The 144,179-nt window shown below is 38.9% G+C and overlaps 2 protein-coding genes across 2 annotated transcripts in view; one reads left to right on the top strand and one right to left on the bottom strand.

The window, feature by feature from the left end:
• The first annotated feature begins 44,748 nt into the window (after positions 1–44,748).
• ASB4 (ankyrin repeat and SOCS box containing 4) lies at positions 44,749–105,107 on the top strand. Its single transcript, XM_015066543.3, has 5 exons — positions 44,749–45,030; positions 54,297–54,596; positions 91,240–91,730; positions 101,180–101,293; positions 102,373–105,107. Exons 1-5 carry the CDS (start codon positions 44,844–44,846, stop codon positions 102,559–102,561), a joined length of 1,281 nt encoding a protein of 426 aa, XP_014922029.1. The 5' UTR covers positions 44,749–44,843; the 3' UTR covers positions 102,562–105,107.
• A 34,361-nt stretch (positions 105,108–139,468) lies between these two features.
• Positions 139,469–144,179, bottom strand: part of PDK4 (pyruvate dehydrogenase kinase 4) — a 12,706-nt gene continuing 7,995 nt past the window's right edge. Inside the window, exons 8-11 of the mRNA XM_015066544.3 lie at positions 143,630–143,728; positions 143,319–143,429; positions 142,903–143,016; positions 139,469–141,769 (exon numbers count right to left, since the gene is read on the bottom strand). Coding sequence (XP_014922030.2) covers positions 141,626–141,769; positions 142,903–143,016; positions 143,319–143,429; positions 143,630–143,728 — 468 coding nt within the window. The 3' untranslated portion in view covers positions 139,469–141,625. The remainder of the gene's footprint in view (positions 141,770–142,902; positions 143,017–143,318; positions 143,430–143,629; positions 143,729–144,179) is intronic.

Here is a 144,179-nt window from a genome sequence, read left to right as displayed (position 1 = left end):
GAAAAAACCATGAAAAGGAAAATGTTATTGAGGAAAATTGAGGGTGGGCAGGTTGATACATGAAATCTGTGATAGATGATGAGCAGATGAATGCATAAAGAGGTAGATGATAAATCTGAGCCCACTCGAATTCATAGACCCATTCCTTGAGCTTTTAATTTCTCCATGTCTAGTGTCCGTGACTGGGTAATCCACATGACAGAGTCCTTGATGGTCCCCAGACCACCAAACCTTGGGATTATGTTTCTCTTTAATATATTTTTTACACTTGCTCAAGCCCCATGTCACATAAGCTGTACACTAAATCTCTACAAAGATTCCTTGGCATGAAGTCAGGGGCTCATATCACCCTTCCCTCTTGTTTACTTGGAATTCCGTCTCTGCTCTGTGTCTTGTGCCTTGTGTCTCTTCTCTTTCCCCCACCCTGTGGCATGCAGTGCCCCTCCATTCCCTTTCATTATCAACTAAGAACCACTAAGGCAATTAATGTATACGTCACTGGAGATTTGGGTAGGTGGGGGTTGGAGGAGAGTAACATCACAGCACAGTCAAATAAACAGTATGAAAGTTACTGTTACTTTACCTAATTCTACCTATCCTCGTTTTAGCTCCCAGTCATCTCCATCACTGGACTTTTCTCTCTGGTCATTATTCCGCTTTGAACTCAGTTGTCCTGCCATTTTCCTGGCCCATCAATCCATTTCTCCAGCACTCCTTTCTCCCTCTTGGCACTCTCTGTGTTTTCTTATTGTCCCAGGAGCCCCCTGGAGGTTGTTTCTCTGTAAATAATTTCAACGGGCCTTTCATGGATTAATTGTACCTAACATTCTGACTATGTGGGAACAGAAATGATTTTTATTGCCACCATCCTTAGAGATTGCCCTTTGGCAGGGGGAGAGCCACTGCTCACCTGGGTTAAGAGAGGGGTGGTTCTGGACCCAGGAGTTGGGTGTCTCACCTGGACAGCCTGAGACTTGCTCTTCTAAGGCTTAGCATGTAGGAGCAAAGAAGTCTGGTCGATCTTTCAGTCCTGGCTCTAGTTTCCAGGTTAGGGTGGAGCCATCTCCTGTCCTGGGCAAATTTTTACACACAATTTTATTGAGGAGTTTGGTAATCCTATCAGATATTACTAAAGCCTCAGCCAGGAAAGACAATATGTACTACTGATCTATTTCTTAAGAATAATAATAATAAATAAATTTTAAAACCCCATAATTTTACAAACTAATAAAATTTCTAAGCACAAGGTTTTAACAGGCAGCAGCAATTTTAATTAAACATCCCATCTTCCAAAAACCTCTGTATATGAGCTCTTTATTTTGCCTATTTGTTCTTCAAGACAGGATCACAGATGATAATTTTAAAAGGACTTCGATCCAAGGACACTCGGCTTCAATATTAGGACCTTTCCATTTTTGCCTTAGGATGAAATCTTTATGCCAAGGATTTCAGCCTTCCCTCTGTTCTGCCGTCTCTTCCAGACTATGTCTCAAAGCCTATCATTTCACTCCCAACCTGGCTGCAGGTCTTTTTGCTAGCAAACAAACAAAAGTCTTAGAGGAATTCTGCCTTTAACTCTCTGAAATAACAAGTGTTTTCTCCAGGCTATGCTTGGAAAATAAGGTCTTGTATGTCAATAACTCCCCACCCCAGAGCCCCCTTTCGAGCAAGCTTTTCTACTTCTTTTCATTCATATTCCCTAAACCATTAGAGGCTGTTTCACCTTTGCCATGATAATATTGACAAATACAACTAAACTCTCAACATTAGTACCAAAATTACATTCTGAGTCTTATTTGTAGTTTTAAGTTTTACCCATTATATAAAGCCCCTCAAGTAGGAAGGTGGTTGGAAATGTTACTGCTTAGGAGAGTGGCTTTATGTTGCTATAAAAGGAGCAAGAATAACTTTGTCTTAAACAGACTTAGTTTGAGACAACATAGAAAGTCAGAAATATAGTGACCCTAATTATAGAACCCAAAATGGGCACACATGACTTGACAAAAGATTTCCTTTATTTTTACTTACACAAGCAATATATGAATGCTTTTTCACTGCAAACTGTTCAAAGGTTACTGATAAAATTAAAATCTCCCCGACCTTTTTCTGAGGGAAAACACTATTCACACTTTCATATGTATTCTTTTCTTTGTCTATTATTTGTACCTATAGACACAAATGGTATTAATGTGTGAATGTGGATTTACTAAATAATACTGTCAGCTAATTCTTTTTTTTGGTGCCTTGAGGGTGGCTTTTTTTGTTACAGAAAACACCCTTAGAGGTTATTTTTGGTTTTGAAATAAAAGTTAATAGTTTATTAAAGTTACAGAATAGGAAACCCATTTCTTACGTTTAAAGCAGTGCTTACAAATATTATCTGTTCATAGCAAATTTCAACAATCACTTATAGGAGGTTTTCGTTAATATTAAAACCAATTTATAAAATTAGTTATTTAAATTTTTATTTCAACCTATGTTCATGAAACTAATATACTTTATTTCTTCTTAAAGTTCTACATCATCTGATTTAACAAACAAAAATTTCCCAAGTACTTAAATAACTCATATATCAAAAAAATTATAAACAGGTGATTCTTAAGTTCTCTTAATGTTTCACTAATGATTATGAAGCACAGATATTAAGTTAAAATCACAAGCCTAGAAACATTACACTGGAATCACAAGATTGCTGTTCTAGTTAGCTATTATTTCATTAGACCAAATTCTAAATATTACGGGGATATATAATGTAAATATATGCAAAAATTTTAATGCTAACTTACTGAAAACACAGATTTGTTTGTCTTGATATTTATATACTTAATTTCAAATTTTCTTAGGGTTGAGAGATGTTACCTACTAAAGAATAATAATCTTATCTTACACCATATTTGAGATTACTTTCCCATATAATTTTGGAGTTGTTTTCTTTGCTTGATGGAGTTTTACAACAGACAGAAGATACAGTGTTATATAACTGGATCACTGTGATGATGATATGCACTGATCCTTCCAAAGCCAATGACTCCATAACGATAAGAGTGGGCTGGCCACAGACGTAGTTTGCATCCCTGGATTTGAGTCCTATCCTTACTGGATTGGACTGCGAAATCTTACCCAAGTGGGAACATCACTTGATTAATTTTCCTTTCTAAGGGTAAAATAGGTAAATGTGTTTCCATTTAATTCAAAAGATCTTTGAGGTTGCATGAATCTTACCTGAATTCTTTTTACACACTGTCAATACCTCCCATCACTAAAGTCTCATAAAATTTTTATAGATATTTAAATTATATATCTGAATGTGTGTTCACCTATGTATATTTTCCATGTTACTAGATCTCACAGCATTCTCATTCTTTTTTTTTTTTTACTTTTTTTAATCTTTATTTTTTTTGAGAGAGAGAGAGACAGAGTGGGAGCAGGGGAGGAACAGAGAGAGAGGGAGACACAGAATCCGAAGCAGGCTCCAGGCTCTGAGCTCCAGGCTCCAAGCGATCAGCACAAGAGACTGACGCAGGGCTCAAACTCAGAAACCGTGAGATCATGACTTGAGCCAAAGTCTGATGCTCAACCATCTGGGCCACCCAGGTGCCCCAACAGCACTCATTCTTTGATGCATAATATTTCACTGCATAGATGTGCCATAGTTTATGTAACTGTTTCTGTATCAATAGACATTCAGATTGTTTCTAATTTTTTCCTGTCACAAATCATTCTGAAATAAATAATCTTGAAGGTGCTTTCCTGTGCTAAGTACACATGTTTATATAGAGTACATGCTTTAGAAGTAGATTTGTTAAGTCTTAGAGGATGCATATATTCAGTATTAATTGGTTACTGTGGAATTGCCCTTCAGAATGGCTGTACCATTTTAACACATCAGCAATATGAAAACACCTTTTCCTCTATTAATAATCAATTGATATTGTTAAACTTTCTCCCCCCAGACTCTTGCATGAAAAAAAAGTATCTCATTTTCCTCTTTATTTGCATTCCTAAGAATCTTGGTGAGGCCAAATATCTTTTTGGATATTCGCTTGTCATTTATAATTCTTCTGTAATCTGGCTTTCTTATATATTCCCGGGTCTGTTTCTGGAATCCTTGTTCTCTTCATATTGATCTATTTTTTTAGTGTGCCAATAACACACTATTTTAATCACCATAAATTCATAATATGATTACATAGGTTGGACATATTTAATTGCTCCAGCCCAGTTATCTTCTTTAAAACAAAAATATCTTGGGGTGCTTGCATGGCTCAGTCACTTAAGTGTCCGACTTCAGCTCAGGTCCTGATCTCACGATCTGTGAGTTCAATCCCCTTGTTGGGTTTTGTACTGACAGCTCAGAGCCTGGAGCCTGCTTTGGGTTCTGTATCTCCCTCTCTCTCTGCCCTTCCCCTGCTCACATTCTGTCTCTCTCTGTCTCTCAAAAAAATAAATAAGCATTAAAAAAAATTAGAAAAAAAAAAAACAAAAATATCTTGGTTATTCTTAAATTTTTACACTTCCATATAAACTTCATAATTAACATGTAAAAGTTTATGAAAAATTCTAATGACTTCAGATATGTGGCATACTGATTTTATAGATTAATTTTTGGAAGATTGATATCATTAAAATGGTGAATCATCTCATTTGTGACCTTGGTACTTGTCCATTTATTTAAGTCTTCGTTTAGCTTTTCTGTAAAAATATAAGATTTTTGTCATGAAGATTGAGTACATTTATAATTGGAATTATTCCTAGGGAATTTATAATTTTTTGTGGTATCATCAGTGTTATACTAGTTTCTTAAGACTGTCATAAAAAATTACCACCAACTTGGTGGCTTAAGACAGCAGAAATTTATTCTCTCATAGTTCTGGAGTCTAGAAGTTTGAAATCACTGTATAGGCAAAGGCTTGAGGAGAGGACTCTTCCTTGCTTCTTTGAGTTTCTGCTGGCTCCTAATATTCCTTGGTTTGGGGCTGCATATTCCAATCTCTGCCTCTCTCTTTGTGTGGCCTTTGTCCCTGTATCTCCAAAACCACCCTCTCCTTTCTCTCATGACATCAGTGCTTCCATGTAAGACCTCTACTAAGTTCAGGATGATTTCATCTCAAGAGCCTTAGATAATTACACCTGCAAAGATTAATTCCCAAGTAAAATCATATCCTGAGGTTCCGGATGGAGATGAATTTTAGGGGGACACTATTCAACCCACTACAAATAGGAACTTACTTTTTTCTAACATATTTTTTATTAGTTGCTAAATGATACAGGAGGGATATTAATTTTTGCATGTAGATCATACTTCTCTTCTCCCTCGCTGAAAATCCAAGAAAATATCTTGCCAGTTCCTTGGATTCACTTTAATTTTCTGAGCAATCAATATTATTGACTGCAAAAAAGACCAATTTTAAATCTTTCTTTCCACCATTTATATTTTGCTTTTTCTATATCTTTCACTGCTTAAGACTTCTAACAAAATGTTGAATTCTTTTCAATTTATCCAAGTCTTTTTTTATGTTTTTCCATAAAATTTCATAGTTTCTCCACAAAGGTATTATACAAATTTTAAACCAACTTTACTTCAAATACTTTATGATTTTGTTGCTTATGTGAAAGGGTCTTTTAAAAAATTATATTGTCTACTTTATTCTTACTGATATATAGAAATATTATTTTAGAAATTAATCTTGTATTTTATGCCTAACTAAACTTTCTTTGTAATTCTACAAGTTTGTTATTTTATCGCTCTGGATTTTCTAGCAGAAAATAGTATTTTTTACAAATAAAGAGGGTCTTTTTTCACCTTTTCTAGTATTTATATATTGTATTGCTTTTTTTATGACACTATCTAAACCCTCCAAGATATATTGAATTATAGTAAAAAGAGCAAAAATGACTTTAACTGAAATGTGTCTAAAGTTCTATCATTGAATATGGCTTAGATTTTTGGTAAGTTATTTTTTTCAAGTTAATGAAGCTTAGAAATCACCATTCCATCCTTACAACAAATAAAAAGTGAACAAACTGAAAAATATACAACTTTGTTTGCATCTGTCAGAGAAGTGAAATCACCAGGTAAACACTGCGTCCCACATTGGAATGACAGACAGGAGAATGCAGAGAATTACAACTTACTGGAACAGAAACCCATAAGGAAAAACCTCTTCTGGAACCAGTGTTGTGGTAGGAAAACCTGAACTATAATTAGTGAATTGCTGTAGGCTCAATCTGGACCAGTTTGAGTGTTCAAACCTCCGGGAGGATCCAGTCCGGGGAGGGGGGTGTGGCATCCCCACACTTTCATGTGTTTTATTGCTAGGATCTCAACTAGTTTCTCACAGTGACTAGCAAAGAAAAAAACCCTCTCCTTCTGGCAGAGAGTGGGGAAAAGTAACCATTTCAAAATATGCCATTGTAGGAGGCGCCTGGGTGGCTTGGTCGGTTGAGTGAGTGACTCTTGGTCTCAGCTCATGTCATGATTCCAGAGTCATGGGATCGAGTTCCCCGTTGGGCTCTGCCCTGAGCATAGGGCCTGTTTAAGATTCTCTCTCTCTGTCTCTCTCTCTCTCTCTCTCTCTCTCCCCCTCTGCTCCTCTCCTCCATTTACTCTCCCTTCTTAAAGAAAAATAAAATAAAATAAATTATGCCATTGCATTCTATTCTTCTCAATGAAGTCTGCCCCCAGGAGAAATTATGTTACCAGAACTTAACTTGCTGGGATATTATCAGAGCCTACACTACCTGGAGGAAGGGAATCCAACTCCAGCTCCCTATCACCATGCTATCTCACCTAAGAGGGGGAAAAAACTAAACAGTACTAAATTTCCAAGTCCAGGGACACAGGCTCACTGAAAGACTGACACCTAACTGTAGGACTATAGAACACTTTCCCTCCTCCCGCACCTAACCACATCATTGCTAAAGGTCATCTCACAACAATTCCTTTGGTTCAGTGTATCATATCTGCTATTAAGCCAAAATTTACAAGACATATCAAAACACAAAAAAACACAGTGTAAGAAGAATAAACAAGCACCAGATATGACAAGGGTGTTGGAATGATCAGACCAGAAATTTAAAACAACGATTATTAATATGCCAAGGGCTCAAATGGAAAAAAAAATAGACAATATGCCAGATCAGATGGATAACGTAAGCAGAAAGATGGAAACTCAAGAAAGAATCAAAAGGAAATACTACTGGTCAGCAACTCTGTAACAAAACTGAGGAATACCTTCGGTGGGCTTATTAGTGGACTGGACACAGTGAGAAAAGAATCTCCAAGCTTGGGGCTATGACAATAGAAACTTCCAAAACTGAAAAGCAAAAAGGAAAAAGACTGAGAAAACAGAACAGAATATCCAAGAACTGTGAGACAGTTATGGACAGCTTAATAAATGCCAAGTGGGAATACCAGAAGAAGAGAGAAGGGAACAGAAACAATATTTGAAGCAAAAATTGTTATCAGTGGGAGGGTCTGCACTGGGTGAATGGAGGTCTCCGTTCTTGGATTCCCTATTAGAAAGATTTATGTGAGGATCAGCCTTCAAGTAAATACAGCCGGAAGGAAGGTGAGAAGCACAAAGCAGTTTATTAAGGACAGGACACTCTCAGGGTAGGAAAGTGGGCAGTCCCAGAGATGGAAACGTCACTGAGGACAGGGGTGTCTTTCCTTTTTTACGTTTGCAGAAGTTATGGGTCATAGGTAGGGTGGGCTGCAATCGATGTTGTTTCCAGTCATCTAAGGGATGCCTCTTACCAGTTGTGAGGGGAAGTTTTTGGCCCTATAATGTTCTTGCCAGAAATGTCATGGCCATCTTCCCCACCTAGAGAGTGGGGATGAAGATCGGGAGGGAGGAGGGTGGAAACCAGAATGTAAATATACTATAATGAAGTTATAGGTTATCATGGGGCAGAGTTTGAAGAGAAGAGCACTCTGGTTTTTGGTCTGTCTTCCCTGGGGTGCTGGAAGGCATAGTGCCAGGATGTTAAAAACCACAAAGTGAGTGATATTTTGATAGGCCATCATTTTTCACAGAGCTAGAACAATCTTAAAATTTATATGGAACAACAAAAAACCTCAAAGAGTCAAAGCAATCTTGAAAAAGAAGACCAAGGCTGGAGGAATCACAATTCTGGACTTCATGCTGTATTACAAAGCTGTAGTCATGAAGATGGTGTGATACTGGCACAAAAACAGATGACGCATAGATCAATGGAACAGAATAGAAACCCAGAAATAAACCCACAAGTGTATGGCCAACTAATCTTTGACAAAGCAGGAGAGGATATCCAATGGAAAAAAGACAGTCCCTCAACAAACGGTTCTAGGAAAATTGGACGGCTACATGCAAAAGAGTGGAGCTGGACCACTTTCTTACATTATACACAAAAATAAATTCAAAATGGATGGAAGAACTAAATGTGAGACAGGAAACCATCAAAATCCTAGAGGAGAACATAGGCAGGAACCTCTTTGACCTCAGCAGCAGCAACTTCTTACTCAACACGTCTCCTGAGGCAAGGGAAACAAAAGCAAACATGAACCATTGGGACCTCATCAAGATAAAAAATCTTCTGCACATTGAAGAAAATAACAAAAAACTAAAAGGCAACCTTCAGAATGGAAGAAGATATTTGCAAATCACACGTCTGGTAAAGGGTTAGTATCCAAAATCTATAAAGAACTCCTCAAACTCAACACCCCCCCCAAAAAAAATCCAAGTAATCCAGTTTAAAAAATGGGCAGAGGACATGAATGGATATTTTTCCACAGAAGATATCCAGATGGCTAACCGATACATGAAAAGATGCTCAACATCACTCATCGTCAGGGAAATACAAATCAAAACCACAATGAGATATCACCCTACACCTGTCAGAATGGCTAAAATTAACAATGCAAGGAAACAATTGTTGGTGAGGATACAGAGAAAGGGGAACCCTTTTATACTGTTGGTCGGAATGCAAACTGGTGCAGCAACTCTGGAAAGCAGTATGGAGATTCCTCAAAAAATTAAAAATAAAACTACCCTATGATCTGGCAATTGCAGTATTTGGTATTCACCCAAAGGATACAAAAAAACTGATTCAAAGGTATACCACGCAACTTAATGTTTAAAAAAGCATTATCAAAAATAGCCAAATTAAGGAAACAGCCCAAATATCCATTGGCTGATGATCAGATAAAGAAGATGTGGTATATAAATACAACGGAATATTACTCAGCCATAAAACAGAATGAAATCTTGCCATTTCCGACGATGTGGATGGAGCTAGAGTGTATTATGCTAACCAAAATAAGTCAGTCAGAGAAAGACAAATACCATATGATTTCACTCATATATGGAATTTAAGAAACAAACAAATGAACATAAGCAGAAATAAAAAAGAGAGAGAGGCAAACCTAGAAACAGACTCTTAACTATAGAGAACACACTGAGGGTTGCTGGAGGGGAGGTGGGCAGGGGGATGGGTTAAATGGATGATGGGTATTAAGGAAAGCACTTGTTCTCAAGAGCTCTGTGTGTTGTATGTAAGTGACAAATCACTAAATCCTATACCTGAAACTAATATTACACTATATGTTAACTAACTGGAATTAAAATAAAAACCTGAAACTAAATACAAATAATAAAAAGCCAAAAACCCCCCCACAAAGTCAGAATATTGTGCTCTCAGGCTTCTAACATGTCACCTATGTATCACCACCACCTTTGTCTCCAGCTCATGTCTACTTTACCGCCTACTCTATCTATCATAATGAGGATTTCCCCCAAACTGATGTCAGACACAATCAGGAAGCTCAAAGAAAACTCAGGAAACAAACAAAAACAAACCTATACCTAGACATATATTCAAACTTCAGAAAATCAAAGATAAAGAAAAAAATTGTAAAAGAAGCCGGAGGGGGGGAAACCTATAGAGGAGCAAAGATAAGAATTATATCAGACTTCTCCTCAGAAACCATGCAGGCAAGAAAACAGTGAAGTGAAATATTTAAAGTGTAGACGAGATCTTCCCCACCCCCACCATCTACCAACCTAGAATTCTGTACCCTTTAAAATTAACCTTTAAGGGGCACCTGGGTGGCTCAGTCAGTTGAGTGTCCAACTTCGGCTCAGGTCAGGATCTCGCAGTTTGTGAGTTCAAGCCCCGTGTCGGGCTCTGTGCTGACAGCTCAGAGCCTGGAGCCTGTTTCAGATTCTGTGTCTCCCTTTCTCTGCCCCTTCCCCTCTCATACTCTGTCTCTCAAAAATGAATAAACGTTAAAAAAATTTTTTTAAATAAAATAAAATTAACCTTTAAAATGAAGGAGAGGGGCTCCTGGCTGGCTCAGTCAGAAGAGCATATGACTTTTGATCTGGAGGTTATAAGTTCGAGCCCTCTGTTGGATGTAGAGATTACTTAAATAAACTTGAAAAAAAAAAGTGAAGGAGAAATAAGGACTTTCTCAGATGAACAAAAATTGAGAGATTTGTTTTCGCCAGTAGATCTGTCATGTAAGAGATGTTAAAATAAGTTTTTCAGAGAAAAGAAAATAGTATAGGTCAGAAACTCAAGTCTACATAAAGAAAGGAAGAGCATTGGAGAAAGGATAAATGAAGACATCAGTCACCTGAATACTGGAAAATGTGATTTCTGGATCACCGAGAACTTCTGGCTTGACCATTCTATGAAAAGCCAAGCAGGCCAAGGCTGGGACTTCACATGAAACCACACCAGTACCAGCTTCTTTCCTTTCCCTGTCCTTCCCCCATTCACTTCATGGTGTATTCTGAGAGCCTTTCCTTAATAAATCTCTTGTATCTGAAAAAATAAAATGTAAGTTTATAATGAATGTTGAAATGTTTTAATTGCATCATCTAACACAATGCTGTTTCAACTTTAACCTGTTAACATGGTAAATTACATGTATAGTTTTTAAAAATAGTGAACAATGTTAATCTACAAAGATAAACTCTACTTGGTCATTTTTTTAAAATACACCGTCAGATTTGATTTGCCAGTATTTATTTAGGGATCTACATCTATGTTCTTAAGTGAAACTGGCCTCTAATTTTCTTTTTGTGTGTGTGTGTTTATTTTTGAGAGAGAGAGATAGAGTGTGAGTGGGGGAGGGACAGAGAGAGGGAGGAAGACACAGAACCGGAAGCAGGCTCCAGGCTCTGAACTGTCAGCACAGAGCCAGAAGTGGGGCTCGAACTCACAAGTTGTGGAATCATGACCTGAGCTGAAGTTGAACGCTTAACTGACTGAACCACCCAGGCGCCCTTCTAATTTTATATCTTGGGCAGTCTTTGCCTTGTTTCCATTTTGAAATTATAATAACCTTATAAAATAAACATGTATCTTGTGTCATATATGGTCAATTTTTATAATGATCCGTGGATATTTGATAAGTATTTATATCTTTATTATATGCAGAGTTTAATGTTTCTTATATATTGAAGACTTTAAATAGAATTATTCTATGTTTGTATTGTTTTGAATATTGTCTCTTCTCCATTTTTCCTAAAAGGACTTTATAATAGTATCTTCTAATGCTTCTATTAGATAAAATTTGGTTCTTCTGGACGGATTTTTTGAGCCTCTGCCTTCCTTTTCTTACTTTGCCTCTTAATTGTGTGTTTGTCCTGTATTCTGGGGAAAAAATATTTGGGTTTTTCCTCCAGCTTCCTAATTTGCTCCTTTTTTGTGTCCATTGGCTCTTCTACTCATCTATTGAATGATTCATTTCAAAGATGAAGCCTTTAATTTACATGCCTGCCGATTGATTCCTTTTAAAGAATTGCTGTTTAAAATATTCTCTTGCATCTCTTGGAACATAATGTATTAATTAAGCTTTGAATAAAATCACTAGTTCTTATAACGACCTAGAATGTCCTAGCTGATCAGGTTCCTGTGGATCTCTGAACTCTCCCCACCTTGCCCATTCCACTCCAGACATTTTGGTCTCCCTGCTGTTGTCAACATTTCAAACCCTCCCAATACATGTACCTGTTCCTCCTCCCTGCTCACCCTCTTCTCCCCTGGATATGATAAGACTTACTCGCACACATTATTCAGATCTCTGCTCAAAGGTTACCTCTTCCTCGGGGAGATATTCCCTACCTACCTTATCCAAAACAGCACTTAGTGCCCTCACACATACATTCTCTTTCTCCCTCGCCCACCCTTTACTTACTCTTTTGCTCTTTGATATTTTATTTCATTTACTTTTTTTCATGGTCTTCATCAGTAAATTGGAACGCCCATGAAGGTAGCGACCTTGCCTGTTGTGGTTACTGTCGTATTTCCAGAGGTTAAAAAAGTGACTAGTACACATTGGAGAGACCAAGAAATATGTACCACATAAAGTAATGATGGTGTTTCTAAAATCCAGTGCTGCCCACTCTATTAACTATTTCTCTGTGTTTGCATTCTTCCATGTGGTGACGCTGGTTTATCTCAACTGATAGTCATATGTGTGTCTTGTGTTTGTGATGCCCTGTGAGGCCGTTGTGGAAAAGCTCTACCCATTTACTCCAGCATGCACATGGAGGAGATTCCTGAAGTGATCCTGGCAGTGGACTGGCAGACTGCCTCCAGTCACCTGAGAGGAGTAGCAGAAGAGACTACTGATTGGGCTGTACCTGTGGTTAGTCTCTGAGATGCTCACTGCTCATTCCTTCTGACTCTGACCATTATTCTAAGGCCCTAGTCCTTCCTTTCCTAAAATTTTTTTTTTACATTTATTTATTATTGAGAGACAGAGAGAGACAGAGCATGAGCAGGGGAGGGGCAGAGAGGGAAGGAGACACAGGATCCGAAGCAGGCTCCAGGCTCTGAGATGTCAGCACAGAGCCTGACTCGGGGCTTGAACTCACAAACCGTGAGATCATGACCTGAACCAAAGTCAGACGCTTAACCGGTTGAGCCATCCAGGTGCCTCATAGTCCTTCCTTTTCAATAGAGGCCGCTACATGAATTGTTGGGACCTCAATGCTGGCACCACTCTTGTCTATTGCTTGACACAGAGAGAAGTATGGAGTGCTCGATCTACTTGGCAGGTCCCACTGTGGTAACCCTGTTATCTTGCCATCAGTGCCCCAGGGCTCCCTCCTATTTCAAATCTTCCAGCCCTGTGCATGGAGCAGCTTCCTTTTCTTAAAATTATTTTCAAATGGTTTAAGGCTCACAGGTTATTGCAAAACAGTGCAAAGAATTCCTCTATACTCTGCACTCAGTACGATGTAGGTAGTAGATTGTCAAGCCAAGAAACTCATGTTGTTACAGTAGTATTAACTCAAGTATGGGCCTCATTCAGATTTCACCAGTTTTTACGTGCACTCCTTTAAGAAAAAAAAAAGAGCTTTATTGAGATATGATTCATATACCATATGCCGTAAATTCATATACCGCAAAATTTGCTCATTTCAAGTTTTCAATTCAATGATTTTCACCATATTCACAGAGTTGTGCAACCATCAACACAATCTAATTTTAGGACATTTTCATTACCTCCAAAAAGGAAAATGGTATCCATTACCAGTCACTCTTGATTCTCCTCCCTCCGGTCCTAGACAATCGCTAATTTACCTTCTGTCTGTATAGATTTGCCTAATGTTTTCATCCATGTGATAGCACGTATCAGTACTTCATTCCTTTTTATTGCCAAATAACATTTCATTGTCTTCATATATAACATTTGGTGTATCCATTCATCAGTTGATGGACATTTGGGTTGTTTCCACTTTTTGGCTATTATGAATGATGCTGCTATATACTGTGTTTTTTAGGGGGAGGGTAGTTCTATGTAATTTCACCACAGAGATTCAAATGACTATCATCACAATCAGAACACAGACCTGTTTCATCATCACAAATAAAGTCCTTCATGTTATCCCTTAATGATCCCACATTTTCTGCAACCCCAATCCCTGGCTACCACTGATCTGTTTTCCATCACTAGAATTTGTCATTTTAAGAATGTTATGCAAATCAGACCATATTTAACCCCTTGAGATTGACTGTTTTTTTTTTTTTACTCAGGATAATGCTCTTGAAATCCATCCAAGTTGTTGCATGTGTCAAGTTGTTGTGTTTTGTTTCTATTTATTGCTGAGAATTATTCCATAGTATGGATGGACCACAGTTTATTTATTCATCCATTGAAGGACATGTGGATTGTTTCCAGCTTGGGCTATTACAAATAATATTGCTATGAATATTAATTTATAGGTTTTGTGTGAACCAAGTTTTCATTTCTCAAAGATAAATGTCCAGGAGTGCAATTGCTGGATCATATGATAATTCCATGGTTAGTTGTTTTTTTTAAGTTTATTTATTTATTTTGAAAGAGACAGAGACAGTGCAAGTGGGGGAGAGGCCATGAGAAAGAATCCCAAGCAGGCTCCGCACTGCCAGCACAGAGCCTGATGCAGGGCTTGAACCCATGAGATCATGACCTGAGCTGAAACCAGGAATCAGATGCTTAACCGACTGAGCGACCTACGTGTTTCTCCACATTTAGTTTTTAAACAAACTTTCAAACTGTTTCCTAGAGTAGCTGTACCATTTTATATTCCCGTTAGCAATTGATGAGCGATCCAATTTCTGCATCCTCTCTAGTGTTTGCTGTTGCCAGTAATTTTTTTTTTTTAGCGATTCTAACCATGGAGATCCAGGTCACAGTTTTAATCTGCATTTTGGTAATGCCTATTTGTATTAGTTTTTTATTGCTGCCATAACAAATCACCACAACTTTAGCATCTTAAAACAACAAAGCATGTATTATTTTATAGTTCTATATGTCAGAAGTCTGATATAGGCATTCCTGGGTTAAAATCATGGCGTCGGCAAGGCTTCATTCTTGTCTGGAAGATCTAGGGGAGAATCTATTTCCTTGCCCTTGCAAGCTTCTAGAGACCACCAGCATTCTCTGGCTTGTGGCTCTCCCTCCAACTTCAAAGCCAGCAACGTGGCATTTCTCTGATCCTTATTCTGTTGTTGTGTATCTGTGACTGTAACCAGGAAAGGTTCTCATCATTTTATGATTCATATGAGTTAGACTGAGTCAATCTGGGTAACCCAGGATAATCTCCCCATCTCAAGGTCCTTAATCTTAATCACATCTGCAAAGTCCCTTTTGCCAAATAAAATAATATATTCACAGGTTTCAGGGATTAGGAGGTGGATATCTTTTGGAGGACATTATTCTGTCTACTACACTAATCATGTTAAACATTTTTTATTTTTTATTTTTTAGAGGAAGACAGAGAGAGAGAGAGGAGAGGAGAGCAGAAGAGGGGAAGAAAGAGAATCTTAAGTAGGCTCCGTGTTGGAGCCCAACATGGGACTCATTCCCCCAACCCCAGGATCATGACCTGAGCCCAAATCAAGAGCCAGACACTCAACCGACTGAGCCACCCAGGCACCCCTGAACATTTTTAAAGTACATATTAGCCATTCATAGATTTTCCTTGTTAAAGTGTTCATTCAAATCTTTTACCCATTTCTAACTGGATTGTTTGTTTCACTATTGAGTTCAGAATGTTAGCATATTTTGGATATGAATATGTTATTGAATATGTGATTTGAAAATTTGTTTATCTTATTCCCAGTCTTTGGCTAGTCTTCTCATCTTCTTAATAGAGTATTTTGTAGGGGCACCTGGGTGGCCCAGTCAGTCGGGCATTCGACTTCAGCTCAGGTCATGATCTCACAGCTCCCTAGTTCAAGGCCCACATCGGGGTTGTTGCTGTCAGTGCAGATCCTGCTTTGGATCTTCTGTCCCCCTCTTTCTCTGCCCCTTTTCTGCTTGCGCTCTATCTCAAAAATAGACAAATCTTTAAAAAAACATAGGGTACTTTGCAGAGCAAATATTTTAAATTCTTATGAGCTCCAATTCATTGTTTGTTTCTTTTATGAATCGTGCCTTTGGAGTCATACCTAGGCAATCTTTACCTAAATTTAGGTCACAAAGACTTTCTTCATGCTTTCTTCTGGAAGTTTTATAGCATTACATTTTACATTTAAATCTACCACACATATTTGTTCAGAAACAACTAGTATGTTCAAGCTTCTGCACAATCAGGGCTTTCTGAGCAAAAATTACTGGCCACGGGGCTAAAGTTTAAGCATTTTATTCCTATACATTCCCTTCTAAGTATTGCTTTAGCCATATAGAGCAGATATTGTAACTGAAATTTTTATTGAGATAATTGTAGGTTCACTTGCAGTGGTAAGAAATAATAGAGAGAGCTCTTGTACAATCTGCCCAGTTCCCTGCAATGGTAATGTTTAAAAAAACTATAGTGTACTATCACAACTAGGATATTGACATTGAGAAAATCCATTGATTTTATTCAGATTTTACCAGTTTTACTTGTACTCATTTGGGTATGTCCATAGTGCTGTACAATTTTATCACCTCTGCAGGTTCCTGTAACCATCACCACAGTCACGATACTGAAAAATTCCAACACCACCATCGGCCAGGGTCCCTCATGTTGCCCTTTTATATAATACCTCCCTTCTTCCACCTTTCCTTTCCCTAACCCAGGGAAACTAGGTTTGCCTTGCCTTCTTTTTCTAAAATTGCCATTTCAAAATTGTCATAAAAGTGAATCATACTGTATGTAATTTTAAGGGACTGACTTTTTTTGGTCAGCAGAATTTCCTGGAGATTCATCCAAGTTGCTGCATAGTTCATTTTTAAATAATCGCTGAGTAATTTTCCATGGTCAATGAATGTACCACAGCTAGTTAAACCATTCACCCGTTGAAGGAATCTGGACTGATTCCAGCTTTTGGCTGTAACAAATAAAGCTTCTATGAACATTCATCTGTCGGTTTTTGTGTGACCATAAGCTTTCATTTTCCTAAGATAAATGCCCAGGAGTGCAATTGCTGGGTAGTGTAATAGTTGCGTGTTTAGTTTTTTAAGAAAGTGCCAAACTATTTCCCAGAGTAGGTGTACCATTTTGCATTCCAATCAGAAATGTGTGAAAGATCTATTTTCTTGAGATTTTCACCAGAATTTGGCGTTGTCACTCTCTTTTATTTTTTAACCTTTCCGGTAAGTATGTAGTGATATGTCATTATGGTTTTCCACAGTTTTGTGTTTTTATTTTAATTCAGTTGATTTTTTAAAAAATGTCCCTCTCAGACTACTTATTTGACACCTAGATTACTTAGATGTAGACTGTCTGATTTCCAAGTGTTTAGTGATTTTTCTGTTGTTGAATTCTAGTTTTATTCCATTCTGATCAGATAACATATTTTACATGAGTCCAGTTCTTTTACATTTGTGAAGGTTTATTTTATGATCTAAGAAACAGTCTCTTGTGAATGTCCCGTGAACGCTTAAAAAAATGTGTATTCTGCTGTTTTGGGGTGAAATGTTCTCATGAACGTCAATTAGATTTCACTGATTGGTAATATTGTCTAATTCTTTCAACTCTTTGCTGACATTTTTTGTGCTGTTTCTACAAATTTCTAACAAAGGGGTGTCAACGTCCCCAATTATAATCGTGAATTTCTCTATTTCTTTCTTCCTTCCCGTAAGTTTTTGCTTTGTGTACTTTGTAGCTCTCTTGTACATTTAAGATTGTTAGTCTCTTGGTGAATTGACCCTTGTAGCATTATGTAATGTCCTGTTTTGTCTCTGGTAATTTTCTTTGTTCCTAAGTCTACTTCATTTAATATCAACATAACCACTTCACCTTTCTTCTGATTAGTGTTTGCATGCTCTCTTTTTTTCTATCCTTTTACCTTTAACCTATCACTACATTTGAGGCATGTTAGGTGTATACTATATATACTATATACAGTCATGTCATTTTTAAAAATCCCTCTGCCCATCCTTGTCTTTTAATTGATGTCTTTGGGCCTTTTAGATTTAAGGTAATTATTGATTTTTCAGAATTTATGTCTGCTCTTTTATTATTTATTTGCTCCCTCTGATTTTAATTCCTCAGGTTCCCCTTTATCTTTCTGTAGGCTACTTGAGTACTTTTTTAGTATTCCATTTTGATTATCTATGGTGTTATTTATTGGGTCTGTCTCTTCATATAGTTTTTTCCTGAGTGTTTGTTCTCTGGGTTATATTAAGTATACCTCATTGTAGTCTACTGTTAAATAGTTTGCATGTGAATACATCACCACCATTTAGGTTACTTTACCCTCCCACTCTGTAATATAGTTGTCCAAAAATATTACTTCTACATACATTGAGACTGTATCAGGCGTTGTTATAATTTCTATTTTTCTAAATGTTTATTGATTCATTTTTATTTTTTATTTATTTTTTGTGTTTTTTTAAATTTTATTCTTGGGGTGGGGGGCAGAGAAAGAGGGAGACACAGAATCAGAAGCAGGCTCCAGGCTCTGAGCTGTCAGCACAGAGTCTGATGTGGGGCTCAATCCCCACAAACCATGAGATCATGACCTGAGCTAGACTCAGGCCACCCAGGCTCAGTAAAAAAAACCAAAAAAACAAAAAAACAAAAGAAAAAAAGAAACCTTTTACTTTTAACTATTGAACACAATTTTTAAAAATTACAAGGGAAAAATATCCCATTGGACTTAGCAATATATTTACCCTTTAAGCTGTTCTTTCTTCATTTCTGATGTTCTTAGTTACTCTCTGGAATCATTTTGTTTCTGTGTGAAGAGCTTCCTTCAGTTATTCTTTTATTTTGCTGGTGACAAATTCTTTAGCTTTTGTTTTTAATATTTGAATATATTGATTCCTCTTATTTCTGAAGTATATTTTCACTGAATATAGAATTTTGGGTTGACAATTCTTTTCTTTCCGCACTTGAAAAATTTTGACCTCTGACCTCTGGTTTCTAATTAATTATCAGCTAGTATTTAAGTCATTATTCCTCTGTAGGTAATATATTGTGTTTTTTTTCCCCTAACTGCTTTCAAAAGTTTTTCTCTTGTCTTCAGTTTTCAGAATTTGGACTATGATATATTTTGGTATGGGTTTCTTTGGATTTATTTTGTTTGTGGTTCAAACAAAATGAGCTTTTGGAATCTGTGGGTTTATATCTTTTATAAAACTTGGGAAATTCTTAGCCATTATTGCTTTATTTATTTATTTATTTAAAATTTTTTTTTTTTTAATGTTTCTTTATTATTGAGAGACAGAGAGAGACAGAGCATGAGCATGGGAGAGGCAGAGAGATGGGGAGACACAGAATCCGAAGCAGGCTCCAGGCCCCGAGCTGTCAGCACAGAGCCAGACGCAGGGCTCAAACTCACAAACTGCGAGATCATCACCTGAGCTGAAGTAGGATGTTTAACCGACTGAGCCACCTGGGCGCCCCAGCCGTTATTGCTTTATATATTTTCTCAGTCCTGTATTCTTTTTACTTTATTCCTGGGACTTTGACAACATGAATGTTGGATTTCTTGTTATTATCCCATAGGTCCCTAGGGCTCAATTTATTTTTTAAAAAAATCTTTCTTTCTTTCTTTCTTTCTTTCTTTCTTTCTTTCTTTTATTTTTGTTTGAATAATTTCTACTGACTTACCTTAAAGTTCACTAATTCTTTCCTTGTGATTTCCATTCTGTTATTGAGCCCACCCACTGAGTTTTTTATTTAGATCATTGTATTTTTCAGTTCTAGAATTTCCATTTTGTTTTTCTTTACATCTTCTAATTCTTTGATATTTTCTAATTTTTATTTTTCTAGAAGTGTTCACATTGCTTATTGAAGCATTTTTTGACAGCTTCTTAAAAATCCTGTTCAGACAATCTGAACGTCTGTGTTATCATCTAGGTATTATCATCTGTTACTTTTCTTTTCTCATTTAAATCTACATTTTCTTGGTTCTTCATATGATAAATTTTATACTGTAGCTTGGACATTTTGAGTATTCTGTTATAAGACCCTCGTTCCTATGGAATCTTCTTTAGTAACCTGTTTAGGTTCAGAACGCATATCTTGATATTCTTTGTGTGCTGTAGTTCAAATGTCAGTAGTCTTTCAAGCCTCTGCCATATTATTCTGATCTGCTCTGCCTGTGCTACTCAGATGACAACACTGCATGCCAAGCCTCTCAGCACTGTCTGAGTAGGTGGAGGGACACCAGCTCTATTGCAGAGGGCAGAGTTTGGAACATAAGTCTTTATCCTCTGACTTATGTGGCAATGGTCCCCTCCCAGTCACTAAAATGGGGTTATAAGTCAGAGTTCTACAGACAGGCTCTGTGCACAAGGAGCACATTTCTGTTATTGTAGAAAGACAGTCAAAGTCCAAGTTATGCCCCAAGATTCTGCAGGGAAGAGCACTACTGTTGCTGAAAAGAGCATATGGAAGTCAGAGTTCTGCCCACGAGGTCTTTGGGGAAGGGCACCTCCCCCTCATCACAAAGGGAAGGGCAAAAACAGAGCTCTGCACACTGGCTCTGGGCTCTGGCGGGAGAGGAATGTGGTGTTTTTCACAGTGTTTACCTCAAGGACAGGAAGATATGGTTACAGTGTTTCTGTCTTGTTGGACCACCCTTTTCCTGGTCCTCTGGCTAGAGAAATCAGACTTTTCTTGGGGCTATTTTGTCTGTGACTCTTGGTGTTTCTCAATTGTGGGCCTGTCTAGCATTCAGACAGGTATTTATAAGGCAAGAAAAACTCAGAGAACTCACTGCCAGGGTGTTCCTTAAGTCCCAAGGTCTCTAGCCATTCCACTTATTTTCTCCTACTTTCAGATTCTTCTGTGTCTTACATTAGGTTTCTAAAATTTAATTGTGATTACTGGAAGGAATAAAATGGAATGTGTTTCCTCCATGTTGTCTAGAACCAGCAGGCTCCCATTAATGTTTTAGTAGTGTTTCTCCCATATTTAATTCTATATGTTTCATTAGCATCTTTCTAGGGTTCTTCCAAGGTTATTGTGGTAATAGATGTTTAAATCACACATCTTTTCTGTTATTTCTAGATATTCACTGTGAAGATAGAGGCTTCCACATGGGATCAGTCTAGAACCAGAATACAAAGAACATTTATTTCTGTGAATTTATTTTAGTTATCATTCATTAAGTCATGCTTATTGAGAATAGCAAAATCTTACGCAAAGAAATACAAAATGCAGGAAAAATATATGCATCAATTAATAAAGCTTTGAATATTTAAAATTGAGATGATGCTGGTCTTACAAATATAAAAAATACCACAGAGACACAGCTATTACATTGAGCTGAATCTGAGAAATCAGACAGCTATTGATTGGGGATCATTGCTACCGTTGACTCCATGGCAACAGTTGAGTTAAAAGGCAAATAAAAGGAGGGAAGAAGAATTTAGGTGGGAATCCCAAGGGAAACCCAGAGTGAAAGGAGGGTCTCAGAACCATTTCTAAAAAGATTTGTCAGAAGTTTAAGAAGAAGATTAGAGGATCGTTCAGGTCTATAAAATTATCTATAGAAAAAAAAATAGTACTATTTGAAAAGCAACCATAGATTAATAGTAGTTGTCTTCAATTTAATCATCCATTAGAATAATTACTGTTACTATTTTATCACTGAAATCAATATGGACAGTTAGAGAAACAAAAGTAAATGATGACAGTTGTGGGCATGTAAGAATTTTAACTGAAGTGGGAAGATGGCCTATTGCATTAGAAAGCTTAAACAAATTATTTTATCTGATGAGCGTGTGTTTAAGACAGATAAAAATTTTGCAACTTAGTAAAAAAAATTGACAGGCTTTCAACATATTTGTAAGAATGTTTCATTTACTAACTGCTTCATAGCAGTTGCATCCCTCACTATACTGTTGAGAGTATGAATTTAGAGGTTGTCTGTTAAATCTTTTTGAGTAAATGGAAAGTTAACACAAAGCCTACACCAGAAAATGAAGTTTAATTACCTTAAAAATTCTGGATTACATTATTTGAACATAAATGCGTTTATATAATTTTTAAGTAATTACAATAACATTCGTAATGAATAATAAAACATTACTGGAGACTCTGTTAGACTTAGATTAATAAATGAATTAAAATTATAATTAGCAGCTTGTGAGCAAATGGTGCTTGAAAACAACAAATGCAAATAGTGCTTGAAAACAATGCCTTAAATATCTCCCATATTTTATAATTATAAATTAGCAAACTACTTTTTTACAGATTGGATCAAGGAAAGTTTCAATGCAGCTAATGAAATTATCATAAATTTGAAATTAGTCTGGCCTGAATTATATTCTGTCTTAAAGCAAAAAGCTTGATTTACATTTTAAAATTTAAATGCTTTTCATTTTCTTTCTCTGAAACCCTTCCTCAAGTCTGACTATTTTGTTCATAGTCAACCTTTCTCTCCATGAGACACATCAATAGTAAATTGAATGAAATCAGGATTCTTTTCAAGTCTTTGAGAATTCATTTAAATGACTGGAACAGGAGTTCTATGCAGCAGCTCTGAAGACATTTTATGTTACCAATCTTGACTTAATAATGATCTCAATTTATACAAACTGGGGAAAGGCAAGAAGTTTTATGTTTTGTCAATGATACATTATTTTTCTCAATACTAAATTCTAAATTAAATCTTAAAAGGGCATCCAACAAAATCTTTAGTCCACTTACGACTGGATGCATCTTGCCTTTTAGAGTACTGCCATATGCCGCATTTTCTGTTACACTAGAAAAGTAAGTGACGCCTTACGAAAACCAGAAAAAAAGATGAATACTTCTATATCAATTGTATCTGAATAAAGCTGGGGGGAAAAAGTTAATACTAGGTGGGAAAATATTTGAAAATACAGTTCTTTTCTATTCTGTTTCAAATATGATTTCATGCCTAATATTCCAATACACAAAATCATTGTTATTAGAGCCATGTTTTATTCTGGGCATACCCCAGTCACAGCAAGGTCCACCTGGTGGGGGCTGGGGTCACAGCAAGGTCCACCTGGTGGGGGCTGGCACCATTGACAATGAATACAATATGAATGGTGTCCCTGGAGTCCCCGGCCTGAGTGCTAGCTCCTCTCTTAGATACTGAGATGTCAAATATCAACATGATGCTATCAGTCTAGTTAGGGAAAGCAGATACATGAAAATATAATTTTTATGGAATCTAAAACGCAACAATGAAGTATGTCCAAAATACTCCAGTAGTGTCAAGGAAGAATTTAAAAGCTTAAAGGAGTCACAGAAGACCTCTCAGACTCACAGCCTTCCCTGCCTTTAAACAAATATCAACTGAGGGCAAGTCTTCACAGTGAGAATAGCGCGGCTTAATTATAATAATGAGCTGCCGTTTATTGAACTCTTCCCATGTACTGGGCTCTATGCCAAGTAATTAATGTGCCCAGCTTTTGATATAATTTACACAACAATCTCGTATCATAGGCACTTCTATCATCCCCATTTTTCTGAAAAGGAATCTCAAGTCTTGAGAGGTAAAGTAGGCAGTGAAGGCCACGCTTCTTCTGAGAGGTGCGCCGGGGTGCCGGGTCTAACAGGTAATAGCATGAGCAGGGGACTCTTTTCGCATGTCAGAGTATGAATGGTGATTGCTCTCTCTGTATGGGAATTTACACTGAGGATGTTATGACCAGGTTCAGGGTTGTGGATTACTAAAGGGTTTTTTAAAGAAACTAAGAAAGAAATAAAAGAAATAAAATACAGTCGTGAGGATAGCATCTTCACGCAATGGCTTTTGTGACAACGTATAACTTACCACTACCCCGTGTTTGTGGATTCAAACCCTGCCTCTATCAATAAAGCCTGTATGACCTTCAGAAAGTTATTTGACCTTTCAAACCCTTGCTTCCCTTCGTGAAAAACACGTGTATCATTCTTTGTTAAAACTCAATAGTAAGTACTTAATAAATGTTAAAATTCTTATTACTGATCTCAGAAAGTGGGGTAGGAAGGGTTGGGGGATGCGGAATGATCACAAACCCTTAGAAAGAGTGTGTAAAATGGTGTGTGGGAACATCAAACTGTACAGAGGATGGGAACTTATATCTACACACAAGGGTACAAAATCATCACGTTATTTAATAAACTTTAAATCAAGTTAAACTTGACCTCAAGCTCCATTCTGCCTCGGACGGCAGGAAATCCAAGCTTGGTCATTATTGATACTCTCCCAACCCCACCCTAGAACAGTATACAAAGGCTCCTGAACTTTTCGGGAGGCCTCCCATGAGCGATTGGCAGGTTGTGCTCTGTACAACCTCAGGGGCACCATTCACATCTCAAGAGGCTTGACCACATTCTTGGAATAGGAGGGAGGAAAAAATAGAGCATGAAACAACCCACCAATTAACATTTCAATAAATTATCCAGTCACATGCTTTTTTTTTTTTTTTGAGGGGAGAGTCCATACCTTTCATTAGATTCTCAAAGCAAAGAGGGAGTCTGATTTGATCCAGCAAAAGAGATGGGTGTCAAACCTCTGTGCTCCACAAAGCAGGAAAACATCGCATTTGCATTGATTATAGACCCTTTTCATAGTGCTGACACATCTATAAGCTTCGAGTGGCCTCATTATTTTTTTATTAAATTGGGTCAGGGTGGGGGCCCCCATTCAACCTAAATGCAGATGGGGTCATTGTGGCTGAACAGCAAAATACACAATAGGTAATAAATTCTGGGAAATGAAATCTGTCATCAGACCACTCTTTCACACAACAAAAAACGAGGTGGGGTATAACACTGGGACTTGAGGCAAAAAAAAACTCTCAAAGATAAAGAGACAGAATTGTATTCACTGAGTTGTAAAGCATTTGGGGGGCCTCTTCTTTGGGCAGAACAGGAAAAGGCCAGTATCGATTCAATAAAAAGTATGTAAAACTACTAAACAGAAAAACATGTATGCAATGGAGGGAGCTTGCAGAATACACAATGGCTTTGCAAATAAATATAGACACCCAAATGGCAGCATCATTATCTGCCTTATCTTCAAATACAGGGAGAGAGAAAGTGCTTTCAGGGGAGTAGTAGGAAAAACACTCAGGTTAATGAAGAAAGCCTGTACTGAGTCATATCTGTCATATTAAGTGCTCATTACAATAATTATTTTTTACCATATTTAATTTTTCTAAAATTCAATTGATCAGACCTGGATCCATGATTAATCCTCTGAGTATGACGAGACTCAAGTGGGTACTAATAAACAGTAATCGAATGTCCAAGTCCCATTTTTAGGGTTGTACTTGTACAACGCAGCATTGTAGTACGCAGCATTTACTTTCTACATCCCATTGCCTTTGGATGAATCTGGACGTCCCTATTTCACGAGAGTTCTTTGTCAGTTTGATACTTTGATTCCAGAATTCTGTAATAATTAAAAAGAAAACAGTGTTCTCGAAGTTTTTGACATACCATACAATCATACTTTCCATTTCTTTATCCTCACAAAAAAATCATCCATCCATAGAGGTAGCTGCAGATCCTTCACTAGTGTGTGGGCAGCTTGGTGCCATGCACAACACGTGAAATCTGAGTTGCACAGGGAGTACCTGGGTGGCTCAGTTGGTTGGGTGTCCGACTTCGGCTCGGGTCATGATCTCGCAGTTTGTAAGTTCGAACCCCGTGTCGGGCTCTGTGCTGACAGCTCAGAGCCTGGAGCCTGCTTCTGATTCTGTGTCTCCCTCTTTCTCTGCCCCTCCCCAACACACACTCTGTCTCTCTCTCAAAAACAAAGAAACATTAAAAAAAATATTTGAAAAAATTTGAGGGTCGCCTGGGTGGCTCAGTTGGTTGAGCAACCGACTTGGCTCAGGTCATAATCTCACGGTTCGTGGGTCAGAGCCCCGCATGGGGCTCTGTGCTGACAGCTCAGAGCCAGGTGCCTGCTTTGGATTCTGTCTCTCTCTCACTCTCTGCCCCTCTCCCACTTGCTCTCTCTTTCTCTCTCTCTCTCTCTCAAAAATAAACGTTAAAAAAAAAATTGAGTTGGGCAGATTAAAATCATACAACCTGTCTCTTCATTTCGTAAGTGGATTACAGTGCCATAGGTCAAATAAGTAAAATGTCTGTCTCAGTGTCAGGATACGATGGATATTGAATAAATAGTGGTTTTCTCACTTCAAAGTAAAAGTTCTAAGTGACTGATAGACTATTTTATCTTGTGAGTCCTGGAACGATGAAATGATTGAGCTGGAAAGACCCTCAGTACAAACTTTTATTTTACAGATGGGGAACATGATGGCCTGAGGAAGTGAAAAGATTTGTTCAAGGTGAAAGATTTAGTTTTCTCAATAAATAACTATTTGTTGAATGAAGAAATAACATTACATCATCACCAGAAACCAATTTCCTATAGGTCAAGTAATTATCTCTCTCCTAGAAGGTTTATGACATGCGGCAATGTGAAACGTAAAATGTGATAAAGAAGGAGAACATTTGTATGAATTCCTCTTCTTAAATATATTTTTCATTGACAAATGTGTATTAATTGCCCTTCATGCTTAGCCTATTTAACTTGTTTATCTAGTTAAATATGGCATTGATTTATCGTTCTAAGCAATCACCTGCTTATACTTTATAATTATTATATATTACATATAAAAGAAAAGGACCAAGTTGCATGTGGCATATTATGAGAAAAAGTAAGGCATTTGATTGCTAGTTCAGTGTTCATTCATAAAAAAATGGAACTGTTGGAAACAAATTCATGAGTATACCATATGGTCCATGTGGCTTACTTCTTATATTCAAGATTTAGTGAATTTTATTGTCCACTATATCAGTTTTATCAGATTTATATACAAAAAAAAATACTAGAAGGTACATTTCCATATAAAAGGAGAAGGCATTATGATGTATGAATTTTAAAATAGTGGTTTCCTAGAAATTGCACTGTGGCGGTCCTGCCTTCCTGGGGTTATTCAGCGTCGCTTCAGCTTATATAATTACCACACCAGCCTCCCTTACAGAGCCCAGGAGGCACCCAGGTCGGTCGCTATGGCAACAGATTCTGAATCAGAGTAGCCCCATCCCGATCCTGTGCACAGAGCCTCTTCTTGGAAAAAGTTTCTTTTTTTTAATTTTGAACACATTGCCCTCAAATTGCAGGTATACAATTTCTGAATATTTGTTCTAGTTTTCTTATAAGTGTAATCTGACCCCTAAACGCCTGGGCACACACAATTTCTTGAATTCCAAAAGAAATATAATGCAAACATTTAAATACAGATTGCTTTTTCATTCTGGGCACCATTTGCGAAAAGAAGAAGAAAATAACATTCCAGAATAAAAAAAAAAAGTAAGAAATAGCTATGGGAGGAAATCAACTCTCTTTGATCTTTATGCTGCAATAAGAGCTCTTTTACGCTTTTTGAAAGACTCTTGAAATGCACAGATCTAAGCAAATAAAATACAATTTCCCATTAAAAGTTTTAAACAAATGAACAAACACGTGTTGCCAAGGCCACGTTTATAAGCCTTGCGCAATAAAATTCTCTTTTCATCTATAAAGCAGAGAGATCACATTTGCTCAAGATTCTCTGTCTCCCTGGGCGCCTCCCAGAGGCTGGTAAAACCTTGCTGACCGCTGCAGTGGAGGCTCCTTTCTCATTTCCTGTTTGTTGGTTGGACACGCCTTGCAGCTGTGAGGGCTGAATGTAAGCTGGAGGGCTGATAATGCTCGCAGTTACATAATAGCACGTCTCAAAGCTCTGCCCATCCATGAACTCAATAGAAATGAAAGCTGGGGTTTTCTTTTTTTCCCCCCATCAGGAAAGACATTTCCATGTTTCATTTAAAATTCCTTTCTTCTTTTTAGGGGCGCCTGGGTGGCTCAGTCGGTTAAGCGTCCGACTTCAGCTCAGGTCATGATTTCGCGGTCCGTGAGTTCAAGCCCCGCGCCGGGCTCTGTGCTGGCCTGGTTCGGATTCTGTGTCTCCCTCTCGCTCTGACCCTCCCCCATTCACGCTCTGTCTCTCTCTGTCTCAAAAATAAATAAACGTTAAAAAAAAATTTAAAAAAAATTCCTTTCCAATCTATCACTAACCAAGAGAAAGAAATTCACACAACTCATAGTATAGCATCCTGTTTACAGTGTGAGCTCAACTTCTGTTTTCTTCTAGCGCCTTAAAGTCAACTCCCATTTATGTCACGTTTCCATTTTCGGCCTTCCTTGATACCAGAATGATTTAGTTCTTGATGACCTCTTTGAAACATCTCCCTTTTTCCTTTCCTCTTTGGCTTCATTCTTACTGCTGTTTTCTGAAGTATATATCCTGCCTGACCACCAGCAGCCATGACTCAGAAGAAACATATATTCTTAACCCCGTGTTCCTTTACCATCTCTTTCCTGTTGGGGTCCCTCATTTGCAAAACAGTGTGGATTCCAGTCCTGCCTTTCTAACCAAGGGAAAGAAGAGGAAGGTCAGGAGTGGTCCTGCCAATGGCCTTGGACACTGCTGAGCAGGACCCCCTTCATTTTTCGGCCTCCAATATATTTAAGAATGAAGAAATGCCAAAATTGTGTTGTATTGCACTTAAAATGGTTTTTACGTTTGTAAGAGCAGCAGGGGACCTTCCAATGCTGTCAGTGTATCTCTGTGACTGTGCATATCTAACCTTATCTGGAAATAAAAACAACTGTCTAAATGTTGGTCCTTTATGAATTTGGAGTCCTGGCCCAATGCCCTCTTGTTCAATAAGTGAATGGCCCAACATGCACCGTAGGAGTCCAGACGACCGTGGTGGTAGCAACAGAAGAGTGGCTACAGCGGGGTCAAAAGTGGCAGGTTCATAACAGCTAAAACTCTAGACCGCTTATAGTAAGCCAAGGACAAATCTAATTTTATGTGTGCTAACATAGTATGCTCTCTCCAGTAGGTACTATTGTTATCCACATTTTTATACATAAAGAAACTGAGGCACAGAAAGATTAAGTGACTTGCCCAGGGATGCATAATTAGCAGTAGTATTGAGTCCATGATTTTAAGCATTGTGTCATTTGATCTCTTACCGGACGCCAAGCAGAAAAACACAAGGACCAGAGGAGGAGTGTCGGTGCCCTGAGACGCACAGCAAAGGGAGATGTGTGTGTATGTGTGCTTGTGTGTGTGTTTGGTGGGGGGAGGGGGGACTTACAATATCAGTAATAAAAGTAGGCAGAGGCACAACAACACAGGCCATTTTGATTCTCCCCCCATCCTGTTGTTGTGCCTAGGGCTGAGGGAATTAGGCAAACAAGGTTGTCTCCCCATAGGCCATATGATGTGTCTAAATCACATGGAAAGTGTTGTTATTTTTCAGTGACACATGGAATCAGATCCAGCTTCATGGGCACGTGACTTGGGCAGTCGCTCAGGACCCTGGAGTCTGAATGACCCAGCACTTGGATTAATGCTCTATTGTCACCGTCTTGAAAGTCTTACTTTTTGAACAAAAGGTTCCTGCATTTTTGTTTTGCACTCGGGTCCCACAAATTATGTAGCCAGTCCTATGTGGAAATCCTGAGCAATCTGGAGAAGTCTGTAGCTCTGATCTACCAGGGGAGAGAAGATTCTATTTCCCTGTGATTCCTCTGGAACTGCAGTGCTATAAATCTGCAGTTGCCTGTTAGTGGATTTGCATTTTACTGCAATGTAATACTTTTCCTCACAGGGGAAAGCAGTCAGCTCTCACTAATAGGGGCTTTAATGATGCTCTGCCAAGGTCCACGTGCATAGCCTGGAGCAAAAAGGCTCAGGACAGCCTCCAAATTCAACAGCAGGGTTAACTACAAGAGAGCCTCTTTGCAGAGTGATAAAACACTGTTAACCTCAGCTAGATTTGTAGCTGACCCCAAGGAGGGCCCCTGCAGAGTAACATAAGTCTACGTATAAAATTCCAACTCGGGTCCTCCTGGAAATTTGTGTTTGCCATCCCACGGTATTTGCATATTTTAGGCATGCTATGGTTAAGTCAAGATTTGCCAGAACTTGTAGAGAAAATCAAACTGCCTCGGTACAAGGAAGCCAATCTGATAAGTCCTCTATCTCCTCTCTCAATGCTTGAGCAGTCTGGCACTAGAATAAACAAATGCTCACCAATGGCGAGTTTCCATGGAATCGGTTGCTCCGAGGCCTTTTCTGAAGTGAAGGGTAGTGAGCTGATTTTCTCCACCAGGGCAGCAATGATACCAATGAACAGAAACTATAAGGGGGAAAAAAAGCCATCTTCTCAAAGAAGACAAAAAGGGAATTCTGTGTCTCTCTCATTCAGAGGAGCCCAAACCCTTATATTCAAGATCTGTGGGGCTACGCTGAATTGATTATGACGGCTAACATCTTCTAGCATTTACTATGCCCCAGACACCCTTGTAAGGGCTTTACATGTGTCAGCCTAGTTAATCCTCACAACAAGCCAGCGAGGTAGGTATTATTATTATTATCTCCATTTTAAAGGTGAAGGACCCGAGGCACAGAGAGGGTAAGCAGTTAAGTTAGGAGAGCAGCTGCTCGGCCGGCCGCAAGAGCTACAGGTTCATCCGGGACAATAACACGCAGTGAGGAGTTCCCGGTGGGGCCCGGCTGTGTGTGCAGCTGCTGAGTCTGCGTCCTGTTTGTCCTCACAATAAACCCCCATTAACGAGGGAAGCACAATTGATCTCCCTTGCTCTTGCAACCTGAAAGAGCTTATAGAATACAGATCCTATTGTGGGTGCTTTTCTAATTTGGAGATTTTTTTTTTATATATATAAACGGAATAATCAGCCCCTTAATGTATCCATAGGGAATTCAGGAAAGGGATGAAGAAGCGGCTCCTGTTTTTGAGGCATTTGCAATCATTGTTGGAGAGACAGAGCCAACAGATGGGGAACAATAGTGAGGGACTCTAGGGCTGGTGTAAGCAAATGCCGCTCTGTGGTCTTTGCCGCTGAATGGTGTGGGAAATGGGAGAGGGGATGGGTATTTACTCACACTGGCTATCCGGTTAGGTGGGCTGGGGGATGGAAAGAAGAAACTGGGTGGCTTTGGGCATATTGGTTATGTTTAGACTTCACTTTCCTCAACTGTAAAATGAAGTCATAAATAAAGTCATAACATTCAATGAACCCTGACCTTTTCTGTAATGTTGGATTTTTACATGTGATATTTGCTAAAAGTCGAGATACACCCATGACTGCTCTGGCCCAGACTGAAGATCACATGGTCAGGTTATACACTTTCCTGACCTCCCGTTAGCTCTCAAGAGCCTAAGTGTCCTGCACTTTTTTAGCCTTAACTTTTCTCACCTATTCACTTCAATGGTTGCCTCATCCATATATATATATACATGTATATATATATATACATATATATATACATATATATATCTTTTTTTTCTTAGCTATTTGCATTTTTCTTTGTTTCTTTTCTTTTTTTTATCAAATACAAAAGTAGGATATACATAGTGCTAGTACTTAATAATAACTTGTGTGTTTTAGTATTTTAAAGAAATAAAATTTACCAAATGGGATCATCTGTTGTCTCACTCATTATCATGTAAATGTTTTTTTTGTGTCTTTATTGTTTTTGTATATATCTTTTCAATATTCTAAGTTATTCTAATCCCCAGTAACAGGTTATGATTTCTTAACATACAGCTGCAAATCAATGAGGTCTGTGATGGAAATAAAACAAATTTAGAAAAATTGTATCATTATGCATACCATGTTTTCAGTAGTAGAATGTTTTTTATCCCAAATAGGACTGTGGTTAAGACAAAAAAAAAATTATCTGATGTTCCTGATCATTGAAATTTAAAAACAATAAGGAAGAGAGACTTAAGTATTTTTGTAGTATGACCCTTAGAATCAGGTGGCTTTCTCTAACCTAGCAAATATCCTACAGAGCCCATAAACCAGCTGTTCTTTAAGTGTGTTCCCCAGGCCAGCAGTACTGACATTGAACAAATCCTCAGATCTCACCCAAACTTAATCAGAACTTTGGGAGGGGGGCAGCAGCCTTCCCGATAATTCTGAAATATCTTAAAATTTGAGAACCACTGTCATAATCCAGGCAGCAATGGAATAGACAGATCATAAATTATGTTTAATGACTATCTTTCCTTAATAGTCCCTCCTCATGCCCAACTGGAAATCGAATTTGGAAGTAAAATTACAACCCAGAGTATTGGCAGGCTTTAGTGATTCCCACTATAGGCTGAATTTAATATCAACTGTTCTATTTGAATTCAAGTCTTCCCCCCCCATATATATAGACCCAAGTCATGTTTCCAATGTTATCTTCTCCTGTTCGCATACTTCTTATTATAGTGAGATTGGATTACCATTCTCTCCCCTATGCCCTCACCCTCTGCATGCAGGACAGTTGACATGAGACAGGGAAGAGACTTTGATAAGTGGAGATTTAGGGGCGAGTACATTTCTGGATGGTGCCAAAGCGTGATCAAATGTACCAAGTCACCCTAGTTTCTTGGTTTCCCACAAAATATTACGTCAGTTATCATTTCCTTTATGAAATCTTTCTTGATCCTTCAACTAGAAGGTGTGATCTCTCCCTGTATAATGCCCCAGCCCCTCCCCTCCTGTGTTTGGTATTTCCTCCACAGTATATATAGCTTATTCTGCCTTCTTGTGTAGCCACTATTGTCTGATTTCTTTGATTGGACCATAAATTGTTGAGATCAGGGGCTGCTTCCTACTCATCTTTCTGCCACGCCTATCACAGTGCCCGACACAATAATAACTCCGTCAATAGTTGTTGCATTGTGGAATGGAGTCAGAGGGCTACCCACCAAGCCCAGAGAGTCATCGGATAGCTTTTGGTCAAGGCTATTAGCTGTTATGAGTTAGAGGTACATTGCCTGCTTGTCCCCAAATATTCCCTCGCAGGTAACCAACATGCATTCTTTGTAAGATTTATAGAAAGCTTACAACCCAGGTTGAAAATACAAAGTCCACCCAGGAGGGATAAAGAAATAGAAGGAAGATCCCGAGGACAAGCCTAGCTCTTTTACCTCCTGGAGCTATCAAGGGCAGCGTATATACACTAGAAAGGACCTGGGCTGGGAAACGGGAACAAATCTTTGATTTCACAGTCTTGCCTGGGGCCTTGACTGACAGTAGCTGCTGCTTTAACTTCCATCTGTGGCTTCACGCCTTTTTAGAAGAGACTCAGGAAATCTCACTCTGGTCTTACAGGGAATATTTTCAGCCTAAGAGGAAAATTGTGAGCATGAGAAGCAAGCTTGTCTTACTTTCCCACACCCAAAGACAGAGACTCCTAAAACAATAATGGTCTAGAAAGAATCTGAAGATACCCGGTACAAAATGTATTTAGTTTATTAGTGTCCTTAATACCACTGCGGTGAAAACAAACAAGAAATGGAAACCCCTCCCCCCAAACAACGTTTAATTTATATTTATGTATTTGTTAGCGGCTCGTGTCTTGAAATTCATCTATAACATCATAAACCCGTGGCAAATTCTGAACAGTGAAATTCATTGTTAGGAAAATATGATAAGGAAAGATATGGTTTATGTGGATAAGACCCCCCCCCTCCAAATTTTAATCTATATTTGCGATTAAATCTAGATCACGTTTTATCTGCATTGGCTCAAGTTTGGTTTTTTTCCCCCTCAGGGATCCTGCAGCTGTTCCTCCAGGTTCATTTGCCGAGGAACACTGCCATCATGCGGCCTGATGTGGTAAGGACAGCCGATAAAAGACAACAGGGTTTTAATTTTGATGCTCTCTCCAGAGAAATATTTGCGGCTTTAAAATGTGCTTTGTTGTTGGAAGCTGGATTTGTTGATTCATTTCTAAAGCAGCATCGTTAAGATATTTTCCAGGGGACTAATTCTGTGTCTGTTTTTGAACCCCCATGTATATAGTGACCACATTAAAAATTATCACATATACAAAATAATAAATGATCCTGTTTATTTTATGAATTTGTCAAGTGTTCATAAATTTATCCACTTTAAAGACAGTAGAAAGTCTTTATCATGTAAACTAACATTCTCTCTGCACACCATGAAGTCCATTGAGGGAGATGAGAGGTAGGGAACTGTCTGGAGGTAGCATCATGTGGTCTGAAAGCTGGAACTATGAAACTTGACCCTAGGTCAGAGCCTCCAGTTTGCCACTAATTAACTATGTAATCCTGAGCAAGGCACATAAGCTACCTTTCTTCAGTGCTTTCTTAAATGGAGTAGGTTTGGTACACTTAAGTCAAAACCGTTTTCCAGTTAATTCTGTGATTCTGACCTGACAAGTAAACAAGCTCTTTAAAAAGCAAGAATGTTGTTTTTCTTTCCCTATGATTTTCCTGTAAATATGCTCTCTCTTCCTCTCCGCCCCCCCTCCCGCAGCCCTAACTGAAGCTTTGTCTGCATGACTCATCATGCAAAATTTTCTCTGCAAGAACCCAGAGATTATGTGTTGTGCTCAGCACGTTCCAGTGCAAACGGCTTTCGTGCATTTTGTGGGCATTCATAGTTTAGGTATCTCCACAGATAGAAAATAAACTTGATGAATCTTTCAAATTGGTAAACAGCTTCCTGGCTTCTGAGGGCTGTAGGTCTTAAAAAACGTTCCAGAATGTTAGTAAAGACAATTCAGAACAGTCTGATGTCTTTAACACCTGAAAGGGAAGGGCAATTTTCTTTCCTAACTACATCTTCTGCTTTATAAATTTGTCAAGAGTGGAAAGAGGATTCAAATACTGCTTGGAGCACAATCGTGAGGTTAATGTTCTGATGAGACAAAATTATGACAAATTATTCCCCGGAGTTGATTTTGTGATGTGCATAGCAGGGTGAGGGATGGAAATACAAGCTGGTGTTGATATTTAAAGTGGAAGGGCATGTAAATGCAGGTCAGTTGCTAGGCGACCTAGAGCACAAAGCTAATGCCCCTCTGGGTGCACAGGATGTTTTATCTCAAGAAACCTTGTCTTTCACAGTCAACGATGACATTAAATACATAGTCTGTCAAAATTCAGGTGGACTAGAGCTTGGTTATTACTTGTGTCCATTCAGCCATTCTGTCATCTGCCACCCATAAAGGGAGCAAATGAAAGAACAATGTAACATCCTGCCAGTGACCAAGGTGCTCCAGGAAAGCTTAGCGACTCGCTACGAATTCAGTTTAAACACTCTTACACGAAAAGACAGCTGGCTTGTTTGCTGATACCAGTTTCAGTAAGTGTGCAGCAGTGGCCGAACAATCACTTCAGCGTTCCAAAGTGAGTGATGTCAGGCCACAGAGTTCTAAGCGGAGATGTGCTTGAGTAGGATTCTGGACCCTGTTTACAGAGCAATCGGTTCAGCCATTAGTGGGATTTTTAAAAACAGATTTCAAGCTAACCACACTTCCGGTTTGTAATTACCACCAAGTGTATAGACGCGCAAAACTTTACAACTGGCAGAGTTTTGACAGTTCTTCCAGCGACCCCCACTGGTTGAAGATGGAACCCGAGCCTGTCTGTGGGCAACGGTGATGGGCAGCCCGTTAAAATCATAGCCAAAACTTCTGCCCTTGTACAACATTGTCGAGCTTTGCCAATATCCAGGAGACACTATATACTCAATGAGAGAAAAAAACTAAAAGCTGAGAAGTGGGTCTAGTAGGTTTTATTTTACTTAGAAGAAACTGAGTCCCTGAGAAATATTTTCAGTTATTCAAACATGCAGCTAATAATCACCAGAGCTGGGAACACTATACAGGTTTCCCAATCCAAGGCTCTTTTACGGTAACACCATATAGTCTTTCTTGGGACACTTGTGATGCCCTGCTATTCTAGTGATATGAAAGGCAGCGATAGAAATCCTGTAATGCTTTGAGAATGCTTTACAATGTACAAAGCAAGTTTATATATATCATTTCATTGGATTCTTAACAACCTTGGGCATTATTCTCGTGAAATAGTATGCTTAACACAGAGAATTGATCTGCATTGTTATACAAGCATAGTTCTAATTCTACTGCTTTTTAGGTCTCTGTTATAATCTTATTGCCATGCCCCAATATCAAGGGTGACATAGTGGCCTTGGAAGATAGAGAATTGGAACCCTACTATGGTTTGGACTTTTTTTTTTTTTTTGCATGTGTTTGCTACACTTCAGTATAGAATACCCACAAATAAAATAAAATACGCCCTTTACTGCTTATCTGTGGAAAATAATAAGTTTATCATCAGTTCTAAGCCAGTTTGGAGATACTACTAGGTATCAGGCCAGACATAACAGTAAATATGAAGATGTTGTCCTAGACCAAACTTTGAGAGAATTGAATTGCGCTTGGGTTTGAGAAGCAGATAAACTGAAATAAATGGATATCCATCAATTCCACTCCTAAGCTTTATTGAACTTCAAAAATAACCTAAAAGGGGTGGGAGCATCTAAATAAAGATGGCCTCTTAGGGCCACCTCTTTTTCCCTATCTCAGGGCCTTAACATCTCCAGCTCCTGTGACCCAGAAAGTTCTTCCCCTAGATATCAGCATGACTCGGTCTCACACCTCCTTCAACTTTTTGTTCAGGGAAAATGAGGATGCCTCTGATCATATATTTGAAATTGCAGTGCTTTCCAGGGCCATAATATCTTCCCAGGACCAACTTGAGAGTACAGCAGATTTTTCCTTATTTATTGGCCCAGAGGAGCACACCTTTTTCTAATCTAAACAAGAGTGACTTACAGGGTGGGCCATGACCCTAGACCTTCCCGAGTTTATTTTGCTCAGTGGCATGTATTACCCCCTGGCAAACTATGTATTTTACTGTCCGATCTTTTTAAATGGTCTGATTGCCTTTACTAGCTACAAGCTCCATAAGTACAAACTTTTTGCATGTATCTACAGTGTGGGGGAGAATCACTAGTGGTAGCTAAGATGAACCCCAGATGGACCCCAGTTAGATTCAGTGAGAATCTGACCAAGTTCCTAGGTTAGATAAAGTAAGGAATTGCACCTCCTGACTCGCTCTCTTGGATTTTCCATGCTGGGGGAAGCCAGCTGCTATATCATGGGGACATTTGAGCAGCACCATGGAGTCCATGGACAGGAACCAAACTGTCAGCACCAACTTGTTAGCCAAATGACCAAGCCATTTTAAAAGGGGATCTTCTAACTCTTAGCCTCTGAGTCTTTCAGCTGAAACCTCAAATATCATGTAGCAGAGACAAGACTTTCTCACTGTGCCTTGTCTGTAGCCTTAACCCACAGAAACCATGAGATGTATGATTATTGGTGCTTTAAACATTTTGGGGTTATTCGTGATGTAGCAAGAGATAGCCAAATAGTGCCTGGCCCACAAAAAGTTCCCAATAAATATTCATCGAATTAAGGGATAAATGTAAGCAGATTTTTTTCCCTAGGGTACTCAATGATCATAATATAATGCCTGTTATTAACCTAAACAAAACTATACAAAGTCTTAGTTCAATAGCTACATTGGTTTTGGGAGTCTCAGGATGTAGGCTTGAGTCTTGGATCTCTTACTCATTTGCCATTTGACCTTGAATAATTCACCTCCAGTCTTTGGTTCTTGATTTTCCTAATCTGTAAGCTAGAAATAATGGTAACAGTTATAGTTCTGCTACTAACACTACCACCAACTTGCAAGACCCCCGTTGACAGTGTAGACCCCTGGATCAGAGCTCTCTTGAAACTCGTGTCACAAATGAAATTGCCCATTATGTGAACAAATAAGTCTTCTTTAATGTTTAAGTCAGTTCCATGTGTTGGTGTCGCCTAAACCCAAAAGCTCTTTATACAGAGCATCAACACTAACACAAATGAAGCAATAGCAAACAAAACAAGGTGACATGTAATGAGTACAATGTTACATGCCTGACTTAAGTATCACAACTAAGAAGGAAGGGATTGTCGGAGCATCCTATCAACCATCTTTGCAAGCTGATGGCAAGGACATCCTAATTCATCTGCCCGGGAGAGTCAGAGAGGCCCAGTGGGGTCTGTTTTCATAGAAATTTTGGCTTTTGTAGGTATATTTTAGAAGCCTTGGCATTGAATTTATTCCCTCTGACTGCATTTGACAGGTAATTGCTGGCTGAGTAGCATCAAATTAATGTTTACATGCCATAAAGGACCAAGGAGCTATTTGTGTTCCAGAGAAGACACTATGAGTGGCCAGACTTTGTTGTGCACAGACATCAAGAAAACAAGCAGCCAGGCTTCTGTGACCGCTGCCTCCCCCGTAGGTCCCCAGAGAGTACAAAAGGGTCTTCTGGGCCACTTGCCACAATATCATCACCTTGTCAGAAAGCTCTTCATTTTGTTCCAAGGGCAGAGGACACTGTCCTGGGCGTGTTGTGAAATACTAATAAAAAACTCATCTACAGATTGAAGAGTTTTCATTTTTAAAAGCTGAAGAGACAGGGGTTTCTGACAGGCCTGGATGGACAGCATGAAACATGACCACTGTGAAATCTGGCCTCCTGAGGCCTGGAGATATGGTGACTTGAAGCAGTGGTGTGGACAATGTAAGCAGCTCTCAAATCTGTCTCATTAGCATTGGTCACATTGCTTCCTATATGTTAGAATGACTTTGATGGGCAATGTAATTAAACTGCTGTTTGTTTTGTAAGTGCAAGTGATTATCTCTTAGTTTTATCCTCTGCTGCTCAAGTAGATTGGTCACTGATTGATTTTTTTAGCATAATAAAACAGGTAACTTTCTCCATTTTATACATTTCTTCATGGAAATTTGCTTTGTTTCCTCAAATTATTCCACAAGGTTTAGATTTTTTATTTTTATGGCCAAGAGATGGGACTGAAATAGCTTCTATGGGAAAAAGTAAGTTCTTTCTTTAAGTTGAAATTGTAAACTTGTTTCCAAATATTAACAGCAATGTTTTTTTATTTATTTGAAAATCATGTTTCTTGTAGCTTTCAGGGCCAAGTCTTGAGAGGTTTATCAACCCAAGGAGAGAAAGTACAGAACAACCTAGGATAAATGGGCCATTGCTCAAATTTAGTCCCAATGTTGACTTTTAGAAAGATGGTAATAGTGAAAAGCAGGCATTAAGAAAACAAGGATTTTTTTTTTTCCTAGATCACTTTATCTCCTTCTTTTGTATATCAAGGACCATGCCCAAAGAACTCAGGATCATGGAGTTTCTTCCACAATGCAAAGATGACAACTTTTCTACCTATGGAGGGAGGTCAGGCTTGCTAGGGGGAAAAAGGTAAAGTTAAAAAGGAAGCAAAATATCTAAGACTGGACCTTTCTAGCCAGGAGGCTGGACTTCTGGAGGGACTAGGAGGAGAAATACAGGTTGATAGAGGAATTAGATGCCGTGTTCTCATCCCTGTTCAGGTACCTAATAGTTCTTCCAGGGGTGAACTTTGGTGGAGCAGTGGAGGGGGGAGAGGATTTAGAAACAACCAGAAATACCTGTCTAAGGACAGAGATTAATGGCCAGCATCAGGAAGCGTGTAGACTCCTTGGAGAACTCCAGCCCTCAGCTAAGGTCCATGTCTATTCTTGCCCTAAAAAGGTGATAAGAAAAAGGCTATCCAAAGCTGCTAATTCCCCATGAAGTGTGAGGGGGTGGCAGGGTGCCTGGAGAGAGGACTTGGAATTTCCTCTGTATGCATGGTAGTAACCTAGCCAAAAGGCTGCAGTGTTTGAAGACATCACGTTTGGAGACAAATGACCAGGATCACGTGCTCCATTGGTGGGAGCCAGACATCTGAATACAGTCAGGAACAATTTAGAGGAGCCACTGTGCCACTCTGCCATGGAAATCAAGGAGGGCTCCCAGGACAATGAGTCCATCTGAGGACTCCTTCTCCTCCCATGAGATCATATAAGCTACACTCCTACCCCTGACTGATATTCATCTGGTACACACTAGTCTGGCCCTGTTGATTATTTATGATCAAAGCCTCTTCTAACTGATGCTGGTTGTTAAATATTAGTATTTTGAATATTATTCTTATTAACATATCCCGTATTTCCAGAAACCATCTTAGAGGAAAGTTAGAACTCCCAAAAATAGAGAATTTAATCCGTAGCGACTGAGCATTTACCTAAAGAGACTGCTAAAAATTTGAATAGGGCTTAACATATTAAGTTGGACTAAAATTAAGTTGTCCTTCCGTTTGCCTCTAAGGTGAAAAACCCGTAAAGGGAGGATCGGATTAACTAATTGAATATAAACAAACCACATTGCTTCTCTATGAAATTTAGTGAATTTGCAGCTTTGTGACAAATTCTGGTATAGAGGAGTTTGGAAAGATTTGGGGACTTCCATTTTCACTTCAGTCCATCAGCAATGCTAAATCCTGTAGGGCAGGGACTTTGATCTCTTTTGTTCACAGCTGTATCTCCAGTACTCAGAATAAATGTCTGGCACATGGTAGGTGCTCAATAACTATCTGTTGAAGAAATTACAACTATAAGATAAGGCAGACTTGCAAAGTGCCCTTAAGGAATCACAATGCAATTTCAACAAAAGAGTCGCTGTGTGACCGCCATCATACTCCCTTAGTTTTCAGCTCCCTCTAGCATATTATATTCCATTTTAGGCCCCCAAATTTAAGAGCAGCATTCTGCAATAAACTAGAGAGGATCCAGAAGAGAGTAGGTAGGACAAGAGAATTCTGAAAAACACCCCAAATAAGGAATAGTTGATACTAATTGAGGGAAAAAATGACTGATGAGGGATAGGATACTATTTTCAAATGTTAGAAATTCATCAAAGATGAAAATGGAATAAGTGTATGATTGCATGTTCATAATTAGACCCAATGAAAAAAATTATGGATAGGCAATTTTGGCTCAATGTAACAAAAATACCAACTTTAATTTTCCAATAACGGAATGGATTGCTTTGTGAACCAGGATGTGAGAATTACATTTTATCTTGTATTTTCTTTCCCATATTCACTGGTATTTGCCTCCCTTTCCCCTAAGCTCATTGTATCTTCTTGAAAGCAGAAAACTGTAAAATTTGGAATGTAGGGTTAGATTAAAACTTTATTACTATTAAGAGTTGTGGGGCCTATCAACTGATTGTCAGTTATCTCAGTCCCTAGGGTCATAAGGTGGCAAACTCAAATCTGAGAACATATCCTTGACTATTGAGTCCATAGCGCACTCATTATCTGATGTCTGTTGCAAAGTGAAATTGCAAATTTTGTACAAGAGGTAAGACATCAGGAAATTGATGAAAATGTAAGAGAATTGCCCAGTCTCATACAAAACCATTTGCTAATGAGAATTTGGTAGGGTCATTTCTGTTAATAACTGAATAAGAAGAGTCTGAAAAACAAAAGGAGTTGATAAGTGCTCCAGCGGGAATTCTAGCAACTGTGTTTGAAAGTCATTGGAGTATCCAAGGATGAAGACAGGCCCTTGGCAAAACTGATGAAGCCCTTGAATACTTTTTGCAAAAATGATCCTTTTTATATCAGTTTGACAAAAGTCACTCCAAAGATACAGGATATTGCTTCATGTTGTTACAAAATTGATCAGAAAAATTATCTTACCCAGGAAATGGTAGACAATTTATTTTATGGTCTTTTTTTTTTTTTTTTAATATTTATTTATTTTTGAGAGAGACAGCATGAGCCAGGGAGGGGCAGAGAGAGACGGAGACACAGAATCTGAAGCAGGCTCCAGGCTCTGAGATGTCAGCACCGAGCCCGATGTGGGGCTCCAACCCACAAACTGTGAGATCATGACCTGAGCCGAAGTCGGACGGCCAACTGACTGAGCCACCCAGGTGCCCCTTTTTTATTTTGTGGTCTTACAACTTACATATAGCTTCTGTCCACTTAAATTTTGTTAAATATTAGGTGAAAAAATATTTCTCATAATTTTTGCTTTTATTTTTTAAGATGAATTTAAAATGAGTTTTCTCCCCCTGTTGTGAAATTTAGTCTTCATTTTACATAGATTCCATTTTGGTGGAATTTTCCAGCAATAATTATCCTCCAAAAGTGCACAACTTCTGGATCTCTTTGTTTCCTCCACCAGAGATGTTTTTTTCTCTTAGCTTTGTCAAAAAGGGACAAAACATATCAATAAATGCTATTCTTCTATGTGAGTTGCCCGTATGGATATAAAAGGAACAGCTGCACCTTATTTGCCACCTAGCACAGTACTAAGGACCTTGGAAATAATCAGTTAATAATTCTTTTTTCATTTGCTATTTATTCATTCATTCGCACTAAATAGTTATTCTGAGTTAACAAGTTATCCTTATTAATAATATGTTACCTATATACATATACAGAAATACTTTTTATGTATTATGTAATATGTTTATTGTAGATGAATTCAGAAAATAAGAAAGAGATCAAGAAAAAATCAGATGTAATCTTACCACTAGGAAATAAAAGTGGATGATATTTTGCAAATAGATGCTTATAGACTTTTCTTCCTATATGTGCATAAAGTATATGTATTTATACACTTGTATATTTTACAAATATACACAAACTACATAAGCATATATAATATAATATACAAATTATATAAGCATATAAGAATACATATTTGTACATCATATAACATAGATATTTTAAAGATATTTATACTATGCATACTATTTTATAAATTGTTTATCTCAGACATTTTTAATAAGCATATATCTACCTAATCATAATGACTGAAGAGTATTCGATTACATGATTATGTCATAATTTGTTTATGAAATTTTCTACTCTTGGTCATTTAGATTTCTTCCAAGAACTTTTTTTATTATTAACATTGTAATTACCCACACATACATTTATATTCATTTGTCCATCCTTTTCAGGCGAAATATTTTATACCACATTAGGCTTGAAGATTTAAAAATTAAGAATATTAACAGAACATTTAGGGGCGCCTGGGTGGCTCTGTCGGTTGAATGTCCAACGTCAGCTCAGGTCATGATCTCATGGTTTGTGGGTTCAAGCCCCGTGTCGGGCTCTGTGCCGACAACTCAGGGCCTGGAGCCTGCTTCAGATTCTGTGTCTCCCTCTCTCTCTCTCTCAGCCCCTCCCCCATTCTCTCTCTGGCTCTCTCTCTCTCTCTCTCTGTCAAAAATAACCATTAAATTTTTTTTTAAAAAAGAATATTAACAAAACATTTAAACATTAAAAAACAAGCAAAATGAATCTACAGGATTAGAAGTCAAGACAATGGTTGTCACTGGGGAGTCAGGTGAGTGTTTTGATTCGAAAGAGACATAAAAAGTGTTTCAAGTGTGTTTGGACGATTCTATGGTTTGATATGGAGGTCCATCACATGGGAGCGTTAACTTCTTAAAAATGTAATGAACTGTATGTTTATGACTTGTCCCTTTCCACCTTCTTGTATTTATGTAACACATTAATAAAATAAATTAACAAATTGTGCTATGGTATGCATCCATGTTTACATCCTTAAGTAAATCCTAAGAACCAAATGCTTAGTATTATCATTTTAAGTTTTCTTAAATTCATGTTGCTAATTATTCTGCAAAAAGTTTGCACCAGTTTTGACTCTTACCAACAATATATAAGATGTGATTTCACTGCATTCAAATTTATACTTACTGTCATCATTTTTCTAATGTTTAATGATTTATAAATTTAAAATTTGACTATTTCTCTGTCTGACTTTTTATTTGAAGAAGTTTCAAACTTCTAGAAAACCTGAGAGGCACCTGCATGGCTCAGTCAGTTAAGTGTCTGACTCGATTTCCATTCAGGTGGTGATCTCAGCCCCACGTTAGTCTCCATGCTGACAGCACAGAGCCTGCCTGAGATTCTGTCTCTCCCAATCTCTCTCTCTCTCTCTCTCTCTCTGCCCCTCCCCCACTCGTGCTTTTTTTCCTCTCTCTTTCTCAAAATAAATAAACTTAAAAAAAAAAGAAAAGCTGAAAAAATAATATAAGACACCCATACATCCTTCATTAGATTTGCCAACTTTCAACTTTTTGCTACATTTTTTTGTTTCTCTGCCTCTAATCATAGCCCCCCCACACACTTGCATGTGCACACACACAAGTGTGTGTGTATATAGGCACACACATATTATTTACATACATACATACATTATTTTTTCATTTGTGAACTATCTGAAAAGATTTAGACATCATGACAATTTACTCCTTAATGCATCACTTAAGAGTAAAAATATGTTTCTACCTAACCATAATACCTCCATCACGCCTTGAAACATCAATAGTTTTTCCAAATTATGAAGTAATATCTAATCTATATTCATATTTCCACAATTGCCCTCAATATATACTCTTTTCTGTTTTTTAAATACAGCATTAAATAAAGTTCATTCACTCATTGCAGTTGGCTGTTTTGTTTCTTCAGTCTTTTTTTTTTTTTACCTAGAACAGTAATACCCACCATACCCTACCCCACTTTCTCTCTTGACATTGAAAGTTTTCAAGTCCACGTCACTTGGAAACTTTCTGTTTGTTTTCAAATGTGCACAACTGTGCTTGATTTTACAGGCTTATGTTTCACAATTATTATAGGTTTGCAGGAGTGCACATATCAGCAACTGTAACAAATTTTCATTTTTGCCTATTGGTTAATCAAAGCAAGTGGCTGGATCTCCAGTTGGGCACCAGATGTTTTTACTGAGGGAGGAAAAAAAAGCATTAAGAGCTTTTAAATCTTACACTATTGCTTTGATCATAGAAGAAATAATACTGACATTTCGTTCTCCAAAGTGTGTTGTGAGGGTTTTCCTTGATATTGACACAATATATTCTTCAATGAATCAGTTAGTATAGAACCAGTTTAAAAGACCTGAAAAGGGAGTGACAGCCAAGAAGGATATTTTGAAGTTTGAAATGATCCCTATATAAATAGAACGGATCAGCATAACTTTGGGATAAAATTAGCCGACAGTTTGTGGGCTCTCGCTTGTGCCTGTTTGCTTGGTGCTACTCTCCTGATAAATCACAACAAAGCTTCCAGAGGGAGAGGAAGGATGGAGGGCACCAACACCCCTGTCACTAAATCTGCAGCTGCCAAGTTAGTTAAGAGAAATTTCCTTGAGGCTCTAAAGTCAAATGACTTCGGAAAATTGAAGGCCATTTTAATCCAAAGGCAAATAGATGTGGACACAGTTTTTGAAGTTGAAGATGAGAATATGGTTTTGGCATCTTATAAACAAGGTAAAAACTATAGGTGTGAGTGTAAAATCGATAGAAAACGGATTTGTTTTAAATGCAGTGTCAGTCACCCACTCTAAACCAGTAGCTCTTGGGGTTTAAGTATGTATTTTAAAAGTATTTCTGATTTAATCTTTTCTCTTTTTTAACTAGACACCATCATGGGTGGTATAAATATGTTTTTCTTTCTTTTCTTTTCTGTTCTGTTCCTTTTCTATCCTTGTGTCTGGAATTTGAAATCGTGAAAAATTATATTTATTAATGTACTTTGCTTTTGTTTCTAACTTTTCTTCTGCCTGTAATGATATAGAATAAAGAAAACATGTCCAGATTATGGCTAAACAGACTGCTAAAATCTAATCCAGTGTGACTGCTAACTGTCTATTAATACAACCACTTAAAGATATATCATTTCTGTATCTATCTGGATGAAAGAGGATTTTGCCCCCATTTGGAGGGTTACTGAATGGGGAAGGCTCTGCCTTGAGGCACCTTTTTGGTCCTCAACATGTCAATGAGTTTTTAGTTCAGGCAAAAATCTGAAACCAGAAACACCAAAAGGTTAACTTTTTTTCCTTGGCTACAAGAATAGATCAAAATTGTAGATATTCTCCATACAGAATACCTGCCTTTTAAAGAACTAAGGATAGCAAAAATGAGAACTGAATTTCTTTTTATCTGGGGATTTTCTGGAATCCACGCTTAGGAAATCAGAAATGAATTAGAAGTGTGCAGATTCTGATTTCCCAAATCAGCTAGTTAATGGGGGAACTTGAGTAGCGAGGCCATCTGGTGAGCAGACTACAAGCAAACACCACGTTCTCCATCACTTCTGTTTAAACAAAAGAGACGGTAAGGTCAGCATTTGGGGAGAGATAGCAGTTCTTTTTTCAGGTGGAAAGTACTTTTCATTTGCATACAAATCATCAGTGCCATCAATGTTCAGAAACAATGTTAATGGTATATGTTTTCACACTTATTTACCATACTCTGGTTGTTAGTTCTGAAGGAAGGATATAATAGTGGAGGCCAGTTACTCTGTTTGTGACTCTTACTGAAGGGCTTTATCATACATTGACATTGCTATTTTAGCTAGAAGATAACAAAGAGGTCTGGTTGGTTTTTTTGTTTTTTGTTTTGTTTTGTTTTGTTTTTTAAGTAGTTGATGGGGCTCTGTTAGAAAGAAGGAGTGTGTCCCATGTAATCAGATTACTTTCACCTTATGGATTTGTTCGGTGAAAAACTGTCCGAATGCTAAATACATTTTTAAGGTATGTTTTAAGCTTATACTGGTGCTCATGTAAAATAACTGAGGTCCAAGTTGGCATAATTTATGTGACACTGAGCTGTAAAGACTGCCTTTTCCCATCTCCTAAACATGCCAAACTGCATGGATTGCCCAAGGTTCTGAGGTTGTGAGAAAGGGCATTTTAGGGCAGGTTCGAGGGAAGAAGGGTGTTGTTTCTTTTGCTTCCAATGGTGTCATCACCCCTGAATCAGAAGAAGATGCATTTTTAATCTTTTCTGTCAATATGACCAGACTCCCGTGGTGTTCATAGAGCTAAATATTCATTCATGCTAACAGGTGTTTTCATAGTGTTAGGACCACAGAATATGCCTTTCAATTAGAGAAACAGCAAATTACACCCTCTGGGAAAGGAAAAAAGAAGAGTTTGATTCTTATGCATGCCAGATGAATGTATACACAGAAACAATAGGATATGTGGTCATATCTTCGGGGTTTATACAGGAACTGTGTGTACGTGGGCATGCGCACACGTTTGTATGTATAGAAAATACATGTATGGGTATAAGAATCTATCTCTTCAATCTTAAACCCAGATTAAAGTCTTATCTTTCTTCAAAGCTTCTTCTAACTTTTTTTTTTCACACTTTCACATGTCTTCTAGCCTAATTATCAAACCTTTTAATATTTCAGTCAGGAATGGAAGTGATAAATAGAATCTTAGTTGCTAGCCAAGCAAAGTCGACCTAAGTGGCTGGATTAAACTTTGTGAGACTTTATTAAATCATAGCAGACTTTTTGGACATTGAATGCTATTGGATTGCTCTTCACTAGTTATTTTTTTCAAGCACTCTTGAAAGGCTCTGCACCAAGAAAAGTGTACAGATCATAAGTGTACAGCATCATTAATTTTCACAAAATAAACAAACCTATATAGCCAGCATTAAGATGTGGAAACAGAAACACTACCTGTTTACTTTTAGTGTGGGAATCTTCAGGTTTTGGTTATTTTGTGGCTTATTAAGCAAGACAATGTTTCAAACCTATGAAAGATACCATGCTACCTTTAAATTTGCTTGTATGATTAATAATATAACCCACATTCAATATTTCATTGTCCTGCAGCATATCAACAGGGGTTCAATTTATCCCCAACCCTTTTTACTTCTTTTAGGACATACAGCATTTTTCATAGAATTTCAGAAAGCGACCACACTTTTCCCCCTAAATATGGTATGTCTAAGCTAGTAGACAAGTCGGTTTATAATTTTTGGAAAGACAACTCAGAAATCTGTTGGCAAGGAAATCAACTTGGGGTCTAAACATTGCTTCCCCAAATCCACAATCCAATTGGCACACTAACGGAAGCAAATGTAAAATGTGGATTTTGTGAGGAAGGCAGAACAAAGCATCCGGAAATTCACTTCTGCTTCCTCATCTCTAGCAACAGAGAACAAAATCCCAGAGCTCAGGTTCAAGCTGTGAGGCCCGCCCAGACCCAGTACTTAAGAATGATTCTTAAAGTTAGAGAGATCATGTTTTGTTTTTTAAAGTTATGTTAAACTTCATGATCAAATCTTCAAATAAAATCATGTTTTTATTAATTGGAAAAAAAACCCCCAAAACATCTGCCTCACACTTTGTAAAGCAAACATTAAAAACATTCTGGTTGGCATTTGGGATAACTCCAGGAGCATAGCAGAGACATGTGTCTTTAAAGCAAAAACAGGCAAGCGAAATTCCTTCTACCAGACGACCGCTTTAAGATGGGAATGACGTGACGAAACGTTAAATACACGCCCAACTTTTGAAGTGCCCCATACAAGGAGCTGCGAGGTCAAGGGTTTTCCGTGATACAAAGTTTCCTAGAGTCAAGCGCCCAGGATCCAGAGTGAAAGCAGGATCTGTAAGAAAACCCGGAGCTAATTCCTATTGGTTCTCACCAGTGTTCTCTGCCCTGGAAACGCCAACATCCATAAAGCTGTTTCCAAAGCTTTTCCAACTACATATTTCGATTCTCTTTCCGATGTATGAGGCTTGGCGCGTTAATGATACAGGCAGAATATCATACTTATCTCTTGGGTATGAAATTCCCTCGTCAGCAAGGTTAATCAGAGTCCTTTTATTAATCAGTGTAATGCACTCTAAGCACTTCATTTATGGCGCACAGCAGCAGCTACTTCGGTTGGTAGTCATATTTTTAATTAAAATAACCAATGAATGATTTCACAGGAAAACTTTCTGGCAGGTACTCTATCTACTTTACTAAGTCACAACTTCCTCCCAAGTATCTCAAAAGCTCTTATTTCCACTCTCTTAATGAACAGACTCTTTATCACCTCATGTTCTTCTTTGCCAGAAATTCGCTCTCCTACTTTCCTATTACCATCTTAGGGTTCTTATCCCTCCCTGAACGTTCAAACGTTTTTCTTTTAAATTTTGCATTTCAAGCTGACTTTGTTTTTCCTTGCTGGGAGAGTTCTGAGATTTATCCTGAAAACATTAGCTATTAAAAAAATAGTCAAGAATTGTGCGTCAGTCTATAATCCTTCAGGACTGTGTAAATACATGGACACAGGCAGAGCAAATGTCTGCTAATCCCGCCACGAGCAGTGTGTCCAAACTTTGGCTGTAATAACAGAAGCTTCTCATGTGTAGGGTTCTTTGAACTCAGATAACATTATAGCTGATAACTGTTGCAGAACCCAGGAGTAGCTGAAAATTTACCAGAGATGTATACATCCCCCCTAAACACAGAGCAGAATCGATTCCTTCTTCCAAAAACGGCCCAAACACTTTTCTCCTTACCATATTTCCTGAGCTGGGGGCTTTCCACTTGGCTACTCAGGCATCTCTCTTCGGTTTCACATTTAAAGTAAACACACACACACACACACACACACACACACACACACACACACATGATTACTCTGCATATTTTTGTAGGGGTGAAACTTCTAAAATCCCTTTAGAACTTTTGCCTACAGGTGCTATTGGTTGAGAAGTGAAATGCGTGTAGCCGTCAGATCACCCGTGGCTATTTAAAGATTTGGGGGAGCCCAGGGTTTGAGTGGATCTGTCAGTACCAGTTATACAGGCGTGAGCCCTTTATGCTACTTAATCTTATTCTTATTTGTAAAGTGGAGGCTTTGTCAGGACCTTCTCTAAATCCCCTGCATGCTGATAATCTACGATGTTATGAAGGGGAAATTATATAAACAGATTATGTGTCATGGTCTGGGGAAGGTGAAAAGTAACTGTAGATATGATAAATCCACATGGGCATAGCCTGTATTTGAGAGTCTCTGTGGGGTTTTTGCATAGGAGGGAGGATCTCTCTCTTCTCTTCTCATTTAAACACTTGGCTCAAGAAGAGCTTAGAGCCATGGCTACACAGACTGCAGACCTGTGGGGGGGTGGAGGGGGCGGAAGCGTGAGTGGCTCAGGTTAGTGGGAGGCAGAAGCTTCCTCACCCTCCCACCTGGGGGCTCTGTGCCAGGTTCTGCTCCATTCCTGCACTTTGTGCCCATCTGAGCACACAGAGAGCAGCCTGGCATCTGCAGAGGTGAGCGTAGGGGGGGCTCTTTGAAAGATAAATGCTAAGAATCAATCACATGCTAGGTTCTGAACCCTGGGACAATTCCGCCCTGGAAAGAAGGCTGAGTATAAAAAATGATTATACCCAATTAGTTAACTGTATTTCTGTTATGCTGCTACTGTTGCTGGTTATATTTTAGAGGACAAATTCTGATGTCTTGGCATTTCAGTATCAACACAAGAATGTTAATAGGTGCTGCATCACCGTGGTTTTCGAGGATGGCTTTACTTCAGGTTTGGTCCTCAGAGAGGGTAGGTGTGGTAGAAAGGACACTCTTGCTCCTTGGTACAAGGCGCCCCGTGACTGCAGCCCCATTTTAAGGTGTGAGTGTATGTGGGTGGCCTCTTGCTATGGGCTTTTCCTTTCTCTACAGGAGGCTTTCCTGCTATGCCGGGGGTTGAATTATCCAGAATCCACCCCCCTTTCCCCACACACATAGCATCACCAAAAAGTTCTGCAACATGGCTTCAAGATATTCTTCAGTATATCGGCCCTGATCTGTATCTGACAATCTGCCCCCTTCCTATTTCTCTATTCAGTTTCTACGGGCACCGCGACAGTGTCTTGTTGCCAACCACCTACACACGTTTCCATCTAGGAGAGGGGAGTTATAAGCACAAGTTCATCCAGGGGGTGGGCTGAATCCCAAAACCCAGCTGTCTCCGGGGCTGATTTACTGGTTAATGATTATGAGCAAAGGACATGCAGATGAAAGGGGCTGAGAGGCTAAGGATGACAGATTCATATAATAAATGGGCAGGATAGACTCTCTAGGTGCTACTGGGAATCTAGGAAGAATAAAAAAACATCAACAAGCAAATGCATTTCCATATCAGAGCTGTGGCATATTATAGATGCATTCAGGACCTTCTTTCCTTCCTCATGATTTGTGAAGCAGGCTTGGCGCTAAACCTATTCTGCTTCCACAAAGACAAAGACAGATGGAAACGGTGCATTGCAGATATCCTGAGTCCATTAGCTTGGACTGAAGTGGGCGACTTACGGCTCTAGCAGGCTGAAAAAGTGGCAGTTTTCTCATCTGGAAAATGAAAGGCTTGGACTGGATAATCTTCCCTCCAGTGCTAACATTCGGTGTTTTCTTTGATTTTACATCAAAATGGTGTTTTCTTAATCAGCTCTCTACTGCTTCCTTTCCGAGATCATTTTTCTTCCTATTGCAGAAGCAGGCACGAGTTTCCAATCAATTGGTGCACAGAGCTGCCAAATCTTTGCTGCTAATCAGCAGGCAAAACATACTCTGGTTTCCAGATCTGGAACCAGCTTCTTTCCAAGGCAGTTAGAAGAGACTAGCTTTGCAAATTGCTTGTTGAGGAGATTTGAGCATTACAATGACTGATTAGGTATTGGGTATTGTTGCGATTCATTCATGATCAAAAGCAGGTTGCATACCGTATAGCCTGAAAACTCTGCTCAGAACACAGATTCAATGTACGTAGCTAAATAGAAATGTATAAATGGGTACATACACGTACACATGTAGTGTGAGTGCCTGTTTGCGCACACACACACACACACACACACACACTACAGGCACAGGAATGACAATCCCACAGCCCCAGAGTACCTATGATACTAATTGTCTCTGGCAGTACCTGTGATACAAATTTTCTCTGCCAGAGAAAAGTCCATATCAACGAATAACTTCCCTTCTCAGCGTCTGGAATCTCAAATTAGTATCTTAGCACTCAGTACGATTAGTTGAATACAGATTCCTACATAAATTCAGATAATCCTAAGAGGGTCACACTTTAAAAAATCCTCAGTTCATTAGACTTTAGTATGAATTAACTTTGGATTTCCTTTTAAAGAGCAGATTTGGATAAGGGAAGAGCTGAGAGGGATGGGGAGCAAAATGGCTGTAGAATTCTAATGGAATGAAAAAGGGATTTGTGCGTGTGTGTGTGTGTGTGTGTGTGTGTGTGTGTGTGTGTGTCTAGGTTGGAGAGTAGGCTACAGAAAAACAAACTTCAGGTTGGGTTCATTCATTATCTCATGATTAATTGGTATTGTGTACATCCCTATAAATGGCCTTTAATTAATTATTTATTTATTTTAAATGTTTATTTATTTTTGAGAGAGGCAGAGACAGAATGTGAGTGGGTTGGGGCAGAGAGAGAGGGAGGCACAGAATCTGAAGCAGGCTCCAGGCTCCGAGCTGTCAGCACAGAGCCCGATGTAGGGCTCCAACTCACGAGCTGTGAGATCATGACCTGAGCCAAAGTTGGATGCTCAACCGACTGAGCCACCCAGGCACCCCTATAAATGGCCTTTTAAACTAAATTATCTTTTCCCCTACAAACAGGGGGGCAATCGTTTATTTTAATTTTACTTATTTTTACAAATAGTTATACAAGCACAAATGTACTGAGTTTAAAAGCTCAAAGGCGGCATCCAAAGACACATAAATCTATGCCCTTGTCCCCTAGCCCCCAGTTCTTGGAGGCCACCACTATAACCAGTTTCTTGTTCTAGGTGTTGATAAATATTTTCACATATGATAGCATATTAAGTGCACTGGTCGGCCCCTGCTTCTCTTGCTCAATAATATATCTTGAGATTTTTCCATATCCATTCCAAAGATATACCATTTTCCAGTATACACAGAACTGCTCTCTTCTTTATAATAGCTGTATAGTATTCGATTATATGGGTGCACCATAATTTTTTAAACAATCTCCAAATATTGACGAGGATTGAGATTGTTTCCAGTTGTTAACCATTAAGAACTATGCTGTAGTGTGATGCCTATTCTTGTCCACAGGCCAGGTTATAACTCCTGAGAACTTTATACTTTTCACAAAGACTTCAGTACAGATGGTGTCCTTGGAAGTTGTGCAATACTGTGGCCCCTATAGGGCATTTCACACATGAGTGATTATACTTGTAGGATAAATACCCAGGAGTAGCATGTGTGTAATGTTTCTCACTTAAATGAGAGGATTTTGATTCCTGACCACCAGGCCCACTGGTAACATGGTCATCATCCTCTGAGTGCCCTCCTGGTGCTCATCATTGGTGCTCAAAAGTAGTCACAATAGTCTAGATTTATTCTGACCTCATGTAACCAGTAAAAATTACCACTTTTACCTCTCTTGTTTTGGGCACTGCACTTTTATTAACGTATCTTAAGGTTGTATTAGCTTTTTGGCAGCTCCATCCTGCTGTTGGCTCCTTTTGAGAATACTGTCAACTCAAATCCCTAGGTCTTTTCTCAAGTAGATTACCATTAAGCCATATTCCGCTTACCTTGTACTTGCATGGTGGAATTTTATACCTTAAAAGCAAACTTCTGTTTTACCCATGTTAAAATATATTTTGTTGTTTCAGCCCTAGAGCTTCTTCTAAGCTGTTATGTCTACATCTTCACCCTGCCATCAATATTTTATCTTTCTGAAGCTATTTTCCATTACCCACTCATAGTGGGCTTAATGCCATGGCTCTATGTATTGACATTGAAAGAAGGTATATACAGTTAAGTTTGTTATAGCTTGTGAGACATGTGAGAGACAGAGAGACAGAGAGAGAGGGAGAGGGAGATGGGGAGAGAGAGAGAGAACATTTCCAACGACTAATGGGAAAAATTTATCTAAGATCTCAGTTCTAGGAACAGCTATGCTTCTCCTGGGCAATTAATTTGTGTATAGCTTGTGGGCATGGTTAATTGTGCAATACATCATGTTTTCCTATTTATTTTGGCTGCTAGGAAGTTCAAAGGCAAATTTGCAATGTGGTTTTAGTGTATAGGACACAGTTTATATTTTGTGTACCTATCTTACCCATTGATCACTTTTATTTTCCTACCTTATTTTTTCCCTTTGCCCTTGTTTTCTAGATCGTTAGAAATTCTGGTATTGTGTAAACTTTGTGAGTTGCCTTAAATTCTTCTTTGAAAGAGGAATTGTATAAACCAACAGGCAGGCAAATAAAAGCTTGGCATGATAAATTTTTTAAAGACACCAGCTACATTCATATTTTAGACTGACAACAACCAGTAAAGTAAGGTTAAAAAGTTTAAGCTTGTAACTAACAGCTTTGGAATCACTCAAGAACATGATTGGGACTTAAAACAATAAGAGTCTCATGTAACTCACCACTTAAAATAAAATGCAATCATGTAAATGAGGTCTCAAACTCAAATGCCTTGAAGGGCCAGGAAGATAAAATAAATAAAAGAACAAGATAATGGAGAATAGTAGAAACAGAGAGACTCGCGAGTGCCTGTTCCACTCAAGTACATCCAAGTATGCTTCTATTTGCAGACCCATCAGTTACTAGTTTACAACATCTGAATCACTCCCCCCAATTTTATAGATGTGACCAAAGTAAAAGACCTTGCAAAAATCCTCACAAAACAGAGAAAAATCCTAGGCCACTAAATGAAACTTTCTCCCTCTTCTTTTTCAGGTTATTGGCTGCCTAGTTATAAATTAAAGTCTTCCTGGGCAACAGGCCTGCATCTCTCTGTCTTGTTTGGTCATGTGGAGTGTCTTCTGGTGTTACTGGACCACAATGCTACAATCAACTGTAGACCCAATGGGAAAACCCCCCTTCATGTGGCTTGTGAAATGGCCAACTTGGATTGTGTTAAAATCCTCTGTGACCGTGGAGCAAAGCTGAATTGCTACTCCTTAAGTGGACACACAGCTTTACACTTCTGTACAACTCCTAGCTCCATTCTCTGTGCCAAGCAATTGGTTTGGAGAGGTAAGCCTTTCTGGGTGGCTGACGTTGTCATCCACTTCCACACCTAGGGTTTTGAAACTTGGTGATCTTTACCTACTTTAGGTAATATAGTAGGCATCTCATTTATACGCCTCATTCGGGGGCCCTAAAAATGCATAAGTATGTATATATTTATATAACTATATGTGTTGGTCCAGGTTATTTAGTGATGATCACATTGAAATCATTACTTTTTTCATTATAGGAGCCTTATTAGTTTACACATTTATTTAACAAATATTTATTTAGTTCTCATGAGGTGTCAATTAATGTGTTAAGTAACTGAAAAAAATAGTTTCTGCCTTCAAGAAGCTATATTCTAGGAGCGCCTGGGTGGCTCAGTTGGTTAAGCGTGCAACTCTTGGTTTTGGCTCACGTCATGATCTCATGGTTCCTGGGTTCAAACCCCGCGTCAGGCTCCACAGTGCAACGCCTTCTTGGGATTCTGTCTATCCCTCTCTCTCTCTGCCCCTCCCCTGTTTGCTCTCTATCTGTCTCTCTCTCTCAAAATAAATGAATAAACTTTTAAAAAAGGAAGAAATCATATTCTAATAGGGGAGATAAATACTATCAAAATAAATTTGTAAATATATAATAATAAATTGGGAAAGGAGCAAAACAGTGTTGTGGAAGAGAATGCCAAGAGTGAACTATTATAAAATGTATAAAGACTTCTCTAAAGATATGACATGTAAGCTGAAACTTTATGAACGAGAAGGAACTAGCCATTAAAAAAGGAGCCAAGAAGAAGAAGAGTCCAGGTACAAGGAACAGTATGTGCAAAGTTGCTAAGGGAGCAAAACAACTGAACTATTCAACAGATGGAAGAAGGCCAGTGTGCCCGTGGGTGTGGGGTGGGTGGGAGGGACAAGAGGGTTCCGGGAGTGCCACACGATGACACTGGTTATGTTAGATCATATACAGCTTGCTGAGGGCCAAGGTATGGGGTTTAGAAATGGAGCCACTGAAAAGTTTTAAGCATGGCAATGACATGGTTTAATTTTCACTTAAAATCATCATTCTGGAGTTATACAAGAATAGGGCTGGAGGAGCCCGAGTATGGAAACTGGGAGACCAGCAGCAAAGCGATTTTAACAGTGTAAGTGAGAAGGGATGGTGATTTGTATCAAGGGGCAAAGTTTGATAGGAAGATTAGAAGATGGGTTTGCAATATATTCTGGAAGCAGAGTCAGTGGCATTTGGAGATGGATTATATATGGATGAGGGGTAAAGGAAAAGGAAGTTTCAAGCATCCTTGCCAGATTTCTGGCTTTAGAAAATGGGTGGAGAGCGATGCCATTTTTAAAAAGTGTTTTTGATGTTTTCATTTATTTTTGAGAAAGAGAGAGAGAAAGAGAGATCAGGGGAAGGGCAGAGAAAGAGGGAGGCAGAGAATCAAAAGTGGGCTCTGAACTGACAGCAGAGAGACCAATGCAGGCAGGGCTTGAACTCACCAACTGTGAGATCATGATCTGAGCCAAAGTTGGACACTTAACTGATGGAGCCACCCGGGTGCCCCATAATGCCATTTTTCTAAGATGGAGAGAATTGAGGAAGAAGCATATATGTGGAAAAGATCATTAAATTAGTTTTTTAAAAATCATGTTTATAGAGCTATAATTTACACACAGTAAAGTTCGGTATTTTTGAGAAACACATAGTCATGAAACCATCATCACAGTCATTTCAAAAAGTTCCCTGATACCCTTTGTAATTAATCACCTCACTTTATCCCCACCTCCAGCAGCCACTGATCTAGTTTCTGTCCCTAAAATTTTGTCTTTTTCAGAATGTTATATAAATTAAATTACACAATATGGAGCCTTTCAGGTCTGTTTTTACCTACTTAGCATAATGCATTTAAGATTCATCCGTGTGGTTGCATTAGCCAGTATACTGAATCTTTTATTGTTGAGTTGTATTCCTTGTATGGATGCAACACAATTAATCTGGTCCCCAGTAGAGGGACATTTGGATTGTTTCTAATTTTTGGCACTTTTGGAAAAAAAAGGCTGATATAAACATTTGCCTACAGATTCTTATATGGGAATATTCTCATTTCTCTTGGGTAAGTACTGAGGCGTGGGATGACGGATTGTAATAAATTTACAAGAAAACTGCTAACCCGTTTTTCAAAGGAGTTGCACGTTTTGCATTCTCACCAGCAACGTATGAGTTCAGTTGCTCTCCAGCCTTGCCAGAACTTGGTAATGTCAGATTAAAAGAAAAATTTATTTTAGTAAATTGAATAGGTATATAAAGTATCTCATTATAGTTTTAATTAAAATTCCCTTAATGACCAAGGATGTTGAGTATGTTTTCAGGTATTTTTTTGCCAGCTGTGTATTCACTTTGGTGAAATGTCTGTTCATATCTTTTGCTCCCTCTCCCCTTCATGAAAATGGGTTGTTTGTTTTCTTATTATTGATTTGTGAGAGTTCTTTATATATTCTGGATACTAGCCCTTTATCAGATATGTGGTTTGCAAACATTTTTATTCATTCTTTGACTTTTCATTCTTTCTGTCTTTAGAAGAGCAAAAGTATTTAATTTTAATAAATTCAATTTATCACTTTTTACCTGTTATGATTTATGCTTTGAGTGTCCTACCTAAGAAATCTTTGACTAATCTGAGTAATAAAGATTTTCTTCTATGTTTCCTTCTAAAGATTTTATAATTTTAGGTCTCAATTTTAGGTGTTTGGCTTATTTTGAGTTAATTTTTGTATATAGTATAAAGTATAGGTTGAGGCTCATCTTCTTTATATATGGATGAATTATCTTATATATACAACTGCTTCAATATCTTTTACTGAAAAGACTATTTTTTCACCTTTGAGATGCCTTGGTATCTTTGTCAAAAATCAAGTGGCCAGAAATATATGAATCCATTGATCTATATATTTTTTGCTGATGTTTCACTCACTTAATTGCTGTAGTTTTATATTAAGTTCAAAATCAGATTGAGTTTCCCCAGATCAGTTTTAAACATGAGAAGTTTCAGATTTTTTTTTAGACCTCAAAGTGAATGAGTCAAGGCTGCACTTGACATAAACGTATGGATTTCAGAAGAGAGTTCTGGACTAAAGCTGTAAGTTTAGGAATTGTTGGCCTATAGATTGTATTTGAAGCCAAAGAAATCAATGAAATCACTTGGATGAAAGGTGTGGAATAACAAAAGAGAAGCGAGGACCAAGCCCCGATACATTCTTACACTTGGATACTAGCAGGAGGGAGAGAGGCCAATAAATGAGAGTGAAATGGATTGGTAAGTGAAGTAGGAGGAAACCCAGGAGCATTTTTGGCATCATAGGGATTAAGAAAGAGGCAGGTTCAAGAAGGAGGAGGTGGTCAGCTGTATCAATGGCTACTTGAGAGACTTAATTCATTAGATGTTCATTAGATTACATGACAGAGTTATCACTGACAAAAGAAGTTTGGGGGAAATGGTGGGTGTAGAAACCATATTAGAATGGTATAAGGTGTGAATGAGAGGTCAGAAACTAAGGATGGCACGTATAGACGACTGTTAAAAAAATGTCTGGCTGCACATGTATGCGTAAGAGTAGCATGATTGCTGAAGGGGGCTAGGGGACATAAGAGATAGTTGTTGGAGATAAAAGGAAATATAGTTGTAGTTGGAGATAAAAGGAAATATTTGTGTGCTGAAGGAAATGGTTTTCAGAAAGCAAACAGTTAAAAATGCATGAGACAGAATAACTGAAAGATTCAAATCTTTGAGGCTGAGATGGGGTGAAATCCAGAGACTGTGAGATACATCCCCATGTTTAACAGATGGTCTAAAGTAAAAGATGTCTTTAAAGAGTGTTCATTGATATGGTGGTGGTGAGATGAAGGAGTTCATGTCTGGCATGAACTTACACAATTAATGTGTGAGGCAAAGTCATCAGGCAAAAATGAGAGCAGAAAGGGTGGACATTGTGATGAGAATAGGAAGGTATGGAGGTGTCATGGGGGAAAGAATGGGGAAACAAGCTTAAAGATGCCATGGTCTTCTCAACCTGTGAGTATTTGGTGGGAAGGAAAATCAGTCCAACTTATTCTCCTTCTTGCCTTTCCTGAGAGGAAAGGTCCAGTGCAGAGATGCATGGAGAGGGGCAGGTGTCCATCAGGGCTTAGCCACCTATGGCACACGGCCATTACCACCGTTCACATTTACTTATACATTGATGGCTTTCAGATTTAGTTTTTATTTTAATTTATATTTTAATTCACTAATTTAAAATTTTAAGGTTGTCATTTTAAAAATTTTTAGAAAGTTAAGAAATTGTATCATTTGTTGAATTACTGACTTTTTATATTGCTGCCTTTTCATGTGACTTCATCAACCACAGACTGACAGAAAGCTGCCAAGGCTTTCACTCCCCTGAGCTGTAATCAGAGGGAGCCTCATTCCCAGAGCAAGGGCTTTTTGCCCATCTCCTTTATCCCTATTGACATAGGGAGACCACCCGGAGATGAGAAGGAGTAAAGGGGTATGGAGAGACCAAGCAGCGCTCACTCCCTGTAGGCTGACACTAATGAACGAGGCTAATAACAATCAAAGAGGAAGAGTGGAAGTCAATTAAAGATCTACTTACTCTTAGATCCATGGCATCAAAAGCCAAAGCCATAAAGGAAAGATGAATTAGAGAAAGCAAAAATATTCAATGTCCGAGTGGCAAACAAATTATAACATTAAAAGGCTGTCATAAAGCGGGGGAAAAAATATTTGAGACTGTGTAGACAAAGGCCCTATTTATATCCTTAACATAGAAAGAAAGCTTTTTGGTTTGTTTGCTTTTAGAAAGAAATCTTAAAAATTAAAGTAAGGAGATTAACAACGAAGAACGAGAGAGAAAAAGAGAACAAAAGACCAAGGTATTTCAGGAAATAAAATCCAAGTATATGAACAACAAATAAAGATAGCATAATGATCACCTGCCTTGGTTATCTGTAAAATGTTAATTAAAATGGCAGGTGCTTTTGTTGTCATTTATTACATTTAACAAAGATACAAATGATGACAGTATATCTGTTGACACACAGAGGGATGTGCTCTCACACACCCTTCGTGGGATGCGAATGGGTATCGTCCGGAGGGCAATGTAATAAGCTTGAAACCTTTTGTAAGTCAGAAATTCCCCCTCTGGGATTTAGGGCTAATTTTGTACCTTTTGGCTGAGATAGGCTGTCATTTCTGTGGGGCTTCCAATTCAAACTCCAGGTATTAGCTCTAAACAGGGCTATATACTGAGTCAAAGAGATAACTGATGAGAAAGAAAGAAGACATTTAGCATGTAACAGAATTGTGCTTGGTCATGCAATCTGTAGTATACTAGAAATTAAGAGACTTTCTCCTGATTCTACAAGAGTCTTCAAAATATTGTAGTTATGTTATGTTTTCTTTTGTATTTTTGCATCAGAAGCTTTGACTTGTTAAGGAATATGTTTAAAACATACAATTTAAAATATATATACTGACATTTTTCATTTTTAAATATATTTAGAGTCACAAAATATTTGTCCAATTTATTTTTGTCCTCAGAGATTTACTTATATTACTGAAAAACTGAAGAATGTTTGCATATAAATAAAATTTCAAAATTTTAAAATAAAATTTTCAAGCTGTGTTACTTCCATATCATATAGGCATTAAAAATTATGTTGTAAAAAAATGTTTGTTGACATGGAAAATGTTTTAAAAAGAAGTTTAGAGGAGAGTATGAACTGCATAAACTTATTTTTCTAAAAAGTATATATGATCATGCATCTCAGAGTCACACCTGGTATCATAGCTAATGTTTAGCTGTAGCTAACTAAGCAACTTCAAAAAAGTCAATTTGTTGTTCTAGATCCTTACTCCTAGGATAATATGTGTTGTTTTTTTTTTTTAAGTGTGGTACCTGGTAAATATATCAAAAGCAAAACAAACTGTGAATCAGATAAATGGGGAAAATTCTACCCATTTTATGGATGCAGAAATAGGAAGAAAGGGTAAGGGCTTACAGTAGATATCTTAGTCTGGAAACTCTAGAAGACCGTGAGCATCTTACATTCTCTCTTTTGCATTTTTATGTCTTCAGCCTCTGGACAATGCTTGGCACATAGGAAGTACTCAATAAATGGTCTCTGACTGACCTGGGAATGGCTCCAGGCGCCTTGAGTGCATGGATGGGAACGACTGCCATCTAATAAATGGAAACTGTTATGTTCATGGTTAATGAAATGCGGTTGTTGGTCAGTTTCACCCTTTCTCGGGGGATAGTTAAGGGATGAATTTTCTCCCTCTTGGATTATGTCCTAGGCACTTTGAGGAGAAGTCACATACATCACTTCGTGGCTGGACACAGGGAATTGAGACAGCACACAGACAAGGGAAGCAAGTTAGGCTAACATTAAACTCCAGACCAGAGAAGTCCATTAGAGGAAGAACCAATGCCATGGCAACTGAAAACCAATGTAATTTCATTTGCTATTTAATGGACTCTTTGTAGAAAAAAAGTGCTCTTTGTGGAAAAGGCTAATTGAGGCCAAAAAATTGCATGCAATTTTCGCTTAAAGGATTTTCCCCTGTTTTTTCAGCATTGCAGAGCCTGCTTTGTCCCCATGCTGGATTTTGTCTGCTATTTTTCTGTTTGCCTTTCTACTTAATGCCCCCCATCTTCTGGCCTTTGTTTCCTTTGGTATTAGTATAATAGTGCTCATCAGCTGAGAGGGCTTATTTACCTCAGTGAAAATGTCCTCTCTGTGAATCCTGCATTTCCCTACGAATAAAGAGAGTCAGGTCAGGTTCAGCTGGCTGAATAGCAGCATATTATTTCTACCTATTCCCATTCGTAAGAGGAAAATGAAAGCTGCTTGCTTTACTCTGCATGAAGCAAATCCTGACAGTTGGAGGAAAATTTGTTACTGCAGGAAAGCCATAAAAATTCAAATGTTTCCTACCAGAATGTAGCATGAGGGCAATGTAAAGGAGACCGTGCCTTTTAAAAGCCCATCCCCTGTTACTTGGTGTGACAATGACACGTTACCCACATGTTAGGAAACTCCCTGTCCAATGATGAGAACATATAGCAAGGCGAGAATGTCACTGGACTTACCTTTAGTCAAGAAGCAGGTATGCTGGCTGGACAGGCACCCCCTACCCAGTCTGTCACCCTCTGTGTCTTTCTGGCTCTTCAATGATATGTCATAATAGCACAGATATGACCATCCCAGTCCTTTGCAAACAACTTTGGGGGTTTTTGCCCCATCTGCTATATGGCTAGTACCACCTGTATAATATGAATTTAATATTTTTTTCAAACTGACATTACTTATTAAATCCAATTTTAAAAGAAACTTTGTATCACCATAAAAATTGATTTGTCACTATAAAAAATAGGGCAAGCTCCCTGGCCATTCATAGAACATAACAGTAACAGTAAATAATGGGCAATGAAATTCTTGACCTCCATCTGCCCAGAGACCCTCTTCTCTCAGATGGCAAAGAATGACTCAAAAGCCTCATCTCTGGCTGTTGTTTTTCCTAGAAGCAGTGTCTCCAGTGATTCAGCTCTGAATGAGTGAACTTGAAATTTATTTCCAGGCCATGTCTCCCACCCAGGCAGGTATTCCAGCCCAGTAAATAACGTCCCATGTAAGATTACAACACACCGTCGGAGACCCTGCCTTCAGCAGTGCTTTCTGAAGTTGATGGTCTATTTGGCGGTGAATTTTAGAAGCATCCCCTTTAAAACCAGGAGTGAAACAAGCCTACCGCTCTCACCAGTTATGTCCTGGAGGTCCTTGCCGGCACAAAGAGAAAACAAAAAGAAATAAGATGTACGAAGATGGGAAAGCAGGAAGCAAAACTGCTATTATTTCACACAATATGTTTGTCAACAACAACAACAAAGAAAAGCTAAGGTCAAATGATTAGAATTTGTCATTGAGTTCAGCAGAGGTACTGCATTTGTGATCAATATGCAAAAATCAATTGTATTGTATATCCAGAACCAAGTGGCAAGAAATCATCATGTAAGAAAAGATATATTTACATATATCGTGAAAACTTTAAGTGACCTAGAAAATATAGTCAACAAAAGGGTGGAAAAAATATAAAAATTGAATGAAAGACATTAAGAAAATACCACGTGCAAGGTTCATGATGAAAACTGTAGTTCTTGACGACTCCCACCTAAGTGGTAGCCACTTTCCCTCCTTTTGCCTGATTAGTTTGATGTTTATCTCCATATTGTTAAATAAATACCATTTATTTATGCATAAAATTGAAAAGAATAAGTAGCAACATGAGCAGTTTCTGATAATCTATTTATTTATCATAACGGAAAATGAGGATCTGGCTGTTTTTCTACAACGACTCCCCAATCCAAGTACCTTTCCTATCTTCCATACTCACAATATGATGATATTACAACCATGAGGTTTGTAGTAAACTTACGGTAACTTCTTCTTTGTATACTTCATTTTCCCTGGTGTTAATTGTTTCTTTTTTTCTTTTTTTTTTTTTTTTTTTTTGGTTTTCTGTAGATCATCACCATTTTAACCCCAAACTTTTTGCCAATACTTTTCATCTTTTCTGAAAAATTTTCAATTCAACAAGTATATGGTCAGTTTCATTTTCTTAGAAAAAAATCCCTTCTAGAACCTTCAGACTTGCTCCAACTGCTGCCCTCCTAGGACCTCTATTCCCCATCACCCTAAAGATTCCCTTTGCCTCTCACCCATGTTGAATTTCCTGTTCCCTGGATCCTGAGTGTTTCCATATCTTGGTGTGTTGCCTGTTTTGCTTGAATACCTCCTCTAGTAGATTTCTGGGAAGGGGAGCAAGAGACTACACAACCCCCAGAATGCATTTATCCTACTGTCATGTGGCATAGAATTCTAGACTGATAATCATTTTCCTTTAGAATAATGAAGACATTTCTCCATTTCTTCCCAGTTTCCAGGACTGCTGCTGAAAAGTTAGAAACCATTTTATTTCTTCATCTTTTATATGTGACTTATTATCTCCTGTCTGGAGGTTTTAGAATTTTCTTTTTCTCTTCAGCTTTCTAAAATTCCACGATGATCTGCCTTGTTGTGTTTATTTTCATCCACTGTACTGGGTCTTTTCAACCCCAAAAGCTGTATGTTTCTAAGTTCTGAGAAATATTCCCGAGTTCTTTTTTCTGTTTTCTGTATGCCCTGTCTCTTGAATTGCTGTTAGTTAGATACTGGACTTCCTACACTGTTTCTCTATTGTCTTATCTTGTCTCTCCTCTTTTATATTTCTTTATCTTTATCCTTTCCTTCCTGGCAAATTTACTTCAGAGTATTTTTCTCTGTTTTTTAAAATTGCTTCTATCTACCCTATTAAAGGCTTTCCTTAAATTTTTATAATCTTTAGCTGTCTGCTGATAGTTAAGATGGAGTGACTACAAACTCAGTGTATGAGTAAGCTTAATTAATTATTAGCTTTGCTATGTGGGATCTGGCTGAACCTTTTATTTGAGAAATCTCTTACATAGTATCTTTGGATCTTTTTTCTTAGGTTGGTCAGATTCTCAAACAAACAAACAAACAAACAAACAAAAACCCGAAATGCCTCTGCCTGGTTTCTTCTTGGGTTAAGGCTTAGTTGTCATTTTTCTAGGTGCTGAGTTGGGGCACAGGGCTGGGAATGATTAAGGAGTATGCCTGTGGTCTAGAATGTTCTGCCCTCTCCTCTTGGCTGAGCTAACTTCTAGCACATAAAGCCTTAGTTCAGACATCAATTCCAAGGATCATTCTTCCTGAATTCCCTTAAATGAGATTAGGCCCCTATGTCATTCTGAATTCTCATAGCACATAGTTTTCCTTTGTGCAACTTACATTTTGTTTAATTCTTTGATTAGTATCTGTTTTCCTCACCAATCTATGTTTCATGAGAGCAGAGTTTTGCTCCACATAGCCCAGTGAATAGTCCATATTGGTTGCTGATTGTGGGGTATTCATTGGATATTTAGTTAAATATAGGTACTACAACTAAGGAGGATAGTGGGGTTGAACCAGAGCAATCCTGTCGCTATTACTGGCAAGATGACTCTTGGTTTATGGTCCATTACATTCCTAACTTCTTTTCCTACATTGAAGACAGTACGAAGAAGGGAGAATGCAGAAGTGTCAAACACTATCGAGAAATCTAGTCAGTTGAGAATTAAAAAGTTTACATTGAATTTAATGACATGGAGGGACTTGGAGATTGTAACATCAGTTGAGTCATGGATGCAGAAATCACAGTGGAGGGGACTGATAACTAAAAAAGTTGTCTAAGAGTATGAACAAACCTTCTAAAGAAGAGTATTTGTGGAGAGAAGATAACAGAAACCTGAGCATTTGAAAAACCAATGGCAAAATCCCCTAGGGGGGCAGACATTGAAGACATAGGAGAGAGGAGGGATAATTTATGGTGTGAGGAATCTGAGAAGTTCAGGAAATGAGTTCTAGAACCATGTAGAAGGATTGACTCTAGAGAGGAGAGCATCTTTCCAATGTAGCTGAATGGCAAAAAAGGGGAGAAGATGAGAGTTGATATGTGTAGTAGGAAGGTGTTAAGAAGTTTCCATCTGAAAGGTATTTTTTATGTAAAATAGGAGGCAAGCAGATCTGAGAGTGGAGGCAGAGAGGAAAGCGTCAAAGAACCGAGGAGTGCCTGGGTGCCCAGTTGGTTTGAGTGTTGGACTCTTGATTTCAGGTCAGGTCATGATCACACAGTTTGTGAGATGGAGCCATGTATCAGGCTCTGTGCTGGCAGCACGGAGCCTGCTTGGGACTCTCTCTCTCTCCTTTTCTCTCTCTCTGGCCCTACGCAGCTCACGTGTGCTCTCTCTCTCTCTCTCTCTCAAAGTAAATAAATTAATTTAAAAAAAAGAATCAAGGAAGTGGAAAATGTCTGAAACAATCATTATGGAGAACAGTACAATAAATTAAGCACAGAAAGAGAATCTTTGGATTACTGAGCAGTCTTGAGGATGCAGTTGAGTGTTGTGTGTGAGTTCAAGGTGGTACCCAGTCTGGTTCAGTTGGTCCCTCACCTGTAGTGTGATTTTTGCTACACAGCTCTCAGCTGCTCAGGTGCAGGCACCGAGACAGTGGATAATTGGGTTCATTGGTTGCATCAGGTGGGTTCTTGGAAGAATTGGAAGGGGTTTAAGGTCTTGGCAAAAGAGTTATTGAAATGATGGAATATGGAAGTCAACTGGGTAGGGAGAGGAGGAAAGTAAGGAACATGTACGGGACAAAGAGGTCACAGAGAGGGGTTCTAACAGAACCAAGATACCAAGATGAGCAGCTATGGTCAAAAAATCAAATGTGGGAATTCATGTTGTCTGGAGACTGATCAGTTCAAACTAATTAATAACTGAGTCCAAGTATGAGAGTGGGTGGGAGTCACTAGGTCAGAGAAGAGGACTAAGTCAGTGAGGAAAACGAGATCCAGATTTTGAGACGCCAGGGCATTGGGTGGTCATCCATGTGGCTGTTAAAATCACCCAGAATTTGAGTGGCAAAGGATAATGTGAATCAGTCAGCCAAATCTTCAGAAACTGATGGGGAGATAAATGTATTCAGGAAGGAGGGGAGGTGGTATAGATGAAAAAGCGGAGCCCTAAAGAAGCTGAGATGTTCCTTTCATTTTTATTTATTTTTTTTCGAGAGAATTAGGGAGTAATTGGAAGCAGCAATAGGGAGTCAGACATATGAAAAAGAACACCCAGCTATATACTGCATGCCAGAGTTAAGCATCCTGCATCTTTTCTTTGAGCTTGGAACAGGGCAAAGCTAGTTTGGTTGCCATGGAGACCAACGCCATGTCTCCGGGCTCATTAATCCTGTGTTCCAAACTAAGCACTTAGCTATAGCTTCTGAATAAATGCAACAAAGCTCTGCATACTGAAAAGGGCACATTCATGTTAAGCAGGGGAAAAAGGTTTTCAATTTCATTCATTAAACTTGAGTAAATAATTTAATATCTTTGTGCGTCAGTCCTCCTAGCTAATGAATAAGAATAAATGCTTAATGGAAAATCTAGCCTAATAAAGTTAACAGCATCAGCTTTACATATAAAGGAAATTGATGTTGCTGGTATATATGCATATGAAGGGGAAAATGGAAAGGAAAATAACATATATTAAGCATCTACGGTGTGGCATGTCAGGTACTTTAAAATAAAATGTCTCATTGAATCCTTGCAACAACCATGTGAGGTGCATACCACTCCTTTCATTTTGCAGATGTGGAATCAGAAACTCAGAGAGGTTAAATAAGGCCCTGGTTCACAAAATTGGTAGGATTCAGGCAGGCCCAGTTCTGCCTGGTTTGGGTCCGTGAGGCTCCCACTATGCCTTGCTGAAAATTGTGTACAGCTTATCTTTCTGAAACATTTGGCTAATTAAAAAATTAGGAGAAAAGTTTGTCCTAAGGTGTCATTGCCTATATAAAAGAGAAGTGTAAATGCTGTATCAGAATCCCATTAGCTTGAAAACATTCACTACCATTAGATGGTTTTAAAGGCGTTTCTTGAAAAGAAATTGAGAAGACAGCTGGCTATATTAGAAGTGTGTTTAATTAAAAGATGTGAAGAACTGTCAATGCTTCTACCAAAAGGAGTCCCTCCAGAGCAATTGTTTATGCCCACTTTGCATTTCCTGGTGCGTGGAAGGCTTGAAGTTGCACGGCAGACCCTCAGCACAGAAGCTGCTTTTTGCCTTCTAGGTCTAATGACTTTATTTGTTTTTGTTTGTTTTTTGTTTTTTTGGCTTTTTTTTTTTTGGTTTTTTTTTTTTTTTGGATTTGCTCCAGCAAAGATGTAGATAAAATGATTGAAAAAGATATATTAAAAATCCATGAATTCATTTTCCTTAAAATTAAACTCTTTAATTAAAAACAACACTGATCAATTTCTAATTTCTGCCCCTAATAATGTGATATAGCAAGGTTTAAAATAAATAGAAACAACTTGGTGCAAGTTAAATATCCTTGTCACTAACCTTAGCTGTTAGTTCTTTTTTTCCTCCAAATACTAATTGCTTAGTTTCACCTATATGACTATCCCAGGCCTATTTTTTAAAATTCGGGGTGCTTATTGCTTCCCCAGATGACTCCCCAGTGCTTCTTTAGGGGGAAAGTGTTAATTCCAGCCTTCTCTCCCCTGTCAGTATTAAAGGTTTCTTGACTGGTTCTCTCTACTTTTAACTCCTATCAAAGACCATATGTGACTTGCATTGTGAGTTTTCAGTCTGGGTATGATATCTTTGTTTTATAACTAGAAGCATCTGACACTAGAAATTGAAGGATAAAATTTTCATCGGCCTGCACTGCTTTATTATTATTATTTTTTTATATCAGCACGTCTCTAATTTGTTTCTTACTCAGAGGAGGCTGGATAGGATTATCTCCCAAACGTTTTAAACACCACTTAGTTAAAGATATCAGATTCATAAACAGAAATGTAAGTGTTTTCTTTGTAATCTCCAAAAGTAATAACTAACAGAAGATAATCTAAACCGTTTTAGAAGGAGACTCAAGGGCCCAGATTGGGAGGTAAAATGGTTAAATCAAACAAGGATCTGGGGATCCCAGCTCAGTTTTCTATTTAGCTAACCAAGAAAACACACAAATATGACGAATGGCAAAAAGCATCAGAATTGGAAGCTAAGAATCAAGCATATACCTCCTTCTTGAAGAAGTTTCTACTGATTAGAAAGTTAATCAGAACAGAGTGGATCTTTTCTGAGATAAAACATCACCCTAGTAGGCAGAAGAGGTATTAGCAAGCTTAATTGAGAGCCACGGAGGGCTCCATACTTTTGGGGAAGCTCCTACAGCATCTTTTGCTTTCATTTACTTGCAGCCTTAGAAGTCCCAGCAGCCCTCAGAAGCAGTCTTCAATTAAGAGGGCCACACCAACCCAAAAGCAGGGTGGCAAGGGCAGGAAGTAAATTCACTTCTTGCAAGCAACGTTGAATTAACTGGGTGGGGGCAAGAGGAAAAGACTGAATAAGAGCCCCAAGGAAAAGTCGGCCTGGAGTCAATAATTTAATAATAATAATAATAATAATAATAACAATAATAATGATAAACGGATATGGCATTTCTATTGCCGTAATCCTCACAGTTATTCTATGCGATTAAACTATTATCCCATTTACAGATGAAAACACTGAGCTGTAGACAAATTGCTTAACGGTAAGAGCAGGTTTTGAAGATAGAATGACCTCAATGCAATGCGCTTGCTCTCTCCACTAGGTGGTGCTGCCTTCCCTTTGCTACTTACAATCCTTGCCGGTAATGTAAGTCTTGGGACTGTGCTGTTGCCTTATCCTGTAATCCGTCTCCACTGCAGACCGGACATGTCAATCAGTAAACCTGCCATTCGCTCAGCCCCTTCTAGAACTGTCTTGTACACAGCCCTGATGAAGCAGCTTAGATTGTTAAGTTATGTAACGCTGGATCCTTCCCCACCATAGACGATAAAACCAGGATGGTGGTATTCAATCCAAGGGGCTCAAATACAGCTCCATATGAAAAGATGCATTCAAGTATAGTGCTTAACGAAGTAAGTATTGGAATCAACTTTCCTTGTTTCAAATCTTGATAGCCCTCCATTTATTCTCTACAAGTGAGGGCAAGAATTAAGCTCTTGGAATCTCAACCTTCATGTAATAAATGGGGATGTTGATAATAATCTAAGCTGATTCTAGAGAACTCAAACAAGGTTTGTGAATTTTCATATGTGACTCTTTCCCCACCTCTTACCTTTGTGTTGTCTAGAAATGCATTTCCCAAAGTGCATTGATTCTGGGACTTTTAATTACAAAAGGACAGTATTACAAAAGGACAGTTCCTTGGTCAAATAGTTTGGGAAAACACATGCTAAATTAGACAGACATCCTCACCTGAGGATTTTGCAGAATCTTTCATACGGTAATGTGAATTGTGTATATACAAAGGTACAGAGATCTACAAATTTATTTAACCACAGAGTCCTTGTTTTTAATGCATCTCACAGTGCTAATATGCCACACAATAGACTTGTGCTATTATGTGTCACAATGCTGACACAAAAGAGTGAAATTGGGACTTTTAACCAGAAGCAAGAACTGAACTCAGCCCTGAATACATCAGTCTTCCCTCCAGTGTCTGATCTGAGGGCAAATTCTATCTCACTATAGTAGGCAGATGTCCACATCCTAATCCCTGGAATCTATGAATATGCTACCTTACATTGCAAAAGGGATTTTGCAGATGCGATTGAATTAAGGACCTTGACATGAGAGGTTGATTTTGGATTATCCATCTCCTTAAAATTGGAGAACGTTTTTTGGCTGTGGTCAGAAGAAATGGGACTATGGAAGGAAGGTTCTGCCCTGTGAAAAAGACTACACCCTCCACCATCGGCTTTGAAGATGAAGAAAGGAGGCCATGAGCTAAGTAATGCGGATGGCCTCTAGAAGTTGAGAACTGTAAGGAAACAGATTCTCCTAGAAACTCCAAAAGGAACACAGTCTCACTGATACCTGATCTTAGCCCACTGTGTTAGAGTTTTCCAAAGAAACAGAATCAACAGGGGGCAGGGGGAAGATACTGATTGATTTGTTTTAACGAACTGCTTCACAAGATTGTGGGGGTATGAGTCCAAAATCTGCAGGGTGGGCTGGCAGCCTGGAGACCAGGGAAGAAGTGCAGTCTGCTGGTAGAATTCCTTCTGGCTGAGGGGAAGCCAGTCTTTGTTTTGTTCAGACCTTCGATTAATTGGCTGAGGTGCACACATTATCTGCTTACTCAAAATCCACTGTTTCAAACATTAATCTCACCCCAAGAAAAAAACACCTTCACTGAAACATTCAGAATAATTTTTGACCAAATATCTGGGCACTGTGGCCCAACCATGTTGTCAGGTAAAATTGACCATCACACCCACGGAGACCGATGCGGAACTTCTGACCTACAGAACCATAAGATAATACATCTGTGTTGTTTTAGGCCACTAAATCTGTGGTAATTTGTTATGACAGCAGTGAGAAACTAATACACTCACCTTTTATCCATTATACCTATTGTCATCTACTGTAATACTAGTCATTCCCTACTGAGGATGTGGTCATCTGTCTCTCAGTTTGGGTCCATTTCCCTACTTCCATCTCTGGGGATGGATTTCAATATTGTAGATTCCTGATCCGAACACACTCACAGCTCTGGGACCACCTCATCTCATATTCAAGTCTCTCAGCCCCTCCTTGAATCATTTCTTTCTCACCTCAGCCTGGGCTTCCTAGCTGATACTTGAACTACTATCTCACCAACATTATGACTTCTTTGCCAAACCAGGGTTCTTCTGGGCTAACACAGACCTGGGTAATATATCTTTCCCTGCTCTCTGTTAAATATCTATAAAAATACATTAAAATTGACCCCCAAATCCTTTAGCAACAACTGTATAAGCTAAATATATGAACAAACTGTAAGTCAAAGAATGAGTGAAATTTCTATTAATTACATCATCAAAGGAATGGATTGGGATGTGCATTCTGGAAGAGATGCCACATGGTATACACTCTTAAATAAAACAAGACAGATGGCCCTCCCCAAGAGTTAAAGAAAGAGACTGACTCACACATTCAGTCTAGATTTAGGGCACACAAATTCTTCCTCCCCTTAACTTAGCAGTCTAAATCCATTGAGAATACCACTCACAGCATGCTACATGTCAGGAATTAGAGAAGATCTTGTATTCTCAGATGATCAGTCCCTACCTGTCTTACAGAGCTCTCAAATACGAAGATGACAAAAAAGAAGTCCAACTGAGAGTCTAAGAAAAATATGCTGGCCCACAGGGAAGGAATGTTACCCTGACAACTCAGGAGAAAGGATAATTCTGTAACTGTTTTCTTTGAAAAATAGACACAAATGTTGAAGCCCTGTACTTAATTCCATCCAAAGTTTGAAGGGGACATGGCCTCTATGAAACCTAAGCAGATAAGGAGCTGAGATAAAGGCAGAAATGCAAAGGGAGCTGGGGGGGGGGGGGGGGGCGGGGCAGTGTGTGTGTGTGATAATTTCCCTCTTTCCTCAACCTCAGGGTCTGTCCTAGAGTTCTATGTAGTCAAATATCTGGTTTCCCCAGCTTGGACATGGACAATATCACTCATATGTACCCCTGGGTACATTAGGATAATTCTAATTTTCTACAGATTGTGTTAGCAAGAAGTCTTCCCCCAAACCTCCTTTCCTTAGATGAATCCGCAGAGTGACTTACCTGGGTTCAAGCAGTTGTTCCTTCTGTAGGCCCCTGGAGGTAGAAAGAAGCCACATGTTTCCTCAGGACTAAAGGAATCCTCACTCATGGTCCAGAATGTTGGCTCCTGAGATAGGCTTCACCACTACTGCTTTGCTGCCACCGGACAGGGAAGGCCCCTTGTTGCTTGGTAAATTTCTTCTCATGCAGTGGGTTTCTGCTAACCTAATTAATGCCCCACTTGCTTCTTCCCCTCCCCCTCAAATTCTGCCTCAGGAGTGGGGGTACCATTCCCATTCATTCCTCATCATCTTCCTTTGTCATTCCAGCCGCCTCCAAGCGGCCCGGGCCATTCCCCTCCACCCTCGAGTCTGGCCTAGGCTTCCACTTGTTCCAGAACAAACAGAATTTTGTCCCGGGGTAGAGGAAGAAATCATTATTCGCTCTCTCCAAATTCCTGGCCTTTAAAAAACACACAACCCCACAAACTTCCCAAGGATTAATCTCTTTTTTCAGTTGAATGACAATAGCAGCATTCATTCCCCTCAGCAAAAACACCATCCCCAATCCTAAGATATGGTCTGACTTCATGAGCCCATAAAGATTAGTGCAAAATAGTATGATAATAGTACATTTCCCAAAGTCTGAGTTATTCAGTCTTATCTATGGTTATTTGGCTAAATTTTCATCAACGTGGGGTTTTTTTGAATTAAAAAGATAAAAAATAAAGTAAGTATAAGGTGACTGAGCTCAGTGCCTGCATCTGGATTGTTCATGTCTAGAAAGATAACTTTGCCTTAAGGTTCAGTAAATTAAAAATAAACATAAGAATAAATAAACATGGGCTGTATGAGGAAAAGTCTGCATCCCCAGGGATAAGAAGCAATATTCTGAGGAGTTGGCAGATAAGCTTTGATATGAAAAAGATTCGCTTCAGTAGACAGAAGGAAATAGTTTGTGATATTTGCTTCCTGTTTTCAATGTGTTTAAAAAAAAATACAGTTAGCTGTTAAAAAAGCTTATGAGAAGAGGCCATGTGAAAACCAGCTTGGTTTAATAAGCATTTATAGAGCCAAGACGTTTTTCTATTTCTTCACTGGCTCTCTTCAGTCTTGATTCCTGGATTTGTTTCTCTTTCCCACTTTTAAATGTTACTGGGTCCCAGGACTCAGTTGAAAACATATTTTCCCTTCTAAACTCACTTTGGTGATTTTATCCAGTCCCACGGCTTCAGATGCCATCAAATGGGGTTCACTCCCAGATCTGTATCACCCAACCTGACCCTCTTCTCCAAGCTCCAGCTCACCTACCCAACTACATATGACCCATCTCCCACTAGATGTTGAATGAACATCTCAAACTTCCCATGTCCAGATTGAAACTGTTTCCTGCCCCTGCCTCCATCTTAACAAATGACGATTCTGTTCTTCCCATTGCTCAAGCCCTAAGCCTAGAAGGCACCTCCATTTCCTCACTTTCCCTCATCCCTCACACCTCACAAGACCTGTTGGTGCCATCAAAATATCTCCAGTCTGGCCACTTCAAGCCAACTACACTGGGACCACCCAAACCCGAGCCACATTATTTCTTCTTGGACTACGATAGCAGACTTTTCAATAATTCCCCTGCTTTCATGATCTCCTTTTTTACCATCCACTCTCCACACATCCAGCCTTAGTGATCTTTGCAAAAGGTAAATCAGACCATTTCCCTCCCTGAGGCTTCCCCTCACACCCAGCATGTGGTCTAAAGTCTTTTCTGTCATCTGCTGAGCCTGTCATCCTCTGGTCAAGGCTGGCCTCACCAATGGCATTTCCTACTACTCCCTCTTTCACTCACTTCTTTCGATGCTTGTGTTCTCTGCGTTTTCTGAAAACATCTACCTTGTTCCTGCCTGCCTCAGAACCCGCACCCTTGCTGTTTCCTTCGCCAGGAAAGCCCTCCCCCCCTGCTTTTCAGATGGTTTCCTTCAGTGCTGCACCAACGTCATGTCCTCAGAGCCTGTACGTGAAATACTTCATCTTCTTCCCTTGTCATCCTCCATCACTCCCCCCAGCTTCGTATTTTTCTTCCTGTAACTTTATACGTGAGTTCACTTTTTTTAAGTTTATTTATTTTTGAGAGAGAGATAGAGAGAGGGAGAGAGAGAGACAGTGCACGAGTGGAGGAGGGACAGAGAGAGCATAAGAGAGAGGATCCCCAGCAGAGCCCAATGCAGGGGCTTGAATTCACAAGCTGTTGAGATCATGACCTGAACCGAAATCAAGAGTCGGTTGCTTAACCGACTGAGCCACCCAGGTGCCCCTACACGTGAGTTAACTTTTTCGTCTTCTCTAGCATATGAATTCCATGACGTTAGGGACGTTGTCTCTCTCACCTACTAGGGTGTTCCCAGAGCCTCGAACAGTAGCAGGTACATAGTAGGGGCTCAAAGATATTCGTTGAATGGATGAATGTACCACATACAAGGGACACAAAAACAAATAGAAATAACATCGGTTCTCAAGGATCTTAAAGTAAAGAAAAAGACACCCAAATCTGTTACTCGTTAGAGTGAGAAAATAAAATTTTTATAGTGGAGGGACAAGTAGCACCGCCTGGGGGGGAGGAAAGTTTTTTTCTGGAAGACATGACACTGGAACTTGAAGGATGAGGAAAGAAGAAATTAAGGTCATTGCCGGTCAAGGAAACAACATAAGCAAAGGTGCGTAGGTGTCTGCAAAGAACAACATACAGGATTTCTCAGTAATTAAAGCAAAGTGTGAGACAAAAGATAGCAGGGTAGAAGTCACAGAGGCTGAAATTGGGTTTTGGATGGTTTTATCTCTTATGATAAAAAGCTGAAACCATCTCTTATAGAATATGGAAAGCTCTTGCAGGATTTAAAAAAGAAAATTTTTTTTAATGTTTATTCATTGTTGAGAGACAGAGTGAGGCAGAGTGCAAGGCGGGGGGAGGGAGGCAGAGAGAGAGAGAGGGAGACACAGAATTCGAAGCAGGCTCCAGGGTCTGAGCTGTCAGGACAGAGCCCCATGCAGGGCTCAAACCCACAAACCATAAGATCATGACCTGAGCCAAAGTCGGACGCTTAACCGACTGAGCCACCCAGGCGCTCCAAAGCTCCTGTAGGATTTTAAGACAGATGGCAACATGGTCAGTTATGCATTTTAAATACATTGTTCTCAGCATATGGAGGGGGATGTACAAACAAGCAGCAGTGCCAACACTCGACAATTGATGAGATGGGGCAGGAGGATGAATAAGAAGGAGGGACAGAAGGTGAATTTCTGACTTTCAGTTTGATTCGCTGGGGCCAGAGCAGCACTATTTATTGAAATATAGCTTACACGAGTGCGAGGATTAAAAAGGAAAAGAGTTTAGTTTGGGACCTGTTAAATGTCAGTGCTCGGTGGGCCTCCACATAGATTTGTTCCGAAGGCAGTTGTACATATAGGGTCTGAGACTCAGGGGTCAGCTCAAGACCGTTCAGATATTTCTTAGCAGGTATTTCTTTATTGCGAGAGAACTCACTTGCATACCATTCACCCAGTTAAAGTCTGCAATTTAATGGCTTTTAGTATTTGCACTGAGTTACGCAATCAGCAATCATCCCTACAATTTTAGGACATTTTATCACCTAACAAGAAACCTGTACCCTTTAGCAATCATTCTCCATTTTCTTCCAGCCCCTGCTCCCCACCCTTTAGCCCTAGGCAACCACTAATCCACTTTCTGTCTCTGTGTACTTGCCTCTTCTGCCACTTTCCGTATAAATGGAATCATGCAATATGCGGTCCTCTGTATCTGGCTTCTTTCATTTAGCATAATGTTTTCAGTACTTTTTGAACCAATGAAATGGAACACGACTTAAGTACTTCGTTCCTTTTTGTTGATGACTATTATTCCATTGTATCCACATAACACATTTTGCTTATCCGGTTATCAGCTGGTGGATGTTTGGATTGTTTACATTTGGGGATTATTATGAATCATGCCGCTATGAACATTCCAGTGCAAATGTTGGTGTGGACATGTGTTTTCATTTCTGTTGCCTATATAGCCAGGAGTGGAATTGTTGAGTTCGTACGGGAACTCTGTGTTCAACTTTTTGAGGAAGTGCCATACTATTTTCCAAAGTGGCTGCACCATTTTACACTCCCACCATCAATGTATGAGGATTCTTATTTCTGCATACCCTTGCTAACGCTTGTTATTGTCTTTTTGACCATAGCCATCCTAATGGGTATAAGGTAGTATGCAAGTGTGGTTTTGATTTGCATTTCCCTGATGGTTAATGACATCTTTCCATGTGATTATTGACCATTTATATATCTTCTTCACAGTGATACTTTGCCCATTTTGAATTGGATTCTCTCCCTTTGGGGAGGATATGAAGTTTATTCACCCTCGTTAATTTATTTTAACGATATGATATCATTAATTTATTTTAACATATAATTAATTTAATGATATATATATTTTTTAATGTTTTTATTTATTTTTGAAGGAGAGAGAGAGAGAGACAGAGCACGAGCGGGGGGGCGGGGGGGAACAGAGAGAGAGGGAGACACAGAATTTGAAGCAGATTCCTGGCTCTAAGCTGTCAGCACAGGGCCCGATGCGGGGCTCAAATTCACAAACTGTGATATCATGACCTGAGCTGAAGTTGGACTCTTAACCAACTGAGCCACCCAGGTGCCCCCCCCCTTTTTTTAAATTTAATGATACTTTAATTGATATGATTTCTTCTTTGACCATTCAGTCATTTGTAAATGTGCCCCCAATCTGCAAATAGATTTCAGATTAAACTTGTCTTTTCTGTTGCTAACTTCTAATTGCGTTATGGTCAACAAAATGGTCTGTAGTGATGCCTGGCCTTTGGAATTTGTGAAGATGAGTTTATGACTTAGTTAGTATAGAATCAATTTTTGTAAATGTGCTATATAACCTTGAGAAGGATGTGTCCCTTATCAGATATGTGGTCATTCATATAGTTCTGAAAGGTATCTGTTCATAGATGAAATGAAAAGAGTAGTTATGACTGCTCAAGAAAGTCATGCACAGTAAGAAGTCCAGGGAAAAAAAATGATGAGATCCAATGTGAAATAATACAGTCTAGGGAATGAGAAGAAAAAGAATTGTATAAAAATAATGAAGGAATATCCAGAGAAAGAGAAAAAAACATTCCAGGGAAGTCAGTTGTCAACACTATTGGATATAGCAGAGAAGCGTAGTAAGATGAAAATTGAAAATTGTAGATGGGAATGATCAGTTGGAAGCCACTGGTAACTCTGTCGGAGCAGCTCCAATGGTGTGGAGGGAACAGAAGGCAGGCTGTAATGGGCTGAGGGGATTGTGAGTGGTGAGGAAATGGTGCAGAAAGTAGAAACTTCACTTTCAAGAAGTTTGGCTAAAAAGAGATCGAAAGAAATTGGAGGGTGCTTAAAACGGAGATAAGTGTTGGGAGAAGCTTAAGTATGTTTATTCGATGAGGGCAAAAAGTTAATGGAGAGGGAGGTGTTGGACAGTAAAGAGATATTATTTGTGGAACAACATCCCATTGCTGCACACATGATCAGTTGCAAAGATGGAGCTATTTGTCTTGAACTGGGGGGAGACTCTTCTTCTCTGAAATGAAATGGAGAAGGCAAAGGTAAGTATTGAATTGGTCCATATTTTTACTGAGGTTTACTGAGGTTTACAGTAGGTTTACTGAGTCCTACAGAAACTCAATTCAGCCGTGGTAGCAATAACTAGTGTCATCAGTATCCAGTTCTCTTCCCTTCCAGGCTCATGGAAACCATACTTTCTAGTCTAGTCCCTTTGCAGTTCAGCAGGATCATATGTACCTTCTGCCTAATGACATATGAACAGAATAAATTAGTCACTTCCAGGCAGTGAAAAGCCCATGCAGGACTTTTAAAGTCTATTTCTCCCCATGGTATTGTGATGGTGGAGGAATCCTCAAGCAAAGATGGTGAAGCCATAAGACTGAGGTAGCTTGGATTCCTGAGAGATCAGAGAACATTTGTTCTGGAACTACAATGCATTGTTAAGAGTGAGAAATACACCCTTATTGCATCAAGCCACTAATGTGTGAGTGGCATAATTACAACAGCATGATTTGTCTGTCCTGATTAAATCCTAGCCTAAGGAAAATTTAAAAATCTATCGGTGACCAAGGAAAAGTTGAGCAGCTTAGCTAGGGAAAGGATAGAGATGGCAGCTAAGCAATTAGAATCAGTCATTCAAACTGACTTGAGCAGGGCAGAGATGCAGAAACCTTCAACAGGGGAGCCACTGCAAGCAGGACCAACAAGATGTTTAATAATGGTAATACACTCTGTCTCAGAAGATTTAGGAAGTGTGCGTGTGAACGTGTTGGATGGGACATCCACAAGGGTATTGCAGGATGGTATCAGGACAGAGACAAAAGAAAGACTGAGCCAGATACCTATGTCCTCACTGCAAATGGGAGAGTGATTGGGAGTTTGTGAGATCGTAGATAAGAAGGGATAAAAAGTAACCTTGTTGGGTGATAATAAACCTTAACAGATGAAGGGTTGTACACAAGGGTGAGAGAGTAATGGCTCAGAAGACCATTGTTGATCTAGAAAAAGGTAGTTCTCAACTCCAGACCCTGGAGAATGTGAGTATTAGAGAAACGGGGCTTTACAGGAAATGGTATTTCATTTAAGATTTCATTTAAGACAAGACTATGAAAGATACAGGAAAATATATTTGCCATAGATTGTAGATTGAAAGGGCAAAATTGAAACTAGAACAAAGCAGCCAACTGAAAATACGCTTTGGTGACAGTTAATAACAAACTTGACACTGTACAAAATTGCATCCTTGACAAAGAAGCAGACTTGAGAAACAATCCCAGAACACGCAGAAAATGAAAAGCCCTGAATATGAAAAAAGAAATCTAACCTTTGAATAATAGATGTTTCTAAAGAATGCTTACTGTTAATAACAAGCAAGACAATATATGTAAAACTTAGTGAGTGCTGGAAAAGTAGCAGACATTATTAATATTTTCATAAAAGAACACAGAACAAATGTACTGTCTTTTACCTGCACAAAAGCCTAATCAAGCCCTAGCATGGCCAAATTGAGGCAGGTGACATTCAAGCAGAGGGGGAAGAAGACATCTCAGACAAAACTAGTAGCTAGTGAGGAATCTAAATGCCTACCTGAAGTTAATAAATTAAACCAAATTCCTTCTCAAACCCTTCCTATTATGACCTATGATAATATTTTCTCCACGTCTCCCTATGTACAGGCCACTATAACCAGAGACTATATACTTTTCACCCTTAGTTCTTTTTCTAAGGAAATCATAATTTTTTCAAGGTGATGTTAAAAAGAAAGCCATGAGTAATTTACCATGTTTTCACTGGTGTATTTGAGGATTGGGGTTTTAAAAAACTGTGAGAGTTGGGGCGCCTGGGTGGCTCAGTCGGTTAAGCATCTGACTTTGGCTCAGGTCATAATCTCACTGTCTGTGAGTTTGAGCCCCGCGTCGGGCTCTGTGCTGACAGCTCAGAGCCTGGAGCCTGTTTCAGATTCTGTGTCTCCATCTCTCTCTGACCCTCCCCCATTCATGCTCTGTCTATCTCTGTCTCAAAAATAAATAAAAATTAAAAAAAAAAAAAAACTGTGAGAGTGAGTTTCTTATCAATGACCATAACTTGATAATTAGTGGGTGATGAAAATTTTAAGCCAAAACAAAGTTTTATAGTTTTCAATAATAAAGCAATATTTCCTTTTTAATATGATGAATAGTTAAATTGGTCTAAAATTTAAGACTTTAAGAATTTAAAATTCTTGTCTAAAAACACTTATTCACATGGAGATGAAATGGATAATTTGGTTCCTGGCAAAATTAATGAAAACAAATTAAGCCTAGATACATCTTAAATAAAATATTCAATGTCAACAGCAAAAAAAAATAGTAAAAGTGTACAAATGATTGAATAAAAGAAAGAAGATTGCTTTTAAAGAAACAAAAGATTTAGTGGTTTTCATTACTCTATAATGTTTAGTATTTAAAAAGAATAGAATGAAGTTATGGAATATTGTGGAGAAAATTACCCAAGAATTCTATACTCTTTCAATGTTATTTTATTATTTAAAAAAAAAATTTTAATGTTTATTTTATTTTTGAGAGAGAGAGAAAGAGACAGAGCATGAGCGGGGGAGGGGCAAAGAGAGAGGGAGACACAGAATCCCAAGCAGGCTCCAGGCTCTGAGCTGTCAGCACAGAGCCCAACGCGTGGCTTGAACTCATGAACCATGAGATCATGACCTGAGCTGAAGTCGGACACTTACCCGACTGAGCCACCCAGGCCTCTCTTTCAATGTTATTTTAATTGTATGATGACAATAGAAAAATAGTCTCATGTATTTGAGTTCTTAGAAAATATGCCAAAAGGTGCCCTGCATGAAAAATTTACTAGCCACCTGATTTTTGACTGGATCGTGTAAAATACAAGGGATGTTATTCATAAAAGAATTTTGTTTTTGTTTAAATTATTAAATTTAATAATAAATTTCTCTTTAAATTATTCAGAGGCTTGAGTGTCTCCCCTACTGTGGGAAGAAAACTCAGGTGGGTCCATGTCATTTCCAGCAACGTTTAGGTAAGAAAATGTTGTATAGTCACTTTAAGCTTCAAAAATCACTCTCAACTCAAAAGTTGGACGTCCGGGGCTGATAATTCAGACCTGACTTAAACTCTCCTCTTCTGTTGCTCAAGTCCACTGCAGACTGGAAGCATCCAGTTAGGGAAGGGATACATACTCTTTCCTTATCTCGTGCTTCTATTCGTTCTTATCCATTTTACTAATAATGGGCTCCAAACCCCTTCAGAGATGATGCACCAGAAAGGGAGGAGAGATAAGAAGAGCAGGAAAGTTCTTGTAGGAATCCAGCTTAGCCACCTTCTCATTTGGCAGATGTTTAAAGGACTGCAACCAATAAGCACAGAGAAATGAATTAAAATAACTACAGTTCAGTGGTTAAAAAAATCAAATTCCTTAGTCAAAATTGTTTTAGAAGGATCTCTTTTATTACTTTTGTAAATAAACACAAGATTAACAACCCCAGATAAGATTAATAAATTTGAGGAACGTGGGGGCCAATGGTAGGTAGGATAAACAAGGGATGAGTTCCCTATTTTCCTTGCTGTCCTACAGGACACACACTGGTCACCTATTCCACCATGTTGATTTCCCTGAACATGTGGGCCAGCTCACCATTTGCCGGATGGCAGTATGCTCTAACTGAGGTGAAACCTTTCAGGCAGCAGGTGACATTTTAAGTTTACTTACTAACTTGCCTTTTTTTCCTTTCTTAGGTCGCAGGTAGTCAAATAAAACTTTCCCACTTGTGTAAGGGATTCATAACATATCATGCACTGGTTGTAAGGACTCAAATTGATTTTTTGGGTGTGGGCTGAGAAAAGGACAGACTGCATAATTCGTTGGGTCTAATGCAAAATGAAAATGCAGGCCTCTTATTTAAAAAAAAAAAAAAAAAAACAACTAAGAATTTCAAAGATGGTGACAATAAAGCATTAAACCAAATGTGGCGCCCTTCCGAGTGAGGGGTTCTGTGCAAAGCCAGCCGTGGTTGGGGATTACCAGTTGCATTGCAACATGGCTCATGTTTCTGCATTTTTAGTTAGAGGCCAAAATGACCTCAACTTCTAAGTCATAATCATTTAAATACTGTTTATTGGTTGAAAACTTTTATCAGTAACCATGGACAAAACCCTGAAGACTAGATTGAGGTTTGCAGAACTGAATATAATAACCTTACAGCTTTGACAATATAAATTGTGGCTGTCAGAAATGAAGCATGTAAGTGTAGGAGGGAGATAGCTTGGAGATAACCTCATTTCATAAAGCACGTGGTGGAGCTAACATAACGAATTCAATGGCAGAGACTTAGGTGCAAAAAAGTTTTAATATTCCAACAGAAGAATTAAAACATGATGAAAAGATCAAACATTGAAAAGAGGAACGATTATGGGGCGCCTGGGTGGCTCAGTCGGTTAAGCATCCGACTTTGGCTCAGGTCATGATCTCACAGTTTGTGAGTTTGAGCTCTACGTCAGGCACTGGGCTGACGGCTCAGAACCTGGAGCCTGCTTCGGATTCTGTGTCTCCCTCCTTCTCTGCCCCTCCCCCACTCATGCTCTTTTTCTCCTCCAAGATAAATAAACATTTAAAAGTGTTTTATATTAAAAAAAAAAGAAAAGGATTAGTACAAATAAACAAAAACCTGCCTTTTATATCAGAAAGTAAAGAATTCCATCTAAATTTGATCACAAATAATAAAAAGTAAGTTAGCTGGAGTTATGGGAATAACTGCCAAAAGATCTAAAAACAAATATAGTTAAAAGATGTGTGTTTGTAGGGGGGCCTGGGTAGCTCAGTCAGTTAGGTGCTGAACTTTGGCTCAGGTCCTGATCTCGTGGTTCACAGAGTTGGAGCCCTGCATTGGGCTTTCTGTCAGCACAGAGCCCACTTCAGATCATCTGTCCCCCTCTCTTTCTGCCCCTCTCCTGCTTGTGTGTGTATGCTTGTTCCCTCTCTCTCTCTCTCTCTCAAAAGTAAATAAATATTAAAAAAAAAAAGATGTGTCTTTGTAAATGCACAAATGAAATTGTCAAGCAAGGTCTTCTATACTTCTTTTTAAACACGTACCTTATGGTTTAATAAAAACATAATAAAAATTTATCTAATGAAAGTAAGTTAATCTGAAAGGAAGCTATGTCATAAATTTATTGAAGAAGATGGGTCTATGAAAACAGATCGCATGTATTCCTTTGTTTTGGTTCCCAGCACCTGCTGCTCATAGGGGCAGTGTGGTTTAAAGACATATGGCTGATGAGTGACAAAAGTTTATTTAAATTACTTATGCAAAGGCATACTCTATTACTGATTTTTAAAAAATCCTGTAATGTATACCTTGTAAAAGTAATCTAATGTAAAATGAGAAAGCTTAGAAACAAAAGCAGAAAAAGATACATCAGGATATGTAAGCATGAAAGAAATTTAGCCAAATCTTCAAGGAAAGATGGTGACATTGCCCTTCTCCTAAAATTAAAAAAACAAAGGAAGTTAAAATAATAGAGTGTTTTCTTTTTTGCTTACATGTAGGTTTTTTCTGTTACAATGATACTAGATTAAAATATTTAAAAAAGAATATCAAATATGCCATCAAAGCTAAAACCAAGAAATATTTTAACTTTTTATTGCAAACTTGAAGATGCTTGACAGATGCTTTCTGTATATAGGTTTGTTTCTAAGCTCTCCATTCTGTTTCACTGGTTTAGTTGTCTTTCTATGCATCGATCCTACATTGTTTTAATTACAATTTGCAGGGATATCTGGTAGGATAAGTTCCCCTTCTTCACAATCTCTTCTTTCTTTCTCATTCTTTTTACTTTTGTTTTCCAAAATTGATGTGCTCTTTACTCTGTGCAAATTCTATGAAAAAAATGTTTGCATGGCCTTGAATTTATAGATTAACTCAGGAAGTCTTGGCATCCTTACAATGCTGAATCTCTCTATCCATGAACACAGCAAAACGTCCCACTTAATTGAAGTCCTTTGCCTTTGATCAAATCTTTACCTTTATCTCCATAAGGATCTTACTTATATCTTGAAAATAAATAAGAAAAACACAAACAACCCAATGAAAAATGGGCAGAGGCTATGAAGAAGCAATTAATATAAGTGGGAATCTTGTTGCCTGTAAACTTATGAGAAGACACTCAACTTTGTTGGCAACCAGGAGTAATGCAAATGAAGTAAAAAAGATACCGTGTTGCACCATCTAACTGATAAACATTAAAGAGTTTGATACTATCAAGTGTTAAGAAGTGATACTGAACCTTTCAACTCTATTGATGAATACATAAAATGGTATAACCACTGGTGAGTATAATCTAATCTAGTTAAAAGTGCTCATACATTGGTACCCAGTAATTCTAATTCTCTCTCTCAAGAAATTCCTGCACGATCTAAAAAATATTGTTATCATGAAAAAGTTTAGCAACTGTCTTTAGTAGAGGTAGTTTAGGTTTAACTAAGCTGTAGTTTAATTATATACTGAGAAGCTATTCAGCAGCTGATGTGAAAAAAATCAGCTCTCCACTCAAAAACATAATGTTGGGGCGCCTGTGTGGCTCAGTTAGTTAAGTGTCTGACTTTGGCTAGGGTCATGATTTCACAGTTCACGGGTTCAAGCTCCGCATTGGGCTCCGTGCTAACAGTTAAGAGTCTGGAGCCCGCCTCAGATTCTGTGTCTCCCTCTCTCTCTGCCCCTACCCTGCTCGTGCTCTGTCTCTCTCTCTTTCAAAAATAAACAAACATTTAAAAATAAATAAAAAAATCATAATGTTGACTAATAAAAACAGGTTGAAACGTGAGATACCATTTATATAGTTTTTATGAACACAAAATAATAGTATATATACGGTCTATGGGTACACATATGAGTTATAAAAGAAAGAAAATTTACATGGGGATAAAAAACCAACTTTAGGATAGTAGTTATTCTGGTGGAGAAAGAAAGGAAAGAAAGGAGAAATGAGCTGGATTTTTTTTCTATAAAATTTTGTCTTGGAAAAAATAAAGCTAAAGAAAATATGGCAAAAATTATTATCTGTCAAATATGGGCAGTGATATATATATGTCTGTTATAATATTTTCACAATTTTTTCTGTATGTTCGAATTATTTCATAATGTGTAACACATCTTAGATTTGGTGCTGATATAATACTAGATATTTAGATGTAGTAACACAGATTTTTAACCTAACCCCAGTGTGCATATAAGTACAAAATACCTTTGAATTGTAAATAAGTATGAATATTTTCAAGAAAGCAGTTATGGTATAAATGAGGGCAAGATTGGGCTTCGATTTATTCAGAACTTTACCAATGTTTTTCCTCATTTTGGAATAACCTTCATTATGGCAATGACCTTTGTGGCATTTGAATTACAATACAAAATACCTGTGTCGGTTCAAATTTGTAGCTGTTAGGTTCTACATATGGGTTCAAGCAAATCACTATTTCATTATGGCCTCCAGTATAGTCATTAACATATTGACTTTATACTACATCATTATACTTTATTTATAGTATGTATAATAATCATAACTAGGTCGTGTTGATTATTAGAAAGTACTTTCATTTTGCCTGTAGAGGTTAGCTAGGCATTATATTTATTTTTAGAAGACTACATACGAAGGTGGATGTTACTGTCTGCACTTCCTTGAAGAATTGGGAAGGATGTCATAAAGGGCTGAGACGTGCTGGCCTGGCCTTGTCCTTCACCTCACCTTGGATCTCCCCACTCACACACAGGCTTTTTGAGAAATTAAATCCATTAGAACAGAAGGAAGTCAGGGGCTGGCTTGGGGATATGGTGGGCGATGTGGATTCCCTGAATCTGGGAAGATAGACAAGTGAGTTTCTGCAGTGCAGTGACAGAGACTTGCTCTCTGCTCTCACTCTTATGCAGCTCTTGAGGTAACAGAAATTGGGGGGAATGTGGATGCTTTGGAGAGGATGCTTCTGATGGCCATTATAGCCTGTAGGGAGAAGCAAAGTCCAGCAGAGGGAGCCACTATGATGACTAAGCACTGATGATTGGGCAATATAACAAAAGGGCACTGAGAGGCAATTTAAATTTATTTGGGGGAAAAAAAAAAGAAGAAAATGTGATGAAATTGATGAAATTGATTCTATTCGTTGGAGAGTAATGAAAGAAAACTTTCACATGCTATGGGAGAACAGAAAAAAAATTTAGTATTGACTGGCACTATGTCCCTCTGTAATCCTGGCTTCAGCATTATCTTTTTCCCTAGGGCCATGCTTGGTCATTTTTGTGGCCAGCAATCACTCTTTCTGTTCAAATTCTTATTCTATCTCCTCTCTTCATCCCATTCTTAGTGTACACAAATATCTGTCTTTTTTGCCCACAGACAGAATCTGAAAAGTTCTTGTTCTTTATCAAGCAGTACAAATTAAAATTTGTGTCTATCTCTTTTGCTACCATTCCAGAGTACTTCTGAAGATCATCTTGCATAAATTAAAAGGTTCTTGAAAGGCCTTCTCTCATTAAAAGTTACTTTACTCCAGAAACAATCTACCCCAGGATGAAATAATTTATCCACTAGAATGAAAATTGCTACAAATTTTTGGGAAGTGTAGTTTACAGAGTGTGAAAGAAAGCCATTTGGAGGGGTGCCTGGGTGGCTCAGTCGGTTAGGCCTCTGACTTTGGCTTGGGTCATGATCTCGCAGTGTGTGAGTTTGAGCCCCGTGTTGGGCTCTGTGCTGACAGCTCAGAGCCTGGAGCCTGCTTCGGATTCTGTGTCTCCCTCTCTCTCTGCCCCTCCACTGTTAGCACTCAGTCTCTCTTTGTCTCTTGAAAATAAACATTAAAAATTGTTGAAAAAAAAGAAAACCATTTGGAGAAATAGACCAGATTTCTGTATGAAGAGGGTCTATATTTTAAGAATGTCAATTCTTCCTAAATTGTTGTCTACACCAAAATAAGTTTCAGATGAATCAAATGCTAAATATTTTAAAAATCTATAAAAGCTATAAAAAATTATAATTAATCTGGATAGCAATGCTACCTCTGAGAGGTACAACACATTCTAATATTTAAAAAAAGAAAGTTAACATCATTGTGTTTAATAAAAAGCAAAAAAGTTGGTTACAAAATTTACAGCGATTATGATAATGTAGGCCTACATCTTAATTTAATGACGGAGTCCCATAAATATAAACAAAGCAGAAAGTATTTAATGTATAAAAGAACAAAACTCTGGACAATTAACTAAAGAAGAAATACCACTAGTTGATAATTACAGAAAAAGTGTTCACACTCTAATAATCAAATGCATTTAGATTAAAAAAAATTTTTAATGTTTATTATTTTTGAAAGAGAGACAGAGCATGAGCAGTGGAGGAACAGAGAGAGAGGAAGACACAGAATCTGAAGCAGGCTCCAAGCTCTGAGCTGTCAGCACAGAACCCGAAGCAGGGCTTGAACTCATGAACCTCGAGATGATGAAGAGGTCAGACGCTTAATGAACAGAGCCATCCAGGCACCCCTAGATTTTTTGTAAAGAAGATCATTTTTACTTACAATCTAACAAAAAAAATTAAAATTATATAACAACATACTGATGAGTGAAATATCACTGCTATACATCAATGAGTTATATAACTTTTAACAATTATTCATAAAAGTCTTTAAAACAGTTCACACATTTCAGCTTAATAATTCTATGTGTGTGTGGGGGGGGAGGGAATTTATGCCAAAGAAATAATCCTAAAATTTTCATACAAATTTATTACTTGTAGCATTAATTATAAGATCAAAATTTTGGAAAAAATCTTCTTATCCAACAGTTGGGTAAACTCACTGCATGGAGTTATGTAGTTACTGTTAGGTAGTTATTTTTAAATGGCATTTAAAGTAATTCTATAACAACATGGAAATGCTTAGAAGAGTAAACAAAAGGAAGTATTGGTCAATAAAAATATTTAAATTTGTCTAAATTAATTGTTAATTAGGGAAACAAACATTTAAACCCAATGACATATTACTATGTACCCAGCAGATTGGCTAAAATTAAAGAGAACAAAAATACCAAACATGCATGAGAATATGGCACAAGAACCCTCACGCATGGCTTATGAAAGCATAAACTGGACCTGCCTAACACTATCTAATGAAGTTGAAGATATGCATAACCAATGATCGTATAATTCCATTCATAGGTATGGAACCCAGGGAAAATCCTACCCATGAGCACCAGGGTACAAGAATGTACAAGAATGCTCATAGTGGCAGTAATGGCAATAGCCTGAAACTAGAAATTTCCAATACCCAGTAGGATGGATAAATTGTGAATTTCTTGTGCAGTGAGCCAGAACACAATAAAATGAACAAAAGACAGCTAAACATCACAACATGGCTTATTTTCACAAACATAATGTTGAATGAAAGAAGCAAGTCATAGAAGAATATGTGTTTATTATTTCATCTATATAAAGTTCAAAAAAATGAAACTATCTTGTTTACAGATATATAAAAAGGTAGCAAAACTCTAAAGAAACACATATTAGGTTCCTCTGGCAATGGGGAAAGACAGCAGGAAAGTGGAGGTCTTCTCTGGCTCTGGGAGGTGTTTCATTTCTTGACCTGGAATATGACTCTGTGGGTGATGGCTTTACAATATTTTAAAAAACTATACATACATATCTTTATATATTATGTAATGCATGTTTTATGTTACGGGTTGAATCTCAGCCCCACTTCCCCAAAAGAAGATAAAGTAAAACCTTGGATTGTAAGTAACTTGTTCTGTGAGTGTTCTGCAAGATGAGCAAACATTTCTAATAAATTTTAACTTGATAAACGAGTGATGTGTTGTAATATGAGTAGTACATGACGCCTAACATCACACGATCACAACCAAGCCAATGGTTCTTGAAATTTACTTTGATACATGACTGCTTTGGATTACAAGCATGTTTCTGGAACCAATTATGCTTGCAAACCAAGGTTTCACTGTATGTTGAAGTGCTAATCCCCAGTACTTCAGCATGTGATCTTGTTTGGAAATAGGGTTGTTGCAGATGTTATTAGCTGAGTAGGAGCAGGATGTGCCCCTACCACAGTATGACTGGCGTCCTTATAAGAAGATAGCCGTGTGAAAACACAGACACAGACACAAGGCCATGGGAAGATGAAGACAGACGTTGGAGTGATACACCTATAAACCAAGAACACCAAGGATTGCAAGCCATCCCCAGAAGCTGGGAGAGGCACGACCCAGAGTCTCCCTTAAAGGCTTCACAAGGAACCAACCTTGCTGACACCTTAATTTCAGATTTCCCGTCTCAAGAACTGTGAATAAATTTCCATTGTTTCAAGCAACCTAGTTTGTGGCACTTTGTTATTACGGCAGTGCTAGGTAACTAACACATTGTATTTGCTTTCTTTCTTCTTCTTTTTTAATGTGTATTTATTTATTTTTGAAAGAAAGAGAGAGAGAGCGCACAAGCGGGGAAGGGGCAGAGAGAGAGAGGAAGACACAGAAACTGAAGCGGGTTCCAGTCTCCCAGCTGTCAGTGCAGAACCCACCGCAAGGCTCGAACTCACGAACCATGAGATCATGACCTGAGCTGAAGTCGGACGCTCAGTCTACTGAGCCGCGCAAGGGCCCCTACATTGTATTTTTACATTAAGACTATTTTTAAAAAGGTTCCAAGAATTTATATTTATGGTGTCTAATTTCTTGAATAAATCACAAAATCTAAAATAAAAAAGAAATCATCCTACTTTATATATTCTCTGGAAAAGTTACACTCAAAGATACAATTCGAATATAAAAATAAAGATCGCCTATTCAGAAAAGAAAACTATGCAGCACATCTAGTTGTACCAACAGGTCAAGGATCAATTGTAAATGTCCAAGTACATTAAAAAATAAAGGATGTGGTTTGTTCCAAGTTGGCCTGTAAAAATTTCATTCTGACCCTTTGATTCCTTTCCTTACTGGAAATTCTCCAGTGTCTGAAGTGACCCCACATTTGGCTTTTGGGAAGACATTCTTATTCATTCCATTTCCCTACAGAGCAAAGAAGGGCTGACCTGGAAAGACACCTGACCCAGAATTTCTCAGGGGTGGAATACTGATGAACACAGATGACTCTGTACGAGACCGTCTTTGGTTAGAATTCTGCTTTCTGCAAGTTGGGAGTACAGGCAGCCTCGGAGTTTATAGAACAATGTGCTTTCAGAAACCTCACCGGGGGGTTGATTTTGTATAGGATACTGAGCATGTTTGTGGGAGTATTGCCTTTCTCAAGCAGTTTCCATGTGACCAGAGGATGCCATAAAAAAGGGCATAAAGGAGCAATCCATGAAAAACCAATTTTTAAAAAATTAACAAAACAAAATGCAATGTGATTTCTCTACTACTTTCAAGTTTTCAAATACCAAAAGAGAGCAATGCACAGAAAAGACTTCTAGAAAAATGAGGTAGAATAGTACAGTAGTAAGAGATTTCAGAGCCAGGCTATCTGCTTTCAAACCTCCGTTCTACTGCTTCTTAGCTTGAGGGAGTTATTAGCCTCTCTAAGTACAAATTTCTTCATCTGTAAAAATAGAATAAAAATTGCCCCTATTGTAAAGGGTTGCTAAAAAGATTCGATAAGGCACTATATGGAAAACATTTAGCTCAGAATGCTGCACATGGTAAGTGCATAGTAAATATTAGTTGCCGAAATAATAATAATAATAGTAGTAATCGTAATAATAATAATACCTTTCCAGATTTGTACTTGAAGTAGCTATAAAAATTTCCAGTAGAATTGATTATAGAGTAGGCCCCCAGGGGTCATCGCGTTCACTCCATTAAATTAGGCAAGGAAGAAAATTTCAGGTTCTTAAGTTGACCATTTTAGTACTTAACATTCTCTATCAGAAAAATAAAATTCACCTCACTTTCCTGGTGTGTTGGATAAGTGGGTTTGGTTAAATAATTTCTGTGGGACGTTCCAAATACTACAAATTTGTATTTGTAACAGCCATTATCAACCATAAATCAAATATGTCTTGAAGTCACTGTCTTTCTTTCAATGAGTATTTCTATTATACTGGCTTCTACCCCTTTCCAAACAAAATATGACCGTTTAGGCTAGTTTGGTGGTCAGTGTTTGTGCTTTTTGTTTTTCTCCAGTGTACCCCAAGGGGGCCTTGCACTTGAATGGCTCTAGTACCTGCTGTTTTCAGTCAGAGCTGGGCAAGTTCCACAACACTCAAGTTTGCTTGGACCAAACTTTCAGGTTTCCCAGCTTTGAAAGAGAAGAACAGGATTTTGTGAAATATGCAAAGAAATGGATGATTTTTAAAACCAACTGTCTGAGCTTCAAAGGTTGCAGTATAAACTTTCTTTTCAATGATATTTGCTATCTTATCGATAAAAGCTATTTAGTTATAGGAATCACTTTGTATTTCCCCATCCATCTGGGGGTAAGAATTAAAACTCAAGGAACTGTGCTCCAGCTTTTCTGCGGACATCCTCCCTTCTCTCCCTACCCCTACCCAACCCCGGTACATTTGCTGATTGTCCAGAAGATGGCACTGTTGTTTCAAACGCCTGGTTTCCCAGGAGACCAAGTTACCCTGGAAAGAACGGATCCCGTTAAGGCAATCAGAGGTTGAAAGGGAGGCGGTGAGAAAAGTCTCTTGAACATGGGAAATAATGGCAAAATATGTTTGCGAAATTGTCTTCCCCAATCTCCCTTTCTAGGGGCCAACGTGAACATGAAGACAAACAACCAGGATGAGGAGACGCCCTTGCACACAGCTGCCCACTTCGGCCTCCCTGAGCTGGTGGCCTTCTATGTGGAGCACGGTGCCATCGTGGACAGTGTGAACGCCCACATGGAGACCCCGCTGGCTATCGCCACCTACTGGGCCCTCCGCTTTAAAGAGCAGGAGTACAGCAGGGACCACCACCTCATCTGCCGCATGCTGCTGGACTACAAAGCTGAGGTCAACGCCAGGGATGACGACTTCAAATCTCCCCTGCACAAGGCAGCCTGGAACTGTGACCACGTGCTCATGCACATGATGCTGGAGGCTGGTGCGGAAGCCAATCTCATGGATATCAATGGCTGTGCTGCCATTCAGTATGTGCTGAAGGTCACCTCTGTGCGCCCAGCTGCCCAGCCTGAGATCTGCTACCAACTGCTGTTGAACCATGGGGCTGCTCGAATATACCCTCCACAGTTCCACAAGGTGAGGTTATATCTAAAGGTGCCAAGTATAGAACAGGGTAGTCAGTAGGGTTCCCAGAGACCTCAAGGATGGTTTGGTCTCAACTTTTCTGGTGACTCAAGCTTATTTGAGGCTTGAATCTTTGGGCTAATTCCAACTGTCCTCACATTTGCACACACAACCCTGGCTACTTTGTCGTGGTCCAAGTTTGTTTGAAATCTGGGGCTGAGAGCTAAGAATGAGAACGAGAGTGGCAGATATTTCTCCATGTCTCGGGTGAGCACCAGTGAATTGGGAGCAGCTTCTGCCAGGACTGAATTGAGAGAGATCAGAAGGCCACTTTAAGGCTATTGGAGAGGTCAGTAGTGTCACACAGGCAAATACTGGCCGTCTTTTAAGCAGAAGATATTTTAAATTACACATGGAATTGTTCCTGCTTTAAATTTTTATCTCTGCATTGTCTCCAGTAACTCATTCATTCTAGAGAAACCAAGCTATTCATGCCAGGAATAAAGAAGCATAGACTTTGGGGTCAAGCAAACTGAGGTCTTGCCACTTACCTAAGAATTTGACTCTGAATACATTACTAAACCTCCTGAGCTTCAAATGCCTCCCCTGTGAAATGGTTACACTCTGCCCTTAATTAATCTTACTGGTAGCACACAGGTATTTTCAGAGCCCAGGGGACGGTGCAAACCTTTCTTTACTCTTTCTCTGGAGTCACTGACAGTCTTTGCAGTCTCTGCCCCCACCCAGTCCCACATCTGTGAGTACCACTCCTTTGGTCTATGTCCATCTTCTTTCCCCACACACACCTCATTAGGCTGGCCATCTTCATAGTGCAACTTCCAGAAGACATACAAGTGATCTCTTTCAAACACAGCTCACTCCATGAAACATAATTTTCTGTGTATTTATGTTCTAAGGCCACCTTCTTTCTATAGAAGAGGATGGAGAGGGACGAAGGGCATGGAGCTTCCAGAGAAACGTACCTACCTCATTTAATTGTGAATAATAATAGCCTTCTCGGGGCACCTGGATGGCTCAGTCAGTGAAGTGCCCTACTCTTGGTTTCAGCTCAAGTCATGATCTCATGGTTCATGACTTCAAGCCCTACACTGGGCTCCGTGCTGATGATGGGGAGCCTGCTTGTGATTCTCTTTCTCTCTCTCTCTGCCCCTCTCCTGCTCGCTCTGTTTCTCTTAAAGTAAATCAATAAAGTCAGACAATTTTTAAAAAAGAATAGCCTTCTCATAAGTTTGTTTTGAGAATTAAATGATAATATTTTAGAAGTGTTGGCATTGTTCCAGGGCTGTGGTAACCATTGAAGAAGTGATGGCAATCCCTTTGCTATTATTACATATTTCTTGATCAGTAGAATCAGCGCTCTGGGCCTGGTTTACCCACAGGGTCCTTTCCAACCAGGAGAGACAACGTGTGAGACTGTCCAGAGGCGAACTATTGAGTTTTAATCTGAGACTCACTGCTGGTTGACTGCGGATGAAACAGGTCTCTGCAAAAGTAACTAGAATACCCTCTCCTCATTCCCCGTTGAGAGCCAGATTAAGGAGAACGGGCCTTCCCATGGAGCTTCTGTTCTCCAGCAAGAAGTCTTTCCTGCAAATGTGAAGAATGTCCCTTTCTTTTCACAAAGGCACTCCTCTGAGAGGTGACAGTGAAGAAGGTTAGAGGCAGAGGCTTAGCGATGAGTCCTGGCTTGGCCATTTACTTGCCGTGTGATGTTTGAACAAGTCGTTGATCTCTCAGATCTCAATTTCCTCATCTAAAAAATGAAGGTAAAAATATCAACTTTTCAAAAACGTTTCAGGAGTAAGTGAGTAAAATATGTTAACCATCCAGCCCAGTAGTGGTACTCAATAAAATGGTTTCCTTTCATACTCCTCCTCTCAAAACGCATGCTGGGTCTATTGTGGGAGTCCCTCCTGCCAGCCTAACTTTGGTGGCTCTACCAGCCTGTAAAATAGGTGTATGATTATGTGTTCCAAGGACACTATCCAGAGTTAGTGTGTTCTTAGTTGTGTTTTGCTTCTCTGAGTTCCTCTGGTTTAGCCATATGCTAAAGAGATTTAGGATAGAATTGGCTACCGGTTGATGGCTTGTATTATAAACATTTTTGTTGCTACCCAACAGACAGTGTGAGAGCACTGGCCCCCTTCCAAAGGAAAACTAAAGAAAAACTATTCAATTTACTATGCAGATGCTTCAAAGTGATTTAGCACAACTACTCCACAGCCCGACTTTCCAAAGAGAGAGTCATCTTTACGACAAGTAAATGACTGACTCATTTATCCAGAAGATAAAGTGATTTGTTCTCATGTGGATGGGGAATTCAGTTTCCTTATTTACAAGGAACAAGGTCAGAGCTGAAGATGCTGTCTTCCAAATACAAAGCAAATTTGTAGAGGGTGTATTTCACTGAAAGCCAATGTATAAATTACATAAGGGAAAAAAAAAAAGAATTATAGGGTCCGCAATTGCTTTCCAGGGTACAAAAGGACATTTGATTTTTTTTTTCTCAAAGCATAATTCAGAAGGAAGTGACACCCCAGGGAGCCAAGATTGGGTTTTCTTGTAGGGCAAGAAAGACATTTTTCTAGGGGAGGGAAATGTACATGAGGGTTTGGGAGAGGGAAGGATGATTTCTGCCGTTGAACAATGCTGCAAATGAAGCCCAGAATACAAGCAAGTTTTTTGATCATTAAGTACTTTTCTGCACAGATATATCAACATAAAAGGGCAGAGGTAGTCTTAAGAGTTTCTCTGCTGACGTGGCTTACAGAGGCGGCACTTGTAGGGGAAGGGTGGCAGGGAGATTTATCTTGAATCTGTTTTTTAATCTATGCTTTCAGGGGTCAGATGATGAGGGGAAGTATCCAAAGGTGTCTCCAGTTGCCACCAGCGTGGGAAGAAATTGTTGTCCAGTTGTTCCTCGGTGAAGAAAGAATAGAGATCCCAGAGACAGAAAGTGAAATTCATTGGGCATCTTCTGTTTTCCAGGCTGACAAAGAAGGAGCAGAATCTTCTCCCTTTGGGTCCACAATAGTCCTTTCTCATTTGATGGTCAAGGTTCCTGGGAATCAGTGTATTGTGATGATTTGGGGATTGCTGTCTCTTAAGGATCTTTATCATTGTTGTTGCCTAGTGTAATAATTATTGAAGCCTGAAGACAGTGTGTCCAACTATCTTAGTTCTGGAAGAATCCTGATGTGCCAGTGAAGAGAGCTGGGAGGCTGTCAGGCTCCTCAGAGGAGCATTTCCTGCTGTAAGAACCATCTTCTGTCAGCAGAAAACTTAGTGGTCAGTGTCAGCAAAACCTAATGACAGCAGTGGGAGCTTTGGACTTCGTGCATTGAAAGACTGCAGGTTAAGAACTACTTAATTCTTTTTTTTAGCCTCATGAAAGGTGGCAAGTTATCTCTCTGTGATATATGGGAGTATACCAGGCACAAACTGAGGCACCAGATGTGTGAATTAGGCTCCTGAACTATGAATGGATGGTGTTCTTGTAGCCATAACTTAGTTGGAACTTTTTCTGAATAGGGGCTATGAATGGTGTTGCCGAATAAAATACAGAATGCTCAGTTAAATATGAATTTTAGATATATAATAAGTAATCTTTCATATAAACATGTCCCATGCAATGTTTGGGACATGGCTACACTGAAAATTCTGTGCTATCTGAAATTCAAATTTAACCTGGCAGTCTGTATTTGTTAAATTTGCAAACCCTAGTTGGGAAGTAGGTAATGTGTTGCAAGATGTTGGTCATCTGTGATGAAGGTGTTGGCAGAAGGGGAAAGTAAGGAATATCTGGGGACAAATTACCTGTGTTGGGTATGTGAGCATTTTGTCTTTAAATGTAACCAGTGTGGCTTCCATGTAGAGTGAATGCACGCAGGGAATTAATGCAGAGCAGAGGCCAGTTTTCGGAGTGAACCCTGAAACTATGTGCTAAACCTCATTACAAGCTTTCTCATTTCTCCATACTTTTATAGCTTTTTGTTTTTATAATTCCAGTATAAATATATTTTTGATTCAAGCCTTGGATTAATTTCAGCTATCATCCCTGTACTAGTAACTCTGACATTTAAATCTGTATTTTGGATTATCAATTGATTACCAATGTACTTCTCACCACATATCATCCTTTCAGAAAGGATTTGTCTGGAGGTTTTTAGAAAAGGATGTCTATGGAGTTCCGGATAGTTGCTATTTTTATGTTAGCAGCAACATCTTTACATTTAAAAGAGAATTAGTTTGAAGTTTCAACAAAATTTAGCCTAACATAATTATGGTAAAGAGTGTTTCTTGTGTCAAAATATCTGTGCAACGAGATTTGTGTCCTTAAACTATTAATTTAAGGTCGTTACCTAAGAAGTAAAATAAGGAAATCAGAATATATTTGAAAGAACATTAAACTCAGATTAAGAAGACCTGAGATTAAGTTCTCATGCTTCCTTTTACTATGTGCCTCTCTGGTTTCAATTTTCTCCTCTCCAAATTGGAGGCGTGGGTGTTGAATAACCTTTAGGGTCTCTTGGGACTGTAGCATTCTATGACACTGCGTTAGTAGTTTATAACGAGTGTGCAAATTAATTTGTCAGCCTCAGATTCTGTCGGTCTCTTTCACCTGGAACTACCCATCTGCCATCCTCATCCCAGCTGTAGAGAAAAGAGCAGCCACATTTGCCTCCATTTTCTAAGACCAAGGTGCTGAAAAATTACTACCCTAACAGCCAAGGACCGAGATGGAAGTTCTTCTAGCTACACTTTTTGTAAACACAAAAAATGATGACTTTTCAGAGGTCCTTTAGCAATGGCTCTCTGGCTTCAACCCACCTCCTTACTCCCTATGGATTGATGATACAGGATTGCTCTTTATTTGTTTAGGCACGGCTGAAAAAGTCATGGTCGGCAGCTCAGTTTTGGGCACTCTGCCCAGAATATGTATGTGAGTGGTTCCTATGCATTAAGCAAGTATTTATGTTGTGTTCATTTGGACCCAGCCACTTTGACTGATTTAGAGCTTCAGTAGATACAGTTACTCTGTCATGGCTTATAACGGTGCTTCTTAAATATGAGACAACTAAAAGCAAATGAATGCTGGAATTGCTTCACCGTGGCTTATGAGGGCTGACAACTTATCAGGAATTGTGTGAGCTGATTGTTAAGTGCAGCCATTATTAAAAATTAAATAAAATAAACTTACAACAAGTAAAGTATACTACAAACAAAGATCATAGGTATTTAAAACACATTATTTTCCAATTATTTTCTTTATATTTCTTAAAAAATTTTTTAATGTTTATATATTTTTAAGAGAGAGACAGAGCACAAGGAGGGGAGGGGTAGAGAGAGGGAGACACAGAATCTGAAGCAGGCTCCAGGCTCTGAGCTGTCAGCATACAGCCCAACACAGGGCTCGAACCCATGAACCACAAGATCATGACCTGAGCCGAAGTTGGATGTTTAACCAACTGAGCCACCCAGGTGCACATCTTTATATTTCTTAATCACTTTACTCTATATATCAATGCTCTTGATGTTACATGCATCTATTATACCTGTGTAGTGGAAATATTATATTATGTAATGATTTGTTACTGCATATTTCTTACCAACCATACATTCAGTGACCTCAGGTTGGTAGCTGTGAATAGACCATGATGGGAGTATTTACACCACAGAAATCAGCAAATGCTACTGACCAGACCTTGATTTGTTACTTTGTTGATGTCTAGACCTAAGAAATTAATGGGGTGAATGTTACTAATACAGATTAAATTTAAATGTGTGGGGGCTCCTGTGTGGCTCAGTTGGTTAAGTGCCTGACTCTTGATTTGGGCTCAGGTCATGATCTCATGGTCATGGGATCAAACTCTGTGCTATCAGCATGGAGCCTGCTTGGGATTCTCTCTCCCTGTCTCTCTGCCTGTCTCTTGTGCATGCACTCTCTCTCTCTCTCAAAATAAATAAATAAACATTTTTTTAAAAAGTGGGTAGCACCAAAAAGTGAGGAAGTATGATTCCAGTATTCGAAAACATTTATATATTTCAACAAAAAATTACTCATGTCATTGATGAATGAGTGAAGTTCCAATATTGTCCTCATTGCCTCACATTTGTGGAACAATTACTCTTCCGTGTAATAAAAATATCAACCAACATTCACATAAGAACTACATGTGTTATTCAAAGGCAGACATAGATTTTGGCTATGAATGCAATTCAATATCCGTACAAAATCGATACAAAATCCGTGAAGGCATTCTGTGGGAACCAATCAGCTCTACAGAATTGGAAATAAAGAGTATTGGACATTTTATTATTTATAAATTGCGGGCTGCACATTATATTGGTAAAAATTTATAATGCATTTATGTACATATAAATATACACAGGTTTTTTTTTCCTCAGAAAGCCTGTAATTGAACATTTTTTTGCATACCACTGACTCAAACCTCTATTTCAATAAAACTTCCTTATTCCTTCTTGAGACCTTCTGGTTGGCCTGTTTGCTGGGGCTGACACAGTCCTCTGCTGAGGCCATGCCTCCTGATTTGAAACTGTGTTTCAATAAGTTCTTAAAAATCTTTCTTTCCTAGAATTCCCACTCCGATGACTCTGCTTCATCTCAACATATTTTGTTGTTCCTGATTCCCATTGGGTCTTGGCCATTGGAGCTGGGTTTTGATTTGTTATAATAGAAAAGAACTGCCATCTCCTTGGTCCCATGTGTTTGTAAGGGAAGTTCTGCTAAAATAACCCTCCCCACCCCAAACCTCTGTCTCCAGCCTTATCACTTTCCACTTAACCTACTGATAAGTTGGGAGGAAGAACTGAACTTGCTTGATTAACTGTGGGCCTAGAGAATACCTGAATTCTTGGTTCTTCCTTGTGGTAAGCTTCTAGGAACACCCTCTTTACATCAGGCAAAGGCCTGTAGTTTGGTGATGCAAATTTATATTTGGGGTGTAGTGTAAGGAAGCTTGATGTGGCCCCATAATTCAAGATATTATATGTAATCAATTGTATTAATAATAAAAACGACATTCTGATCTTGGATTGTCACCTTCATCTTATTTTTTAATAGGTTCTAAAGTCAGGAGGGAAAGTTATTTATGGGGTCTCTAAAACCATGTATGTTAAGGCACCAAGGTCTTGAAGATAAGAATAGATCAGCCCTAGTTACAGCTGTGTATCCATCCTCTGTCTCTCACAAGCTGATTCCTCCCTGTTTGAATCCACCCAACTCTTAGTAAACTGGCTTTCTAATCAGATCTTGTGGTATCTAATCTGTCTTCATCTCTCTGATCCTCATGGCTTTGGTGATAATCCAGCTTCCAAAGCTCTCCTAGCTTGATGTCTTTCACTCTGACAGGTCCCGTTTTCTTTTGACCTTTGGAGTCACACAGACCTGAGTTTGAATCCTAGCTCTGTCATTGATGAGCTAAATAACCTTGAGTTTAAATTTTCTTAGATTCTAAATCTGTAAAATGGGTATAAGTGTAGAGCTAATCTCATAAAGTTGTTTGAAGATTGTGCAGGTAAATATGCAAAGATTTGACATAGTCCCTGACAAATAATAAGTACTCAAAAAATGATAACTACAACTTTTTTCCTTCTTCCTCTCTCCTGCCTATTAGGATTCCTCAAACTTTAGACCATGGTCCTCTACCATTTGCATTTATTCCCATTTAGAGCATTATTGAGCCACTTGGCTTTAGCCAGCACATTCTTTAATGATGTACAAATCTCCACCTCCTTCTTGGCCTTTTCAGTGGAGTGCTATCATGCACATTTTTGACTGACATTAAGACATTGCATATGACATATCCTCCTGTCTGGGACCTGACAACTCCCCAATTAGTATACCCTTCCAACTTGTTCATTTCTGTCAGTGGCACCCCCATATGTCCTTGATCTCAGTCTTGAAAGTTGCATTCTCTACTCCCCATGTCTGAGTAGTCATTAAGCCCTACTATTCTTTCTCAGAGCTTCAGTTACCATCCATTCTCAGGACTGACAGTGAAGCTAGCTGAGAAGCCGTTTGATACACCCCCATTCAGCCTCCTCACTGTTCTATGACCTTCATATCCTTGTTTTCTCCTTTGTGCTTTTGCTCATGATGCCCAAGGGACACTTGATGATCTTTAAGTTAGTCTTTTATTATTTACTGGCTTACATTGCTCTCTCTTTGAAAAATGTGTATCTTTTCTCTTCAACTAGGCCGTAAACTCCTTGAAGACAAAAAACAGGTCATAAACTTCTCGGAATTACTGTCATACTGCTAAACACAGCGCTCAATAAAGGCCTCCTAATGGAATGAATTGATTGAATATAACCCTTTCTTGTTAAGAAAATGTAATAGCCTCCTATGGCCTGTGAAGTCAGTCCCAAGCTCATCAGACTGGCAGTGCAGGTGCACTGTCAGCTGGTTCCATCTTACCTCTCTGAACATCAGCACTTTCCTGACATGGGCCCTCCATTCCGGTGACCACACACTCACACACTCACACACACACACACACACACACACACACACACACACACACACACGGCATTAGAATGATAATCTTTCTGCCTCACTTTTGCCTGGGGCCTCAAGCCAGTAGGTACTTAACAGCCCACACTAAAAAATGCAATTCTAGATCACTTATGACAAACTTGTAAAGGAGGTGGGGAAATCCAGTGTTGCGTCCCTTTGGCCAGCAACAGTAGGCTGAGGTTGGAAAGGACTGGGAAAGCAGGAAGAACTTCTCTTTGGATAAAGTTGTTTGAGTGCAAAGGCATGTGTCCCTTGTAATGTCAGCAATGGGGGGCTTTCTCTGCATCTCAAGTCCAGTGAAGAGAACTCCACAGTTTTCTGGAGTTTCAAGGGAAAAATGGAACCGATGTGTAACTCACAATGAGAAAATTTAAAGGTGAAAGTCTGTGGCTGGGGCTGCTTGTCTGTTGGCAAAGGAAAGAAAGGTGAGTAAATTGGGAGTCCAGAGTACTTTTGCTGCAGGTTGCCTATGGACCAGTTGGCAGACACATTGCAGGACCAGTTGGGTCCCTTTGAAATGAAAATAGGCCGTACTCAAAGGACTTCCGGAGAGGCCAATTTGGCAGAGAGAAGCTGGAGGTGTTCAGGTGGACACAGAAGCTGTTGGGAAGGGGTGAGGCTTGTAAGGGCAAGATGTGCATTTCATCAGGCTTCCACCTGCTTCGTTAGCACCTCGTTTTCACTTGCTCCTGAATGTTGAAGGGAGGTCCTGTGATTTTATTAATCTTCCCATCCGCCTTGGGGCTGGCAGTGTGTTTGAAAACTCAAAGGCGAGAGACTTCGCAAAAGCGTTTGAAGGCTGCAAGGAGCCTAACAGATCCATCAGTTCTTGGTGTCTTTGTGGGAATGAATGAATCGTACATGTGCGTTGAACAAATAAACCTGTCTGCTTCCTCTCCAGGTGATACAGGCCTGCCATTCTTGTCCCAAAGCAATCGAAGTTGTAGTCAATGCCTATGAACACATCAGGTGGAACGTGAAGTGGAAAAGAGCCATCCCAGATGATGACTTGGAGGTAGCGAATCCATTTGCTTCCCATGGTTTTCACTATAAAGTAGTTCAAGACTGCAGTGGAAGTACAGAATGTTCTAATTGAAGAACTGGCTTTCAGAATGCCTGTAAGACCTACTCGAATATTTATTTGTCACATGAAGCATATGGCTATAAAATGCAGGTGTGAGAAGAAGAATAAATAGATGCATCAAGTCTGTAGTGTTTGAGAATGTCTTGGGGGACTTTTCCATTTAAGGGCATGTTGAACAATGGTACAGAGGTGACAATTTTACTTTCTCCTCAATAATCTAGATACTTGAATAATAATGTAATAACAGTAATAATAATAATTGCAATTGCTCATATATAATATTTTTGCCAGAAGATGTGTCTTTCCTGTAGATCGTGTCATTCATTTTTCAATAGCTTGAAGCCTTGAAGTAGGCAGGAGCCGTATTAAAAATCCTTAATAAGTTCTGCAGAAAGCCATTGACAAAGCTGAGTTCCCACTCGGCAAATGGACTTTGCTCCCTTTGCAAACCAGTCCTCCCACAGAGCCTCCTGTTCTTGGTTTTAGCCCTCGCAGGCTGTCTCCAACACGTGGGGAGGTATCAGGAGCAGACTGCAATGTTCATGCAGCTCAGAGCCCGGCCGCCTAGGTGCAGTCTTATTCTGCTACTTTTTAACTATCTTACCCTTAAAAAGTCACTTAACCGGCTTTAGTGTCATTAATAGAATAAATATCTGAGCGTATGGGCCACATAAGGCATGTCAAATGTATACAATAGCATTTAGATTAATTTCACATTGCCCGTTTTGATATACACTGGCTCAGGCAGTTCACATAAGTATATTTTATCTCATTTCCTGGGTTAGGAATTGTGGCATAGAGTACTATATCCCCCTCGTCTCTCTTCTCTCCTCATGCACCACCGTCTCAGCCCCCATCCCAATTTCGTGTTTAATTTTGTCTCACTGTGGGAGACGCTAGAAAGCAGCCATTGTGTACGAAGTAGGGACTCACTGCCTCATTGTGGATTTCTTTTGAAGTAGACTCTGGGGCTTTTCTGGTTTTAACCTGTCTTGCTTTTTCCTTTGCAGAGATACTGGGATTTTTACCACTCTCTCTTCACTGTGTGCAGTAACTCTCCGAGGACTCTCATGCATTTATCGAGATGCGCCATTCGAAGAACGTTGCACAACAGATGTCACAGAGCAATTCCTTTGCTTTCCCTCCCATTGTCATTGAAAAAGTACTTGCTTTTAGAGCCAGAGGGAATCATTTATTAAGCCTTATGAGACAGAAGTTCCCAATCCTAGATATTTAAGTGGACTCACCGGGTAGGCACAGTTTGCATAAATAAAACGGTACTTGGGTTGATTATAACACTTCAGGGATTTCAAAACACTTTACAAACTCCATGTCATTAATCCTAGGGTATCATGGTGAGGGGAAATAAACAAGAAGTAAAGTTAAGGAATTCTCAAAGACAAGAATGGATCCAGAAGGTACCGACAACAGTGATAACTAGTGTGTATAGTGTTTTTACTTGGTGCCTGATACATTTTTGTAAAACTTTTCATATATCATCTCAAGTGAAATGGGACCCAGGTTTTCTTACAACCAATCTCGTTCTCTCCCTTGTCAGTAATAAGTTTACATTACTGTTGAGTTAGCAAAATCATAGGCTTTTGTGACTGGCCTCTTAATCTCGGTGTCTCCCCCCACCCTCCCTCCTGACACCGTAACCACTTAGCAGAGAGTACTGTCACTAGTTTTGCAAACTCCGATCCCCACTCTAAGCTCTTTAACTTATTTCTTGGTGAAGAGAGCACATGAGCATAGTCAAAACAAGGAGATTTTGAGTTAAATTTGAAACGAAAAGCAAAATCTACTTAATAGTCAAAAAATGGACATTTCAACCCATGCTTATTGAGCCAGAGACTGGAGAAGCAAAGATGAGTGTAAGGTGAGGACTCCTGCCCTCCAGAATCTCACCGCTTAACAGAGCATCCGGACATACGAGCAGGGAACTGCAGTGTCAAATGTCAGGGGCAAGAGTACAGGTGCAGACTCATTTTTAGCGCTTGTCTTTCAAAGTCGTGTTTCTGACCCGAAGTGTGGTTTTCCTTTGAAGCATGAATATTAAGAGTGAAGGGACTGTGTGACGTAAAGGGAGCTCCTGCTGCTGTTAGTGTAAATGTATTCACTTTCAGTTTCTCCCAACATCTAGAAACTTTTTTTTTTTATTTTAGTAGGACTTCCTGTTCAGTGCTCCCCTCGGGAAAAATATTGCACACTCAGTGGCTCCCCTGTATGCCACAAGAAAATTTAGTAAAAAGTGTACCAGAAAGTGTGTGAAGGGAAGAACTTAAGTTGGTTACTTGGCCTCATTGTGTACTACCCTGACATTTCAGAGCATCTTAGCTGGAAGATGAGGAACCCTTTGCTAGCAATGGCTGGCTACAGAAAGCAAATCGAGAGACTTTTTGAAAACGGTAAAAGTTTGGAAGACTTGGAAAGAGAAGTATGCCAATCAGGCTTGTTAGTTAGCGGTTTGCAGAAAGTGAAATATAGTTATTAACCTCTGGACCTCAGGGTTTGTGAGGCCAAGTTCGCTTCACTTTTTTGTTCTTGCTAATCACTTTCAGACAAGACCATTGCCTCTTAGCACCATTTTTTTTAGAGGTTAGAGCAGAAGTAATTAAGCACAAACAAATCCGTTTGCCAGTTGTGGGCAGGTTTCTTTTATTTGTGTGGTTCTTCATCTTATTTAAATTTAGATGTTTGAGTTTTGAGTAGAGATGATGTCACATATTCTGCGAGCCCACCACCTGGACTGTGCTTGTAGACTGGGATTTTCATACGCCCTGAGCTCTGTAGGAAAAATCATGAGTAGGTGCAATAACCTTTCTGGTTTTCTTCAGTTTTACTCAAATATTTTGAGAGGACTGTTCTGGACTAAAACAAGATCTATACATTGTGGAATAGGTTGCTGAATTTGTATAAACTAGTCATGTGAAACATGGTCCTTCAGAAAATGGTTTGCTTGCAGCAAGAGGTGCTGGGGGGAGACACATGTTGCCCTCACCTTCAGGAATATTCTGGCCAAAACATTTGTGATGCACTGTCTTTGTCAATAAAACTTAATGCTGAGGGCAAGGGGAGAGGATATTCCTTGCATTAGAAAACATTTCTCAATCTGCTTGCTTGTACTTAAACATTTTATGTTAATTAGCACATAATACAAGCCTACTTGTTTTGAATTGTTTACTCGTACATTTAAAAGTTATTTCTCCTCATCTCTGAACTTTTATTTAGAGGACTTAAATAAAGCCCTCGTTTCCTTTCATCTTCAGGAGTTGTTTATTCACCGACAAGACTTTTTTTTTTTTCCAATTGACTAAAGTGATAGACCTCTGAAGAGCTCTACATGTGTCATTGCTTTCTTCAACATTTAGAAAGAAAAAGAGGATGAGGAAATGTGCCTGTAAATGAATAATATTTTCAAAAGAAAGTAAAGGGTAAACACAAATAAAAGGCAGGCAGTTGCTGTAGGAACAAGAGTATTTTAAAGATAATAAAGAAATGGTACCAGATCATTCTCTCCCACCTGTCACCATCTGTGTCCTCCTGGGCTTTTCATTTGTCTTCATTCTCCCCATTCACGTAACCCGGAGCAACAGCAACAGAGGAAATGGTGCCACTTTTGTAACTTTTTGTAAATAGTCATTTAGTGACCTGAGAAAACAGACCTCTTCATTTTCGTAAGTTACATGTGAGGAAGGATCTTTAATTCCAGGGAAGACCATCTATCCAGCTTTCTCCCTTCTCAGGATCTAGACACATTTCTTTTTTTAAAAAATTTTTAAAAATATTTATTTATTTCTGAGACAGAGAGAGACAGAGCACAAGCTGGGGAGGGGCAGAGAGAGGGGGAGACACAGAATCTGAAGCAGGCTCTAGGCTCTGAATTGTCAGCACAGAGCCCGACTCGGGGCTCAAACTCAAACCATGAGATCATGACCTGAGGTGAAGTCAGACACTCAACCGACTGAGCCACCTGGGCGCCCCTAGACACATTTCTTGATCATGTAGTGCTACATTGTCATTTGGTCCTTCCGTCCTGAATTCAGGGGCTTCTAATAAAAAACACAGCAGTCAAAAGCTGATTGTACAGACAAGAAAAGTAACAAACCATTTGCATTGGGTTATCAATGCTGGAAAAAACAGCTGAGCTTTATAGTTTTGTTACTCACCCGATGGTGAAGAACTCAAGTTTTAAACTGGCACACCTTCAAAACTTTAAAAAACAAACAAACAAACAAACAAAAAAAGACCTCAATTATTCACTGGTTTTCTTTAAAACACAGACACCATGGCTAGTATCTGGAAGATAATCATTGTCACTTTCCTTAGGAGTATAAACGGATACATTCCAGGTAGATGTTAAGAGTCCTGGCTCTGGTGCCTACCTATCTGGATTCATTTTCTGCCTCCCAACCTTATTCGATCCATTATCTAGGGATATGCTTCATGCCTCAGCGTTCTCATTTATAAAATGGGGATAATATGGAATCTATATCATAAAAGTTGTATATGATTGCTTTGAGGTGTAAAGGAGGAAAGAGTTTTCCTTGACTCTCTTAGGGTCTCAGGTTGGGTCTGAAAATTAAACTGACGAAGATTATAGGAGAAAAGCATACAAGTTTTACGTGACACTGGACCCTTCATAAGGAAATGAGGATCTGAAGAAACAGAACTGAGTATGGTTATGTTACACTTGATAAAGAGTGGGCAGCTGTGTAGAAAATATGACAGGTCCTTAAGGAGCATGAGGGGAAAATTAGCCAGCCCTGTTTGTTAGGATTCTTCTCTGGTGTTCCTTTGTTTTAAAAGATAAAGATGAGTCTTCCCTCCAGGTACAGGGAGGGCACCTCCCAGGGGAGAAGGTGTGGGGTAGATCAGAGCCACCTTCTTGCTTCTGTTGCTTTCTCAAACTCCTTCAGCTTAAAATATCCAATATGCCAAAGTATCATACTTTGGGGTGGCATGTCCTAAAACCCCATCAGAGGCTTAAATTGCTTATACATTAAAGCACATAAAATAGTAAGCATTTTGTTATCATTGTCCTTGTTACTTTCTTTTTTTTTTAATATGAAATTTATTGTCAAATTGGTTTCCATACAACACCCAGTGCTCATTCCAACAGGTGCCCTCCTCAATGCCCATTTCCCATCCCCCTTCCCTTCCCCCCCCATCAACCTTCAGTTTGTTCTCAATTTTTAAGAGTCCTTGTTACTTTCATAATCATTATTATTTAGGGAGAGGCTTCTTCCAGTAAGGTGATTTATTCTTAGAGTGAAACTATCACGTTGTCAAATATTTCTGGAGCTCCTACCGTGCACTAGGCACTTTGCTCAGAGCTGGAATCAATCAGGGAAACAAGACAAACTGGGTCCTTGACCTTCTTGGGCATTTTTTGAGGTGGGGGATGAAGGTCTAACTAACATGGATTTGGACCGTTAGCAAACAAGCGAATTAGTTACTTTAGGAAACTTTGCCCTTTCGTAAATGGGTTTATTGAGGAGGTAATGGCTCCTTTTACTATTTCATGAGGGTTATGGAGTCACTTGAACTTCATCATGTGGACAGAGAGCAGCTGTCTTCATGTTTCCATCTTCAAAGAGGGAAAGAGTCGGAGGAGGTTAACTTTGTAGCAGAAGGAATGTAGGTTAGCAATAAGATTCCTACAGGTGAGGGTTATTGCACATCAGAATGAATGAACAGGGAGGGCTGAAGAATTTCTTTCAATTATTCTTTCACTTTCAAGAATTTATTCAGTACTACTAAAGGTGTGGTTCTGTGAAATAAGTGGAAGGAAGAAGGGGGTGTTGATGCCAATTCGCTGCAAGATTCACCATCAGTGGCACAATGTTTCTCTTCGTTTTCACTAAAAGGTAAGAATAAAAAATATACTGTGTTTTTTTTTTTAATTAGGTACTATCTACCTGAGCTATTTTTCTGTCAGCCTGCCATAAAATGGTTGATGCGAAATGGTTTTCAACACCTATATTTTGATGATAAACTGCCTGCTTTCTATTTTGAGTCATACTTATCACCCATGCAAAGCAATACATGAAATATGAAAAAAGGATCATTCAAAAAACAGTTGCTTTCTTTCCCCTTCTTTCTCTCTCTCTTTTTTTTAGCAACACTAAGTGGATTAGTGTGCTTAAAAATTCTTTCTTTAGTAATTGGTTTTCTCAGATATAGGTATGCTTCAATGATATTGGATAACAATTATGCAAATATATGCTAATCCAGCCAAGGAAATAAAATAATGATGCCACCTTGTACGTCCTAGATTAGAGACACTGGAGGACTAGTTCTTAGTGCTTATCGAGCATAAAGAATTGACAACAGAACTCTCATGGGGAGTTTAAGGATATCTTAGAGGTAGAAGTTAAGTACCAGGGGTCTTCTCAAGGTTCAGGAGCCCAGACACTGTCCACAGTCACAAAGGAAGATGTTTACTCACTACCCCATTCCGTATTCAGGGGAACTTAAAAGTCAGTGTTTGGGTGACCAAAAGTGGGAACCAGGGGAGGTTATGATCAATTTGATTCCAACAAGAAGTCATACAAACGAGCTGCACTTCAAAACATAAACTCTCTCTCTTTTGGGTCCTGGCTGGACAGCATGCATGGGCTGTGTCAGCTGAACCCCTGCCTGCCTGGCTTCCTGCTGGGTTCAGTCAATGGTAAGACCAACTGAAGACTGAAGGGCAAGAGGAAATGGAGACTGGGACACTTCCTGGTTTCTTTCTTGCTGAGCCTCCTCTAGATGGCAGCTGAATTCCTTTCCCAAGGCACAGCTCCTGTGAGGAGCACTTCTGAGCTACTGTGTCCCTTGGATTATACGAACTGTTTCCTCCACTTGTTCCTCCAGACCTAAGGGTAGCAGACGCTTCTTCCTGTTGTCTGTGTCCCAGGCACTTCATCATTCTTTGCTACCTACGCTTCTATGCATTGTAGTGATGACATTATCTTCAATCACCTCTTCTGAGTGTGCAATTCATTTCCTCTAGGGATCTTGACACGCACAAGCACAGGGAAGTGACAAGTTAGTGACAGCCTCGGTGGTGGTCCAGATGGTAAGAGCTGTTGGCCTTGAGAGAAGACAGAGGCCACTGTGAGCAGTGGTCAAGCAAGTGGACTTGAGCTGTGACCTGAAGAGGGGTGGGGTTTGAGTAATAATTTGAGTAAGAGCAGGGCAGTGGAGAGGGAGGCATTTAAGGTAAGTCAGTAGCCTCTGTGAAGGGTTAGGGTTGAAATGTATGACAAGTATTCACCATCATCAATTAGACAACCTTGATGGAAGCAGAAGATGAATCTTTGTCGTAGAGAGTGGAAGATGAGGTTGGCAGGGTGGGGGCAGGATTAGATTATGAAGTATCTTGAACAATGGGGAAGCACCATGGGAAACCAAGAGAGTATTATTCTTATCATAGTTACTTCTTTTTCTAACCACGTAACTTTTATGATAGTTATGACACAATATTATGTGTCATAATTATGTGAATAATTATGACACAACCACATAACATTTATATGGTATTTTATCATGTTCAGAGCACTTTCATGATGCTTGATACAGATAACTGCCTTTATCATTCCCCTCTTCTTCCCTGCTTTCCCCAATACAATTCTGAAGATTTAGACTTGAAAAAAAGTCTAAACATGACATTAATTAACCCTTTTCTTCTCATGTAAAGCACTCCAATCATATGGAATGATCTACTCAAGCAAAGAAGCGACTATATAACCTTGGGGTTTTTTTAATATCAAAAGCTAAAGAGTGTGGTGTTTTTAATGTTTTTTTGTTTAATGTTTATTTATTCTTGAGACAGAGACAGAACATGAACAGGGGAGGGGCAGAGAGAGAGGAAGACACAGAATCTGAAACAGGCTTCAGGCTCTGAGCTGTCAGCACAGAGCCCGACGCGGGGCTAGAACCCACGAACTGTGAGATCATGACCTGAGATGAAGTCGTCAGACGCTTAACCGACTGAGCCATCCAGGTGCCCCAAAGAGTGTTTTTTTCACTTGCACTGGGACACGGGCATGGAGGGAAGGAAGTCTTCCTTCCAGCACATATGGGGATGAGGGAACAGAGACAAACTTTGAAGTTCTAGGACTGCATATAATTCTCTCCATGGCAGTGTTCAAAGGATAAATTGTTCCCAGAAGTACTGACATGATTAGGTCCTTCAGGGGCCCCAGGACTGCCGACTCTGCTCAAGTCTGAGCAGCAAGGAAAGACCTCTTAGGATGATCCATTCAGAAAAGCTTAGGCAGCTGCAAATCGTTTCTAAGTAACCTTTGGGTAGTTCTTCAATAAAGATACATACAAAGAAACTGCAGTGTTTGCTCCCATTTGTGAGCAATGCAGTGCAGCCCAGAGGGAAAAATACACATTTTGGAATTCAATAGTTTGGGATTTTAATCTTGATTGTGCCACTTAATATCAGTGTGAATTTGAGCCAGTTTCTTAACCCAGGTGTCAATTTCTTTATTTGGATAGAAGGAATTAGCTATCTGATTTACAAGGCTCTTTTGGAAACTAGATGAAATGATGCACAGAAAGCATTTTCTAAAGCAGGGTTCCCGTCTGTAGCTGAACCCCAGAAAATGCTCAGACGCTACCTGGGTCGGCTGTGTGCGAGGGCATTATATAGCATGTGCCGGAGGACATACAGTTTCTAGGACATTCATGTGCACAGGCCAGAGAAGTGACTTGTGGTTTTTACTGCATCTTATTTAACACGATGAGTTTCCTATGGGACAGCTCTCTGTGGCAAGCTGTTCCAAGCCCAGTTGGTTATGGGTCTCTGCTCTTATAACTTGGCCTGAAGGGGGCAGTGTAGAGCTTTCTCCCGGCCATGAATCAGCGCTGTGGACTACTGGCAGCTCTTCTAAAACACAGCCTTGGAGAAAATTAAACCGGAAAGCTCAAGGAAGGCAAAAGGGTATTCTGTGGCAACTTTCATTGATCTTCTGGCTACAGTTTCAGACAAATCTGCTCTGCTCTTCGTCGGAAAGAGGTCTGGGAATCAGGAAGAGATACTAGACCCACAGGTCTCTATCCTCTGGTTACGTGCTCTAGAAGAAAAAACATTGCACTTAGTTTCTCTTTCGTGTGGCACTGAGGTAGACAACTTCATTAGTAATTCCATTCATTTAATGTCCCTTCCTAAGATAGTCTAGAAGAATAGCTGGTCACACATACTAAGAAGCAGAGTTAGCCATGTGACTTATAGACCCCACACATGCCAGAAACGTTTACACACGCGCACATCTAGCAAACCAACATGAGTGGAATGTATGGAGATACCTAGTCAATGATATGTCATTAGTACGTGCTGCAACCCACAGAAGGAAACCTGTACGTGTGTAGACCCTGGACACATCCACGTGAGTCAAATAGACCAACTCTCCTGCAATGTGTTGATATTTGATTCGGTTTTCAGTAGTCCTTAAATATTTTTTTGGCCTTGGGATGACTGGTACATTTAACTTATCCTCTCTATAGGTATAGCCTGCCTTTCTTATTTAGGTATTCGTGGTACGCAGTTTGAGCTTCTTAGAATGAAAAAAGTGTGGCACGTCACTTTTCACTCCTTTGGCAGGCAATACTAAGGAATCAAGGTATTCTCTCCTTTTGAACCCTGACTCAGCCTCAGAGTCTCTCTCAACACGGTATCTAGACTGCCAATGCCATGTGCTAGGAGCTGATAGGCAAGATGAAATCTTTTTGTGATTGCTGGGTTCTATTCTTAAAATTGTCACAGACTCATGGTCAAGTGTTTATATAAGTAAAAAGCTGACAGAATTAGAAGGCAGGTGATGATTATGGTACAAGGTCTTCCTTTCTCTTTCTTTCTTTCTTTCTTTCTTTCTTTCTTTCTTTCCTTCTTTCTCTCTTTCTTTCATCTCTTTTCTTTCATCTCTTTCTTTCATCTCTTTCTTTCATCTCTTTTCTTTCTTTTATCTTCTTTCTTTCTTTCTTTCTTTCTTTCTTTCTTTCTTTCAGGAAACAGAATTTATTCAACAAATATTTGTTGAGCCGGACCTTCTACCAGGTGATGAAGATTCAAAGGTAAATAATGGCAGACAAAGTCTCAGCCTATGTGGGGCACTGATAAGGTAGTGGGTCTCACTCTGGGCTACACATTAGAACACTTGAGGTGCTTTAAGAAATACTAGTGCCCATTCCCCACTTACTCTTTAAAAGCCTTAATAAACTAATTACGTTAAGTGCCTCACTCATCACATCATGTTGACAATGTCTTTCTGCCTATCTGTCTCCCCAGCTAGGATGGAAGGAACTGTAACTGAGAGGTTTTTTTGTTTTTGTTTTTGTTTTTGTTTGTTTTTTTAATTAAGGTAAAATTTACAAACAGAAAAATACAAAGTTTTTAAATGCTTTTTTAAAAGTGTATTTGTTTTGAGAGAGAGAAAGCACAAGTGGGATAGGGGCAGAGTGAGATGGAGAGAGAATTCCAAGCAGGCTCCACGCAGTCAGCACAGAGCCCGATGTGGGCCTTGAACTCACGAACCATGAGATCGTGATCTGAGCAGAGATAATCAGACACTTAACCAACTGATCCACCCAGGTGCCCCCATGATTTTTAAATATTTAATTGGATGAAGTCCTACAAACATATATGCCGGTGTAATCACACTTCAATGAAAATAGTGAACACATTTATTACACCAGAATGTTTCTTCCTGCCTCTTTCCAGTAAACTCTCACCTCCCTTAGGCAACGCCATACTATTTCTTTCTTTTTTTTTTTTAATTTTTTTTAATGTTTGTTTATTTTTGAGAGAGACGGAGACAGAATGCGAGTGGGTTGGGGCAGAGAGAGAGGGAGACACAGAAGCAGAATCAAGCTCCAGGCTCTGAGCTGTCAGCACAGAGCCCGACGCGGGGCTTGAACTCACAAGCTGTGAGATCATGACCCAAGCCGAAGTCGGATGCTCAACCGACTGAGCCACCTCGGTGCCCCAACACCATACTATTTCTATCACCAGAGGTTAGATTTACTTCTTCAACTTCATAGAAATGGAATTATGCAGCATATAACCTTTTGTGTCTGACTTCTTTCTCTTTACATAATATTTTGAGATTCATCCATTTTCACATGTATCAGTAGTTTGCACCTCTTTATTTCTTACTAGTATTCCACTGTATGAATGTACACAAGATGTTTATCCATTCTCCTGCTGATCTTATTTCCAGTTGGGAGTAATGATGAATGTGGTGATTACTTTATGTGTCAACTTGGGTAGAAGATGGAGTCCAGATATTTGGTCAAATACCAATCTCGACAGTGCCACGAAGATATTTTTTAGCAGTGGTTAACACTTAAATCAGTTAGACTTTGAGTTTACTAGAACTCATAATACTTCATATTATAAGGTGGGCCTCACCCAATCAGTTGAAGATTTTATCAGAAAAAGACTGAGGTCCCCAGTCTTTTTCTGCCTCCAGACTGCCCTCGGACTCACGGTGAAAACATAAAGTCTTCTCAGGGTCTCCAGCTTGCCAGCCTGCCCTTCATAGTTTAGATGTGCCAGCCCCTAAAATTATATAAGCCAATTCCTTAAAATTTCTCTCTCTCTCTCTCTCTCTGTCTCTCTCTCTCAAGTTCTATTGGTCCTGTGTCTCTGGAGAACCCTGACTAGTACAGTGGACAAACCTGTATAAACATTCTTCTTCAAGTCTTTTTGTGGACACTTTTCCATTTCCCTTGAGTAAATACCAAGGGACAGAATTGAAAGGTCAGTCGAGGCATATATTTCACTTTATAAGCAATGCCAAACAGTGTTCCAAAGTGATGTACATTTTTTTCACTTCCATCAGCAATATATAAGAGTTCTGGTTGCTATACATTCTTGTCCACATTTAGTGGTGTCAGTCTTTTTTAATTTTAGTTATTTTGATGGCTCTGTATTCATATGTCTTTGTAGTTTTAATTCACATTTCCCTGAGGGCTAAAGATGTTAAACAGCTTTCATGTGCTTATTGACTCTTCAGGTTCTTTGGTGGACTGCTGGTTCGAATATTTTATAATTTGTTCCTTTTTGAATCTCAACTTCTGGCACTTAGTAGTCACTTGATATAAAACTGTTGAATGAATAGAAGAATATATCGTCTATCACCAGGGATTGTTCTGATATGATTATTAAATCTCTCTAGTTATTTATAATTCTTATAAAGTGCTTAGCATAACATCAGCCACATAGTCAGCAGTCAACAATTGGTAGCTATTAGTATCATCCTTATTTTATATGTAAGATGCTGAAGATCAGAAAAGATATGTGACTTGACCAAAGTCACCTAATTACTAACTGTCAAAATTGCTGCTCAGCTCTGGGCTTCTCAAAGTCTGTATTTCACATTTTGACTTCTTTTTTATTTATTTTTTTTATTAGTAGCCTGACCAATCAAACATTGGATTCACCATTAAATGTGTTTCTTCATTCATTCTTTTAACTATTATTTATGGCAGATCTAATACAGCAAATATAATGGTGCTGATCATTTTACATGTTTTAACTCATCTAATTCACATGACAACCCTATGAGGAAAGTACTCTTAGCTGTATTTTACAGACAAGTAAACTGCAGGACAGAGAGGTTATGTAATGGTTCATGATCACACAGCTAATTAAGAGGTATAGGCAGGATTCAAGCTCAATCAGTCCCATACCAATGCCTATGTGTTTTGTTTTGTTTTTAAACCACTATACTAGACTGTTTCTTAGGACAAGATTATTTTGGGACATGTTGAATTTGAAGGGCTTATGGGACAGCAGGAAGGAGAAGACCAGGAAAGCTCAGACACTTAGGAGAGAGTTACTGCATGGGGGGAGGGGCTGGGCAGGACTATAGTAAGACTGTGCAATCAGCAAACTACAGTGCAAACCATACTGGGAGAGGTATGTTAGCAGTGGTTGGAGAAAGTGTTAAATACATTTGAATATGGAGAAATTTTAACAGTTTGATTTCAGAAAGTTCTATGGCAAACCCCATTTTATGGACCCCACCTCATCCAGAAGAATAGGTCTGTAACGATAACATCTTATGATCTATAATAGTTTGTGTCTAAGGTATTCCACAATATTTTGGCTGCTGTTTGCTCTTAGCGTCCAAGACAAGTGGACCTGGGTTGCCGGCCCACGGGACCCAGGAGCTCGTGGTCATTCTGATAACCCCTTTTCTGTTTACTGGAAATCCCAGCAGCTCCCTCAGGGGTCCCTGAGGCCAAGCTGACTAATCCCTCCCTCTGCTCAGATTCCACTCTCCTGAAAAGGTAGTATGAGGAGCACGGAGTGAGTCAGTCTCTTTAAGCAAATAGTACCCAGAGCTGGTGTTAATCTGCGTTATCTTAGCTCCCACAGGATGAGTAATCGTGCCCAGCCAGAAGATCTAACACTGGAAAACAGGTGCAAGTTTCTAAAGGAGGCCTTTGTGACCATAGTTGGAAGTTAGCTGAAACTCAATCTATATTTACTCCTTGCAACAGAATATTTTTTGGACCATGGTCTACAGGAGCATTTTGGTTCCCTAAAAATTGATCTGCACACTGATTATATGGGCATCACAAAAACACCAACCACGTGCCCAGCCTGGACCCAGGGGCCAGCCCAGCTTGTGAGGAGTTGCATAGCAGGTCTGAGCAGCAAACTTCCCCCTGACACTCCAGAAAGGCAAAGGCAGGAGGTGGCACGGAGTGACTAAGCCAGGCCCTGCCTACTGGGCTGCACACACAAACATGTTTTTGAAGCCCTTTATACACTCAGCAGGGAACATGCTGTTCTCCCTGGGAGTTTGCCAGAAACTTATGAGAGAGTCAGATCAATGCCAAGAATAGACACCAAGGCCTCTCTCCTGCCACAGAAGGGGACACTGTGTGGCGCTGGGCTGCCACCACCCCTCCTTGCTCCTCTAGCCTTCCCAGCCAAGTCCACAGACTGTTTCCCTGCACTTCTCAACCTACAGGTTTTTCAGTGATTACTAGAGGCCACTGCACATTTGGGATGACTGTAATTACGCTATCCAAAGCCAAATGCAAATATGTTTCTTCTACTTTCATCTGTTCTATATGTCAGAGGCCCAGACCATGGACCAGGGAGGTAGCACCCAAGGAGAATAACTACTGCTCTTGCCCATTTCAGTCAGGGACAGGCAGAGTTTGCGTGCTGTCCCCCCAAGTTCACCCTCTGTTCTGGCTCCAGCAAGGAGCACAAAGGTTACTTGAAATTCAGCCAGTGCAAGTGAAGAGAAGAGAAAACTTTTATTTTCTCTCAGAGGTACTAGGTGTCTCTCCAGCTCTCTTCCCGAGGCTTCCAAATCCTTGGTGTCTCCATCACCGCCCAGCTCTAAAACCAAATATTTTTAAAAAGTGTTCTTCCATATAATAATACCTATAAGAATCAAGCATCTGGGGTGCCTGCATGGCTCAGTCGGTTGAGCATCCAACTTCAGCTCAGGTCATAATTTCACAGTTTGTGAGTTCGAGCCCCACACCGGGCTCTGTGCTGACATCTCAGAGCCTGGAACCTGCTCCAGATTCTGTGCCTTCCTCTCTCTCTCTGCCCTCCCCCGTTGGCATTCTCCCTCTCTCTATCAAAAATAAATAAACATTAAAAAAAAAAAGAATCAAGTGTCAATTTTTAGGTAAATATTTTAAGTGAGTTTTTCATATATTCCCTATATTTGTATAAGGTACTGCTTCTTGTTGGAAAACTATTTGCTTAGTTCTGTTAAGTTTCTAAGATTCAACTGCTTTTCTGGTTTATGAAATTGACACTAACCAAGAAGCATCACATGGACCTGAATGTAGGCATTCACCCAGTTCGCCCATCCATCCATCCATCCATCCATGCATCCAATACTTTTTGAGTTTAAAGTCCCTACAAGTAACTAACCAGCCTTTATAGCCCTGAAGTTGAGAACCTACAGTAATTAAGAGATGATAAATGTCACACAGTTACTATTGCTTATTAAGCAACTGAAATAGAAAAGCTCAGGGGAGAATGATCTGTGTGAATGCTAAGGATTCTGCCATGGAGAGATCTCACCAACCATATGCAACAGCAAAATATAGAAAGCCAAGCCCAGGCAGGATAAACTCATTCTGGGCTTGGGACCTGCTAATTGGTTTCACATGTAAGTGGATGGAACCCTCATGGGACCAGATTCCAATATGGGGAGAGAAATTAGATCTTTCACTAAAAGAGATGTCTGAGTCAGACTGAGGAACTGTTATGACACTGAGTTGTGGCTATAATCACTGCTAGTGTGAGGATGATTCTTTATTTAGGGAGATATTGACGGGTAAAAAGAGCTGAGTTTGAATGCCATTTATCCATTTCCTAAGCATGACCTTGGGCTATTTATTCATTCACATTATTTACTTATTTATTCAGTAAATATTTATTGAGCCCTATCATGTGCCAAACATGATGCGAGGTGATGAAAATTTCCCTGCTTTCATACTGTAACATTATTCTTTTAGCTTCACTTTCCTGAGGCAGCACCATACCTACATGCAGAGTTGTGTGGAGTTCATAAACACTGTATGTGTGACAAGATACTGACTGGGACTTTTCTCATTGTCTCAGAACAGATAGATGATCATTCGAGGACAAAGAGATGATTGTGATTTATTAAGGAGCAAATTCATTCTACTGCCCCCTACTCAGTCTCTACTCATTAATCTAGGCTTGGGGGAACTACTAAATTGTCCATCTTTGGCCTCAGAAAGAGTTCCATGTCTTTTCTTTCCACTCTTGAGGGGCACTCTTTGAAAAATAAGCCAATGGTGTATTCCAAGAGGATGATTTGTACAGATGAGAGAGGGGAGCTAGAATTGAGCCTAGAATATCAATTTCTACTTCTGTAATGGATTTTCTAAGCTGCCCTTTGTGTTTACTTGGGCAATAGGAAAGAGATCTGGGGAGAGAATGTGGGATAGAGAAAATGAGCAGTGGGGGAATAGGGCACACTCCCATTATCTGGCAGGAAAAAGATACACGAGTCTTCCATAGGCCAAGTGGACATCACGAAAGGCTTGAATTATTGTGATGGAACCCCACCCTAAAATGTGACTCACTGAAGCAAGAGACCCCAGCAGCGAGTATACAGGGTGGATTACGCAGGAATGGGAGCTGAGGGAGACTGGAAAAGATCTGCTGGAGCTGATTCCCTAGGAGACGCAGACACGCAAAGGAGAGGCCTCTGAAGGGCCTTCCAAAGAATCATCAGGTGTTTCCCAGGAGGTGCTGCATTTGGATGGTTGCCATGGAAGAGGGAGCAGATCACAAGGGCAACAGGTAAGTAAAAGCATTTCTGCTCCCTTTGCAAATTCTGTCTACCTGCCTTCAACAAGAAGATGCAGTTGTAGAGGGAAGGCATCAAGAGAATCCCAGCTCCTTGCTCATCTCTCTGCCTCAAGCCTGTCCTTGGGTCTGGGGAAGGAGATGGACATTTCAATTGGTTAAGAAACTGAAGTGGGTGGCACTGGAGTTTATCCTTCATAATCTGAGAAGGTCAGAAAACTGGCATCTGCTGGAGTTGCCATAAAGTCTTGAGAAGGGGAGATTCAATGGAGCGTGTTTTAAAGCTGCGATTGGAGAAAAATAAAATGCTATGGAGTTTGAACCTGCTGAGTTCACAGTGTTTAATAAACTGCTGACAAATATAAAGTGCTCAGCAAACAGGTGGTGCTCCACAGATGGAAGAGATATGTTATTCCCAGTCACCTAAAGAGAATAAATATTCAGAAAATGACTATGTATGTTTTAATATTGAAGAGCAGATCAGATACTCTGTTTGTATTTTTGGTCTAGAAAAAAGTATATTGTGCTCATTATGGCTTCAAGTTTCCATTTTCCTCATGAAGGGCTTCTCAGAATATTTTCTGAGCTATTTCACCATGTTCCTTTTGCTGTTCCAGGCATTTGCGCTCTTTGTCACTTTGTAGATTCCCCCCGCCCCCCAGGGTGTTGAGGAGATCATGAAGGTCATTTCTTCTCATGTCCAATTTAGTTGAAGGCAAACTACTATTTAACTATTGAGGAAATACTTAAAGTTCTTAAAAACAAAATATCTTGCCTAGGTGTGTAGACAAAGCAATGCCTGCAAGCTTTAGTCCACAGAGAGGAGACCAAGAGTCCCAATGTCTTGAAGAAGGAAAACGACACTGGGCCTGGTGGAGAGGAGCCAGAAGACCCCAACATTGTGCTGTTTCATGTGTTATTCAACCCCGGTTCGCACCCATCTTGTTAACGGTAACATGAGGATTTTCACAAGGGCCGCAGTGAATAATCGTGAAAATTAAATAAAATGATTATGTAAAGCATGTAGCACAGGGCTAGGCACACAGCTGACATTCAGAAAACAGCTGTGCTCCTGTTTCCAAGGTTTCAGGGTCAGGAGACACCAATGGAAAGAAGAGGTAAGGAGTTGGTCACAAGAGAGGCATGGGGGAGGGTGGCACAGAGAAAATCCACTGAACATTCCCTTGCACAGTCAGTCAACTAAAACTGGTGGTCATTTAGGTGGTGTTTTGAAAGTCATGATGATGTCGTTGGAGCAGAATGGCACACTGGTGTGAGGCCAAGGGCGGGCCACCCCCAAAATGTGCCACTTCGGCATGCAGATTATTTTGAATTAACGCTACTTAAGAAACAGCTAGTGCAAAAAGGAAAAATATTTTCGTATTTATTTCATAATTTATTGATATCCCGGTATGAATACCGGAGTTTATTTAAAAACAGTACAGTAAAACCTTGGATTGAGAGTAATTTGTTCGGTGAGTGTTCTGCAAGACAGCAAACATTTCTGATAAACGTTAACTTGATAAACAAGCGATGTGTTGCAATGCGAGCAGTACGTGATGCCAAATATCGCACGATCACAACTGAGCCAATGGTTCTCCTCTCTCTCTCTCTTTCACTCTCTCTCTCCCTCTTTCTCTCTCTCTCTCTCTCTCTCTCTCTCTCCAGGATGGTGGGGGATTGTCTCCCACGTTTGGACGCTTGGTCCCAGGCTGAGGTATTTGGCAGAAATCAGTGATTTTTCAGAACATGGAAGGTGCCCAAAACTGGCACTAGTGTATTTTTTGTCACTTCAAAGCACCTATGGACAGTCCTTTGCTTTTCCCTACAAGACTAAACTTGGGGTGCGTGGATAGCTCAGTTGGTTGAGCAACCAACTTCGGCTCAAATCATAATCTTATGGTCCATGAGTTTGAGCCCCGCATTGGGCTCTGTGCTGATACCTCAGACCCTAGAGCCTGCTTCAGATTCTGTGTCTCCCTCTCTCTCTGCCCCTCCCCTGCTTGCACTCTGTCTCTCTCTCTCTCTCTCTCCCTCAAAAATAAACATTAAAAAAAATTTTTTTTAAAGAGTAAGCTTAAGAGTGCTTTGCTTCTTTCTAGGTCAGGCTGCCTGCAGATATAGACCCTCTCTTCTGTTGCCTTATTGCCAGTTACATTAAATACAGTATATGACAAGAGTTTATTAATACTGTATTGTAGTCAACATCTGAGTGAACATATACAATGACTCCCATGCAGAAAAAGATTCCATTAAGCCAATAGATAACAGTGATTCCATTAGTGATAGTGAAAGTCGTCCTACACAATAACCCTCCTCTCTCTTGTCTCTCTCACACCAGCCACAAAGGTTTTCAAAGGTAAGTTCAGGTTAATTTGTTTATTTTTCTTTATATTTTGTATTTTCTTTATTATTTTGTATTATATTACAGCATTGTAATCATTTTTATATGACTATCTTTGGGCTGTGGAATGAATCATCTGAGTTTCCATTTATTTCTTATGGGGACATTCCCTTTCATATACAAGTGCTTTGGATTATAAGCATGTTTCTGGAATGAATTATGCTCACAACCCAAGGTTTTACTGTATTTATAAATCAGAAAAAATTTTAAATCAGCGAAATTTGGTATATTTTGCAAATAAAATGTATAAGCACATTTGACACAGCATTCAGTAAACTTAAGTTTCAAAAACATAAATATTAACATATATTATCATAAGAAAAGAGCAATAAAAATAAGTATACAAAATAAACTAAGTAATATGTTACATAAAATGAAGAAAATAAATCTTGACAATTGAAAATAAGTTGAATTACTTGGGGTTTTGGCAGTATGATCTTAAGAACAATGCGTATCAATGGTGTTATCTTTGATGGCGAGCCTAGTATTTGCGCAAATTTTTCCAGCTACTAGAAAAGCTTTTTCATATTGTATGCTAGCTGGGGAAAGAGTGAGAAGATAAATACAAACTAAGCCAAAGTATCTTTCTCTGAATTTGTTATAGACAAATAATATCACATCTATGTGATAATATAAAGACAATCTTTTATAAATTTTTATTTTTAATAAAGACTTCAATAGTTTTAGTGACAGTGAGCTGTAGTTTCTGTTACTAATGCCCAGCAGTCAATTTGTAAGAAGCCTGGTTCTTAGCTTCTGCTATGAAACAGCCTTTGTTCAAACAAACAAAACAAATCAATCAGACAGATAAGGAGTTTCCACCGGTAAACACTGATTGTTTTTGCTATCAACCTGACCCCATTCAAGGTGCTGATATCTTGAGGGTAAGACTGAGTCTTTGTTCCTTATAATTCTCTTTTAGGAAGCTCTTTTTTGCATACTCCCAGAACTCTAACAAGAAAACAAAACAAAACAAAAAAACAAAACCAACTTCTTTCAAGGAGAACTAGGGTGAATTTGATCTGGGAAAATCTGGGTTAGTGTTTCATTCTTTTTCTGCTAGTAGACCAGACCCCTTTTTATGCTGTACTTAACTCTCTAGGTACTTGTCAAAGCATTAATAATTCAGATTACAGATTTCTTTAAATACTGAAATAATGAGATCACACCAACAAAACTTTTGGTGCTTTGGTACTTAACAATGAGAAGCACGAGTTCTAGAAGGTTGAAAATCGTCACTGCAATGGCTAATTAAAATCATCGTGTTCAGAAAGTTTTTCTCCATTAAGCCACTAGAATGTCCAAATTACATTTTAAGAATAAGTCTATATTGGTTTAAGGCAACTGTTTATAGGATATTCTTAAATATGTGAATACACCCAAGGTGTTCTCCCTTTAGTCATTAGTAACTTGGCATGAATTGTTTATTAGCCGAGTAATCAAGAATGTAACCAAGTAACCAAGTTTGTTTTTTGAGGCTGGGCAGTGGAGCGAGAACTACAGGCAAACAGGAGGATAATTGCACTTGTAGGGTAGACCCAGGGAGGGAGGGGTAGCCTATTGGCCCCAGAGAGTCTGGGGTTGCCTCAGGAAGGCAAAGTGGGCTTGCCAGAAATGCTGATGAAGGCAGGAAAGGGCTGGAGGGTGGACAGTCACCTCATCTCTCCACCATGTTGGATACCCTCCTGTGGTAGATCCTTTGCATTAAGTGTAACTGTGAAAATATATCTTAAAAAAGAGACAGTCCATTCCCTTACCAGCTTGAGGAAGATGAAAAGTCATACATAATATGATAATATGGGCAAAACAAGTGAAGAAAAGCACAAGTTAATATGGACACAGAAAACATTCAGGAAAAAAAATAGAATGGATGAGATGTGATAAGAAGGATGTTTGACCCAGATTTTGAGGAGAAGTTGAGTGTGGGTTGGCAAAGAGGAAATGTCTTTCCATGCTGCAGGGAATATTATTTGTAAATGTATTATCTTAGCCCAGGGAACCTGAGAAGAGTCTGGGGTTAATTCTATGAACACATGCTTTCTTTCTCGTGGAGTGCAATCCCAGAGAAGCGAGAATGAGGAAGAAAGGATGGATAGAAACAAATAAAAAACCACATTACTGAGTTCCAGTTATCCAGGAAATTCAAAAAGTTGCTCAGTTATGAAGAACATCTCAGAAAGTCCTTTGGTGGAAAGAAGGGCAAAGAACCTCTCTACTGACTTCTTTCTGTCTCCTGTTTCTCATCTCTGGTTCGCCCATGGGTTAACTGTCCCATCTGCCCTCCAGACAGCTGCTGGGATTGGATTCAACCATCAGAGCTGCTGTGGTTTCTACCATGAGGAGAGTGATGGAGGCCATGTCAAAAGCTAGCCTTTTCCCCCCACGATTTGCAGGAGAGACTGAGATAACCAGAGTGTTAAATAATGTTTTCAGAGTTTTATGACCATTGGAACGGCATAAGCCAGTCAACCATTGCTGGCCTGCTTTTATCAGGAATCAGGGAAAATAGCACTCTGGGGTGGGGATGGATGAGTCATCGTGGATCTGAGGAGGGTAAGAGATAGGTCTGGGGATGAAAACAGTTGGTGAAAAGCTAAGCATATCTAGAGCAAATGGTGCCTAGACAAATGTGTGACTTAGTATGTGATTTGGGTGATATTCCATGAGGTGCCAGAAGCTAGGATTTCATAGGTTGATTTGAGTGAGTTTGAAATTTGTGCTATCTTGTTGTGCTTATTATTACTGGTATTATGGTTTTACCTAATTAATAATCTCTTCAACCTCCTTCCTAAACTGTAGATGCTGGAAAGCTAAAAGTAACACTTTTCAGACTCCAGTGCAGCTAGTGTTCTGTACACGATTCAGGTTCTGCCAAAGAGATGTGTTTATGAGGAACGTGAATTCAGAACTGAAGCAAGTGGGGAGAGGGCTTAAAATCCAACTGTAGCAGCAACGTGGTGCGTTGTCCAGCAGCTTTGATGGCATTTCCTATCATGGCAGCTCCCAGGGGCCACCACAGTGTGGAGTGGCTTTGGAAAATTCTTCCTGGATGCTCAACCTGGAAAGTTTCTCTCTCAGTTAATTTGTAAGCCTTTTAATGGTCTTTTAAAAAATCCTTTTTGCTTAAATCAGCCAGAGTAGACCCTGCTCTGAGGAAATGACCAATGACATACTTATAATATTTGTTTACAGTTTCCAAGAGAGTTCTTTAGGGAAAGAGAGAAAGATTGAAAGAGACAGAGAGAAAGAATGAACAAGACACAACGAGTGTGTATGTCTTAATCTTCTTAGACTGTAATAACAAAATACCATAGTTTGGGTGGCTCAAACAACTTATTTTCTCATAGTTCTGGAGGATGGATAGTCCAAGATTCAACATCTGATGGAGTTTGGTTTCTGGTAGGAACTCTCTTCCTGTTTTGATGACAGCCACTTACCTTCTCACTTTGTCCTCATGTGGTCTTTCCTCTGTGATCACAAGGAAACAGAAATGGGGAAAGGAGATCTTCCTGTTTCTTGTTCTTATAAGGTCACTAATCTCATCACGAATCCCCCCTCCAATCGTCCCCTTTGTCACCAGCTCATGACCTCATGTAATTATCCCCCAATTGCCCCATCTCCAGATAGCGTTGCATTAACAGGGTTTCAACTTATGAATTTGAGGGAACACACATTCAGTCCATAACAGACAGAAAGATTAATTCTGGCTCTGAGATGCTGTACAATTCAGTGTCCATAGTTATGAAACCTGATTGTCACTTTCAGCCCATGTTCATATAGATACTACCAATGAAGAAACAGAACCTTAAAGGTACCAAATGCATTTGACTTCTCAGTCCTTACCAAATATTAGAAGAAGCGATCCTTAACAAAACATGCACCATGTCAAGAAGTTTATCAACCTAAAATAAGAAAAGATGCAGTGTCTGATTTTAGCATTCTGTTATCAATGAGGGAAAGCCTCCTGGCACCCCAGTACACAGAGGTAAACGCTACGTGGCTGCATCAGCCCTTGTGCTCTGCATGACCCCTGAGGTCCTTCTCAAAGACCTTGATCCCTTATTGTGTCTTATTGTGGCCTCCTCTCACCAATACTGGCTCTGCCTAGCGGGCGACTAAAATGTCATTTTCAAGCAGCTGCACACAGATGAATAAAGAACAACTTCTCCCTAATTTCATACTTTATCTGGAAGGTGTGCTGAAGGTAATAAACGCAGAAGTGTTAAATAATTGGTTTACATCTAAAGACCTTCTGGCTAAAACCTTAAAGCCAGATCTATCAAAGTGCTCACAAAACAAAGGGGGTTTTTGAATCCTTTGAAAGACTTCTCACATCCCCAAAGGCAAGGGAATTAAAAGCAAAAATGAACTATTGGGACCTCATGAAGATTAAAAGCTTCTGCACTGCAAAGGAAACAACCAACAAAACTAAAAGGCAACCAATGGAATGGGAAAAGATATTTGCAAATGACATATCGGACAAAGGGCTAGTATCCAAAATCTATAAAGAGCTCACCAAACTCCACACCCAAAAAACAAATAATCCAAATAAATAGACACTTCTCTAAAGAAGACATCCAGATGGCCAACAGGCACATGAAAAGATGCTCAACGTCGCTCCTCATCGGGGAAATACAAATCAAAACCACACTCAGATACCACCTCACGCCAGTCAGAGTGGCTGAAATGAACAAATCAAGGGATTATAGATGCTAGTGAGGATGTGGAGAAACGGGAACCCTCTTGCACTGTTGGTGGGAATGCAAACTGGTGCAGCCGCTCTGGAAAACAGTGTGGAGGTTCCTCAAAAAATTAAAAATAGATCTACCCAGTGAGCCAGCAATAGCACTGCTAGGAATTTACCCAAGGGATACAGGAGTGCTGTTGCGTAGGGGCACTTGTATCCCAATGTTTATAGCAGCACTCTCAACAATAGCCAAATTATGGAAAGAGCCTAAATTGCCATCAACTGATGAATAGATAAAGAAATTGTGGTTTATATACACAATGGAATACTATGTGGCAATGAGAAAGAATGAAATATGGCCTTTTGTAGCAATGTGGATGGAACTGGAGAGTGTTATGTTAAGTGAAATAAGCCATACAGAGAAAGACAGATACCATATGTTTTCATTCTTATGTGGATCCTGAGAAACTTAACAGAAGTCTATGGGGGAGGGGAAGAAAAAAAAAAAAAGAGGTTAGAGAGGGAGACAGCCAAAGCATAAGAGGCTCTTAAAAACTGAGAACAAACTGAGGGTTGATGGGGGGTGGGAGGGAGGGGAAAGTGGGTGATGGGTATTGAGGAGGGCATCTTTTGGGATGAGCACTGGGTGTTGTATGGAAACCAATTTGACAATAAATTTCATACTTAAAAAAAAAAAAAGAAAGACTTCTCTATCTTTAGAAGGCATTTGGGATTAGAACAGAAATGGGTGTTTTCCAACAATACAAAGAGGAAAAATCACTTGTGTCTGGTACTTGGTTGAGACTGAAACTATGTGAAAAAGACAAAAATGAGGGCACCTGGGTGTCTCAGTCAGTTGAGAGTCTATTGATTTTGGCTCAGGTCATGATCCCAGGTTCGTGGGATCAAGCCCTGTGCTGAGCCCCATGTCAAGCTCTATACTGACAGTGCGTAACCTGCCTGGGATTCTCTCTCTCTCCCTCTGCCCCTCTCCCCTGCTCATGCTCTCTCTCTCTCTCTTTCTAGAATAAAGTTTAAAAAAAGCAGAAATGATGTTCATAACAACTAATTATTCAAAAATCATCTTTACTAACATTCTAGAAACCAGTGTTTGTTTTTCTTACAAAACCAAGGGCAATTATCTGCAAAACTCTCAAACAAAAGTAAACTTCATATTGACCATGCTGAAATAATTAAAGAGATATGAATTGTTTTCTAGATCTTTGCCATTCAAAGTATGGCCCATGGACCAGAAGCATTAACATCACCTGGAATATTGTTAGAAATTCACTCCCAGACCTTACCCAGACCTACTGAATCAGAATCCACATTTTGAAAATATTCCCACATACTTGTAAACACATTAGAGTTTTCAAAGCTCCATTCTAGATACTGTAAAATTGTTCATACAACCACTTGTTGAAATGATTACACTCAGCATTTAAATATGTGATGGCAAATGACTATTAAGGATTAGTAAATAATTAGTTTGTGTCTATATTAATGCTATTATTAATTTAGTCAATGCTTGTTATTGTAACAGACTCTGATTTTATCCAATGGTATTTCTTGAGCTTTCCAAAGTGATAAAGAATCCCTATTTTTTTCTCATTTGTTCCTTTAGTTAATTGTTTTAATCTTTCTGTTGTACTTTCCATTCCTATATAATTATTTATGGATTTTCAATAGCCTCTGACATACCCCTCCAGGTTGTCCCGGCCGACACTTGACTCAAAAGGCCATTTCCCCCATTCTTTCTTGATTGCAGAACCATTATTTGATTCAGTATCATGAGGTTTTTAGCTCTAGTCTAAACAAATCATAATGATCTTATGTCCCTTTACCATATACTCAATTTCCTGTCCTCATTTATAACTAAGCGTGGACATGTGACTGAGGTCTGACCGAAAAAGGATAATCTGGAGGCTTCTGGGGAAGTCTTTGCTCCCTAATAAAAACAACAGAGAGGAAAAGGTGGCTCTCTGGCTCCTGTGATTCCTTCTTTCAGCCTAAACACACACAGGAAGGCTGGTGCTTGACAGCCATCTTGAAGCGATCAAAATAAAAACAAAAAGTCAACTTACTGAGAATGGTAGAGTAGAAAAAGCCTGATTCTGAATGACATGATTGAATCACTACTCATGTCCTAGACTCTTTCCAGAGTTTGGATTATGGAAAAGCAAAACGAAGCAAAAAATGAAACAAAACGAAAACAATCCTTCCCCCTCCAAACCCTATCTATTTAAGATAATATTAATCTACTTTGTTGTGAGAATGATGAAACCATTTCTAACTGTAGAAATAAGAATGCTTACTGTAGTTAGGGAATTGCTATGTAAGATTGAAGGGTTTTGAAACTTATGGCCAGTGGCACTAAGTAAGGCAGCAGAAGACCTTGCTTTTGATACTGGACTCTCTACCTCCTAGCTATGTAAAATGCACACCTGGTTTTGTAGGAACTTTGACTCTTCTATTTGCAAGGGCAGAGTCAAAACACCCAGTGCCTTCTTTTTCTGGCAAAAAGAGGAAAATGGGCCAAGTTCTGGAACTTTTCCTTCAAATGAGGTTTTCTAAAACTTTCTAGAGGGTCAGATGTTTTCATGGCTGTTGGTTGTTTCCTATAAATTAAGTTTAATTACATTATCTTCCCAGTGGCATATTTTTGATGAATATAGTGCTTTTCTTTCTCTTTGGGGGATGGAAAAAAAAAGCAACTAAATTTTAATAAGATTTTTTTAAAGTAACTGTCTTCTTTTTCAAGCTAAACAAAATTTTATGCTGAATTAAGACCTACTTCCTCATATTGTATTTTAAATAAAGGATTAAAAACAAAGCCTAATGTAGGTCCTGTGGGAAAATGGAAACGTTACAAGAGAAGTATTAAATTAGCATTTGTAGTATTCTAGGTCTGGACATTAGGTAAAATTTGGTGCAGACTTTTCAAATGTGTGGGCTTTCATAAGCCATACACATCCACCAAGTGGTTTTAATTCACCCAATCTTTAAAAAAAAAAAAAAAAAAAAGAATCCATTGCCAGCAATTCCTCTGTTCCTGTTCTACCTAACACTGCCCCCATACTTGGATTTGCTCCATGTCAGAAGCAATGGCACTAGGTGCCAATGTGGCATTATGGTTGGTGTTGAGACCTCACCACTTCATAATGGTGCGTGTTTTGGGTTGAGTTGTGTCCCAGCAAATGATGTTGAAGTCCTAACCCCCAATACATGTGAATGTTACCTTGTTTGGAAATAAGGTCTTTGCAAATGGTCAAATTGAGATGAGGTCATTAGGGTGGGTCCTAACCTCGTATGACTGTGTCTCTATAACAAGGGGAGCTGTGAACCCAGAGGGATGGAAGATAATGTGAAGACACAAGGAGAACATCATCTACGTGCCAAGTGATTTCCAAGGTTGTCAGAAGCTAGGAGAGAGGCATGGAACACATCCTCTCTCACATCCCCCAGAACCCCCCCAACTTTTTCAACACCTTAATTTCAGACTTCTAGCCTTCAGAATTGTGAGACAATAAATTTCTATTGTTTAAGCTGCCCAGATTGTGGTACTTTCTTATGGCAGCTCCTCCCAGTTACATTCTCTTAGAGGTGTTCCAGAGCAGTGCAGCATGGAACCCAATACCTAAAAGTTGGAAGTCACCACACTAGTAGTATGATTTTTCTAATATTAATCTTTAAAAAAGTATATTTGATGGAAACTGAGTTGGAAAAAAATCCAAGTCACAGAAACATCCTATACTCAAAATTCCAAAATTGTGTCTTCCCCTTCTTGTGGGTCCTTACTCTTTCTTGAATGACTTCATTACCTCTGGCTTCATCCTGCAGAACATGTTTTTCTGATGTCTGCCTCTTCAGATTGCCATTTGGTAGACTGGTAAATTTGAGTCTGTCTTAAATGTAAAGGTCAAATGATATTTCATTCTCAATATTAAAATAGGTCTCTATATTTAATATTCCTTTCACCCTAATTTCTCTAGATCTCTGCCGTGTCTGCATATAACATGTTTGAATATCACCTAAGCTCAAATCAGGTCTCCAATGTTAGCAAAACCCTTAAGGCTAGGAAGATCGATAACCTTCCTTAAGAGTTTGTTTTAGTGTTTCCACTTATGATGAGAAAATTCTTTTGGGGGTTCCTCTTGAAACCATAGTTCAAAAAATTGTTTGTTCTCGCAATATCTTTAGTAGAGATACAAACTATGTGATAAGATAAATCTGTGACCATTGGGGGAAAGAGTTGTTATTCCCCACTCTTCACTGAATAACTTAAAGGCTTTGGCATTTGGTTTTTAGTATTTGTATTCTTAAGGAGGGTTTCCTCATCAATTTAAAGTGGAAATGAATTTATTATTTTATTTTATTTTATTTTTATTTTTATTTTTTTCTTGGAAATTGATTTTAATACACCAAATAAAAATAACTAGTATGCATGTTGAGAGGAAAACTTCCCACAAGAAAATTCATAGATAAAACTTAAAGCCCCTGTACACTGAGCTCTTCAGATGAGAAGAACATAACAGTTCTTTTATGTTCCTTGTGAAAAGAAGGAACAAAGACATGGTGAAGCTGTTTTGCTTGCCACATCAGCATTCCTTTGAGAAGGAAGGAAGAAAACATGTTGGGAGTTCTTCAATTTAGCTCTACAAAGATTTAAATATGTTTTGACTTTCAATGGCACTTTTGCAGGATTGTAAAACTGTCTGTCTCCTCTCCAGACTATTCTGTACACAAATGTAGTTCTAATTTTTTGTAAAATACTGCTTTGATCATTCAGCTCCTTGGTCAAAATTGATGATGGCATCCTCCTGTATGTCAGCTCATGTCTACACTATTCAAGATACTTGGTAATCGGTACCCATCCCACCAATCCCAAATGTTATTTCACATTTCCCCATCATAAAATGTATTGTCTTTATTTTATTGCCTTTCTCTCCCCCTGTTAGCTTCAACACATATGGGTTTATACACACAATATTTACTCAAATACACACACACACACACACACACATACCATATGTATTCTGGCCCTGGGACTTTTACTTATAGTTTTTCCCTTTTCTGCTGTCTGCTTATATCCTTTCTCCTAGCCAGATTATAAACTTCTTCAAAGCTCATTTCCTTCTAGAAAGTTCTATTTCCTTCTAGTAAGCTCCCTTGATGAACAATAGCTCTTCTCCCTGCTACTTATTTAGTATGAAACTATATGGTGCTTGGTTAAATGTTATTTTATAGAGCTTTCTAATTTTTTATTATAATATAATACAATTTTTAGGCTTCCTTCATATCTCTCACAGTCCTGGCATGTGATGGAGTGTAACAGACAAACCTTCCATTTCAACAGCCCCCTTTCCACCTCTCTGTAGCATGCTACAGCAAAGACTCACTGCAAAGCACTCACGTGTGAGGAACCCCAGTTGTCAAAATGCCCACCAATCCCCTTCTCCTGGTGGAGGAAGTTAATCACTGGCACCTACCATAACCATCACCACCACTTACTGTATGTATAAGGACTGTTGTCCTAGAAGCTGTAGATACTTATGAAAATGGCAAAATCTTACTAAAGACAACCTAGATTTACTGTGGCCATTATAAGGAATGTTCCAATTAGATATGATTGTTTAAGAAGTGCACTTGAAAACAAGCGTTCCAAAATTAAACAAACAGAATGAGATACCTATTTTATTTTATTTATTTTTATTTTTACCTTTACTGTTTTTTTTTTTTTGAAAGAGAAAGAGAGAGAGAGAGAACCCAAGCTGAGGAGAGGGGCAGAGGGAGAGAGAGAGAGAGTCTTAATCATTGGGGAGCCTGAAGCAGGGCTGGATTTCATGATTGTGAGATCATGACCTGAGCTGAAATCAAGAGTCAGATGCTCAACCAACTGAGCCATCCAGGTGCCCCAAGATCTCTATTTTAAATTCACATGCAGAAGCCTCCAAAAGTTTTCAAAATTCCAAAATAGTTTCACTAAAAGATTCATTGCAAAAGACTAGTGAGAAAGAAATAAAAGGTATCTAAAAGACCATAAGATGGAGGTATCAGACTGAGGGGATTTCTGCTGTTGCCTTCTACCCTCCTTCATTTCAGTGCTTCATCTGGTGATCCTCTCTGAATTGCCTTTCCACTCCGAAGAGACTATTAACAGCTGCCTCTTAAAACTAGACCATCTGAAGCTATAGGCAATCCTCTTCAGATATCTTTCACTCTCTGGTCAAAGGCCAAACTAGGGGCCTTAAAGAATTTCTTAAACCTAGGGATAATCCTCAAAAGGTTTTGTAAAATAGATTAATTCTTAAGGCCAGTTCGGAGAGGGAAATAAAATTTTATATTGTCTCTTCCTTTCCATATCCAGACCAATCAATTATTGATCCTATTCTCTTCTAGCTATTGCCTTACTTGTCTCATTTTAGATCCTAAGAACTTGGATTAGCTTTCTAGCTGCCAGGGCCATGCAGCTTGTCCATTCCTTAGGCTACCTTTGGCAGTGACTCTAGATTTTGTGAAGACATCTTTTGTATCCTCACTGATCTAGATCTTGTGAAGATACTTTTTATATCCTCACTGAGGATGCCTCTTGGGTCCTTGGGCTTGTTTAATGCTGCTATATGTATTTACTGTGAGAGGTGAAAACTGACAAGATGTCTGAAAGGATTTAATAACTTTATGGTCAGAAATTTGTCCCAGTCAGAAGAGGATATTCAGAGCCTGATAGGAGTTTTTAGGCCTTCTCTCCTAAGCCCAAAGAGTTTTGTGCCCAGAGAGTCTTTCTTTCCTTTACTCTGGTATTGGCCTGTAAAGATAATGCCATTCATCTATATCTCCCAGGCCATGGCTAAGGGAGGTGGGTGGGTGTGGGGGTGGGGGTGGGGGTTACTTCTCAGACTGTCACGATGCTGGAGACCCCCTGGTCTGTCTCCCTGTCTCTGGTTAACAACCTCAAACTTGGGGAACTCTGTATCCAGACTCTGTGAAAGAGAGAGAGCGAGAGAGAGAGAGAGAGAACATAAGGCAAAGGTAATGAGAATAAAATTGGTTGTGTTGTCTCTAGATGCTTAAAATTTTAGTGGCTTTCATGACTGTCACCTTCCAAGTCCCAAGCTACAGTTTGAAACAGGAATTACCAGGAGTCGTTCATGCTTCAGGATACACTTCCTTTGCCAGCGCCCTACTTCCCCGGCTAGGAGTAACTGTAACCAGGAACCTCTCCTTAACTCTTAAAAATATTGCAGAATCTGCAGAATCTGCTGCTAGATCCAAGAAAAGTCCTTGGACTCTTTATAACTAAACAGCGTTGTTCTTGATAATAGGATAGCCCCTGATTATCTTTTAGGGGAGCAAGAAGCTGTCTGCGTTGTGGCCGATACTATCTGCTGTATCTAGGTTAACACTTTGAGGAGGCTGAAAGTCAGCTTGCTCACTGAGCACCACTTGGTTTCAATGGGTGAGTCCTCCAATGAGATCTTTCTTTGATTGGCTTGGGTCTTAGGGGTCATGGCTCTGAAGTACACTGCAAACATCGGGAATTTTCCTGCATATAGCTATCATAATAATCTCCCCGGTGCATTGTATTTTCTTAAAAGCTTGAAATGCAGGTTTGCAGCTGCCAACCACTAAGCAAATGATCTCCCTAAGACTGGAACATCAAAAAAGGAACAAAGAGAACGATTGACAAAAAATGGTTTTAAAAAATTGTCAAAAAGCTCGATGTCGTGGCCTGTGAACATCACAGAGATTAGAGATTCAGCCTCCTACCCCCTCCAATTTTTCCGTGTTCGATCAAATCCATTCCACACAATGTAGTTCCTAGTGACTTTTAAAAACAACAATCAGGAATCATGCCACTATCCCCACCTAAAAACTTCTGACTTGTTGCCAGCTTTTTTTTAATGCAATCTCTACCCCCCATGTGGTGCTTAAACTCATGACCTCAAGATCAAAAGTTGCATGCTCTACCGACAGAGCCAGCCAGGTGCCTTGACTTGCTGCCAGATTGTAAAAGAAATGTGCAAGGCTGGCTAGGCCTTTTATGGTCTGGTTTCTACTTACATCTCCCATTTCATTACCAGGTTCAGTTCTACTCCAGATTTCAGTCAACAGCCGGCTTTTCTTCCACTGAAACCACTTTTCAGTTACCTGCCTTAATCATCCCACTGGCTGGACCCCCTCACCCCCCCACCAGCCCTGCTCTTTGCATGACTAACTTCCTCTCCATGCCTCAGACCAAATGTCACTCTTCAGGGGTGACTTCCACGACCACCCCTCCCTCGCTAAGCGTAGATTAGGTTTCATTTCACCCTTCCACCGCACTCTGAATGTGTCATCTGTGGTGGTCACTATCCTCATAATGGTCAGGAAGTGAATATTTTTATGTTTCTGCATAGTTAGGGTTTTGGGGGCAAATTTTTCCAGGACCTGGGTTAAAGAACTAACTTTGAAACTTAAGATAGTAAGAGACTCGCTTTCCTGGAGGTATCTGTTTATTTCAAGGAATGATAAGGTCTGGAGGCATGGAGACATTCCAAGAGTACTCTTGGATATGATCCTTGTGTGGAGTTCATTTCAGAGAAACTTGTCTTCTATCTCCCCTGGAAACATTTACATTCCAAAGGGTAAAAACTCAGGATGTTTCCTATTCTTTCCCAAAGGAGAGTTAATGTATCTTAGGGAGCAGAGTTTTCTCTCATCATCTTATGAAGAGAAGGAAGGGAGACAGTAATGCCTCTTCTATGTAAATTCTCACATTCTTTTGGGGTTCTTCACCTATAGAAGAGACTCCAGAAAGTATAATGTGATATCTGGCTCTCATTGTATCAACCTCAGAAGAGGAAATATTGGGGCTAGGGAAATGGTGCAGTTTTTGTTTTTGTTTTTTTTAATGTAAGCAAATACAAATAGTTTTTCTCTGCCCCAGAAATCTTGTCTCTAACTCTCAAGATAATATAAATAAATATAGATATCAAAACATGTCAATATTTACAAATTTAATTTCTATGTTCACAAATGGACTATAATGTCCTTGAGTGTAGAAATCCTTGAGATTCATTATGGTATTCCTAGTGCCTGGCAGTATGTGGTGCTTAAGAAATCTTTGTTGATTGCTTGCTGAGCAAGTAAGTGAATTGCCTCAATGCCTGAAGAATGATTAAGTGTTATTCAGTAGAAAGTGAGAGTGGTTTAATTATCCAAAGCTCGCGATCGTTCTGCAAGTAAGTGAGGTCTTCTGGTAATATTGTTTGGAGAAATCCAGGGGCTTGCAGCTGGTCAGTAGGCTCAGTGCTGATGGGGCCAGTGGTTCTGTCCCTTTCCTTGCTAGATTAGCAGTGGGTTACTCATTTGTAAGGCCTCAGCCATCACTCTGACCTGTTGTCCTGGGTGCATTCCTCAGAGATGGATTGTTTCCTTAGAGTGAAGGCTCTGAAGTGTGCACCGCCTTGAATGAAATCCCAGCTCCGTCCCTTGACAGCAGCAACTTACTGGACTTCTTTGTGGCTCAGTTTCTTATCTGTAAAATGGGCAGGATAATAAAATCACCAATGTTGTGAGGATAAAGGGAGGCTATTTATGCAGAGCAGTTAATAATATAATGAGTTGTGAGGGGAAAAAATGAATTAATTACTACAAAATCCTTAGAAAAATACCTGCCACATCATCAGTTCTACAGAATTTTTTTTTTTTTTTGCCTATGTAATATTCAATTTAGGAAGGATTCAGCGAGAGAAGAAAAAAGTTCAGTAAAACAATTTTTCTATTCTAATACATGAAAAAAATTTTTTTTGGCCAATGAAAAATATAGTTTAAAAAATCAAGTCAACATTCTAACCTATAGATTCTTTGGTTAAGAAATCATTTCTTCAGGTTCAGTGGCAAGTATTATCCCTAAAAAAATTTCCCCCAAATTAGTGCACAGTAAGTGAAATCCTGCCCGGAACCATCTGGAATATGTAAAAATAAGAATCACATCTGATTCTATACAGAATGCAGGGTATATTTTTAGTTACAAAGAACTATTGTCAAACATTCTAAGGAAAAAAAAAAAGGAGGAAAACATTCTCTACTTTCCAACAAACCAGGGAACTATTTTCAAAGGTTTTTTAAAGACTATGTGATGTGCTTGTTTTTATTATCATTTGGAGGTCTGCTTTCACAAGATGAAATATAATATTTAGAAGAGGAAAGAGGCTGCTTAGGGAACATCTAAAGCCTGATTGTTGCTTTAATGGCTTAAGTCTCTTTTCATGCATTCAACAAATAATTATTGAGAGTGTGCTTTGGGTAAAGTGTGCATTAAGCTGTCTGTGTGTTTATTTATTAAGTGTGGTGAGTTGGCATCTCCTCTGTGTTCAGGGAGGGGCAGCCTTGTGCAGCGCTCTCAAAGGGACCCAAAAGAGTTAATAGATCTCATTAGCTAACACGTGGCATCACCATCCACCCAGTTTTTGGTTGGACGGCATTACCAGAGAGGTCAAGGTCTATGTTTGATTCTTACCTGAAGAGGTTTTCGTCTTGCTCAGCACTTTTGGGTCACAAAGCATGCTTTGACCTAACAATCTAACCCCAGAGTCAAAATCAGGCAATAGGAAATATTAGAGCAAATTTGTTACTGTCACTGATACTGTGTGTTCACACTGTATGACTTCCTATCTGAAGGATGGTACTTTATTTTTATTGCTATCAACTCATTCGTATAGAAGCTCAACAGAAGGTTCCAGTATCTAAAACTTAAACAACCTTATGGATAGAAGAACTAATTCTATATAAGATGTGTTATGTGCCAAGAACTGTTATAAATGCTTTACATATAAGGTTCATTTTAATTTTCATAGATCCCTATAAAGAAGATGCTGTATTATCCCCATTTCACACACCAGAAGACTAAGGCAGAGAGAGGTTATGTCACTCCCATTGGCTATTAAGTGGCAGAGGTGGCATGGAACTCTAGGCAGTCAGGCTGAAAACCCACTGTTTTCACTCACTGATTAACATACCAAGGATGTTGTCTTTTGTTATTTGAAGATGAAATTAGTTTTTCATTTAAGAAAATTGCGTTGATTGCTGCAACGTATTTTGTAAATAAACTGGCAATGAAATATATGATTTTAAGATTTAGTCAACAGATCTGTGCTGATCCTTTCACTATCCTAGTAATTGGCTCCTTGATGTCTCACATACTATATCCAGACATTACTCTCTGCAGATGAGCTCCAACTTCTCTCCAGACACTTTCTTCATGGTCTTCTCCCCACTTCCTCCATGTCAATTGGCCTCTTTCCACCTAGTCAATTTAGCCTGAAATCACCTTTCCTTCTTTAAATTTCTATAGCAATTAATGGTAGTGCATTTGTCTGGCTATATATATTAAGAATTATGGCATTTCCTCTATTGTTGACTTGAACTGTTATTGAAATCATTGGTCATGATTTAACTCCTCATGTGTCTGTGTCTCTTTAATTCTTTTCTAGGACTCTAAGCTCCTTGAGGACAAAGACCTGGTTTTAAGCCTTAAATAAAAGGTTTTGGTTAGTTTGTATGTATATATTACAGCCATAATCCATCACAAAATAAAACATGAATCCTTCCCAGATTAAGATGAAATGCTGAGGGTCATTAAAAAATATTAAGATGGGTGGCTTTGATTTTAGATAAATAGAATCATCTGCCCATTTAGGAATTGTTCTCTTGTTTTTCTCTGTCTCTCAAGAAATTCTTTGCAATGTCAATTATGCATGAGACAGGGCTAACCTCATTTTTTTTTTATATATATATGGGTAAAGATTAATGGTCCTGGATTGCATGGAACACATTGTCTAGTTGGGTTTCTGGAGTCTATACCTCTCTATAACGTGTAACTAAGAAGCTTAAGAATTATGTAATAAAAACTAAAATGATCTTAACCATGTGAGACTTTAGAGGAGAAAGTTGGGAGAGAGGCCACTTTGGACTGGGATGCTCAGTACATGAAAATGGGATTTGAGCTATGTATGTAATGGGAGGTATAAACTGTGTGGTTGGTCATGCAGAAAACTATCAATATCAGATTTTTAGGCACTGGAAAATCAGCAGAAATATTATGAGAAGCCTAATTTGGATAGGAGAAAGATTGGAGGCAGAGTATGCAGTAAAGAATTATTAGAAAATATAGATTCAAAACTTTAGAAGTGCCTTAAATAGCTAGATCTCATTTAGGGAGAAGAGAAAACTGTGACCCAAAGAGGTAAAGATAATTGCCTAAGAACACAGTGTAAGGCTTTTACTTTTGTTTTCAATTTTTAATTTTATTTCCGGATCATAAATTTGTAATTTTGAACAAATTTTGTTATGCTTTAAATTGAATTTAAAAGAAAAACACTGAGTCAAGGGCAATTCTACCAACTATCAAAGTATATTTTGGGGCTAGAAACATTAAAGGGCGTAGTTTTAATGGAACTGATAGGAAAAAAAGCCTCAAGACTTGGCTATGCAGTATGTTATATGTCTGAGATATTAAAACATCCTTTTACATTTATGGAAAACAGTATGCTAATAAATAACTCCTAGCTCTATTGCATTATTTGACAACCAGTCCCATGTTATTTTCATTACATTAAATGGTAGCAGTAAACATGAAAATGATGTCTCATAATGCATTGATAAACTTTATCATTTTCTTGCTGAATTTATCACTAAGACAGCTCACATCATTTTCACATCATTTAATAGATTCAACATGTTCTCAAGGCTACTGACATTTCTGTTGGTTTTGAGTGGCTTCTAATGTTTATTTGCACTTGAGTAGGGACTGAAAAATCTCATTAAAAGACAGTTGCTCATTTCCATTAAGGGGCCATGAAATACAGATGGTGATATTTTTTCATCTGAGTCCAAGGTGAACAAGAAGAAAGAATACTCATAGATCTGAAATACTGACCCATTTGCTCAAGATATTTCCTGAGTGGTAATAACTTTTACCTGTTATTTCATTTGTTTTGAAATATGTGATAATTTCCAATGGCCAAAGATGACCAACAGAGAGTGATCTTAAACAAAGACCAGTTGCAATTTAACTTGCTGGAAAAGTATTTCAGAGTTTCTGCAATGTTGTAAAACTTCTTGGATATCATTTAAAGCATAAAATTGTATGAAATTTTACATTTATGTGTTTATTCATTTATTCATATTTTTATCCAGTGACTGTTTATGGACTGCCTAAATAACTGTGATATAAGATAAAAAAGTGAAAAATCAAAAAGAGAGATATATGGATAAAACGTTAATGGAAATAAAAATCCTGCTGCTCTAAGTGTTCATGGCTGGAGGCTTAGGGACTTCTTTCCTAAGCTCCTGTGAAATTATGAAAGTCCCTCAATTCTTTCACCAGGCATATGGAAGTGATCTAGAAGAGTTCATGGACATTTGCAGTGTTGGTACACATCTAAGTGTTAAGTGCACTATTTGAAAGTATACTAGGAAAATGAAGACATTATCAAGGTCAATACTTAAGCTGCTAGCTCACAGTGATTTCTCTCTTTCTGCACATGTCATTGTAGTTAAGATCAAAAGTTTTGCAGTTTCTAGCCAAATTTGAAATTTAGGAGAAATGGTATAAAGATGGTTTGATGAAAATTTGGCCAACTTTGTTTAACTTGAAAATTAGTAACCTTGGACTGGAGTCAAAAAGATGTATGTGTGCATACATACATACAGAATTGTGGGGACTGAAGTCTTGCAGTTTTTATGGAAATGTGGATGAACGTTCTGGGCCTACAAAGTGCACTAAGCCTCTACCTTCTAAGCAGCTTAATCCAAGAAAACTGTACCCCTAAATCCGTGTGTGTGTGTGTGTGTGTGTGTGTGTATGTGTACATGTTTGTGTGTGTGCACATGTGTGCATGCACTTTCCTTAGAGGTATGGTGAGTACTTCCCCTGAGTATCATTGATAAAGGGCTTTGCAATATGCTCTGTCAGGTCTAATGCCTTAGGTTGATGACATTTCTGATTTAAATATGATTATTCTGAGAAGATTTTAGAATTTAGTTATGACAAGCTTATTCCTCTTTTCCTTCCTTCCTTCCTTCCTTCCTTCTTCTTTCTCTTTCTCTTTTTCTTTCCTTTCTTTCTTCCTTTTTCTTCTCCCCCCACCTTTTTCTTTTTTATTTACAAAACTTTGCCATAAGGGCATTATGAATGTAGGCAAAGGATATTGTCTAAAGATAAAGCAGGATTAAATTAGTTAAGAAAGACTGTGTAAAAATTAATTTAGTATTTTCTATTCAATTTCTACCTTATTATTATTCAGATATTTAATCCAGAAGTTGTTTGGGAACGTAAATTATCATTATTTTGGTACTTTACTGTATTTATTATGTAAAAACAGTCACCAAATGAAACTTTTAATGTACCAAAAATTATACAGAATATATGCATCACAGAAATTATTATTGAATATATTTATGGAAGTAATCATACTATGTACTATGTGCTATTGGGGCATACCCAAGGACAATTGGAAATTTCTGGACTGCTGTAAAGTACTTATCTTTTGTTTAAAAATCAAGATTTTTAGTTACTTTCAATACTTTTAAAAGGCTATACCCAATACATAGATAAATTAGATTTGAATACAAAGTGAGGAAAATTTTACCTCAAATTTTTCTTAGTACTTTGCCATTAATTTGAGAAATGAAAATCAAAAGACCATGTTTACTATTATAATAAAAATATTTATTATAAAAATGGTTACATCTCATTGTACATAGAAACAAAAACACAATTTATACATCAATAACTTAAGTGGGCCTGAACATTCAGTATCCAACTGCTAGAATCCTAAAGTTCTTCCGCAGATTTTACAAATACCAATGTAGACTGTTTCTATTTCATAGAACTCCATTTACCCAGTTGATGTTATTGAGATATTAACATTTTTTTCTCTAGTATTTTAAAGATAGTTCACAGTGTTTGGGTTAATTAGTCAACTGCTTTAAATCTTTGGTAAATACAAGTATTTATATGCAACGTTTAAATTTCAGTAAGTAAAAACTGAAAAGTCAAATAACCTACTGTAAATAGTTTTGTGTAATCGATAAATGCATGAGCCAGAGTCCCACCATCAAGAAAAGTTGCTACGCAGGACTTCTCATGATAAGTCTGACATCCACAACAAATTGTCTGAGGCCCTTTTGGCCACTACAAGAAACACCACAACTCTAGGCCACAAGAAAATTACACAAAAATGTTAAATTCAACATATACAAACAGTACCGATTATTTAACAATGCAGAAGATTCTATATTTTTCTCTAAATCCCAGTTTATACATCAATTTGAACAGGTGAGTTTATTACCTCATTAAAGCCTATTATCTCACAAGAGTGAGAGAACCATTTAAAGAAGCCATTGTGTTTTGAAAGACATCCATTCATCCTCTTGCCAGTAATTTATCTATGAAAATATAGATAATTTCTTGAAAGAATTTGTAGGGAAAAAAGCAAGATGCCTGCCTTCTGTTTCCTTCCTTCCTCCCTTTCTTTTCTCCTTCCCTCCTTCTTCCTTCCTTCCTTCCTGCCTTCCTTCTTTCCTTCCTTCCTTCCTTCATTTTTCCATTCTTTTTGTGGGAGTTATATAGTAGACTGGCCTGTCAACCTACATATTGTATTTGAGCTCCACAAATTTCCATATGCATTACAACTTTCATTTATCAGCCCTCTCTCAATGATTCAAATGAAAGCATCCTGGCATGAAAACCTCTTACTCCCAGGCTATTTGTTAAAAATATCCCAAAAAGTATTTAAATTCTAATGTTCTCAAGCCATTTGAAAATTAGAAATTGTTTTTATAGACATAGTAATGCAGGAGTGTAGAGGATATAATTAAATATAACAAAAATATATCTTGTTAAGCCTAGAAAATGGATACCATCATTGGATTACCACCACTACAGGGTAGAGAACAGCCCCTGCTACCGAGTTAGGTTCTGAATGCATGATTTCTTTCCCTAACATTGGCTTTTCCAACCTACCATTTCATTTAAAAATAAAGCAAGGTGAGAGATATCGTTGTTATCACTTTGGCAATTCTCCTCCCCTGCTAATTGCCGACATCCTGAATTCAGTGCATATTTTAAAACTCACTCAAGACTAGGCAGGCACCTGGCAATATTGTGTTGTTCACTTATTACATGAAGTGTGAACAGGAAAGCAGCATAATGAAGACACTGTATTTATCAGAAGAGGTTTTCTTCTGAGATTTTTACACGGGCCCAATGCCTTGGCTGCAACTTTGAATGAAATGTTTTGATTCTTTCTTCCTCATTCAAATAACGTTCAAAGTAAATGTTATTTAGTCACCAGCTTACCCCCACTGCAGCGCATAGAAATGTGTGAGATGTACATTTACGCACACGTCTAATCTCATAGCCTAAACTACGCCCCAGCCCTTTGATGGCAGGGGAATACTGGCATATTGACATTCAGTGTGCAATAAATACCAGTGTCTTTTGCCATCAACCAGAGGCCTAAATATCAGTCTATTGAAACTGTTAGCTTATATCTTCACTTTACTCTACTCCCATTCTTGTTGATAAAGACATGGACACTTGAGGCTTTCTTCTGCTTCAGGATTTGATATAAGCTCATACGTTAGGCTACATTAAAAGAATAGAGACTGGCCATCTGTTAATGCCTACGTTACACTCTCCTGGGTCACGGAAACGGGTGTCGTTCCTCTTTGCACCACTGTTGTGATCAAGGGGTTGCTTTTGTTTGTTTTTGAGGAAACAGGAGTTCACACACAAACACTCAAGAAGCAGCACTGGCATAGGCCCACTTTGATCCCTTAGAGTGTCCTGAGTGTCCCTTTTCACAGAGCCATTTTCTCCTTTGCCAAGTTCCTTGGTTCCTTGCTTGGGATACACCAGTCATCAGCCTCAATGCTCATCTGATAATGTTTGAAGGCTGATTTGTTAAAGACGGGGAGTTTTTCTACAGACTCTGAAGATAAGGCCTGAAAGAAGACAGGGAAGAAAAATCAAACCAAAGAAGTTATTCATGGTATAATTTGTATTTGAAGTGATTATTCAAAATTACTCATTCAAATATATCCCTTTGATTGATTCAGTAATAACACACCACAATCCATAGTATGCTAGGCGTGTATAAAAGAAAACTAAAAAAAGCAAATGTTATTTCTACCCTATAGGGGCTGAAACAGTATATATACAATTATAAATTGGGGAAGAGAATTTGTATTCAATATTTACACATGCCCCTTGTTTGGATATTGCCGATGTGATAGAACTGAATAGCAAAGCTCTTCTTTCTTTACAAAAACCTTTGTATCTGTGATAGAGCCCTAATCTGATACAATTAATTTATTAAAATCTGAGACTATAAATCTATGATCTCTTAATCTTTCCCAGTACTTTGAAGACTTTTGCTCATTTAAGAAATGAATACATTAACTATTTCAGGTAGTCAAAGTCCTCTTGGCAAATAATTCCCTTGCACAAAATGGGAGCCTGCAAGCTTAATGTTTTAGTCGCTAAAATCTGTAAATACATGTTCAGTCAAAACAGTTGGAAAATGATTAACGAATAAGGGCAGTGACCTTAACAAATAAATTGAGGCTTTATCAGAAATAGAAAAAAAACATGTACCAAGTTTTAAAGTTTAATCAGGAAATACCAGACATCCCACTGACAGCTTGTGAGCAGTTAGTTTTTCCTTCCCTGGATTTCTAATAAGGTCAGCTTAACGTCTTCGGTATGTTGATATCAGTTGTTTTCTAGGCTGGAACATTATTAGCATATACTCCCCACTATTCTCACAGATGCCAAAAGGTGTTGATTTTAAAAATTCACATGAGCATCTCCTCATTTGGAAGCTTGCATGCTTCTTGAGAAATAATTTTGCTTCACTTGAGGCAGGGAGCCTGGCCCCACTTCCAGTTTGGTAAGTTACCATAGTAAATTTTAAATTGTATATCTACACATACCAAACGGAAAATAAAATGCCTTGTAGTCATCATTATTTGCATTAACTCAGTTTGGGGTATTTACTGTGGACCATGGAACTCGGGCCTGTAAAGGAGGCATTGTTTTCAGAACTATGATTATTTCTATTGCATTTAAAGGATACCTTTAAGTAGATGATGGCATCTGTTCCATATCCCGACAAAGAGTAGAGATTCAGATCTCCTTGAAAGTACTTGGCATAGAGACGAGAAATTGGCAAGCCGTAACCAAAACCAGCCTAGAGGGGAAAAATCAGTTATTGGCAAAGAAGTGTACCTGATCACTGAAATACAAAATGGAGGGAGGAGTTATCCTCCCCGAAACTGATGTTCTAGAACCTAGATAAATATTTTCTGCTTCCAATCAGACACCTCCTGTAGAATTGTTTTACCATTTTCAGCTTGCTGTATCATTCTGCCTCAAACCCCCCATGCCCAATTTAACTAAACTGACTAACTTGACTAAACACATCCTTGTAATCCTTGCTTTACATTTAGAACTGAGTGGCTGGGATGAACTTAGTCATTTAATTGGTCTTACCAAAGGAGCATTCCGGGAATTATCCATCACAGGCGTTGGCGCAGTGGAGTATGTGTAACTAAAGAGGCGGTCGATGATCCTCAGGGGAACACCACCTCCTCTGTCTGAAATCTTAAGCAAACAAACAAGTCACCAAAGCTATACATTAAAAACAATGTGCATTTATCTATAGAAAAGTATTTTTTCCTTCATTTAAAAATCACCTGGTATACATGACTTTGATCTGTTGCTAAAAGCAGAGAGCTTGATTGTTATGGACACATTTTTACTTGTCTCAAGAGAGACTCAAAAGAAACACAGAGAATGGTTACCTTAATTGTAAGGTCTTCTTTTCCCAAGACAACAATCACTTCAATTGGTGTAAGGGAAGGCCAATTTTCCTGGTGTTCAACTGTTGCTCTCATTGCATTCTAAGGAAATCAAAACCATAAGGAATTCAATGGCAGAAGAATGAGAAACAATAAATAACTGTTTTTTATGTTTAAAATAAAAGCAGCACAGAGGGCAATTCAAAGTTCCTATTTTTTTTTAAGTTAGTAGTAAAACAGCTCTGTAAATAGCCATTTATGAATGTGTCATGCAGGATGTATAATGAAAAATATTCATTTACCATGTAATATAGCTCCTGGGAGTAATGTCTAATGGAAAAACAATTCTGCTAGCTGTCAACTTCTTATTTGTAAGCTTAATTTAAATGTAGAAATTGGTTTTTATAGTCCATTTCCTGGCTCTCTCTTTTTTGTCTTTCCATTACATTTTACATCCAAGCACCAAAGACTATTACATAACAAATGAACAGTGAATCATTGAACCAATTTATTGGCTTTTATAAAACTTGCTGGGAAAGGTTGTTACTATTTA

This window comes from Acinonyx jubatus, chromosome A2 (assembly GCF_027475565.1).
Source record: "Acinonyx jubatus isolate Ajub_Pintada_27869175 chromosome A2, VMU_Ajub_asm_v1.0, whole genome shotgun sequence".
Classification (NCBI taxonomy): Eukaryota; Metazoa; Chordata; class Mammalia; order Carnivora; family Felidae; genus Acinonyx; species Acinonyx jubatus.
The sequence above is the reverse complement of the archived record's forward strand: the minus strand, read 5'-3'. Positions and strand labels throughout refer to the sequence as shown.

Bases quoted from the DNA above. Each gene is read 5' to 3' on its own strand.
- ASB4 (XM_015066543.3), top strand. From the start codon at position 44,844: ATGGAGGGCACCAACACCCCTGTCACTAAATCTGCAGCTGCCAAGTTA. The intron at 54,597-91,239 runs GTAAGCCTTTCT...CTCCCTTTCTAG, and splicing joins CAAGCAATTGGTTTGGAGAG to GGGCCAACGTGAACATGAAG. The intron at 101,294-102,372 runs GTAGCGAATCCA...TTTCCTTTGCAG, and splicing joins TCCCAGATGATGACTTGGAG to AGATACTGGGATTTTTACCA.